A 118,185-nucleotide genomic window follows, 5' to 3' on the forward strand; every position below is an offset into this window, starting at 1 on the left:
CAGCATAACACTGTGACTGTCCATCCATCCATTATCTCTAGCCGCTTTATCCTGTTCTACAGGGTTGCAGGCAAGCTGGAGCCTATCCCAGCTGACTACGGGCGAAAGGCGGGGTACACCCTGGACAAGTCGCCAGGTCATCACAGGACTGACACATAGACACAGACAACCATTCACACTCACATTCACACCTACGGTCAATTTAGAGTCACCAGTTAACCTAACCTGCATGTCTTTGGACTGTGGGGGAAACCGGAGCACCCGGAGGAAACCCACGCGGACACGGGGAGAACATGCAAACTCCGCACAGAAAGGGCCTCGCCAGCTGCTGGGCTCGAACCCAGAACCTTCTTGCTGTGAGGCAATAGTGCTAGCCACTACACCATTGTGCCACCCCAGAACTATACATAGTTTACAAATCATATACAGTTGGTAAAAGAAAACACTGACTCCAACACCAAGAATACTCCCCTTAAAATAGAATATAGGTACACATCAAAATATTGCTCACAGTCATGATTAGGAAGTACTGTACATAGCTGTGACAGTGCAAGAAAAAAAACAGCAGCTAGATACAATTTCCAGAATTGTAATTAACTATTTAGTCGTCTTCTTTCGGTTGTTCCTGTTCATTCAGGGTCGCCACAGCGGATCTTTTCTGCATATTTGATTGGCATAGGTTTTACACCGGATACCCTTCCTGACACAACCCTCCCCAATCTATCCAGGCTTAGGACCAGCCCTAAGTATGCACTGTTTTGTACAAACCCAGTGGCTGGGCATTTTACCTAACCTGCATGTCTTTGGGGGAAACCAGAGCACCCGGAGGAAACCCAGACAGAAACGGCGAGAACATGCAAACTCCACACAGAAAGGCCCCCGTCGGTCATGAGGTTTGAACCCAGAACCTTTTTGGTGTGAGGCGACAGTGCGAACCACTGCACCACCTTCTAATGCATTATTTAGTAATGTATTGATTTGTTTTACACTTGAAGTGTTTTTGCCAGTGGCATAAATGAATTGAATGAATCAATTAAACGAATGAAATGAAAGATCTTGGATTTAATATTTTCCCTCCTTCCTCTCTGTTTTCTACAACCTTCTTCATTGCTAGTAAAATTGTTTATTATTTTTTCTACAACTACAGTGTACTACTACTACGGTGGTGTAGTGGTTAGCGCTGTCGCCTCACAACAAGAAGGTCCTGGGTTCGAGCCCCGTGGCCAACGAGGGCCTTTCTGTGTGGAGTTTGCATGTTCTGTCCGTGTGGGTTTCCTCTGGGTGCTCTGGTTTCCCCCACAGTCCAAAGACTGTGCATTTTACCTAACCTGCATGTCTTTGGGGGAAACCAGAGCACCAGGAGGAAACCCAGACAGACACGGTGCAAACATGCAGGTTAGGTTAACTGGCGGCTCTAAATTGACTGTAGGTGTGAATGGTTGTTTGTCTCTGTGTCAGCCCTGCAATAAGCTGGCGACTTGTCCAGGGTGTACCCTGCCTCTCACCCATAGTCAGCTGGGATAGGCAGATGCGCAGCTTGTGAACGGGCAAGGCAGGCAACTGCTTGGGGCCCCCTGGCCCAGGGGCCCCCCTGAGAGTCAGGGCCCAAGGGCTTGTTTATTTTGTTTTTTATTGTTCTTTACCATTGTATTTTCACATTTGGAATTTAAAAAACTTTGGTTTCATACATTTTTCATTGGTGTCAGATTATTTATAACATATTGGTGATGAACACTAGTCAGAAGGGCCCCCTGGAAATGTTTGCTTGGGGCCACAACAGACTCTAGAATCGCCTCTGGGGATAGGTTCCAGCTTGCCTGCAACCCTGTAGAACAGGATAAGCAGCTACAGATAATGGACGGGTGGATATTATTACAGTGCTCATGTTTCAAACCTCTGCTCTCTGGACTCAGTGGTAAACAATTTGACAAAACAACTTTGTGGCTGGGCAGCACAGTGGTGTAGTGGTTAGTACTGCCACTTCACAGCAAGAAGGTTCTGGGTTCAAGCCCAGTGGCTGATGGGGGCCTTTCTGTGTGGAGTTTCCTGTGATGGCCTGGTGGCTTGTCCAGCGTGTATACCCCGCCTCTCACCCATAGTCAGCTGGGATAGGCTCCGGCTAATGGATGGATGGATATTTTTTATTTGATAAAACGTACTAGTCCATAAACAGAGATCCATTATACTTCCTTAAGCACTAATATTTTTTTCTTCATGTAGAAAATACTGTAACCCAAAACAGTGGAGAAACGTTAATTTTCCCCTGAATCTTTGTGTGTGTGTGTGTGTGTGTGTGTGTAAACGTGGCATCTTTTAAAAATATGGAACTTGATCAGGGGGGCGGCACGGTGGTGTAGTGGTTGGCGCTGTCGCCTCACAGCAAGAAGGTCCGGGTTCGAGCCCTGTGGCCAACGAGGGCCTTTCTGTGCGGAGTTTGCATGTTCTCCCCGTGTCCGCGTGGGTTTCCTCTGGGTGCCCCGGTTTCCCCCACAGTCCAAAGACATGCAGGTTAGGTTAACTGGTGACTCTAAATTGACCGTAGGTGTGAATGTGAGTGTGAATGGTTGTCTGTGTCTATGTGTCAGCCCTGTGATGACCTGGCGACTTGTCCAGGGTGTACCCCGCCTTTCGCCCGTAGTCAGCTGGGATAGGCTCCAGCTTGCCTGTGACCCTGTAGAACAGGATAAAGCGGCTACAGATAATGAGATGAGACTTGATCAGGATATTCTGCTTCAAGATTTTGAGTCGATTGTGTTTAGTTTTAGGATAAAGGAGGAGTTTGTGTGGATCGGGGAGGGGGGATGAAAAAAAAAAAAGATTACTACATCAGTTTTTGTGATTTGGGGTGAGGGGCAGCAATCTCCTGAGCTCTGTGCATCTGTTTGGTCGAATCTCACCCTGCGCGTAAAACTCGCGCGGTTTCCGGTGCTGATGGACTTGTTTGAAAGACGCAGTGTATTACTCGTTACCGAAATCACTCTAATTGGCTCCGGTCCGAGTGAACGCAGGCAGACAGAGAGAGAGAGAGACAGACAGACAGACAGGGCGCTGGGGAGGGCGGCCACCTGTCAACCCCACACCGCCTTTATAAGCGCGCGCGCAGCCTCCCTCTGCGAATAAAGCGCACGGGTCCGAGAGGGAACAAACCGCGCGCGCCACCGGGTTCTTTCCAAGCGGCTTTTCTTTTTCTGACTCTTCTTTCTGCAGAAATGGACAAACTGCAGCCCGGGAACATCAGCGCGCCTAATGGCACCCTGAACAGACGCGCGTTTCTGGAGAAAGGCGCGTATCAGCACCTGCAGCAGGGCGACCTGAAGGTGCTGGTGCCGGTCGGGTTCGGGGTCATCTCCGTGCTGGGCTTCATTGCAAACGCCACCGCGGTGGGAGTGCTGGTGGGCAACGCGCGCAAAAGCAAGCTGTCCCTGATCAACGCGCTCATCCTCAACCTCCTGATGGCTGACGGGCTGCTGCTGGCTTTCGCCGTCCCGTTTAAAGCCACAGCGTACTCCTCCCGGCAAGGCTGGACTCTGGGTTTAGTCGTGTGCAAAACGTGCGACTGGTTCGTGCATTCGTGCATGGCTGCAAAGAGCCTCACAGTGGCCATCATGGCAAAGGCATGCTACAGGTACGTGTGCAACCCGACCAAGCAAGTCGCGATTCGATTGAAGACCATCATGGTGGTGCTGCTCTTCACATGGCTCTTGGCTTGCATCCTCCCACTGCCCCATTGGCTCTTCATGTCGCTGCAAAAGGAGGACGGAGGAGTTCTGTGCATGCTCGAGGTGCCACCAGAAGCCCGTGACTTCATGTCCTTTTACGTCAAGGCGTACCCTCTGGTGTCCTTTTGCGCACCGCTGAGCTTTGCGCTGCTTTACTTCTGGCGCGCACATGGTCGCTGCCAACGTCGCTGCAGCAAGACACAGAACCTGCGAGCACAGATCCGGTCACGCAAGCTCACCCTGATGCTGTTCGGGCTGACCATGGCCATGGCCACTATGTGGTTGCCGCACTGGGTGGCATGGGTGTGGATGAGGCACGCGGCAGACACTGACGGCCCTGTGCCTCCTGTGCTCTTTGCCGTGGCTGCACAGTTCTTCATGTTCGCCATCTCGCTCGTCAACCCGCTCATAGTGCTCGCGCTGTCCGAGGAGTTCCGCGAGGGCTATAAGGGCCTGTGGCGGCGTCTCACGCTGCGCAAACACGCTCCCAAGCAGCAACCTAAACCCGGGCCGCACATGCCCACTGCACCCAGGTCACCCACCCCGCGACCTGAGGCTTCCGCCCACATTCCCCCAACGAATCCCGATGAATCCCGGCCAGACAAGCAGCAGCAGCAGCTGGAAGAAAGTCCCGGTAATACAGATGGCATGGTGCTGCCTGATGTGGAGCAGTTCTGGCACGAGCGCGAAAGTGGCTCCATGTCTCAGGAGAATGACCCCATACCCTGGGAGCATCAGGACCCCAAAGAGGCCAAGCAGTAGCCTTAGACACAAAGAGAACCCCCCCCCCCCCACACACACACACACACACATCTGACATTCGCAACAGGAAGCTCAGCAGTAACCAAGTGACCTCACATGAACTCGACATACAAACCTAATCACAGAATTGGACTTGCAGAGTTCTACACAGGATGTGGTCAAGTCAATACCTCATGCCATATACAGTGCATTTATATACACGCTAAAAGAAGAAGATTCCACCTGCAAAAATTGCGGCTTCATACTGATGAGTTCAAACAACTGAGACAATATGAAGATCCCCCAAGTACATTTTGTGGACTATATTTATCAAACTCGCGTTGTTATTTCTCCTAAAATAAAAATAAGAATGGTTTGGTTTGTTGGCTAAGCGTTCTCCTGTAGAGAAATGTTTCATGTGTTCTGTTTCGTGATCCAGATAAACACACGTTATGTCGAAAAATTACGCTCTACATTATATACATGTCTTATGTCTTCTTTCCTGATACTGAGCAGCTATAAATGGCACATTTCTGGATTGGAAATTTAATTTAGCAAAATTCCTTGTACAATTCTCCAGTGTGTGAATTTATTTCCACAAATAGGGGTATCACACCTGTAAAATATGAGAAGAAAATGTTTTGTAAATGTATTTGCGCACAAAAATAAATTATGTTCTCACGAAGGCATGGCTTGTATTTTATATCAGTGTCCCATTTTACATTAAGAAAACTAAAGTATACATTGAAATATCATTTTAGCAAGAATAAAGAAATCTTATTAAAATATGTAAAAAACGTAGGTTGCCTTTATTCCAGTCAACTTGTACAGAAACACTGAGGCTACAAAAAATGATCTTTTTTTTTTTCAAAAACATTTGAACAATTAAATTAAACCCCACTAGCAGCAGACTGACATGGTCACTGCTTCACAGACTAACGTTACACATGGTTAATGAAGGAATTAATTATCCATCCATTATTTTTTTAAAAATATCTTACATTTTACACAAGTTGTCAGTTAAAATGACAGAAGAACCGAGCTGCTTCAGTAGATGAAAGCCACAGTGGATGACTGCAGTTCCAAATATGAGAGACAAACTGTGGATCTTGGTTTTGAGAATCAAACCGTTCGTACGAAAGTCAAAACAATGGGGAGAATGACAGATTTTATGGACCATGATTCAGCCACAGGTTCTGAAACTACGGGGGTACAGGTGGTCTTTGCTGCTCTGCCAATCTTGCTCCTGGGCATCTTCCTTGGCACAACACAAACACAGCTAGTCATGCAGAACTGATGCAGATGTCCATTGAACTAGAGGGATCAGGTGGGTTTGGAACAGAAACCCTGATTGCACTGCCAGTCTAACCGTTTCAGACAGATGTTCTCCGCTGTCACTCAGGTCAGAAGTGAATTTTCACAGAATTTCTTCAGCACACCTGGTCATCCAGCCTGAGTTCTTTCTGATGTGCTGAAGAGAAGATGTGAAACAAACAATAAATGGTACCAAAAACCTGTGTCCTAGAACAGTGGCCTTAAGAATTTAAGCAATGGATTGCACTCTGCAAACGATGAGTGCCAAAAGCTAGAGGTCTGGAGCGCGAGTACATGTATTCGAGTTAGAAGTTCATTTAGTGGAACGCCGGGCAGGTTCGAAGGCTGTGGGAGGGGGAGGGGGTCCTCTGCGCTCCAGCTCCTCCACATATGCCATGATGAGTTTATGCCTCTCGTCTGGCATGCAGTCCAGTACCAGGTAGCGTTTGTCGTTCTGTAGGATCTTCGTTACGTCTGTCAGGTGCTGCTCGGACTCATGTATCAACCTACGAGATCTGAAGGGAAAGAATAAATACAGATTCATTTCCACTATTAAAAATTAAACCAAAACTATTTTGTAAGATTGAAACTAAGGAGGCTGACATCAACCTGTTAATAGAGTACATTAAAAAAAAATATTTCTTTGAAGCAATTAACGTATTTTCCGAGTCTAAGAATTTAAACCATCCATAGTTATGTGCCACTACGACATAATGATGAAGAAACTGAGACTACTGGACATTTTTATCCTTTACCTGCTGAAGTGTGTGTCTCAGAATAGGTCATGGGTATAGCAAACCAGTGGAACTTTGAAAGTAAAGTTAGCACACCAACTGCAGCTGTGAGACAGCTGCTTTATGAACATCTGCCCTGTACCTTACAACACTATCACAGTGTCTCTACAGCACACCCCCGCTGTCATACACTGTAAACCCGAATAAGTTGAGTTCACTTAAAAAAATTGAGGAAAGTGGTTGCCTTAAAAAAAAATAAGTAATTATTAATGATTGAATTGAGTACCTTAAACTTACAATCTTCTGGTAAGTTTAAGGTACTCAATTCAATCATTAATAATGATTGAATTGAGTACCTTAAACTTACAATCTTCTGGTAAGTTTAAGGTACTCAATTCAATCATTAATAATTACTTATTTTTTTTTAAGGCAACCACTTTCCTCAATTTTTTTAAGTAAACTCAACTTATTCGGGTTTACAGTGTAATGTCTCTAGAGAACAGCGTACAGTCTCCCCACTCCATCAGTGTCTCTAGAGAACAGCGTACAGTCTCCCCACTCCATCAGTGTCTCTAGAGAACAGCGTACAGTCTCCCTACTCTATCAGTGTCTTTAGAGAACAGCGTAGTCTCCCCACTCTATCAGTGTCTCTAGAGAACAGCGTAGTCTCCCCACTCTATCAGTGTCTCTAGAGAACAGCGTACAGTCTCCCCCACTCTATCACAGTGTCTCTAGAGAACAGCATACAGTCTCCCCACTCTATCAGTGTCTCTAGAGAACAGCGTACAGTCCCCCCACTCTGTCACAGTGTCTAGAGAACAGCATACAGTCTCCCCACTCTATCACAGTGTCTCTAGAGAACAGCGTACAGTCTCCCCCACTCTATCACAGTGTCTCTAGAGAACAGCATACAGTCTCCCCACTCTATCACAGTGTCTCTAGAGCACAGCGTAGAGTCTCCTCCACTCTGTCACAGTGTCTCTAGAGCACAGCGTACAGTCTCCTCCACTCTGTCACAGTGTCTCTAGAGCACAGCGTACAGTCTCCTCCACTCTGTCAGTGTCTCTAGAGAACAGCATACAGTCTCCCTACTCTATCAGTGTCTCTAGAGCACAGTGTACAGTCTCCTCCACTCTGTTACAGAGTCTCTAGAGAACAGCGTAGTCTCCTCCACTCTGTCACAGTGTCTCTAGAGAACAGCATACAGTCTCCCCACTCTATCAGTGTCTCTAGAGAACAGCGTACAGTCCCCCCACTCTGTCACAGTGTCTAGAGAACAGCATACAGTCTCCCCACTCTATCACAGTGTCTCTAGAGAACAGCATACAGTCTCCCCCACTATCACAGTGTCTCTAGAGAACAGCGTACAGTCTCCCCACTCTATCACAGTGTCTCTAGAGCACAGCGTAGAGTCTCCTCCACTCTGTCACAGTGTCTCTAGAGAACAGCGTACAGTCTCCCCCACTCTGTCACAGTGTCTCTAGAGAACAGCGTACAGTCTCCTCCACTCTATCAGTGTCTCTAGAGCACAGCGTACAGTCTCCTCCACTCTATCAGTGTCTCTAGAGCACAGCGTACAGTCTCCTCCACTCTGTCAGTGTCTCTAGAGAACAGCGTACAGTCTCCCCCACTCTGTCAGTGTCTCTAGAGAACAGCATACAGTCTCCCCACTCTATCAGTGTCTCTAGAGCACAGCGTACAGTTTCCTCCACTCTGTCACAGTGTCTCTAGAGAACAGCGTAGTCTCCCCACTCTATCAGTGTCTCTAGAGAACAGCGTACAGTCCCCCCACTCTATCACAGTGTCTCTAGGGCACAGCGTACAGTCTCCTCCACTCTGTCACAGTGTCTCTAGAGCACAGCGTACAGTCTCCTCCACTCTGTCACAGTGTCTCTAGAGAACAGAATACAGTCTCCACCACTATCACAGTGTCTCTAGAGTACAGCGTACAGTCTCCCCCACTGTCAATGTCTCTAGAAAACAGAATACAGTCTCCACCACTCTACAACAGTTGCTCTAGGGAACAGAATACAGTCTCCACCACTCTACAACAGTGTCTCTAGAGAACAGCATACAGTCTCCCCCACTATCACAGTGTCTCTAGAGAACAGCGTACAGTCTCCCCACTCTATCACAGTGTCTCTAGAGCACAGCGTACAGTCTCCTCCACTCTGTCAGTGTCTCTAGAGAACAGCGTACAGTCTCCCCCACTCTATCACAGTGTCTCTAGAGAACAGCATAGTCTCCTCCACTCTGTCACAGTGTCTCTAGAGCACAGCGTACAGTCTCCCCCACTGTCAAAGTCTCGAGAGAACAGAATACAGTCTCAACCACTCTATAACAGTGTCTCTAGAGAACAGAGTCTCTAGAGAACAGAACACAGTCTCCTCCACTCCATCACAATGTCTCTAGAGCACAGCGTACAGTCTCCCCCACTGTCAATGTCTCTAGAGAACAGAATACAGGTCTCCTCCACTGTCACAGTGTCTCTAGAGAACAGCGTACAGTCTCCCCCACTCCATCACAGTGTCTCTAGAGCACAGCGTACAGTCTCCTCCACTCTGTCACAGTGTACAGTCTCCCCCACTCTGTCACAGTGTCTCTAGAGAACAGAATACAGTCTCCACCAGTATCACAGTGTCTCTAGAGTACAGCGTACAGTCTCCCCCACTGTCAATGTCTCTAGAAAACAGAATACAGTCTCCACCACTCTATAACAGTGTCTCTAGAGAACAGAATACAGTCTCCTCCACTCTGTAACAGTGTCTCTAGAGAACAGCGTAGTCTCCTCCACTCTGTCAGTGTCTCTAGAGAACAGCGTAGTCTCCTCCACTCTATCAGTGTCTCTAGAGAACAGTATAGTCTCCTCCATTCTATCACAGTGTCTCTAGAGCACAGCGTACAGTCTCCCCCACTGTCAAAGTCTCGAGAGAACAGAATACAGTCTCCACCACTCTATAACAGTGTCTCTAGAGAACAGAGTCTCTAGAGAACAGAACACAGTCTCCTCCACTCCGTCACAGTGTCTCTAGAGCACAGCGTACAGTCTCCCCCACTGTCATAATGTCTCTAGAGAACAGAATACAGGTCTCCTCCACTATGTCACAGTGGCTCTAGAGAACAGCGTACAGTCTAAAGAATTATTTCAAATAATTCTAAAAATAATATTCTATGCCACGAATGTGTTATGTTAACTGCACAACCTCTGATATTTGGATTTTATTTGGTGCATCCACAAGTCAGATTTTGCTCAGCGATGCTGTATGGCAGGCCACGGTTTTAAAACTATTTACTTGTATGTGATGAACTTGGTCTCTTTCAACAAAGTTCTGAAGTCTGCTTTTGCTGAAATATGCTTGTCCTTAATGTAGTCTTCAAATTCTCTCTGTTTTTTCTGCAAAGAACACAAAGCAGACTCACTCACTAAATTAATCAGGCACAATTCATGATTCATCATGGCTGAATACAATGAATGATATTTTAGTACTGGGTGTTCCTACCCGATCACTACTAGAAAACTTCATACACCTTGGATCCTCTTTGATGCTCTTTTTGACCTCCTTCCATGTTGAAGTCAGTGTGATCTATTGGGAGGAAACAAGTTGGCATCATGTTTTTATTTGCGTTCCATCCACACAAGTATACGCAGTGATGCACAAGATTTAGATACATAAAAAGAAAGCGCAGATAATGATGATTGTACCATGGCTGTCTCATCTAAAAGTTGGCGGAACAGCTCCTTTTTCTTTTTAGCTAGTGCCTCAATGTGCTCATTGAAAAGCCTCTCCTTCTCCTCTCGCTCCAGCAATGAGGAAGACTCCCAGCGGTGGTCTTTCCTCAGGGAACGTCGTGTCTCGGACCAGGAGGCATCTGATGATCTGACCTGGCATTTAGAAGCACCAGAAAAGCTATGAAGCAAACTCAAACTGCTTGTTGTATATGAAATACTGCACAAAGCAGCATAGGCATGAGGAATAATGGGCTAACTGCTACCATCATGTCTAACATTTTGCAAGTAACCAGCTGTGAGTTATCAATTAAACACCTACATTTTCCCATCTTTGTCACTCTTCAGAGTCATATGTTTTTTTAAAAATACATTTTGTTTATTTTTCTATTAGTTCATGAGTGTTATGCTGATAGACCTGAAAGGCAGTTTATGTCTGCTCTTAAATAGCTGATTTAATTCCTGCAAAGGGCTTGAAAATGAGCGAAACCAGATGTGAAAACAGGAAACTGGAGTCTGACTGACTTGATTCATGAAGGCGTTGATAATTAGCTGATGAAGTATGTCATCAGTTAACTGGTGAGAATAACACATCCAACTTTGTAAATCAGGAAAAGTGTAAAATACACTGCTGTGGACCATCGCACATGGAGTGTGACGCAGCATTTTACACCTGTCCAAGTCATTCGCAGCGATTTTGAGCTAGCGATTGCATACACATCTCACCATATCAGACATGAGAGCTTTGAAATGTTGCACAGCCTCCTCTCGTTTGTGCTGCTCTCGTTCACGGTCAATCTCTTTGGTCTGCTCAGAACGAAACCGCTGCACCGTCCGCTCTCTTTCCCTCAGGCTGGCTTCGATCCGTGCCTGCTTCTCCAGCTCCTTTTCCTTCTCAGAGTTTGAGTTCTGGGGAAGGCATTAAGGAGACAAACCTAGCTCAAGTATTGTTCCTGACAGCCACTGCAAGGTTACAGTGGGCCTGAAACCAGAAAATGCCTCAAACACACACACACACACCCCAGCAAGTTCTACACAACTAAATGAAAGGTTACAAACAACGTGTTTAGTCATTTTTCTTCACTATCTCCAAGTTTCCTATGAGGACCGGGTATATGCAAAGAAAACAGATTTTATACTCATGCAAAGTAGCTTAGAACACAAACGTTAATTTTCTGGTCTGAGTTTTGCCCATCTGGTATGCTAAATTGCAAATAAATCCCTTATACCTTGGCGAGCTTCTCCACAAAGCTTTTGAAAAGTTCCTCGCGCGCAGCTGACGTCTCCACTGCTTTATACCGAGGGTCCGTCTCCATCTTCTCCTTCACTTTACTCCAGCGCTGCTGTCCATCCACATGGTGATCAGACAGCAACTCAAAGAAATCTTGCCTCACCTAAAACATGGATCATAATCAACCCGACACACAGATATTAATTTGACATGATATTGTCCCTAATATGCTTATTGTCATCAATGCCAAGCTAAACTGGCGTAATTTTATGCTACAGGCAGTGATGAAAGAATTGGAGTCTAAGTAGAATTTAATGACTCAGGATTTACTCATCTAGGGCGAGACCTGCCTTAACCTGCACTTAGACTTTTGTTGCATTTTCAATACTAACATGAAAATAGGCTATATCAGGGGTTTTCAAAGTGTGGGAGAGTCAGCCCCCCCTCGGAGAGCAAATAAACAACAGCGCACCCCCCCTTACAATTTTTGTTGTTGCTATACTTAATGTTCCATTCGTATTTTTTTAAAAAAATGGCTGTTGTACACATTATTTTTTTTCTTTTTCACATTTTAAACATCTGTGCTTTTTAAAACGTCTTGTTTTACACATTTTAAACATCCCATAGCATCGTTAGGTAGCATCTCTTGGCAGACAACACACTGTGGCAGTGGAGCATCTTCAGATCCAGTCCATGAAAATCCAAACTTTAAATAATCGTGGTCATACTTCCTTCTTTTTCCAGTCCCCCCAGGATTCCGCGGGCCTTTTTTGTGATTGTCGCGGGCTAAAATGTCTGATGTTGCGGGGGGTTTTCCAAAAAAATTGCGATGAAAGTTGCGGTGTTTTTTAGGTTTTTGTTGCGATTACATTGCGGGAGGAAGTGAAAGTTGCGAGAAATTGTTGCGATTTTCTCTTTTTGTGATTAAAATTGAGTGATATGTTAAATATTAAGTTATTACTGAAAAACTATTGATTAAAAAAAACAAAGAGAAATGGTCCTATAAACAACTTTACCAATATAAAAGATTACCAGGACTACAAAAATGCAGAAAAATAGGCTTTACTTATCCAAATGCTCCTGTTGGTTCAAAAGTTAAAGTGCAGAGAACCTCACAGCACAACATGAAGTTACCTTAAAATATAATATAAATGCCTCAGCTTTCATGTAAGAAAAAAAAAAACTATTAATACTAGTACTGTGTGCAGGCAGTCTCTCCTGAAGACTAAATTAAACAATAATTATAAACTAATAAAATAAATGGCTCAGGCTTCATAGAAGAAAAAAAACAATTTGAACAGAATCTCACAGTATGATGCTGAAGCTGCCTAAACAATGGAAAATAAAATACCATTTTGGCAAAAATGTTGGCATTCATTAACTTCTTGTATTAAGTAAAAAATAAAAAATAAAGTGCACACAGTCCTTCACTGTAAACATAACACACTTCAGTGTTGCCAGATACTGCTGACGTTTTCCAGTCCAAAATATGTTCAAAACACGCCAAAATGCACTTGAAATCGTCCAATCTGGCAACACGGCGCGCATGCTGCTTCTCTTGAACACACGGAAGTAAGGCGGAAGGTAGTTTGTCGACGTCACCTCAAGACGACGCCAACGATTGGTCAAATTTGCGGGAAAGTTGCGGTGATTGGATATAATTGCAACACCGCCCTGAATTCGCGGGGATTGGTTGAATTTGCGCTGAAGTTGCAAATCGCAACATCCTGGAGGCTCTGTTTTTTTGCTTGGCCCAGACTTTGTCTCCTCACTCACTGTAGCTTTAGGTACTAAAAACCGATCCATTTTGTCTCTCACGTTGCGCCCCCCCTGAAGAACTCTGGCACGCCCCACACTTTGAAAAGCCCTGGGCTATATAAATAACTACACTACCGTTCAAAAGTTTGGGGTCACTTTAAAATGTCCTTATTTTTGAAAGAAAAGCACTGTTCTTTTCAATGAAGATCACTTTAAACTAATCAGAAACACACTCTATACATTGCTAATGTGGTAAATGACTATTCTAGCTGCAAATGTCTGGTTTTTGGTGCAATATCTCCATAGGTGTATAGAGGCCCATTTCCAGCAACTCTCACTCCAGTGTTCTAATGGTACAATGTGTTTGCTCATTGCCTCAGAAGGCTAATGGATGATTAGAAAACCCTTGTACAATCATGTTAGCACGGCTGAAAACAGTTGAGCTCTTTAGAGAAGCTATAAAACTGACCTTCCTTTGAGCAGATTGAGTTTCTGGAGCATCACATTTGTGGGGTCGATTAAATGCTCAAAATGGCCAGAAAAATGTCTTGACTATATTTTCTATTCATTTTACAACTTATGGTGGGAAATAAAAGTGTGACTTTTCATGGAAAACACAAAATTGTCTGGGTGACCCCAAACTTTTGAACGGTAGTGTATTTATTCTACAGTAAACAATGCCACATACAAGTCTATTTTTATAGCACTTTTAACAATAGACAGACATCGTCGCAAAGCAGCTTTACAGAATTTAAATGACTTTAAACATGAGCTAATTTTATCCCTAATATATCCCCAATGAGCAAGCCTGTGGCGATGGTGGCAAGGAAAAACTCCCTCAGACGACCTGAGGAAGAAACCTCGAGAGGAACCAGACCCAAAAGGGAACCCGTCCTCATTTGGCTGATAACAGACAACGTGATTATAGCATTAACAGTCTTAACATGAAGTCAGTTTCGTTGATGTTATAACCCTTCACTGATGGAAACTTGAGTGTAAAACTGTTCATCACAACCACAGTCCTAAAGTTAGCAAGTCAACTGTAGTATTCAGCCATAAAAAAAAAAAAAAGTGTCCAGAGTATCTTCCAAGTACAACTTTCGACTGTCCATATGGGGCCGTCCTCTACAGGAGCGATGTGATGAGACTCCAACCAGACGTAGGGCATCAGGCAGGTCCGAGGAGCAGAAGAGGTCAGCATCTTGATCTCAGGATTGACATGTAACTCACCGTCCACTTTAATAGGAACAGCTCTACGCCTACTCTTTCATGCAGCTATCTAATCAACCAATCTTCTGGCAGGAGCGTAATGTCATGCTGATACAAGTCAAGAGCTTTAGTTTTTTTCACACCCAACAGTCATTACACAGAATGGTGCAAAAAAACAAAAGATATGTGTGCAGACTGAAATTCACAATTTCCACTCACAGTACTGTCACTCACTCAAGTTTTTTTTTTTTGCACCATTCTGCGTGAACTACAGACACTGTTTTGTATGAAAATCGCAGATGATCAGCGGTTTACAAAACACTCAAACCAGCACTTCTGGCACCAACAAACCTGCCATGTCGAAAGAAACAAATCACATTTTCCCCCATTCTGATGTTTGATGTGAACATTCTCTGATGCTCATGACCTGTAGCTGCATGATTTTTTTTTTTGTACTGTGCTGGTGCCACATGATCGGCTTATTAGCTAGCTGCATGAATGAGCAGGTGTACAGGTGTTCCTAATAAAGTGGGCAGTGAGTGCATACCCTCACTAGAATTGCATTGGCATATTTTTAGCCACAAGAACTTGAAAGTTCATGTTACAGTGGTGCTTGAAAGTTTGTGAACCCTTTAGAATTTGCTATATTTCTGCATAAATATGACCGAAAACAACATCAGATTTTCACACAAGTCCTAAAAGTAGATAAAGAGAACCCAGTTAAATAAATGAGACAAAAATATTGTACTTGCTAATTTATTTATTGAGGAAAATGATCCAATATTACATATCTGTGAGCGTCAAAAGTATGTGAACCTCTAGGATTAACAGTTAATTTGAAGGTGAAATTAGAATCAGGTGTTTTCAGTCAATGGGATGACAATCAGGTGTGAGTGGGCACCCTGTTTTATTTAAAGAACAGGGATCTATCAAGGTCTGATCTTCACAACACATGTTTGTGGAAGTGTATCATGGCACAAAGGAGATTTCTGAGGACCTCAGAAAAAGCACTGTTGATGCTCATCAGGCTGGAAAAGGTTACAAAACCATCTCTAAAGAGTTTGGACTCCACCAATCCACAGTCAGACAGATTGTGTACAAATGGAGGAAATTCAAGACCATTGTTACCCTCCCCAGGAGTGGTCGACCAACAAAGATCACTCCAAGAGCAAGGCGTGTAATAGTTGGCGAGGTCACAAAGGACCCCAGGGTAACTTCTAAGTAACTGAAGGCCCCTCTCACATTGGCTAATGTTAATGTTCATGAGTCCACCATCAGGAGTACACTGAACAATGGTGTGCATGGCAGGGTTGCAAGGAGAAAGCCACTGCTCTCCAAAAAGAACATTGCTGCTTATCTGCAGTTTGCTAAAGATCACATGGACAAGCCAGAAGGCTATTGGAAAAATGTTTTGTGGACGGATGAGACCAAAATAGAATTTTCTGGTTTAAATGAGAAGCGTTATGTTTGGAGAAAGGAAAACACTGCATTCCAGCATAAGAACCTTATCCCATCTGTGAAACATGGTGGTGGCAGTATCATGGTTTGGGCCTGTTTTGCTGCATCTGGGCCAGGACGGCTTGCCCTCGTTGGTGGAACAATGAATTCTGAATTATACCAGCGAATTCTAAAGGAAAATGTCAGACATCTGTTCATGAACTGAATCTCAAGAGAAGGTGGGTCATGCAGCAAGACAACGACCCTAAGCACACAAGTCGTTCTACCAAAGAATGGTTAAAGAAGAATAAAGTTCATGTTTTGGAATGGCCAAGTCAAAGTCCTGACCTTAATCCAGTCGAAATGTTGTGGAAGGACCTGAAGCGAGCAGTTCATGTGAGGAAACCCACCAACATCCCAGAGTTGAAGCTGTTCTGTACGGAGGAATGGGCTAAAATTCCTCCAAGCCAGTGTGCAGGACTGATCAACAGTTACGGGAAACATTTAGTTGCAGTTATTGCTGCACAAAGGGGTCACACCAGATACTGAAAGCAAAGGTTCACATACTTTTGCCACTCACAGATCTGTAATATTGGATAATTTTCCTCAATAAATAAATGAGCAAGTATAATATTTTTGTCTCATTTGTTTAACTGGGTTCTCTTTATCTACTCTTAGGACTTGTGTGAAAATCTGATGTTGTTTTAGGTCATATTTATACAGAAATATAGAAAATTCTAAAGGGTTCACAAACTTTCAAGCACCACTGTATATGTTGCCAAGGTAACAGACAGACCAAAAAAAAAAAATTATGTTGATTTGGACATAATGTACTGTGCGTGTGATAGTTGTAGTAGTTATATTATGTTTACGAACTAAATATGTACTGAGGAAGTTTACGGAATTTACTTGGCAGTTAAAGGGGGGTCTCTGGCTGCAAAATGCTGAGAAGCCTTGATTTAAAGGACAGTTTCCTGTGCCCTGGTCTGACTGGTCATTACACTATGAATAAGCAATAGCTGCCTTAGAGTTGCTGTAGATTGGCATCCTCTGGTGAACCCCACTCTGTGAAGACCTCCCCACCCATCACCCCTCCCCCAACAGGTGACATTTTGTCGTTATTAATGTTTTATCGCTGACCTTTAGCTGCCAAAGGCAATCAGCACAGTCCCCCATTACTTAAGCATAACTACCACATACCAGCCTGCATAAACCCAAGGAGGCACATATGAATGGAATTTTGCCCTATTTACATTACCCATAAAGCAAGTGTTTGTGAACTGGGTCTCCTAATCCAGGTCATCCCTATTTTTTTTCCCACTTGTATTCCATCAATAAACCACCGGCTGAAAAGTCCATCAGTGTCCTCCAATCACCTATGGTGAAAATTAAAACTCTTATGGATATCATGCTCACCTTTTCACCTCGGTTCTTCGAGTTCTCCTTCTCTTTCTTTCTGAGGGAGGTCATGAACTCTGTAAAAATGGTTTCTCTGTCCTTCATCTTCTCAATAGCTTTAAACCGTGTATCCCTAGCATGCTTGGCTGCAAACTCGCTGAACGTAGTTCTAAAAAAGAAGCAAAATTCAATTGAACATCCATGTGTATTACATAAATACCGATAACAGTGGTACACTACAGACTGTGGTGGTGCATTGCTGCCATTTTCATTTGTAGTTCAATTTTAAGTTTGTACTCTTTCAAGTCAAAAGTCAAAGTCCCTTCCATGCCAGGATCTGGTCTTCCCAGGCAGTCTCCTGTCCCAGTACTAACCAGCTCTTTGAGGTGTATGGGTGCGGTGCTGATCTCCATTTCAGTCGCTCTCGGCCTCTCGCCTATACAGCTAGGGTTACAGTGCGGGGCTAGTCCTCTGGTAACCGTGAGAGTTTGACTTCCCTACTCGCATCTGTATTGCAGCGTGCCTTGGCAGATGGCAGTAGGTACCATTTTTTATGATGGTCTTTGGTATGACCTGACCATGAGTAGAACTCGCAATCTCCCAGTCGAGAGGCGGACACGCTAACCACTAGATCAAGTTGCGGTTTGTACTCTTTACACTTTACATAAGTATGTGCACAGATCTCCTGTTTTGTCTTGTGCGTTTCGCCATAATCCTATTGGCACAATATTTCATCCCATTATATAACGTATGATCTAGGGATGTACATAAGTATTCAAATAAAGGGCTAGTTGCTAGTATTCAAATGTTATTTGGTTATTCGTAATGTCTTCCATCCGCACAAAATCAATGAGAAAATATTGGGAATAAAAAGTCAAGTGCGGCAGTATTTTGATGCCGCACTGTTACTGTGTTTCATAAGCAACGTGAAGACAAGTGTTAAAGTTGGTCTTGGTGGTCACCTGACTCCAAGTCTGGCTTCTTCCATCATCCTCCTGAAGTCCTCTTTAGCCTGCATTATTTTGTTCTTCTTCTCTTTCCTCTCCTCTTCAGCACGCGTCTTTACATACTGATCAAACACCTGCACAGAGAGAGTGAGTTAGGATTCAGGGACCATGAAGTAGTCCAAGTGCTTTAAATTTTTTTTTTAACCATTCTAATCTATATTTACTTCATCTCCCTTACAGAAAAACCACATGAACTTCACATGTGATTTCTCACATGTGAAATATGTGGAAAATGTGTTTTGCACATGGGAAATACCATGTGCTCTACATGGTAACACGTTATAAAATCTGATACCACGTATTCCACATGTGGTAACATGTGATCACATGTGAAATACATGGGAAATTCATGTGTTTTTTCTGTAAGGGCTGTAGCAGAAAAGATGCATGTTTACTCAAAACTCACTTATAATGATCCAAAGGTGGTTGTTTACTTCCATCAAGACAAAACAGAAGTGTTCATGTACGATTGGTATTTTCAGAATAAGACAAATAAGAGAAGTTCACAAACTTTTACTGAATTGCTCATCAGCAAAAGTTATAAAAAATGATGTAGGGGATGAAGATAAGGCTGAAAAACATGCATTCACTTAAGAGCTATTCTAAGTAAAAGTAAATTAAAACGAAACAGTGCTGATTCTTAAATGTTTATGACAGCTGTTTATGTAAATGTTGTACTTTGTGCACATCATAATTATTGGGATAAGTTCAGCCCAGACATTTTATATAATGCAATCAATGGCCGAATCCCATTTCACCCCTTGGACCAACCCCTTGGCCCTTCCCCTCCATTTTGCGCGTTCACGTGAAGGGGTAGGGGTATCCCAATCCCAGTTAACGCGGAGGGGTAGGGGAAGGGGTAGGGCTTCTGTACCCCTCCAAACGGAGATTTTCCTGGAGCTGACTCCGAACGAAGGGGTTTGAGTGATTTCCCACAATGCCATGCGGATTTCAGCGAGATTTCATGCGGATTTCAGAAAGATGGCGGTTCCCGCGGCGAAAGATTGTCATAAATGTATTTTCTCCATTATTTACGTGTTTTAAGTTGTTATCCAGAGGAAACACGCCGCTTGATTCGCTTTCGAGCTGAGAATGAGCAGCGATTTCTGAAATCCAAGCTGCTGCTAAAAAGCTTTGGGAGTGAGTATTGTTTTCGGTTGCTTGACTGCGTACGTTTTGTTCTGTTATTCTCGCTTTTATTGTTTACATGAGTGTTCTGACACCTCATTCTGTCGGATGTGGTGCACGAAGCGCCAAAGATATCCCATTCAGTGGTGTTAGTTAACAAATCACACCCTGCCAGCAGAGATTTCTGGTTCTGGCTCTGACTGTAGCGGCTGGTCGCAGCCAATGACGCATTTGGTCGCGTTTTGCTAACGTAAACGCTGACGGAGGTACGCGATGACGTATGCGATCGTTGAAGGGCTATCCCAATACGTAAGGGTTGAATTTCAAGCCCTATCCCTTGTAGCTCAGTTTCAAGGGGAAGGGCCAAGGGGAAGGGGGAGGGGAAGGGGGAGGGGTAGAAATTAGAATTGGGATTGGGCCAATATTATGATTGTGAATTAGGTGTGTACACAGTGGTGCTTGAAAGTTTGTGAACCCTTTAGAATTTTCTATATTTCTGCATAAATATGACCAAAAACATCATCAGATTTTCACACAAGTCCTGAAAGTAGATAAAGAGAACCCAGTTAAACAAACGAGACAAAAATATTATACTTGCTCATTTATTTATTGAGGAAAATGATCCAATATTACATATCTGTGAGTGGCAAAAGTATGTGAACCTTTGCTTTCAGTATCTGGTGTGATCCCCTTGCGCAGCAATAACTGCAACTAAATGTTCCCGATAACTGTTGATCAGTCCTGCACACCGGCTTGGAGGAATTTTAGCCCATTCCTCCATACAGAACAGCTTCAACTCTGGGATGTTGGTGGGTTTCCTCACATGAACTGCTCGCTTCAGGTTCTTCCACAATATTTCGATTGGATTAAGGTCAGGACTTTGACTTGGCCGTTCCAAAACATGAACTGTATTCTTCTTTAACCATTCTTTGGTAGAACGACTTGTGTGCTTAGGGTTGTTGTCTTGCTGCATGACCCACTTCCTCTTGAGATTCAGTTCATGGACAGATGTCCTGACATTTTCCTTTAGAATTCACTGGTATAATTCAGAATTCATTGTTCCATCGATGATGGCAAGCCGTCCTGGCCCAGATGCAGCAAAACAGGCCCAAACCATGATACTACCACCACCATGTTTCACAGATGGGATAAGATTCTTATGCTGGAATGCAGTGTTTTCCTTTCTCCAAACATAACGCTTCTCATTTAAACCAAAAAGTTCTATTTTGGTCTCATCCGTCCACAAAACATTTTTCCAATAGCCTTCTGGCTTGTCCACATGATCTTTAGCAAACTGCAGATGAGCAGCAGTGTTCTTCTTGGAGAGCAGTGGCTTTCTCCTTGCAATCCTGCCATGCACACCATTGTTGTTCAGTGTTCTCCTGATGGTGGACTCAGGAACATTAAAATTAGCCAATGTGAGAGAGGCCTTCAGTTGCTTAGAAGTTACCCTGGGGTCCTTTGTGACCTCGCTGACTATTACACGCCTTGCTCTTGAAGTGATCTTTGTTGGTCGACCACTCCTGGTGAGGGTAACAATGGTCTTGAATTTCCTCCATTTGTACACAATCTGTCTGACTGTGGATTGGTGGAGTCCAAACTCTTTAGAGATGGTTTTGTAACCTTGTCCAGCTTGATGAGCATCAACAACGCTTTTTCTGAGGTCCTCAGAAACATCCTTTGTTCGTGCCATGATACACTTCCACAAACGTGTTGTGAAGATCAGACTTTAATAGATCCCTGTTCTTTAAATAAATCAGGGTGCCCACTCACACCTGATCGTCATCCCATTGATTGAAAACACCTGACTCTAATTTCACCTTCAAATTAACTGCCAATCCTAGAGGTTCACATACTCTTGCCACTCACAGATATGTAATATTGGATCATTTTCCTCAATAAATAAACAACCAAGTATAATAATTTTGTCTCATTTGTTTAACTGGGTTCTCTTTATCTACTCTTAGGACTTGCGTGAAAATCTGATGTTTTCGGTCAAATTTATGCAGAAATATAGAAAATTCTAAAGGGTTCACAAACTTTCAAGCACCACTGTATGTGTCTCTTTGAATGCATAACGTACCTGCTTCCGTTCTTTGGGGTTCAAGAGCAGATAACGTGGGTCAAATACTATCTTATGCAGCTCTTTCTCCCATGTAGAAAACGCTGAAACCTGGCACAGACAGAGAGAAACAAATATAGAAACAAAGAGCGGGAAATGAGAGCATTTAATGCCCCTTTCCTCTGTAGTTACGCCCATTCTAATGAGCAGGACATTCAGCGGGTGAGCTCTTCTGAGCACGTCCCCCCACAGTGCTGAAGTCAGGGTGTGTGCCTGCCGCGTTTCATCCCCCTCCACATCAGCATCTCTAATGAATAACACACACGGCAGGGTAGCCCAGCACCTCCCTCTAGCTCTCTGCCCACACTAATTGGCAAGGACAAGAGTGGGGTAATTAGTCAGGGACAAAAAGGGGATTGAGGGATGATCCGCAACATCTTTTGCAGCGGCTGCTCTAGTTGCTACATTATGGTCTCTCTTAAGCACATAGGAGCGAAAAGCGGAGGAGGGTCTCACTCACCTTGATGTCTGCTCCTTTTGACTGCATAAAGCTGCCTTTTATCTGTCATATGGAACACACTGGCAAAGGGCAAATAGCTCTTGGCAAGCACCTTAAAGAGCTCTCGACTACATATTTAACAGAGCAGTTTACTTTTTAATGTGAGAACCATCTAATCTGTTGCTGCTGATCATGGTGAGGGGATAAGTGACACTCATATTTGATGAGAAGATGAGATGAGACTGATCAGTGTTACTCTGATAAGTTGAAAGGTCAGGAGAGTCTCTTATTGAGACCTAAAGCGTCAAGGTAGCAACAGGTTCAACCTTTCAAGAACAGAGGCAAAGAAATCCCTTTAAGAATAATGAAAAATCTCATTAAATATCACTTGAAAGGTTATCTGGCCTAGCCAAGCCACAACTGATGTGTTAATATGAATAAAGCATGGAGCAAAGTGTGTGTTTAAGGAGTAATTTGGTTTTACCCCTCTCTCGAGCAGCATATCTTTGAATTGATTCATCCGAGTCTCTTGTGGAACAACAGCTCGCTCCCTTGCTGCTCTCAGCTCAGCCTCCACTGCTGCTTCCTTCTCCAAATCTGCCTCCTTCTTCTCCTCTAATCTGGGACACCCAACATAGAAAATTTCAAGCTGAAGGGGAAAACCTTAGCAAGCAACTCAAAAAGAGGACACATTATGAATTTTAGTTGTTAAAATAGTATGACAAAAACAGTCGGGTCCGTAAGTATTTGTTCAGTGACGGTTTTCGTAATTTTGCTTCTGTACACCACCACCATAGATTTGAAATGAAGCAATCAAAGTCTGACTGAAGTGCAGACTTGTACGATATTTTTGTTAAACCCCTTGCTTTAATTCAAGGGGTTTAACAAAAATATTATATTCACAATTTAGGAATTAGAGCAATTTTTTTTTTTACATAGTCCCTCCATATTCACAGGCTCAAAAGTAAATCGGACAAGGGAATATAATTATAAACATAAGCTTCAATTTTAACGCTTGGATGTAAATCCTGGGGGGCGGCACGGTGGTGTAGTGGTTAGCGCTGTCGCCTCACAGCAAGAAGGTCCGGGTTCGAGCCCTGTGGCCGGCGAGGGCCTTTCTGTGCGGAGTTTGCATGTTCTCCGCGTGTCCGTGTGGGTTTCCTCCGGGTGCTCCGGTTTCCCCCACAGTCCAAAGACATGCAGGTTAGGTTAACTGGTGACTCTAAATTGACCGTAGGTGTGAATGTGAATAGTTGTCTGTATCTATGTGTCAGCCCTGTGATGACCTGGCGACTTGTCCAGGGTGTACCCCGCCTTTCACCCATAGTCAGCTGGGATAGGCTCCAGCTTGCCTGCGACCTTGTAGAAGGATAAAGTGACTAGAGATAATGAGATGAGATGTAAATCCCTTGCAGTCAATGGCTACCTGAAATCTGGAACCCATGGACATGACTAAATGTTGAGTTTCCTCCCTTGAGATGCGTTACCATGCAAACTTATGCCGCTTTTCCACTACCAACGCGGCTGAGTTGGGCTGAGCCGTGCCGTGCTGAGTTGGGCTGAGTCGAGCTGAGTGGGGCTGTTGGAGTTGCATTTCGACTACAACCGCGCTGAACCGTGCTGGCTGGAAGTGGGTGGACACATTGGGTGGAGTTAGCAAAAGTGGGTGGACATCACGTGATGTCGTTAGGCGGCGCAAACAGTGACATCAGTGACCTTTTAAGCGGTAGTCTCACGACCCGGATAGTAAACAATAAACATGGAGGACATGGAGTCGTTAGTGTTGCTGGTCTTGGTGCTGTGGCTTGTTGTCACCGACAACAGATACTGGCAAGAGCGTAGAGATGAGGCAAGGCGCATAATAAGGCTTCAGAAATTCTCGTAATTCTTCTTCTTCCGGGTTTACGGTGTTTACAGACAACAGCATGCTCGCAGGGCATGTGAGGACACTCCTCCTCACCAATCAGTGCACAGGGGAGTGTCTCCTCACGCCCCTAGCCCCACTCGGCTCGGTTTGGCTCGCTTCAGCCCCACTCCAAAACCGTGCGAGTTTTGGTTGCTAAGCAGGGCTGAAGCGAGCCGAGTCGTGCTGCTCTGAGGTAGTCGAAACGCGAGCCGTGTCGGGCTGAAGTGAGCTGAAAAAGGGTAGTGGAAAAGGGCCATTAGTTGCTGTTTGAGTCTTTCTGCCTTCAGTTTTGTCTTCAGTAAGTAAAAAAACATGCTCATTTGGTTTGACTGACTCAACCATTTAAGAACCTTCCATTTCTTTGCCTGAAGAAGCTCTCTCGTTGCTTTTGCAGCATGTTTTGGGTCATTATCCATCGGTACCATGAAGCGCTGCCCTATTAGTTTTGCAGCATTTGACTGAATCTGAGCAGAAAGTATAGCTCTATATACTTCAGAATTCATCCTGCTACTTCTACCAGCAGTCACATCAGTAAATACTTTGGATCATGAACCCTTCCTTTCCTTCTCCATACACTTCTCTTGTCATCATCAAGTTACTTTTGGTTTCATCTGTCCAAAGAATCTTGTTCCAGAACTGGAGAGGCTTTCTAGCAAAGTCTAACCTGGCTGTTCTGTTCTTGAGTATTATCAGTGGTTTGCATCTTAAGGTAAACCCTCTGTATTTTACATTCATGAACGGGTCTCTTGATTGTCGACTTTAAAGTGCATATTCTGGACCAATTTTGTTTTTTTTTTTTAAATATGAAAGTACGTCCCTTTACACACTCATCCAGAAGGGTAATTTTGCACAAGGCCATCTGTCTACAGCAGAAAAAAATAAAATAACAAAACGCGTCTGGAAAAATCCCAAGGGAGTCTGGAGCCAGATTCGTGACGTTACCTGCGGAAGCGCCAGCAGGCTGCGCGAGCTTTGCATGGTTTCAGTGCACAGCCTGTGTAGACCAAACACTCCCATTTCTCTCTCATTGTCCGGTCTTTTGGAAAACGATGAGTACTAATCCCATCAAGATTGGTGTTGCTACACCCTCCTACGATACATCTGTTAACCATTACGTGATAATGTTGAAGAAATTTGCAGAAAACCACCAGGCTGTTTTCTCATAAACAAACCAGCGCTGACGTAGGATTCAGAAGGAGGCGTCCCGCACGCGACGTCACGAAAATCAATGTTTCCCGGGAAATCCAAATGCGGACGAATTCGCCTCAAATGGCTTGACTTCAACTGAATTTTTCTGGTATTGCACAAGGTAAAAAATTGCACAAAATGCAAAATGTGACAGATATTTGACCAAAGTTTAATATAAAATAGGAGAATTACATTGATCTTGCTCCTGAATTTACCCATGATATGCCCTTTAAGGTAAACTCTCTGCATTTACATTCATGAACGGGTCTCTTGATTGTCGACTTTAACAATGATAGGCCTAATTCCTAGACAGTTTGCTTGATTTGGCTGGATGTGGTGAAGGAGTTCTTGAATGAGTCTGGTTCCTCTCGAGGTTTCTTCCTCATGTTGTCTGAGGGAGTTTTTCCTTGCCACCGTCGCCACAGGCTTGCTCATTGGTTATAGATTAGGGATAAAATTAGCTCATATTTTAAGTTGTTCAAATTCTGTAAAGCTGCTTTGCGACAATGTTTATTGTTAAAAGCGCTATACAAATAAACTTGACTTGACTACTTCTTCACCAAGGAAACAATTCCGTGATCGTCCACTTTAGTTGTCTACAAGGGCAGCGACTACATCCTTTATTTTCTGTACTGCCTTGATATCAGGAAATATACAGAGTAGCAAATTGTTGTCACAGTTCAACTGACCAGACATTTTGTTGATTCAGCATGTTTTGTTGATGTTCTCAATATTATTTCCCCATGTGGGTACAAATTTCTAAAAAAAAAAAAAAAAAAGGCTGTTAATTACCATGAGAAATCAAAACCTCAACATGCCGAAGAGTGGACCTTACAGCTGAAATTAGATTTTTTTTTTTTAATTATCCAACAATCAAATTTTGTTTTTAAAAAAACAGACGCAATCATGTGTCACAGTGTACATCAGGATTAATATGGACTGAATACACAGACCATTGCCTTTGCAGTACAGTTTATGTGTATTTTAGAATTGAACTATTTCTACACAGTTTTAAAAGATGTTCTCTCTGATAGTCTCTCAACATCTACGTACAAGTGGCCACTGGTCAAACAAGGGGACGACGGGGCAACAAGGAGTGGATTTAAAAAAAATAATGCACCTACCCTTGACAGCACAAAACACACATGAAGCAATCTGCACATTGGTTTATTACATAGCGCCCTGTTTGAACTTCTCAAATTAAATGTTATATTCTTAACACGGGGCGGCACGGTGGTGTAGTGGTTAGCGCTGTCGCCTCACAGCAAGAAGGTCCGGGTTCGAGCCCCGTGGCCGGCGAGGGCCTTTCTGTGCAGAGTTTGCATGTTCTCCCCGTGTCCGCATGGGTTTCCTCCGGGTGCTCCGGTTTCCCCCACAGTCCAAAGACATGCAGGTTAGGTTAACTGGTGACTCTAAATTGACCGTAGGTGTGAATGTGAGTGTGAATGGTTGTCTGTGTCTATGTGTCAGCCCTGTGATGACCTGGCGACTTGTCCAGGGTGTACCCCGCCTCTCGCCCGTAGTCAGCTGGGATAGGCTTCAGCTTGCCTGCGACCCTGTAGAAGGATAAAGCGGCTACAGATAATGAGATGAATGAGATTCTTAACACGCTGAGTGGCCAAAAAAAGCCACCATTTGGATTTAAATAAACAAACAAACACTTAAGAGCCTTTGATTGGATAATTACTGCAGTGATTAATATGTTTCAGCTGACAATTCTTTTAACCCTAACCGATGCAGCGAGTCGCTTCTCATTTCTTAAACAAACAAGTTGGAAGACGTATTTCGTAGTTGTGGAAAAGATGCTACTGTGTTTCAGACGGGTCAAATTATTGGCCTGCATCAAGCAAAGAAAATGACTAAGGAGATTGCTGAAATCACTGGAAGGGGGTCAAGAACTGTCCAATGCGTTATTAAAACTTGTAAGGACAGTGGTGAACCATCAACTTCACGGAAGAAACGTGATCAGAAAAAATCTTGACCGACTGTGATCAGAGATCACAAAACACTTGAAGCTGAATCGTAAAAAAACAAAAACAAAACTCATGGCTATGTTTAATAGAGAAATTAAGAGCATTTCCACATGTACAATGGGACAAGAACATACAGGATTGGAAGTAAAGAGCGGTGTGGCAAAAAGAAAACCCTTGTTCGTGAGGATAATTGGAAGAAAAGGCTTCAATTTGCTAGGGAGCATAAAGATTGGACTCTGGAGCAATGGAAAAAGGTCATGTGGTCTGACGAGCTCAGATTTAGTCTATGGACCCTTTTCACGTGACGTCACGACAAACGCGGCCGCCATTTTGGACATGTACTACCAGTAGTTTACCACAGCCAGCATTGAGGAACGGCAGCAAAGAAAGTGTTTATTTTCAGCAAGACTTCCATCATGCCACTATATTGTTGTGCACCTGGATGTAGTAACCATCAACAAACAAGGCAAGGGTTATCATTTTATCGGATCCCGGTAGATGCTGACCGACGGAGAAGATGGATAGCGGCACACCAACGCTTGTGTAGTGACCACTTTGTTGGAGGTAAGACGAATAAAATTAGCCAGAAAAGGCATTACATTGCTGTTAACATTCTGTGGCGGCGAGTGTGTAACCAAATAGGCTAAAATAACCCATTGTAACCTCTTTGTTCTTCTGTAGTAGCTATTAGCTAGCGTTGTGTTCCTTTGCTGTTGGTAGACTGTAGGACAGATCAGAGGCAGTGTCCTACAAACAGCGCTTAATTTGAGGGGGAGCAAGCCGGAGCGCGCTCCGGAACCTCGGGCGTTGGCTCCGGCAGCTATTTACACTGGATCCGGTGATCCGACACCTCTTTTGACTATGTAACAAAAAAACAAAACAAATAATTAAATAAAAAAATGCAAGTTTATTTAGTGTTAATGTCTGATTTTGATATCTGTCTTGTTGGTGATTTCTCTCATGAAACGACATCCACAAAATATCTGCAGATGAACTTAATTTGCAGTGTTATTACAAAACATGCCCAGAAGCGCAGCGCCGCGCCCCCCTCTTTTTTTCCGCACCGGAGCCGCTCATCCTCTGCGCTCCGGGACCTCCCACTTTACAAATTAAGCACTGCCTACAAATAAGTGTTCAAAATAAGAGGAACATGTATTTGTCTCTTAAATCCAGGCCGTTCCCTGTAATCTGTAACAACGGTTGGAGAAAGTAATGGCAAATAGTGAGTGCACAAACCGTAGAAGGTAAACTGTACACAGCGCCAGGGCAGTGTGATGGTATGTCTACTTTTAGATTGTGTTAGCTTATCAATGAACACACTCGTCACTCGATGAGTTTCACGTCTTTACGACGGATACTTAAATGTGTGTTAGGTATTATTGTTGCAGTCTAAGCAGTCATTGTAGAAGCTAGATGAGCAAGAACCGAAAGGGTCTGTGCCATAAACCGTTATTTCTGTACGGCGTTGCTAATGTGTCGTTACTGTTGTTATTTCTCCCTCTGCTCGCCCTGTAAATGCCCTACGTCGCTGGATAGCGAAGGTGTTTTCTGCATCTCGCTCCTTTTTCTTGTATGTTCTCCGTTTGTCGCCTTCCTCGCATTCAAACCAATTCGAGCCGAAGTCCACTACATGTCCAAAATGGTGGTCGCGTTTACGAAGGTCACGTGACTGAAAAGGGTCTATTCCCAAGCAATGGGGACATCAGGGTAAGAAAGGAAGTGCATGAGGTGATGTATCCATCATGCATAGTGGCCACTGTACAAGCCTCTGGAAGCAGTGTTATGATCTGAGGTTGCTTCAGTTGGTCAGGTTTAGGCTGAAAAACATTATGTGGCAATAAAATGAAGTCAGCTGACGACCTGAACGTACTGAATGACCAGGTTATCACATCAATGGATTTTTTTTTCTTCCCTGATGGAACGGGCATAAAATTAGGGCTCACATTGTGAAAGTGTTTTAGGGAGCATGAGGAACCATTTTGACGTATGAACTGGCCACCACAGAATCCCGACCTTAACCCCATTGAAAGTCTTTGGGATGTGCTGGAGAAGACTTTACAGTGTGGTTCGATTCCCCCATCATCAAGACAATATATCAAGGAAAAATTAATGCAACTCTGGGTGAAAATAAACATGGTGACATTGAATAAGGCTGCTGAAACAATGCCACAGCAAATGCATGCCATAATCAAAAGTTAAAGGCGGTCCAAAGAGTGTGTGTTACTTTTTTTGGCTGGGTAGTGAATATTCCAAGTATACTATATGGCCAAAGGTATATGGAGACCTAACCGTCACATCCGCAAACTGGGTCTTCCCCAAACTATTGCTACAAAGTTAGAAGCGCAAAGCTGTCTAGAATATCTTTGTATTCTTTAACATTAAGATTTCTCTTCACTGGAACCAAGAGGCCCAAACCTGTTCTAGCACAATAACAGGCCTGTCCAAAAAGTGAGCTCCATAAAGACGTGGTTTCCCAAGATTTGTACAGACAAACTCGAATGGCCTCAGAGGGCCATGACCTCAACCTCGCTGAACACCTTTGGGATGGAAATAATAACTGTACACCAAGCCTTCTGGCTCACTGCCTGAGCCCACTAACGCTCTTATGCCTGAATACTAGCCATGTTCCAAACTCTAGTGGAAATGGCTGCGAGGATGGGACAGATGACCATGGTTTTAGAATGGGATGTTCAACAAGCGCATCCAGGCATGATGACCTGGTGTCCTTTGGCAATAGTGTATCTTCTTTCTATGGCCTATAATTAGCATGCAACAGCTTTTCGATCATTTCTGAGGGACTTCAGTTTTACATTTATGTGAACTTGATCCCTTGTCATGCCGAGGGATCAGTTCAAACTTCACTTAAGCTAAAAATAACGTTGGAACGGTCCTTAAAGTGCTGATGACACGTTTTTGACATCTTTGGCGATGTTTTATAACATAAAAAGTAATTCCCGATGATCCATATATTAATTCACGAAGGCGCCTATTTTACAAGTTATGATAAAAAACGCGGCTATCTGGGCAAATTTGACATGGCTGCAGCACCCAGGAGACGAAAGAGGAAGAGGAGCTTTATGACGTCAGCAAAAGAACCTTCCTCCTAACTTACCAGTTTGTTGTTGATGCGACAGGTGTTCAGTTTGTCATTATTAGTATTATTATACATTATATATATATAAGTTATTATGCCTTCGCGTTGTGTTGCCGGCTTTTGCTCCAAAACCTACAAGGATGGGGTAAGTTTATTCAAGTTTCCCAGAGATCCCGAGCTGCATGCGAAGTGGGTGAAGCAAGTCAGGCGCACTCGTGACAAGTGGGAGCCCTCACCAACATCCGTCCTGTGCTCTGAACACTTCGATTTGGATTGTTTTGACACCCTTCCCAGCTTAAAAGAATCTCTTGGGTGTTCAGTTCATCACAAACGTGTGTTATTACCATCATCAGTGCCTACACAGTGTTGCCAGATTGGGAGGTTTCCCGCCCAGTTGAGCGGTTTCAAGTGCATTTTGGTGGGTTTTGAACATATTTTGGGCTGGAAAACGTCAGCAGTATCTGTTGCCAGATACTGCTGACGTTTTCCAGCCCAAAATATGTTCAAAACCCACCAAAATGCACTTGAAACCGCTCAACTGGGCGGGAAACCTCCCAATCTGTCCTCCTGTCAGAACATGTGTTGTGAAACGACATAAGATAAAGGTACGTGGAGCTATAGATTCTACATGATAATCATAAATGTAATCATAAAGTCGGCGTGATATCAGTCATGTATTTGCTTGTGAAAGCTTGCGGCTTTCATGTAACTGCCGCCTAGCAACGAGAGGCAAAGGGTAAAGAGGGTAGGCTATCATAGATTCTATTCGGAAGAGATCAACACAATTCTAGACTCCCAGAAGAGGAAGAGCTAGCACTAGAGAGTTCACCGGCGTTTTCATGCGCCATTTCCATTGAGTAGACAGCCAGTGAACCGCAGCGTGTTCTTCCGCTGACGTCACAACATGGCCGCGAGCCACGGACCCAGTTTTCTTGCGCTGTGCAATTAAAAGTTGGATATTTGCGTAACAACAGCTTCTTTTCACGTAATTATAACAGAAATCTAACATGTTTGCCATGCTGTATAGTTTATTTAAGAAATTGCATAGAGTCATGTTCGTGTCATCAGCCCTTTAAGATGGTGTCAGTTATTTCCCCAAAAGAGAAATGGGTGAGGGTAAGTTTTTGAGAGCATATTAAAAACAGTAATGAAATGGGAAACAGGAATTTTCATCTGTGAGAAAATTATGGGCAGATGGCAACATTTCATAAATATTAACATGCAAGATAATTAGTGCTTCAGTATTATCATGCATCTCTATAACTAACATTAAAATGAAATGAAACCTCACTTTCTCTTCTTGGCACTGCTGGGCTCATCCTCTGATGTGTCCTCTGTAGCTGCAAGCTCCTGTTCCTGCTTAACAATTACTGTTCACACAAACACACACTTTTGTTAAGGACAGATGGTTTGGACAGAGAAATGGAAAATCAGCAAGTCATTCAAGACAGATGACACACAGGTCTTCAGAAGGCATGACTACGGGTCAACAACGATAATGTCCCGTGCAGTAAGAGTTTAAAGGGGAACTGAAGTCATTTTTAAACTTGCTTTATTTCTTAATTAACGTGTTATTCAGTTATGTTTTCGGTTTTCTTAACCTTGTATCGTGACTCGTATTGGCATATTATATTACACTTATCGGCCTTTTCGGTTTTTAGCCATGTTGTAGTTCGTGTGGTCCATGGCAGGCGTTGCTTATCCGCGTGATCTTCACGAGATTTTCATTTTGAAAACTGTTTACACAGTGGCCAGACCGCCATATCATTCCAATTTAGATTAATTTTGAGATTTACCAGCTTCATCAGTGATGGAGATTATTCCATACAACTTCGAACCATGGGTTAAATTGGGAGGGGGAAGAAGCCCCCCCCCGCTTTCGGACACTACTCCGTCGCGCTGGTATTTACGTCATTACTGTTGCACAATTAAAACGTGCCAGATCAGTCGGCTGGTGGGTTTTCAAAATGATAAATACATGCATGCATTTTTGTGATAAATCCATATTATACTGAGCGCATTTCCCACATTAATCAATACAAAGTACCTGCATCTTTCAGTTTTTTAAAATCAAGGCTGAATACTTTCTTCTTTGCCGCTGCCTTTTATTAAATCAAATTTGAGACACTTAATTTGATTTCTTTCAGCGTGACCGCAATGCATGATGGGATATATTGCTTTGGTTAGTGACCATCGGCTGTACACTACATTTTGTGATGCATTGTGGGATACTTTAAGTGCATTATATAGGGTGTAAATAATCCTCACTAAGGTTTCGGGCAACAATACAAAATGGCGTCCCCACTGTATAGTGCCCTATATAATGAGTAGGGAGCGATTTTGGACAAAGGGGAAACTTCCGGCTTGATTACGTCAGCATTCAAAGGAGGGCGCGTGCGTCTTTTGACAACGTTGGCCACTTTGATTTCCGCTGTATAGAAGAAGAAACCTTTATTCGTCACATGCACACTTCAAGCACAGTGAAATTCATCCTCTGCATTTAACCCATCTGAAGCAGTGAACACACGCGCGCACACACCCAGAGCAGTGGGCAGCCACACTAAAGTGCCCGGGGAGCAGTCAGGGGTCAGGTACCTTGCTCAAGGGCACCTCAGCCCAAGGTCGCCCCACGTCAACCTAACTGCATGTCTTTGGACTGTGGGGGAAACCGGAGCACCCGGAGGAAACCCACGCAGACACGGGGAGAACATGCAAACTCCACACAGAAAGGCCCTCACCGGTCACGGGGCTCAAACCCAGAACCTTCTTGCTGTGAGGTGACCGTGCTAACCACTACACCACCGTGCTGCCCAAAATCAGGGGAGAGCACAAACGCAGTCCCCCACTACCACAAATTATGCACTCGAGATTCCCACATTTGGGGAATTCGCAGGGGTCAGACAGCCGGAGTGCAATGGCTGAGCCTCGCCCTGGGTGAACCACCTTCTTGATCATGGTATCTCCTCTGCCAGGTAAGTATGTATGTCATACATACTCCTCTGTATGTTTTACTTCCGTCCTACAAAGTCTCGCACAGGTCTCAGCGAATCTCGTTTACGGCCATTGCTTTGACATATGGCCTGATAGATTACATAGCATATTTCAAACACTCATAACTCGCTATAGCAGTGACAAAATAGCTGTCAGAAATGCATTCCTATATTTAATAAAATGAGATGAATAGAATTTTGATAATAAAAAATTTGCCTTCAGTTCCCCTTTAAGAGTCGACATGCCTGTGTTTGTTATAAATCAGATCCTGTTACAATCACTGACCCAGTACTAAAATCAATACCGTATACCTAACACATACTTGATATACTGAACGACACGATCACAGAATACAATTCCAGCATTTAACACAAACTGGCTCAGCTACAAGAACTTCTAATGCAAGTCAGAACTAAGACAATACAAAAGACGACCTGATTTACTCTCATGGCCATGTTTAAGTGTTAAGACGGGTGCAGCGGAAGACCACTAACCGGATTTAGGGCCATTGTCTAGGCCTCTCTTGTGTGGTGGTTCCTGTATGCTCTTATCAACATCAGCTCGCCCCACCAGCTCCTCCGGCCGCTCCCACATGGACAAACGGGTGGTGGGGTTGTAGAAGAAAACACGATCATCACCAGTCCATACCACACACCTGACATGGAAACAGAATTGAACAACACAACACTAAAAGGTCTGAAACAAAGTGTTTATGCACAGATAAAGTCTCTGTAACTTCCAACATAGTCAATATTTAAAATCACTGTCTACAAGTTCTATCGAAAAATCAGCTTAAAATCAGTCAAAGATTTAAACAGGATGCTTTACAACCCCGATTCCAAAAAAGTTGGGACAAAGTACAAATTGTAAATAAAAACGGAATGCAATAATATACAAAATCTCAAAAACTGATATTGTATTCACAATAGAACATAGACAACATATCAAATGTCGAAAGTGAGACATTTTGAAATTTCATGCCAAATATTGGCTCATTTGAAATTTCATGACAGCAACACGTCAAAAAAGTTGGGACAGGGGCAATAAGAGGCTGGAAAAGTTAAAGGTACAAAAAAGGAACAGCTGGAGGACCAAATTGCAACTCATTAGGTCAATTGGCAATAGGTCATTAACACGACTGGGTATAAAAAGAGCATCTTGGAGTGGCAGCGGCTCTCAGAAGTAAAGATGGGTAGAGGATCACCAATCCCCCCAATTCTGCGCCGACAAATAGTGGAGCAATATCAGAAAGGAGTTCAACAGTGTAAAATTGCAAAGAGTTTGAACATATCATCATCTACAGTGCATAATATCATCAAAAGATTCAGAGAATCTGGAAGAATCTCTGTGTGCAATGGTCAAGGCCGGAAAACCATACTGGGTGCCCGTGATCTTCGGGCCCTTAGACGCCACTGCATCACATACAGGCATGCTTCTGTATTGGAAATCACAAAATGGGCTCAGGAATATTTCCAGAGAACATTATCTGTGAACACAATTCACCGTGCCATCCGCCGTTGCCAGCTAAAACTCTATAGTTCAAAGAAGAAGCCGTATCTAAACACGATCCAGAAGTGCAGACGTCTTCTCTGGGCCAAGGCTCATTTAAAATGGACTGTGGCAAAGTGGAAAACTGTTCTGTGGTCAGACGAATCAAAATTTGAAGTTCTTTATGGAAATCAGGGACGCCGTGTCATTCGGACTAAAGAGGAGAAGGACGACCCAAGTTGTTATCAGCGCTCAGTTCAGAAGCCTGCATCTCTGATGGTATGGGGTTGCATTAGTGCGTGTGGCATGGGCAGCTTACACATCTGGAAAGACACCAGATATATATAAAGGTATATCCAGGTTCTAGAGCAACATATGCTCCCATCCAGACGACGTCTCTTTCAGGGAAGACCTTGCATTTTCCAACATCACAATGCCAAACCACATACTGCATCAATTACAGCATCATGGCTGCGTAGAAGAAGGGTCCGGGTACTGAACTGGCCAGCCTGCAGTCCAGATCTTTCACCCATAGAAAACATTTGGCACATCATAAAACGGAAGATACGACAAAAAAGACCTAAGACAGTTGAGCAACTAGAATCCTACATTAGACAAGAATGGGTTAACATTCCTATCCCTAAACTTGAGCAACTTGTCTCCTCAGTCCCCAGACGTTTACAGACTGTTGTAAAGAGAAAAGGGGATGTCTCACAGTGGGAAACATGGCCTTGTCCCAACTTTTTTGAGATGTGGTGTTGTCATGAAATTTAAAATCACCTAATTTTTCTCTTTAAATGATACATTTTCTCAGTTTAAACATTTGATATGTCATCTATGTTCTATTCTGAATAAAATATGGAATTTTGAAACTTCCACATCATTGCATTCCGTTTTTATTTACAATTTGTACTTTATCCCAACATTTTTGGAATCGGGGTTGTATTTATACAAACATTTATGGAATCAAAAACTAGGTGTGCGTAATTTTACAGAAAGTTGGCACACTGGTTTCAGCTTTATGATCAGATATTGTTGTTGGATGAGGCACATTTCTTTGCACGGTTTTGTTTTAATATTTGTATTCTTCATTTCATACAAGATACACTGAAAGTTAGAAATCTTGATTTCAATGCGTCGACTCAGCAAATCAGAGTGGAACAATTACCATGATTCCCTGAAATATAAAAAGACACATAACTGACAGTGATACTAGTGCATTCACACAAAGACGGCTTATTATCTAATGTCTGACCCATACGCCCACGGAGCGAAGTGGAACCCAACGTGGTCTTCTGCTGTTGTAGCCCATCCACCTCAAGGTTCGACATGTGTATTCTGAGATGCTTTTCTGCTCACCACAATTGTACGGAATGTTTATTTGAGTTACTGTAGCCTTTCTGTCAGCTTGAACCAGTCTGGCTGTTCTCCATTGACCTCTCCCATCAACAAGGCATTTCTGTGCTCATAACTGCCACTCACTGGATGTTTTTACTTTATTGCACCATTCTGAGTAAACTCTAGAGACTGTTGTGTGTAAAAATCCCATTTTATTTCATCTAACTCTATTAATCTTTGAAGTGCTTAACATTTAATAATTAATGTGACTAAGCAACAGTCTAAGAAAGAAAGAACAACTTTATTCATCACACACTTGTGAAATTCCATCTGAAGCAGGGAATACACACATGAGCAATGAGCGCGCACACATACCCAGAGCAGTGGGCAGCCATGCTAACAGCGCCCGGGGAGCAGTTCGGAGTTAGGCGCCTCGCTCAAGGGCACCTCAGCCCAAGGCCGTCCCATATCAACCTAACCGCATGTCTCTGGACTGTGGGGGAAACCGGAGCACCCGGAGGAAACCCACACAGACACGGGGAGAACATGCAAACTCCACACAGAAAGGCCCCCACCGGCCGCGAACCCAGAACCTTCTTGCTGTGAGGCGACCGTGCTCACCACTTACACCACCGTGCTGCCCTTTTACATTTGAAGGCACAGTGAAAAAAGTTTGAGGATTTAAAATGGCACGCAATAAAACTACTTTGTTCTCAAGTTGGCCTAATTATGCAAACTGTAATAATAATAATAATAATAATAATATTATTATTGAGCAAGACAATCAAAACAAAAAGACATGGTCATCATTATCCCCCGCGATGAGCATTTTATGAAGACCTCTTAACACTTATGCCCCTTTTCCACCAAAGCAGTTCCAGGGCTGGTTCGGGGCCAGTGCTTAGTTTGGAACCGGGTTTTCTGTTTCCACTGACAAAGAACTGGCTCTGGGCCAGAAAAACCGGTTCCAGGCTAGCACCAACTCTCTGCTGGGCCAGAGGAAAGAACCGCTTACGTCAGCGGGAGGGGAGTTGTTAAGACCGACAACAATAAGACCGTGAAAGATCGCCATTTTTAAGCGCCGAGAAGCAGCAGCTGTACAAACGCGAAGTCATCCATTATTATTATTATTGCTGTTGTTGCTGCTTCTTCTTCCACGTTGTTTTTGCTTCGATATTCGCACCAAGGTTTATGCAAAAGTAGCGACGTAACTGACGTATACAGCGACGTAATGGCGTATACAACGACGTAATGACGTGTCTTCTCTTAGCACCACAAGCGATGGAAAAGCAAACTGGTTCTCAGCTGGCTCGCAAGTTGAACGAGTTGTGAACCAGCACCGGCTCCGAACCATCCCTGGAACTGATTTGGTGGAAAAGGGGTATTACACCCTTTTAAGCCCATTGCTTTAATATTGACATGATATCATAAGTGCTATGACAACTTCATACAACGCTACCCAGCCTTTTTTCAGTAGTACGGGCACGCAAAGTTTCATTGAAGTAGCTTATGTAGTTTCTGAGAAAACTTGTCCAGACTGAGTCCACTTGTACAAAGTCCAATAATGAAAACCAAGGGCCATAACTCTGAAAAATAATCATTTCTCATAAATGATTTTCGAACAAAAAAACTTAGATCATGAATAGTAATATGAGCACGCAAAGTTTCACTGAGGTAGCTTATGTAGTTTCTGAGAAAACTTGTCTAGGCTGAAACGGACGGATGGAAGGACTCCATTCCTATATCCCCCTGCGCACTTTGTGGCAGGGGATAAACACCACTGCACTATACGCTCTCAGGTTGCATTTTAAAGGAATACTTTGGCCATAAGTCAAAGCAGCAGCACACACTTCCCCCAAACAACCCCAAAACAGATAGCTAGGGTTTTAAACACTAGTTGTGTGCTTGGCTCTTGCCTACCATGGTGTGCCTGGAATGGGGTTGGTGGCTACAGGTTTGGATTTCTTAGCAACCTTCTCTTCTTCGGTCATCTCTACCTCCTTGGGCTCCTACAATCAAAACCAATCCCAAAAAAAGATTTAAAAAAAAATTCAAATCCAGCACACTTCATTTGTTAAATATAGTCGGTGGCTGTTTATGCAACTCTTCCACAGTTACACATTAGCTATGATCATCGAGCAGAAATGTACCTCCTTTGGCTCTATAGGTGGATCAATTTTGGGACTGCCATCTTCCACCTCCATGAGCTCAGTATCCTCAGTATCTTCTGCAGAGTCCTTGGCTTTCTCAAGCTCATTTTCTGTTATGGAGAATCACAGAGGGCTTATCAGTTAAGCGATCTGCTCCCAAATCATGCCAAGACACAGCTACAGGCCAATGCCATGTCAGAACATGTACCCGAGTCAGGCCATAAGGTGGCCACTTTGTGCGGTTCATAAACCCTGTTAAATATGAAAAGTCTCTTAAAGCAGTGTTCCAGCTAGTTTATTTTATCAGGGTGCCATGCCATGCCCTCAAGAACATGCATCCTGCTCTCAAATACCAGCACCACGCCCAAATTTATATGCACCCTACTCATAATTTTCTAGAACTTTCCAAGTGCCTGGCACATACGTTCTGCCACAGAAAGAAAACGTGTGCTGCCCTAACAAGTGTTGCCGTCTTACAATGAAGGCAACGTGTGTTGACCAACCACAACACACTATTAGCATGGGGTTATTGACATGATCTGTCAACCATTTTGTCTTATGACAATACTGAGTCAGTGAAGCAAGGCATGTTTAAAAAGCAGCGATGCCTACAAAGGTGCGAAAGAAGAAGAAAAAAAAAAAAAAGAACTGGTAAAAGCAGCAAAGGGCTCACAGAACCTAGCATCTCTGTTCGCCAGAACGTAAGTAGATCTAGAAATTGAGGACTAAATAAATTCAGTCAAAAGTTAGGACCGATAGGCCTCGACTCTAGATATAGATCTACAGAAACCCTAGTCACTAACGTTAACATGTTAGACTAGATCTAATCTAACAATATCTTGAACTAATATTAATGATCGATTAAAGACAGAATGCCTTTCAGATTTTTCAAGTGTAGATAATAAACAGAATTTCCCCAGACACCCAATTATTTTTGTTTAGTGGACCAAAAGCTACTGAATTCGAGTCACAGACTTCCAATTTTATTAGTTTAAAAAAAAAAAAAAAAACAGTTAATGAATTTACAGTGCTGCTTGAAAGTTTGTGAACCCTTTAGAATTTTCTATATTTCTGCATAAATATGACCTAAAACATCATCAGATTTTCACACAAGTCCTAGAAGTAGATAAAGAGAATCCACTTAAACAAATGAGACAGAAACATTATACTTGGTCATTTATTTATTGAGGAAAATGATCCAATATTACATATCTGTGAGTGGCAAAAGTATGTGAACCTTTGCTTTCAGTATCGGGTGTGACCCCCTTGTGCAGCAATAACTGCAGCTAAATGTTTCCGGTAACTGTTGATCAGTCCTGCACACCGGCTTGGAGGAATTTTAGCCCATTCCTCCGTACAGAACAGCTTCAACTCTGGGATGTTGGTGAGTTTCCTCACATGAACTGCTCGCTTCAGGTCCTTCCACAACATTTTGATTGGATTAAGGTCAAGACTTTGACTTGACCATTCCAAAACATTAACTTTATTCTTCTTTAACCATTCTTTGGTAGAACGACTTGTGTGCTTAGGGTTGTTGTCTTGCTGCATGACCCACCTTCTCTTCAGATTCAGTTCATGGACAGATGTCCCAACATTTTCCTTTAGAATCCACTGGTATAATTCGGAATTCATTGTTCCATCGATGATGGCAAGCCGTCCTGGCCCAGATGCAGCAAAACAGGCCCAAACCATGATACTACCATCACCATGTTTCACAGATGGGATAAGGTTCTTATGCTGGAATGCAGTGTTTTCCTTTCTCCAAACATGGCACTTCTCATTTAAACTAAAAAGTTCTATTTTGGTCTCATCCATCCACAAAACATTTTTCCAACAGCCTTCTGGATTGTCCATGTGATCTTTAGCAAACTGCAGACGAGCAGCAATGTTCTTTTTGGAGAGCAGTGGCTTTCTCCTTGCAACCCTGCCATGCACACCATTGTTGTTCAGTGTTCTCCTGATGGTGGACTCATGAACATTAACCTTAGCCAATGTGAGAGAGGCCTTCAGTTGCTTAGAAGTTACCCTGGGGTCCTTTGTGACCTCGCAGACTATTACATGCCTTGCTCTTGGAGTGATCTTTGTTGGTCGACCACTCCTGGGGAGGGTAACAATGGTCTTGAATTTCCTCCATTTGTACACAATCTGTCTGACTGTGGATTGGTGGAGTCCAAACTCTTTAGAGATGGTTTTGTAACCTTTTCCAGCCTGATGAGCATCAACAACGCTTTTTCTGAGGTCCTCAGAAATCTCCTTTGCTCGTGCCATGATACACTTCCACAAACATGTGTTGTGAAGATCAGACTTTGATAGATCCCTGTTCTTTAAATAAAACAGGGTGCCCACTCACACCTGATTGTCGTCCCATTGATTGGAAACACCTGACTCTAATTTCACCTTCAAATTAACTGCTAATCCTAGAGGTTCACATACTTTTGACACTCATAGATATGTAATATTGGATCATTTTCCTCAATAAATAAATGACCAAGTATAATAGTTTTGTCTCATTTGTTTAACTGGGTTCTCTTTATCTACTTTTAGGACTTGCGTGAAACTCCGATGTTGTTTTAGGTCATATTTATGCAGAAACAGGGCTTTGAACCAGAATTTTTTTCCTATTGGTTCGTTCCGAACAGAAACGGAATTTTAACGTTTCCGGTTTGGGGTTCCACCATTAAATAGACGTTCCCGAACCGGTTAGAACAAAAAAATTTCGTTCCCGGAACGGTTAATTATGTTCCCTGTCAGCTGTTTAACAAATGGCTATAAAATTGTCTCTGTCTCATCCAGCTTAAGCCAAATGTAGGCTAATTCTATTACAACCTTCATTAAATAAGACAAGAAATAATTCAAAACAATTATTATTTCAAATGTTGGCGATTTGGATTCTCAGTATGTCTTCCCATCTACACAAACAGAAAAAGTGCCAAAAATGAAAGATAATTCGTTTAGTGTGTTACCAAAGGCTAGTCAGGCCCTATAGAGGGCTACCGCATGACGTCACCGCGCCGCGAGATTTTGTTAGGCGCCATATTGGAAGACCAAGTACACATCTATGCAAGTACATACATATATAAAACAAACTACACCTGAAATGTAGCCAGGGCCGGTTCTGCCCTAATCTGGACCCGGGTGCAACATCGCGCAAACCCCCCCCCCCCCCCCCAAAAAAAACAGTCTAAATCAGGACAACCATCACATAACTATAACTATAAACATTTTATATCAACTATTTTAACTAAATGGGCTATAATAAATAAGCCTGCAGGCAGCCACGGTGGGCTGCCTCAGAAAAGTAACCATTCAATAACACAACTGAAAGCCTGCAGCCACGGCGGGCTGCCTCAGAAAAGTAACCATTTGTCCTACCTTAAAACTCGTTTTGCATTTTCTGCCTCCTTTTTTGTATTTTCGACCCTCCGTTTATTTTCTTTACTTTTCTGAAAACCCGATTTGTGTCCAGACATTTTGTTCTGCTACCAACGAACTAACTCGTCAGGTCTCGTCTCTCGAGCGCGCGATGATTCCCGTGGGAGGGGCAACAATTGATACATTTTTACAAACAGCCAATAGGGAGGTTGCAACGTTTAGGCTCTTCTTTGCTCAGACACTCAGTAATTCACTTATTATCACATGGAGACGTGATACCAGTCCACCTTCCCGCTCTCTCCATTCAATCAGCGAACGTCACACAGGAAGTGAACCCCAGCGGGTCATAGAAACTTGCGCAGGAGAAGAATGGCTTTTTTATTTGTAGGCTACGGAAACTTTGAGGAACGAAATAAAAACCGGTATTAACCGGTTACCATTATTTTTAATAAGCGTTTCTGTTCCGGAACATAAAAAATAAAGTTTCTGGTTTCGTTTCTGTTCCATGTGAAATAGAAAAAGTTCCCAGTTTTCGTTTTCGTTCCTTGAACCGGTTCAAAGCCCTGTGCAGAAATATAGAAAATTCTAGAGGGTTCACAAACTTTCAAGCACTACTGTAAGTCCACGTGGCCCTAAATTCTCCGCTACTTTTTCCTGCTTCACCATGACTCAAATCAAGATACTACGTCATGCATCACATAGTGGGCTTTCCCTGTTCGCGCAAGGCGTTGTAGGATACTGATTTGAAACAGGAGAGAAAAATGGACGATGTGAGTGTGCGAATGAAACGTGAAAGACCGACTACAGTAACAGAAAGCGAGAAGAAAAGACGTGTTGCGAAGGAAAGGAAACGCAGGACCAAACTAATAAATATCGGCGGTCAGCGAGCACCTCGGTGTGATCAGCTGTTCGTTTAGCGACAGAATGATGGAACAGTCGATGCACAGTCAAAGTAAACCTGTAGATGGCAGTAACGCAACACTGTGGATGCCAGCTGCCGTAAAACCCAAAAGAAGAAAAATATAAACCTGCGCATGTGCACATGGACTTCCTCTGTCTGCTTGACTGCACGAAGCGAGCGATTTCATGCACATTATTTGCTCGGGAATCCCCTCAAATTAAATAACTTCCCAGCCACGGAATGGCCTGGGGTTTTCTGAGATATTACAGAAATAAACATATAATCACAATGACCAAATTTCAGAAGGAACTAACTTTCACCGATTTTATGAAATCGAAAGGCCGTCTAGCTTTAATACTATTAGTATTACGATTATTAATAGTATGAACTAACACGAGACTGTCATGTTAATGAGCAATAGATTAAGTGCTGAAAGAGTTTATTAAAAAGCTGGCAAACAGTTCTAAAACCGCCTTATGGCGTGCGCTGTTTGCTCAGAGCAAAAATGTGCGAGGACAAGCATAACGGTTCGAGGCGCGCCAAGTGCAAACACACGTGGACGTGTCATTTTGAAGCATTGTATTAAAACTAGTGCATATCACGGGTAAATTCAGGAGTAAGATCAATGTAATGCTCCTATTTTATATTAAACTTTGGTCAAATATCTGTCACGTTTTGCACAATTTTTTTACCTTACGCAATACCAGAAAAATTCAGTTGAAATCAAGCCATTTGAGGCGAATTGGTCCGCCTCTGAAAAAACTTGCTGTTTGGATTTCCCGGGAAACGTTGATTTTCGTGACGTCGCGTGCGGGACGCCTCCCTCTGAATCCTACATCAGCGCTGGTTTGTTTATGAGAAAACGACCTGGTGGTTTTCTGCAAATTTCTTCAACGTTATCACGTAATTATTAAAATGGTTAACAGATGTATCGTAGGAGGGTGTAGCAACACCAATCTTGATGGGATTAGTACTCATCGTTTTCCAAAAGACCGGACAATGAGAGAGAAATGGGAGCGCTTGGTCTACACAGGCTGTGCACTGAAATCGTGCAAAGCTCTCGCAGCCTGCTGGCGCTTCCACAGGTAACGTCACGAATCTGGCTCCAGACTCCCTTGGGATTTTTCCAGACGCGTTTTGTTATTTTATTTTTTTCTGCTGTAGACAGATGGCCTTGTGCAAAATTACCCTTCTGGATGAGTGTGTAAAGGGACATACTTTCATATAAAAAAACCCCAAATTGGTCCAGAATATGCACTTTAAACTGGTTAACAAAGAAGTTTCAGATTTGCTTACTTTATTTTACAAAAGTAATCTACCTTGCATAGTTGCCTAGTATGGCTAATTTTGCATGATAGAGTCTTTGTCTATAGTGACGTGCGCAAAATTGCATCCGATGCACAAAAAAAAAAAAAAAATAATAATAATAATAATAATTCGCCTGTGTGATCACTGGCCCCCTGCCCTCTCAGAAAGCTAGCTGGAACACTGTAAAGGCTTTGTCTAGAAATCAAGTTTAATTCACTCGTTCCTTATTTGAGTTTTGAACACCGGCTCGTTTGATCACTCTGCTTTGCTACACACCCAGACCTTTGTCTTTGAGCTCCTCAGGCTTGTCCCAGGTGGTCTCCAGTGTGCGTTTATTGTAATAGTAGGACTTCCCTTCTGCTGTTTTAAACTCTGACCAATCTCCCCCTGACAGTGGGGATGACGTTGCTGCGACCGTCATCTGAGGCGGCATCATAGGTAAAAGGGGAGGTGCCATGCCAGGAAGCATACCTAGGAAAAAAAACAAACACACACACACATTTGCCATAAACATACTGTCAGCAATGCCCAGAACTCAAGAACTCTATTTCTAGAGACCTCTACTGCACTGTTCAAATTTGTATCTTCAATTCTAAAATTAATTACATAGATGGGTCCATAAATATTTGGACACTGCCAGTTACTGTTATTTTAGTTGCTTACCACAGTATGTTGGACTTGAAATTAAATAATGAATATGTCCTCAAAGTGCAAACCTTCAGCTTTACTTTGAAGGTATATTTACATCTAAATCGGGTGAACAGAGTTCACCAAACGCATTCGGATAACTGGCTGCTCAGTCGTTTCATGGCCAGGTGTGTGTTATTCTCTCATTATTTGACTCACGGGTAACTAGAAAAAGGTCTACAGTTGAATTCAAGTGCGGCATTTACAACTGGAACCTGATTCTGTTAGCCATCAGTATGAAGTCCAAAGAGCTGTCACTGCCAGTGAAGCAAGCCATCATTGCTGCAAAATCGCAATAAACCCATCAGAGAGAAAGCATAAACATTTGGTGTGGCCTAATCAACTATTTGGTACATTCTTAAAGAGAAAACTGGCTTGGAAGACCACAGAAAACATCTGTGGTGGATGACGATAGCATTCTCTCCCTGGTGAAGAAAAAACCCTTCACAATAGCTGGCCCAATCAAGAAGACTCTTTAAAGTGCATATCCTGGACCAATTTCATTTTTTTTTATATGAAAGTATGTCCCTTTACACACTCATCCAGAAGGGTAATTTTGCACAAGGCCATCTGTCTACAGCAGAAAAAAATAAAATGCGTCTGGAAAAATCCCAAGGGAGTCTGGAGCCAGATTCGTGACGTTACCTGTGGAAGCGCCAGCAGGCTGCGAGAGCTTTGCACGGTTTCAGAGCACAGCCTGTGTAGACCAAGCGCTCCCATTTCTCTCTCATTGTCCGGTCTTTTGGAAAACGATGAGTACTAATCCCATCAAGATTGGTGTTGCTACACCCTCCTACGATACATCTGTTAACCATTTTAATAATTACGCGATAACGTTGAAGAAATTTGCAGAAAACCACCAGGTTGTTTTCTCATAAACAAACCAGCGCTGACGTAGGATTCAGAAGGAGGCGTCCCGCACGCGACGTCACGAAAATCAATGTTTCCCAGGAAATCCAAATGCGGACGAATTCGCCTCAAATGGCTTGACTTTAACTGAATTTTTCTGGTATTGCGCAAGGTAAAAAAAATTGCACAAAATGCGACAGATATTTGACCAAAGTTTAATATAAAATAGGAGAATTACATCGATCTTGCTCCTGAATTTACCCATGATATGCACTTTAAGAGATTAATCAAGAGGAAACTTAACCAGAGTAAATACAGAGGGTTTACCACAAGATGAAAAGCAATGGTGAACCCTGAAAACAGTAAGACCAGATTCAAGTTTGCCAAAAAACAAACAAACAAACAAAACAAACAAACAAACAAAAAAACCCCACCCTGTACTGTTCTGGAACAATTTCCTATGGACATATGAACAAAGAGCAACTTGTACTAGAATGATAAGAACAGAAGAGTATGAAAAAGGTAAAGAACAACTTATTATCCAAAACATACCACCTTATCTTATGGTGCCATCAGTTCCATTGGTATGGCTGCCAATGGAACTGATGACGTGTCTGCTGACAAAAACCAGCAGGATAAATTGTGAAGCGTTTGGGGCTATAACATCTGCTCAGTTTCAGCCAAATGCTTCAAAACTCATTAGATGGCGCTTCACTGGGCAGATGGACAAGGACCTAAAGCATATGATGCACGCAACCTGAGACTTTAAGACAAAGAAGGGGAATGTTCTGCAGTGGGCAAGCCAATCACCTGACCTGAATCCAACCGAGCACGCATTTCACTTGCTGAAAGCAAAACTGAAGGTGAAATGCCCCAAGAACAAACAGGAACTGAAGACACCTGCAGTATAATCCTGGCCGAGCATCACCAGGGAGGAAACCCAGCATCTAGCAACGTCTATGGGTTCTAGACTTCAGACATTCATTGACTGCAAAGAACTTGCTATCAAGTATTAAAAATGACCATTTTATTTTTCATTAGTTTATTCGATTACTGGTCCCTTAAACGGGGGACCACATATATAAAATGTTGTAATTCCTATACTGATGTAAACACACTTCAGTTAAAGCTGAAAGTCATTTTCCTGTGAAAACACATTTAAAAAAAAAAAAAAAGGGTTCCTTCCCAGTGACAAGGAAAGTGAGGACATATGCCCCTTTTCCACCAAAGCAGTTCCAGGGCTGGTTCGGGGCCAGTGCTTAGTTTGGAACCGGGTTTTCTGTTTCCACTGACAAAGAACTGGCTCTGGGGCCAGAAAAACCGGTTCCAGGCTAGCACCAACTCTCTGCTGGGCCAGAGGAAAGAACCGCTTACGTCAGCGGGGGGCCGAGTTGTTAAGACCAACAACAATAACAAGACCACGAAAGATCGCCATTTTTAAGCGACGAGAAGCAGCAGCTGTACAAACGCGAAGCCATCCATTATTATTGCTGTTGTTGTTGCTACTGCTTCTTCCGTGTTGTTTTTGCTTCGATATTCGCGCCAAGGTTTATGCAAACGTAGCGACGTAACTGACGTGGCTTCCCTTAGCACCGCGAGCTATGGAAAAGCAAACTGGTTCTCAGCTGGCTCGCAAGTTGAACGAGTTGTGAACCAGCACCAGCACTGGCCCCGAACCAGCCCTGGAACTGATTTGGTGGAAAAGGGGTAATAGTGTGGCAGAAGGAACCAGTGGAGTGAAGGGAACTTCAATAAGCCTTTGAAACTGCATTAAATTGATTAAAAATATATATACGGTATAATAAGAGATAGATTTTGGTAACCAAACTGGTAGTAGGTACATCCAACCTTATAGGTCACTATATAGGTATACAAATCACTTGGCGTAAACCATTTATTGCTATGCAGCCATTCTGTATTCCTCAATCAGTAGAAAAGCACTACTGCTGACCAGATGTTATTTGGGTTATGTATCATTCAATCAGTGTGCGTTTAACTGGTTCTAGTGAATTCAGTATAACAACATTGCTGGGATTTTTATACATCTCAAGGTCACTGGGTTGAGGATAGTCCACCAAGCAAAAATATCCAGCCAACGGCATCCTGTGGTCAGAAACTGATATTGATTACGGGCCAGAAGACAAATTGCACAAACTGTTTGATTTCTGAATGAAAAAAAACTAAAATGTTGTTCACAATTTTAATCTAATTGAGACTCACTGATCCAGTTTAGATTTTGGCCCTTACACAAGCTTTAATAAATTGGCTGTTCTGCATAATTTTGATGAAACCTGGCAACCTGCCCCATACCTTGCACTATTTTTTTTTTTTCATTGTTTGGGATCTTGGTCCCTGAAGCTGGCAAGCTAGCTACAGTAAACAATCAATCAATAAATAAGAACACTGTCTCTGTTTTAGGGATTTTTCTGTAATCTGTTAGGACACATTCGTTAAAGACTTGACGTGCATTCCGAAATGCTTTTCTGCCCACCATGGTTGTAAAGAGTGGTTATTTGGGTTACCATTTGAGTAATCCGTCAGCTTCAACCAGTCTGGCCATACCCCTGTGACCGTACTCATCGTTTCCGTCCACAAAACTGCCGATCACTGGATGTTTTATTTCTTGCACAATCAACACTACACCTAAAAGGGCATACATGTGTATTTACCTTGCTTGCAGTTTAGCCCTCAAGAACCTATAGTTCTATTTCAGAAGGTTGGTGATTATCTGGAAAACATCTTTAATGTACTCAGGGATGAGAGTGGGTGGTCACCAAAAAAGCAGAAAACAAGATGGCGCCCGAAGCCGGGGGTCTGGGAGGGATACCCCACCGGGAAAATTTTGAAAAATAAGGCCTTACAAACCACTTTTCCTGCAATCTGAGCTGTAGTAGATAAAAAAATCTGTTGTCTTTTTTTTTATATATTTACATGAAAATATGTTTCAAATCAATAGGAGTATTGTTTGAATTCAAAATAAAATCACATTCTACATTCAAGGGTATGGTTATAATTTATGATCAACAAAAATGACAAACTAAATTCACATTAAACGTAAGTTTTATTCATTATCAAAATGTTCATATATTACCGTATTTTTCGGACTATAAGTCGCACTTTTTTTCATGGTTCGGCTGGCCATGCGACTTATACTCCGGTGCGACGTATATATGTTGTTGTTTTTTTTTTTCACCACGGAATAACTGGAGCTGATGCTGAGTCTGACGACAGCCACGCAGAAGAAGAGGAAACGGCGCTTCATCTGCCGCTGGAGTTGGCAGAGTTGTTCAGAAGCGACACCGAGGATGAGGAATTCAATGGATTTGTTGATTTGGAGTGAAATCATCAGCTTGATAAACTTGATTGACCTGTGTTTTATTATTAATGATAGGCCTATAGTTATTTAAATAAGTTATGTAGTGATTTTAGGCAGTGCTTAATTTGTGAAGTGGGAGGTCCCAGAACACAGGAGGTGGGTGGGTCCGTCGACTCAAAAAAAAAAAAAAAGGCGGGGGATGGTTTCCTATAACTTTACGCACATGCGCTTATTGTGTGTGTAAAATAATAATAATAATAATAATAAGACATTATGATCTTAGAAAACGCTTTAGTGACAGTTACAGACAGTAATATGTCGTGATATTATATTATAAAATATTAATTTTTATTAGTCTATATATTAAATTATATATTACATTTATCTTCTAAAATAACAGACTGTACTCATCACAACCGGTTTATTTCACCATTGGAGATCAGATCACACAAGACATGAGTTAAATGACTCATTTTAAGGATTTAAGTAGGGGATTTAAAAGCGGTTGTTGTTGTTTTTTTTTTCACTAGACGGTTGTTTTTACTACCGTACCTGTCTTTGGAGATGATATACCTATAGCCTACTTGACCTCTGATTTGATGAAATAAAATTCAACAAAAATGAAGAATGACACTCCTCGATGATGACTACAGCTTTAATAACACAGATGAAAGAGCCATGGGGCGATAATAAGCCCTACCGGTAAAAATATTCTAAAAGCAAACTGATTAATGCATCAGTAATAGGCTACTAATATTAGTTATAATAATAATAATAATAATAATAATATAGGCTATTAGTAATAACGATAGTGATAGTATTAAAGATAGTAGTAGATACTTAAAATAATCAGACTAGGCTACTTACAGGGCAAAGGGCGCGTTATCACTGCTCAGCTGTTCGTTTATTAAATAAACAATGCAGTCGCGCAGTAACCACGCGCCACTTATCAGATACAATCACAGATTCTATGGATAGAATAACCCTTCAAAAAAGTGCGACTTATAGTCCGGTGTGACGTATATATGTTTTTTTCGTCTTCATAATGCATTTTTTGGCTGATGCGACTTAAACTCCGGAGCGACGTATAGTCCGGAAAATACGGTAAATAAAATTTCTTCGGGAGAAAAGGCCAGTCACCCTATGTCCTCATTAGTTGCATATGATTTCAAAGTCTTTTGAAATATTTAAGTTTTCAAAACTGTCAGCATTAATTCAGATTTACTGACCATCATATACATGTTCAATGTATTAAATCAAACGAATGCTAAGTTTATGGGATCATGTCTGTGTACACTTTATACAATTATTTATAGTTCACAGTCACTTCTCATTTTCATTTGATCATTTCGACGACGACTTCAGCCTTTTGGCCAAAGACAAAAGCTTGTCAGTCCTCTCTGTTTTTTATACCAGCATCGATTTCACGTACCTTTGCTTCGTCTCGCTTGTCAATTGCATTCGGCATTTTGAGTAAAAAAGCTGATACGAAAGAGAAACGTATTTTTGAAGAGCAGCGACGATGAACATGTACAAGTTTCGATAAAATAGAACGATGCGGGTACTTTTGTAAGAACTGTTATGATTGGCTTTTGTTCTCTCCCACACTCTTGTAAGAACTGTTATGATTGGCTATCATGCTCTCGCCAGCGATGTTTTGGCCAATTACATTGTAGATAACACGTATTCTACCGCGAGACTTAGCGAGACTAAAGATGGCGAAAATGTAAACATGTAACATCATTGTACGCTTGAGTATCACGAAGGAACATACCCCAACCCCCCCTCAATGAAAAAAACATCTCAACGGATTTGGCATAATATCGATTTTCGCTCAGAAAAAGCGGAAATCCGCCGAAAAGCGGAAAACTCTCATCCCTGTGTACTTTGAGCAAACGTTGGCAATAAATCCAGGCCAGAAGGAAAACAAAGTGATCCCTGGCTTCAGTTTAGCCGTCACCTTCAAGAATTGCAAGACATTGACAACACAACAATGCATGCCACACGTCACAAATATACCACAAATAAATCACTACAAAAAAAAAAAAAAGAGAAGCAAAAAAGATTTGACACAAGAACAGCAATTCAGAGCTACAAGAAAATGTAAGCTCGTGAGATGGTGGAAGCTATAAATATGTTGCTTGGGCTCTCTGTATTTAAAGGCAGTCTGAAATAATAAAACAAGAACGTCTTTAGGTTTTGGTAGGAAATTATGGGCTCTTTAAAACTACAAGGTAAATACAATACATAAAGCATAGATGCACAACAGTCACCAGCATGCCGACTAGCGATGGAGAGGGAATTACCGTTCTTGCTGGGAGAGATAGTCTTTATATAAGGACAGCTGACTATCTGCATCATTGCTACACCTAAAAGAATCAAGCAAGCACAGACCGGTGGTCAGAGAAAGAAAGACGTCAACTACAGTTCACAGATAACAAGCAGAGTGTCTGCAGCCGGGAGGTCAAACGACCAACAGGTTCTGTGTTGGTAATGATTTTAGACTATCATTATGTAAAAACGCCTCTAAAATATACATCACAGCCTAAACTTTTGAGGCATTAATTATAATAATAATAATTATTATTATTATTAATATTAATACAGAGAGTAACACCACCATCTATGGATTACTCTCGCAAAGCTCTATCAATCCAAAAAAAAAAAAAAGAGATCCTAGGATGGAATTAACACTTTCAACGAAAAGAAAGGAAGGATGAAGAATAAAATATCACAGGGGGGAAAAGGGAGGAGGCATTCAGATGGAGCTCAAAACAGATGCCGCTGTAGTTATCATGAAAATGAGAGACTCAACCTACCAGGCAGTGGAATGGGCAATCCAGGCAGAGGCACTCTGAAGGGTGGCACCATGACAGGGGGGAATGCCGGGATGGCAGCTGCGGGCTGTGGCACAGCGTGGGGTAATGCCACAGGAAGTGGCTGTGGCCCTGTCGTGACGGTGACCGTTCCTGCAGGGGCATTTACAGCGACTACGGCGGTCACGGCCACGGTGTGGGGGACGGTTACGGCAGATGACAGCTCTGTGCCTTCTGGAACTGGAAAACACCAGGAGAGGACATTAGATGAAATGGAGTCAAAATGACATGTTCTTTAACATTAATATTTATATTTACATCCATCTTTAGCATGCCAGAGATATCCCTGTACAAAACTGGAGCGGATGTTTAAGCAGGGCTCTTACACTTTTTCACCAGTTTTTTTCCATGACTTTTCCAAAACCTTTTACTGAATTTCCATGACCATCGCTGGTTCATCACTGCTCATCGTATTTATAGCACAGCCCCCAACACTAGTTTACATAGCAGCCCCCCTCATGCACAATCGCATCATACACATACCTATTTCACGTCACCATTCACAACACTGTTGCCCCCTTTCTTCACACACATAGACAACTACAGTACTGTACCTCATGCCCCTTCACATCACATATGCAAGTACACACCCACAGTCCATGTTTCCCCAAATATCCAGTCCATCTGTCCCAAGCCCATAGCCCATGCTCTCAGCAACCCACCCCCTGCCCAGGCCCATAACTTTGTAATTTGTGCATTACAAGCATTTTGGTGCTTTGGCACTATGACCCCCCCCCACATATGCACACAGGCAGACTACTGAAATTTACAGGTGCTTTCACAATAGGCCTATATTGTAATTTAACCATTGCCTAAATGATATCATAAATGCAGAAATGAAGAGTTACAATTTGAAGACAACATTGAATGTCTATTTATTTCTGTGTTCGATCAGTTTAATCAACAACATTTACATCCAAATCCAGCAAGGTCCTCAGGGCCCTACACTGAATGTTAAGCATCGCCTAAATGGCATCATAAAAAAATGAAAATAGAGGGTGAAAATCTGAAAAAAGTGGAATGTCTATTTCCATCCCTTTCCTATAAATTTAAGCAAAATAAAACCAATTGTGACATCCAAATTCAGAGATGGCTAGGCTAATATGGCTTCACCTATTACAAATTAAGTCTTTTTATCCTTTAAAACGCAAAACTCTCAAGAGTCATAAAACTGAGGATATTATCCAATCCAATATCTTATTTACCATCTGTACAAGCAAAAAAAAAAAAAATCAAACGAGAGCTCCAGGGCTCCAGCATCGTAATTTGCCCCGAGGCGAGCCGCGGCGCTCCGCTTGGGTTTCGTTTCTATCCCGGGCTCCAGCCCGACTTTGCACGCCCGTAGCTCGGGCAGGGGAGGTCCCAGCATCCCCAAACTTGACAGCCAGAGTCCTCTGCCCTCCCCCCAAAGAACCAGCGCGGGCAGGGCGCGCTAGCCCCGTGCCTCGGGACGTAATTCACCGCGGCGCTCCGCTTAGGTTTCGTTTCTATCCCGGGCTCCTGCCCGACTTTGGACGCTCGTAGCTCGGGCAGGGGAGGTCCCAGCATCCCCAAACTTGACGCACCACGCCTAGCACGCTACAACTAATACTAGCACGTCGCACGTTACGAGGAGGATGTGGCCAGGTTTGCCAGATGTGACTGATGATTTCCAGCCCAAAAAATGCTCAAAAACTGCCTGGAGGCACTAAAACCTGCCTAATTTGAAAACCGCCCAATCTGGCAACACTGGGTGTGGCAGTCAACAGGCATAGCCAGTAGGCTACGCAGACTGCGCTAGACATTTCCAAGACAACGCGTGGCGATTTACATTTTATTACGGCACATCAATTTTATAAAGATAACCGATGAAACACTAGATAGATTTCCATGACTTTTCCAAAACTTCTGAACAAAATACTTTTTTCCATAACTTTTCCAGGGCCTGGAAATTTAATTTTAAAATTCCAAAACTTTTCCAGGTTTTTCATGACCGTACAAACCCTGTTTAAGGCCAACAATCCGTGCCACATATTAGGAAACGTTTACAGAGCCGTCCCACGACTGAAACAATAAACAAAAGCTGTCAAAATGTGAGAAATGTCCAGATATCTACCTGTTCCAGGAGTGGGTAGGAGAGGTGAGACTACATTTGTACCGGGGGTAGAGGTGGAGCTCATGACTGTGGAAGAAGCCTGGGTGGTGTGTGTGGTACTGGAGGCTGCTGCAGCTCCTACAGGGAGGTTGTTTGAAGGGCCGGGGCTGCTGGATGCCACTCCTGTAGCCTGGCTCATCATCAGAGGCGCGAGTTCGGCCTGCTGGATCACCTTCACACCCTCTGGTTTTGCCCAAGCCGACTCTCGTGTGCGTGCGTTATAGTAATACACCTATATGAAAGTAAGCAGCTTAGAGCTAAAACCAGAACTGGTGCACAGGGTGATGTAGAAAAATAAGATTTAGAGCAGACCAGCAGCATGGGTGTGAACATTGCGTTTACAGCCGAGTTACGAGGAGCATGATTGTGTTTTATGGTTCTCAGGGTGTAAGTATAAATGAATTACATGAGGAGGAAAAGCAGGGACACATTTTGTGCAAAATGTACTGAGCAATAGTGACTCAATTACATTTAAATGCGTCAATAAATTAATGTAGAGCACAGAAGTAGTCGTGAACAGGAAGACATTTTGAATAGAACATTTCAATAAGCTTTAAAGCATACACGCAGAGCCATGGCCTCACTTTTGTTCATAAATGCCTTGAGACCTCAAGAATGGCACAGGAATAGTTTTAAGTGTTAACAATAAACCTAATGTAGTAATTTTTACGATTAAAGTGATTTATATAGGTAGCGGTCTGAGCAAATGACCTTGACGTCCGTAACGTCACAACAAGAAGTCTATCGGTCTCATCGCCATTTCCGCGATACTAAAACACAGAGCTGACTGCAACTCCGATCCTCCATTTTGAGCTAATTTATCGCCATGCCACGTAGATGTGTTGCTGGCCGGTGCAGCAACACAACAGAAGGTGGATTTATGTTGCATTCATAGCCTAAGAATGTTCAAACTGTAAAGATTTGGATGCGTTTTGTGAGAAGTTCTTGGGCTCATTGGGCGCCTATGAAGTGGCCTCTCCTCTGCTCTGCACATTTTACTGAAGACTCATACGAGACCTCTGATCTGTTGAGGAGCGTTGGCTATAAACCTGTACTGAAAGAGGGTGCAGTATCAACAATTAAAGAAAACTACAAGAAAAGGAAAGTATTTATTTATTAAAAGGAAAGTGAGTTTAGTTGTACTAGTTTTTCCGGAGTGAGCCGAGGGTTGTTGGTAAAAACCCGGGACGGAACGGGACGTCGCATATCGCCCGGGCAGTGACCTCCCCGCGGTTGTTGCTAAAACCGGGGACATCCCGTTCTGTCCCGGGTTTTAGTAATTGCCTGAACCGAGCAGTAATGGCGGAGTACTCAGTAATGGAGAGAATGGAGAATGAGTGGAGCAGCCGTCTTATTTCTAAACTGGATATTGCTGCCATCTCGCCCTGACGTGAAAGAAGCAAATGAACAGAGAACTGAACGAACAACAAAGTCAGATTTTTTCAAAACAATCGGCCACAAGGTCGGCCTTCAAGAAGCGATAACATGGACGGCTCCGACGCTCATTTGGATAAAAAAACCAACACGTTGTTTACCTGCATTTAGATTAATACATGTAACTTGTATTGTGTGTTTAAGTTACCGGTATAAGATTATTTAATTTGCTTCAGAATGTGATTGTCTCAGTTCATCTGATTATTTAATTAGCCTTTTACGTTTTATCAGTGAAAATGCATGCATGTCCATGTATGCTGCACAAGTTATAACACCCATCCTGTTTTAATGAGAGTCAACTCACAATCAATGAAGTCAAATCAGTCTTAGTTGAGCAAGTCGGTAACGGGATTTCTTACTTTCACCATAAATTTTTATTTATAGGACTTTGGTCTATAGCTGTAAAAGGCATCGGCCTTAAAACCGGTTACCGCTGTGACGTCACGCACTCAGGGCTGGCTGGCTCAGCGGGGCAGCTTGAATGCCGACTTTGTGGTCGATTTTAACTCTCAAAAATATATATTTTTTAAATTCCCATTTATGCACCATACAAGAGTCAAGGATGGAGATACTATCCACTCAGAAATTTATTTAAAAATAAAGGTTCTGCATATCTGCTTGAAGGAGAAAAACTTCACCATTGCTGAATAAAAATAGCAAAACTTTCATTTTTAGATTCTCCATCAGCAAAGTGATGATGTTTCATTTAAAGGAAGATTTCATTTATAATCAACAAAACTTCCTGCTTTTTTGCTACAATGCCAGCTCCAAAATTTGCTTCTTGCATACAGTGCACATATTCACAATAAAGCATGTTCGATTTTAAAGATTTCAGGAAATCATACTGTGTCTTAAAGCACAGTGGACATCACAGGAAGCATCGTCACAAGAAACACAGCCCTTCATGTCAAATAGTATATATTAGTATACAGGTTAGTTAGTATATTGCTAACTGGTTGATTCAGCATATGAAGACTAGACTCGAGGCACAATACCTTTCCCTCTGGACTCTTGTTTTCCACCCAGATCTCCTCTGGAGAGGTGAGGGAAGGAGCAATGGCAGGCGAAGCCGCAGGTGGAATACCGGGAGGGAAGATGATTCCCGGAGGAGGAGGCATGGCACTTACAGGTGGTGGAATGAACGGTGGCCTCTTCGAAGACAAAAAACAGCAATAGAAATAACCTTCAGTTACACAGCAGTGTTTACATTAGTATCCTCACGTGAAGTGAACAAAAATTAATAAAAGTAATATACAGTACTGTGCAAAAGTCTTCGGCACATGTAAAGAAATGCCGGAGACCAAAAATGGCTTAAAAATAATGAAATGCAATGTTTCAACATTTAAAAAAATAAAATAAAAATACTAAAAACAACAGTAAGCCATAATAAATAAAAAAAAGTTAATATTTGGTGTGAGATGACCTTTTGCTTTAAAATAAATAAATAAATAAAATAGGAGTCTCAGATACAATGAGTGTAGTTTTATGCGGAAATGAGCTGCAGGTTTTACTGAGCATCTTACAGAACCAGCCACAGTTCTTCTGGACACTTTAGTATGGTATGTTATAAAGCTTTGCTGTCTGTCATCCTGATACATCATTCACGCACAATGTAAAGTGTGTGTGTGTTCAGTGCATTGGTTGAACTGTGGTTTAGCACGAGACTTTGAGCGCAGAGGCTAATGGTACAAGTCTGGCTAACTTGTAGAGGTTTGTACAACCCCGATTCCAAAAAAGTTGGGACAAAGTACAAATTGTAAATAAAAACGGAATGCAATAATTTACAAATCTCAAAAACTGATATTGTATTCACAATAGAACATAGACAACATATCAAATGTCGAAAGTGAGACATTTTGAAATTTCATGCCAAATATTGGCTCATTTGAAATTTCATGACAGCAACACATCTCAAAAAAGTTGGGAGAGGGGCAATAAGAGGCTGGAAAAGTTAAAGGTACAAAAAAGGAACAGCTGGAGGACCAAACTGCAACTCATTAGGTCAATTGGCAATAGGCCATTAACATGACTGGGTATAAAAAGAGCATCTTGGAGTGGCAGCGGCTCTCAGAAGTACAGATGGGAAGAGGATCACCAATCCCCCTAATTCTGCGCCGACAAATAGTGGAGCAATATCAGAAAGGAGTTCGACAGTGTAAAATTGCAAAGAGTTTGAACATATCATCATCTACAGTGCATATCATCAAAAGATTCAGAGAATCTGGAAGAATCTCTGTGCGTAAGGGTCAAGGCCGGAAAACCATACTGGGTGCCCGTGATCTTCGGGCCCTTAGACAGCACTGCCTCACATACAGGCATGCTTCTGTATTGGAAATCACAAAATGGGCTCAGGAATATTTCCAGAGAACATCATCTGTGAACACAATTCACCGTGCCATCCGCCATTGCCAGCTAAAACTCTATTGAGGTATTTCACCTGACGTCACAGGGTCACGTGACGCCCCGGTGTCCACCATTTTGGACGGCAAGCTAGCTAATGTCAACAACAGTAGCTAGTATGTTACTGTAGCAATATTTACTTTCAGTCATTTGGATGACTGTTAAAACCTTTCAGTCTCAAGTTTTTCCTTTACTGGATTTACTAGTTTACTGAGCTAGCGCGCGATGGCTCCCGGCCCGGCCGGAGAGCGCGCGATGGCTCCCGGCCCGGCCGGAGAGCGCGCGATGGCTCCCGGCCCGGCCGGAGAGCGCGCGATGGCTCCCGGCCCGGCCGGAGAGCGCGCGATGGCTCCCGGCCTGGCCGGAGAGCGCGCGATGGCTCCCGGCTCGGCCGAGCGCGCTAGCTCAGTAAACTAGTAAATCCAGTAAAGGAAAAACTTGAGACTGAAAGGTTTTAACAGTCATCCAAATGACTGAACGTAAATATTGCTACAGTAACATACTAGCTACGATGTTGTTGACATTAGCTAGTGCTAACAGCTAGCTGCTAGTACACTGCTACAACACAGACACCGACCCTAATAATACAGTTCTTGGTCATTGCCTGGTAACAGCAAATTTATAACGGGCCATGTCTCAACAGACTAAGAAGTTATTTCAATGACATTTAATAACATTTTGTTTATCCTGAGGACCGAAAGTAAATGAAAATGTGAACAAACCTTAGCTGTAATAAGATGGCGACCACCGGCTCCAGGGACGACCCACTGATGTAGGCATGTTACCCAGCCTGACAAAATATTTGTAGGCATCCAAACTCTTATACGCTTTCAGATCAATACCTGTGTATGGCGATGGGTTTTTAACGACATAGGTATACAGATCATGTGGGCCGAAGTCAGGTAAAGACGAGGGCTTCGTGTACTTCCGTACGTCAGTGAACAATCCTGGTGGAAGCAGGTAAACGTCGTTCTCTAAGCCTGTTAACCTCAATTTTTGCAAATACCTCTCCCTCTGCTCGCCCTGTAAATGCCCTACATCACTGGATAGTGAAGGTGTTTTCTGCATCTCGCTCCTTTTTCTTTTATGTTTTTCGTTTGTCGCCTTCCTCGCATTCAAACTGATTCGAGCCGTGCCGTCCAAAATGGCAGCATCACATGACTTGGTCACGTGAGTGAAATACCTCAATAGTTCAAAGAAGAAGCCGTATCTAAACATGATCCAGAAGCGCAGATGTCTTCTCTGGGCCAAGGCTCATTTAAAATGGACTGTGGCAAAGTGGAAAACTGTTCTGTGGTCAGACGAATCAAAATTTGAAGTTCTTTATGGAAATCAGGGACGCCGTGTCATTCGGACTAAAGAGGAGAAGGACGACCCAAGTTGTTATCAGCGCTCAGTTCAGAAGCCTGCATCTCTGATGGTATGGGGTTGCATTAGTGCGTGTGGCATGGGCAGCTTACACATCTGGAAAGACACCATCGATGCTGAAAGGTATATCCAGGTTCTAGAGCAACATATGCTCCCATCCAGACGACGTCTCTTTCAGGGAAGACCTTGCATTTTCCAACATGACAATGCCAAACCACATACTGCATCAAATACAGCATCATGGCTGCGTAGAAGAAGGGTCCGGGTACTGAACTGGCCAGCCTGCAGTCCAGATCTTTCACCCATAGAAAACATTTGGCGCATCATAAAACGGAAGATACGACAAAAAAGACCTAAGACAGTTGAGCAACTAGAATCCTACATTAGACAAGAATGGGTTAACATTCCTATCCCTAAACTTGAGCAACTTGTCTCCTCAGTCCCCAGACGTTTACAGACTGTTGTAAAGAGAAAAGGGGATGTCTCACAGTGGGAAACATGGCCTTGTCCCAACTTTTTTGAGATGTGTTGTTGTCATGAAATTTAAAATCACCTAATTTTTCTCTTTAAATGATACATTTTCTCAGTTTAAACATTTGATATGTCATCTATGTTCTATTCTGAATAAAATATGGAATTTTGAAACTTCCACATCATTGCATTCCGTTTTTATTTACAATTTGTACTTTGTCCCAACTTTTTTGGAATCGGGGTTGTACTCTTGGTTGAGCGGAGCAAGGTGTGTCACATTCAGAGCATAGTCTGTAAACATTACTCTGCAAAATTGTGTATTTGTTTACAACCATGTTGCGTTAATTATTTTTTTCTTTAGCTTTCATGGTGTATGGTGTACAGTGTTTGATATATATATACACTATACTTGTGTTCAAGAGGAATAAAAAGCATATGCACCCATCAGAGACACACTGCCATTGCCAAGGGCTGCTACAATGTTAGTAAATAATCCTGAGTTATTTTCAAAAAAGCAAATTAAAAATAATCTCATGCAAATAAAGATAGAAAATTTCGTTGTTCAGTGGTCAAGTGTTCGAGATACAGTACTGTGCGAAAGTCTTAAGCACATATAAAGAAATGCTGTCGACCAAAGATGGCTGAAGAAAATGATGAAATGTTTCAATGAGTGCAGTTTTATCAGGAAATGAGCTGTAGGTTTTACAGAACCAGCTACAGTTCTTCTGGACACTTTGTCACACTTGCTTCTTAATTTTGCACCAAAACCCAGCAGCCTTCATTATGTTTTCTTTTTTTAATCTGAAAAGTGGTCCCTTGTGTAATAAGCTGCTCGGATACAAACATTTTTTTCCCCTGTAACATTTAATTTTGTGCTGGAAAATGAACGTTTGGACTCTAAAATGTTTTTGTACCGACTCGAATAACGTAGAAGTCATAATATCGAAATCTATAACAAAGTTTGCATGAGAGAGAGAAAAAAAAAAACGGTGTTGAAGACTTTTGGACAGTACTGTATATCATACATTATATACTTGGACAGACATTACCAGCCCAAAGTCGATTAATTTCACACAACTGCATGGTCTGCTATGTGTTATTCTACTTCTATCACAGTGATTTGCCAACAATTAAAATTTTTTTTTTTATTTAATAATGAACACCACACTGCACTTTTCCAGTGTTTATAGTTACATTTAACGATCGTTCCTGTTATTGCTTACGATATAAATAAATAGTCACTCCCTCACCAGCTGCTCCTCTATCGCACTTAAAGTTAATGAGAAAAATAAATGCAGCTGGCCATACGACTGAAAAACTGTTGGGTAAAATCTCTTGTCCATCTTTGGCAGATACACTGCCATACATCTTTATTAGCTTTTATCTGTATACTGAACGAGCCAGCTTTCAGCATGTCAGAAATAACTGGCGTGATGGTAAACCCATTCTCAGAACAGCAGTGGCAATTACATACCAGGGACAACAAAGAAGCAGAAAGCCACCGGCTAACATTTAGGCTACGAGTTTTTAAATTAAATGCCATGCTCATTTTCGATTTGTGTAGGTTTTTTTTTTTAGGTTTTGTGGGTTAACCCCATACAGAATTGGTGTTTCTCACTGACCATTTCTAACTTTTGGATGCTGTTGGCTGGATACTCTAAGTTGAAAGGGCTGTTTCTCAAAGCAGCAACAACAAATCTGTTGTGGGGTTGGTTTTTTTTGGTCACCTGAGGTTTTTTGTTTGTGTAGAGAAGTTGGTAAGGACCACATAATTGTTATCGAGGCCCTGATAAATAAAAACTTCAAACTGAAGAAGGGTGTACCCCCCCCCCCCCAAAAAAAAAAAAAAAAAAAAAACGTATCGCTGATGGAGTCATGATGCATTTTGCTCAATAGAAAAATTTTAATTTATTCATTCATTCATTCATTTTCGATACCCCCCCCCAATCTGTCCCTCTGAGTTACATGAAGTCAACAGGAAATCTTTTGGTGGAGAGGGTGGAGACCTCGACTGGCTATAGTAGCCTGCAGGGAATTGGCCGTCAGACATTCTGTCGCATGTCCCAGACCCGGTGAAATGTAACTGAATTGTCTTGGCTAGCCCTAAGGGTCCCATCTGCATCCCATCATTGCGGAGGAGTGTGCTCCCATCACCCAATCAAGCATCCAGCCAGGGCAGGTCATGATATTTTTTAACCATATGAACGTGCCATTGTTGTGTATTATGCCTGATGTCAAGACTCTGGTCTCTGCGAGCCTACCACACAGACTTAATACTTGTGTCATTTTTAGGGCATACCTAACAACCTGTGTTCCCCCCCTTCTGCCCCTCAGACCTGCTTGATCCATCCTGGTGCCCTGTGTCTGGTTGGAGTCTTATCGCATCGCTCCTGTGGAGGACAGCCCCATGAGGACAGTTGAAAGTTACACCTGGAGGACGCACTGGACTCTTACAGTAATGCTTTTATGGCTGAGGACTGCAGTTGTCATGAACAGTTTTGCACTCAAGTTTCCATCAATGAAGAGTTTATAACATCAACGAAACTGACTTCATGTTAAAACTGTTAATGTTATCGTCATGCTGTCTGTTGTTGCCCAAATGAGGATGGGTTCCCTTTTGAGTCTGGTTCCTCTCGAGGTTTCTTCCTCATGTCGTCTGAGGGAGTTTTTCCTTGCCACTGTCGCCGCAGGCTTGCTCATTGGGGATAGATTAGGGATAAAATTCGCTCATGTTTTAAGTTGTTCAAATTCTGTAAAGCTGCTTTGCAACAATGTTTATTGTTAAAAGTGCTATACAAATAAATAAACTTGATACTGCTTAATCACTGAGGGTCATGTGTGAGCTGGAGCCAATCCCAGCCGACACTGGGGTGAGTATCCAGTTGACCTCATCCGCATGTCTTTGAACTGTGGAAGAAACCCACGCAGGCATGGGGAGAAGATGCAAACTCCACACAGAAAGGCCCTCATCTACCGTCAGACGAACCCAGAACCTACTTGCTGTGAAGCAACAGTGCTAACCACTGCACCACCCTGCTGCTATTTATAAAATTTTCATGTGCAAATTCTGGCGGAAGCCATGGTCTAACAGTTAGAGAAGCAGCTTTGGGACCAAAAGGTTGCTGGTTTGATACCCTGGACCAGCAGGAATGGCTGACGTGCCCTTCAGCAAGGCACCTGCAAGTGCCTAACTGTTCACCAGGCTGCTCTGGATATGTTGTACATTATTCTGGATAAGAGCACCTGTTAAATGCCTGTAATGTATCAGCTAACTGTCCACTCACAGCAGCACCATGCTACCATGTCTGTACTGATATTGAGTCAGTTACCATTTTGTGGTAACCTAATGGTTAGAGAAACAGCTTTGAGACCAAAAAGTTGCTGGTTCGATTCCGTAGACTAGCAGGATTGGCTTAAAGTGCATATCAAGGGTAAATTCAGGAGCAAGATCAATGTAATTCTCCTATTTTATATTAAACTTTGGTCAAATATGTGTCACATTTTGCATTTTGTGCAATTTTTTTTACCTTGCGCAATACCAGAAAAATTCAGTTGAAATCAAGCCATTTGAGGTGAATTGGTCCGCCTCTGAAAAAACTTGGCATTTGGATTTCCCGGGAAACATTGATTTTCGTGACGTCGCATGCGGGACACCTCCCTCTGAATCCTACGTCAGCGCTGGTTTGTTTATGAGAAAACGACCTGGTGGTTTTCTGCAAATTTCTTCAACGTTATCACGTAATTATTAAAATGGTTAACAGATGTATCGTAGGAGGGTGTAGCAACACCAATCTTGATGGGATTAGTACTCATCGTTTCCCACATTGCGCTCAGGTGACAATTCCATATTTCAATGCAAAATCGCTAGCTGCTAAACTTGGTCTACACAGGCTGTGCACTGAAACCGTGCAAAGCTCTCGCTGCCTGCTGGTGCTTCCGCAGGTAACGTCACGAATCTGGCTCCAGACTCTGTTGGGATTTTTCCAGACGCGTTTTGTTATTTTATTTTTTTCTGCTGGAGACAGATGGCCTTGGGCAAAATTACCCTTCTGGATGAGTGTGTAAAGGGACATACTTTCATAAAAAAAAAAAAAAACGAATTTGCTCCAGGATATGCACTTTAAGTGCCCTTGAGCCAGGCACCTAATCCCCAACCGCTTTGGCAAGAGTGGTGACGTACCTAATCCCCAACCGCTTTGGCAAGAGTGGTGACGTACCTTGTGTCTGATTAGCCAAAGAAAAACTGATGAGATTATGAGTTCAAGCACTGAACCTGACTCAGACTTGCAACACCAATCACTTATACAGGAAGGGACAGAGCAGGCTATACTTCCTTAGGAGGCTGCGGTCCTTTAACATCTGCAGGAAACTCCTGTGGATGTTCTATCAGTCTGTGGTCGCCAGTGTCCTGTTTTACACCGTGGTCTGCTGGGGGGGGCAGCACATCCAAGGAGGACACATCCAGGCTGGACAAACCGATCAGGCGGGCCGGCTCTGTGGTCAGCATGAAGCTGGACTCTCTGGTGACAGTGGCAGAGAAGAGGTCTATGGACAAACTATCGAACATCATGGACGATGCCAGTCTGCACACGGTCATCAGCAACCAGAGGAGCCTGTTCAGAGACAGAATGCTCCTTCTCAAGTGCAGGATGAACAGACTCAAAAACTCCTTTGTCCCTCATGCCATCAGACTGTACAACTCCTCTCTGGGGGGGAGGAGGGGTAACAGGAGGACAGAGGACGGGAAGGAGCAGTAGCCTAGCCTAACAATAAGCAATACTGGACAATGTGCAATATCTCTCCTGCTGCCCCCTTTCCTTTATTTTGCCCCTCCTCTCTCTCCCCCCTTCCTCTCTTCCCCATATCTTATTCTTTTTATATTTGTATATGTAAATACTTAACTTCTTTTTATTTATCTAGAAGTTTTTCTCTATTTCTTTTCTCTGTTTATCTGTAATGATGCTGCTGGAATCTTATGCTTAGTTTTACACATACCCGGGTATGTATAGAAACTGATAACCCCGCCTCTCCGTTTTCAAAAATATCTACGATTACACCAGACTGTTCTCTAAAATATCTGCATTTACACAGATCCGCATAGATACGCGGCTAAGCGCTATTATGAACATGCCAAACATATAGGTGGCAGTATAAGGAGGAGTATAAAGCCATATTAGCCTATCAGAATTGTGAAAATGCAAAATGGCATGACGACGGCGACATTGGTAAGCAGCAAGCCTTTGTCTTGGTGGGAGGAAAAGTGCCTGAAAAACTGCGACCCTCCTCGCAGTCCTTCTCCTCTGCTCCTCATAAAGCAGTTGTAGTCCTATTTGCAAATGCAAACAAACCAAAAGCGTTTGCAAATATGTAAAAAGGACGACCACCCGTGTTGCATCCATGAGACCATCAAACCAAAATATTGAGCGCCTGACGCAAATATTGTTCTGTGACGCATATCGTGACGTCGGGAAAACCTAAAACTCCGTTTTCCACTATTTACACGCAGGCATGAAAACGGAGTTTTCAGAAATCTCCACTTTGCCTGGAGTTCTCATGAAATGTACAACTATAAACCAGTTCAAAAAAAGGTATAAGGAACAGATCTTTATGAGTTATAGGGAGGAGGAATTACAATAACATGCTGTTGATAATATAAGTGTATATATGTGGGTATGGGTACATTCGGATATATTATATAAAAAGTGAGTATTTGTGTATATATGCATAATTGTATACGAGTGATTCCATGCTTATGGGTACTGAAATGGGGACATGAACTTACTTTTAAAAATTCACCTAAAACCATTTCTTTTTTTACCATCAGGTCACAAAACATGTCATCTTTAATGAATGATATGTTAAAAGATAACTTTAATTTTCTGAGATGTAATAAAAACATATTTATATGCCAAAGTCAGAACGTAACAGAAGTGTTGTGGACATATAGATTCTCAATTTTAACAATGTAGAATTACTTTTTGAAACATAGGAAGGTGATGTTTTAGCAAATATAATTAATAAACATGTGTAGTAGAATAAACATACACATTCTTTCAATAAGATTAACATGGTATATAGCTAGATTGTAATTAATTTGTAACAGACGCGAGATGGACAATCGTAACAGAAGTAATGTAACACACATCATTTTGGAACTCATAGGCTTGACTTTGGCATATAAATATGTTTTTATTACATCTCAGAAAATTAAAGTTATCTTTTAACATATCATTCATTAAAGATTACATGTTTTGTGACCTGATGGTAAAAAAAGAAATGGTTTTAGGTGAATTTTTAAAAATAAGTTCATGTCCCCATTTCAGTACCCATAACCGTGGAATCACTCATATAATATATAAGCATAATATGCATAATTATGATATGGCGTCTGTGTACGTATGGATGTGTATAGTTATAGGTATGTGTACATGTATGTACTGTATATATGTATTGTATGTGTGTATATATGCATAGCATAAGTATTTGTATATATACACGATTTGATTTGGGCGATATTATACCATGTTGGTATGTTTTGGGGTTTTTTTGTTGATTTTGCTTTCTTTTGTATATATAGTTTATTATGGTGGAAAGTGACGTTTGATTAACGGTGGTATAGAGGGTTAGGATTTGATAAGTTATTTACTTCTTCCTAATCCTTTCTGAACATTATTATGTTATTGCCTTGTGGCTACGCTATTCTGTTTATGACGATGCTTTGATGATTGCATTTTTTATTTTTTGTTTGTTTTTATATCTTCTTTACTGTTCGGAATAAAGCAATCAATCAATATCCGTTTTCAGTGACTAAAACCTCCGTTTACGTGGAAATGAGAGGTGCAACCGCATAAATAAACATGCGTCTTCATAGATATCCGGCTACGTGTAAACGGGGCTTTAAATTTCCCTGAAGGAACCCTCCCAAAGGGATCGATAAAGTTTTATCTAATCTAATCTGACTAACTGATCATTTTATGGTCTTATGCTGGTCCCTGGCGGCACAGTGGTGTAGTGGTTAGCGCTGTCGCCTCACAGCAAGAAGATCCGGGTTCGAGCCCCGTGGCCGTCGAGGGCCTTTCTGTGTGGAGTTTGCATGTTCTCCCCGTGAGTTTCCTCCGGGTGCTCCGGTTTCCCCCACAGTCCAAAGACATGCAGGTTAGGTTAACTGGTGACTCTAAATTGAGCGTAGGTGTGAATGTGAGTGTGAATGGTTGTCTGTGTCTATGTGTCAGCCCTGTGATGACCTGGCGACTTGTCCAGGGTGTACCCCGCCTTTCACCCATAGTCAGCTGGGATAGGCTCCAGCTTGCCTGCGACCCTGTAGAACAGGATAAAGCGGCTACAGATAATGAGATGAGATGAGATGCTGGTCCCTTTCCACTGATGAACAAGGTTAATGGTCATTACAAGGTTAAGACCAAATCCAAGCAGTGATCGCGGTCCATGTGAGTGCATTTGGTTAATAATAACCCAGTTCCTAATGCAGTGAAGTGTAAACAGGTACACCTGTAAATGGGCGGTGCCCACCGGAGGCGGAACACTGGGGTCAAAGGGCATCCGTGCAAACGGGGGTCGCGCTGCAGGAGCAGGGCCTCTCATCACGGGGAAGGGCGGAGTGACGGGAGTGCTCAGTAACGGCTGCCTCCTCGGTACTGCCCCGGCTAGTGGAGGGACAGCGGCGGGGAACCGGGGGACTGACTGCTGCGCCATCCGACTGCTGCACAGAGAATCACACAAACAAAACAGTCAGGCGGACAGCATTCATTCAACCCCTCAGCCACATCCCACTTTTACGTCTGTTTATGAAACCCCTGCGTGATAGTTGTTTACAAAACAAGTTATAAAAATCGCAAAAACAGTGACTAACGAACTGCAGCCGAATCCAACAGTCGACTAAGAACAAAGCAGCCCCATCCTCAACATCCTCAACTACTAACTCCTCTCGCATGGATGCTATGCTAATTAGCATGCTAGCCTCCTACATGCTCAAATTCAGACAAAAATAATTACATTTATTCACTGGAATGTATAAATCCCACCTGCGTCATTTACTAACTGAATTTATGGTCAAGGTAAATCAGCAGACATGGGTTATAATCGAACCTGTTGTTAACACTGAACCCAACGCTTTCTCCCTCCGTGTGTTCCGCCATTACAGGAACACAACAAACACGACCGTGACGCACTTCCGCCAGTAACAGCCCACAGCTACACTCCACACACACAACCCCACAGTGACTATTCAAATACTAATACTACTCTAAACTCTTGGTTTTTTTTTTAATTTTCGCAACTTAAAAGGTTCAGCATATTAAAATACTTCAATAATCAAAAGTTACATCTCTTTTAAAGAAAGAACTTTATTCATCACACACTTGTGAAATTCCTCTCTGCATTTAACCCATCTGAAGCAGTGAACACATACACATGCCCAGAGCAGTGGGCAGCTATGCTAACAGCACCTGGGGAGCAGTTGGCACGGTCGCCTCACAGCAAGAAGGTTCTGGGTTCGAACCCAGCAGCCGGCATGGGCTTCCTCCACAGTCCAAAGACATGCGGTTAGGTTAATACGGGACGGCCTTGGGCTGAGGTGCTCTTGAGCAAGGCACCTAACTTCCAACTGCTCCCCGGGCGCTGTTAGCATGGCTGCCCACTGCTCTGGGTATGTGTGTGTGTTCACTGCTTCAGATGGGTTAAATGCAGAGAGGAAAATTCACAAGTGTGTGATGAATAAAGTTGTGCTTTCTTTGCAAACCCACGCAGACACGGGGAGAACATGCAAACTCCATACAGAAAGGCCCCTGCCAACCGCTGGACTCGAACCCAGAACCTTCTTGCTGTGAGGCAACCGTGCTCACCACTTACACCACCATAACACCCTACAACGATGAATTCATGTATTAATTCAAAGATTTTTTTTTTTATTGTCAAGTCACTGTATTATCCAGGACATGTAGGAGAATTGAAATGTTGTTTCTCCCTCACCTCACCTGTAAAATCATCTCATCTCATTATCTCTAGCCGCTTTATCCTGTTCTACAGGGTCGCAGGCAAGCTGGAGCCTATCCCAGCTGACTACGGGCGAAAGGCGGGGTACACCCTGGACAAGTCGCCAGGTCATCACAGGGCTGACACATAGACACAGACAACCATTCACACTCACATTCACACCTACGGTCAATTTAGAGTCACCGGTTAACCTAACCTGCATGTCTTTGGACTGTGGGGGAAACCGGAGCACCCGGAGGAAACCCACGCGGACACGGGGAGAACATGCAAACTCCGCACAGAAAGGCCCTCGCCGGCCCCAGGGCTCGAACCCAGGACCTTCTTGCTGTGAGGCGACAGCGCTAACCACTACACCACCGTGCCGCCCCCTGTAAAATCAGATTTAAAAAAATTTATTTTTATATATATATATATATATATATATATATATATATATATATATATATATATATATATAGTAAAAGAATAAGGGAGATGTACAGAGCTGCAGTAATTACAGAGGGATAAAATTGATGAGCCACACCATTAAGTTATGGGAAAGGGTATGGGAGGCGAGATTGAGAAGAGAGGTAGCAATCTGTGAACAGCAGTATGGGTTTATGCCATGGAAGAGCATGTCAGATGCAATTTTTGCTTTAAGAATGTTAATGGAGAAAGAAGTACAGGGAAGGCCAGAGAAAGCTACATTGCGTGTTTGTAGACCTGGAGAAGGCATACGATAGAGTGCCGAGAGATGAGTTATGGTATTGTATGAGAAAGTGTGGAGTGAATGAGAAGTATATTAGTGGTGCAAGACATGCATGAGAACAGTGAAACAGCAGTGAGGTGTGCAGTTGGAACAACTGAATGGTTCAAGGTGAAGGTGGGACTCCATCAAGGATGTGCTTTGAGCCCTTTCTTGTTTGCTATCGTGATGGATAGCTTGACAGACAAAGCGAGGCAAGAGTCACCATGGAACATGATGTTTGCAGATATTGCGATATGTTGTGTCAGCCCTGTGATGACCTGGCAACTTGTCCAGGGTGTACCCCGCCTTTCGCCCGTAGTCAGCTGGGATAGGCTCCAGCTTGCCTGCGACCCTGTAGAACAGGATAAAGTGGCTAGAGATAATGAGATTGTGATATGTGGTGAAAGTAGAAAGGAAGTTGAGCTGGAGGTATGCATTGGAACAAAGAGGAATGAAGGTGAGCAGTAGCAAAACAGAATACATGTGCATCAATGAGAATGGGGATGAAAAAGTGTAGTGAAGATGCAAGGAGTAGACATAAAGAAAGTTGGTGAATTCAAGTACCTGGGGTCAACTGTGCAGGAAAATAGGGGCTGCGATAGTGAGGTGAGAGAGAGAGAGAGAGAGAGAGAGAGAGAGAGAGAGAGAGAGAGAGAGAGAGAGTGTGTGTGTGTGCAGGCAGGGTGGAGCAGTTGGAGAAAGATTTCGGGAGTCATTTGTGATAGGAAAGTCCCAGCAAAAGTGAAAGGTAAGATGTACAAGACAGTAGTGAGACCAGCTGTGATGTCTGGATTGGAGACCGTACCCTTAGGTACCTAGGGATGTTAAGGTTTGTGATCGGAGTGACAAGGTTGGACAGGATAAGGAACGAGCACATCAGAGGGAGAGCTTGGGAATTAAGCTAAGAGAGATGAGACTGAGATGGTATGGGCACGTCCTGAGAAGAGATGCAGAGCATCTTGGAAGGAGAATGTTGAGGATGGAGCTGCCAGGCACACGAAAACGAGGAAGGCCAAAGAGGAGATACATGGATGTGGTGAGAGAGGACATCAAAGTGGCAGGTGTGGTACAGAAGGATGCGGAAGACAGGGAGCAATGGAGATGAAAGATCCGCTGTGGCGACCCCTAATCGGGAGCAGCCAGAAGAAGAAGAGAGATAATATAGGTAAAAATACACTCTAAAATCAATGTACAAAATAGCAGTAGTGCAAATACAGTACAATATCTGTAACGGAGAGGGTGCTTAGAAGAGTAGCTTATGAGGTGTATATGGAACAGTAGTGCAAATGACCAATAGCAGCAGATTCAATAGTAATGCAAATGACTGTTCAATGACACTTTTTGTTGAAAATCATTCCTCAAACTTTGCACCTCGTATCAGCAAATGTGAATTCACCAGGCAGGAAGGACTAGTATCAAGCAATGTTTTGCTGAATGATAAGCCCTTTGAAAACATTTCATTTTATTTCCATGACTAAGCAAGACAACTTTGTAGAAGTGCATCTTTTAAAGACCATCTAAATTACAGCAAAATAAAAACAAAAAGTGCATCAAACCGTCTTGTCAGGTGAAATCACTGAATCTGGCAACTTTGCTGCTCTTCTATGAGTAGCTGTGACAAACCCCGTTAATAATTCATTCAATGGGGACGCTCACTGAAACTGGACCGTGATCAAGCTTGGGGGTCTGGTCTTTTTTGCAATCAGTCCAATTTCAGTGAATCAGTTCCCTCGATCCAGATTCATGCTCCTGGCTGACCGAAGAGGAGTCTAGTGTTGTAGGCTGCTGGTGTAGCCCACCCACTCAACTTGGGTGTATTGTGCATTCCAAAATGCTTTCTGCTCACCATAGCTGTAAAGAAAAACTGTTGGAGTTACTTCCAGACAGTTCAAACCAGTCTGACCATTCTCTTCAGCAAAAAGCGTTTCCCCCATGCAGAACTGCTGCTCATGGGATGTTTTTGGCACCGTTCTGTGTAAACTCAGGAGTCCTGAATATCCCAGGAAACTAGCAATTTTCAGAAATCTTCAAATCACCCATCTGACACCAACAAAACGGGCTCAAGTCATATACAGGGTGTCTCAAAAAATGTACTCACACTTTAATTGTCCCTCACATGCTGCCTTTTTTGTGTTGCAGGTATAATTAATTAATCACAGCATGGCAGGAAATTATCGCACCAAACCAAGAACAATTGATGCATTGAATTGGAAATTGAAAGACAATGTCACGATATTCCTAATGACCTGTTTCGTGACGTTTGCGAATCCCTTGGTGCGCGTTATCTGGACAATAATGGTCATCAATTTGAACATTTGCGAACATGATTCTTCAATTGCATTTGTCTTCTGTATTCGAAGCTATTCCATTTCACTCTATGTTCATAAATAAAAGGTTCTCATATCATTCAAAGTGTGAGTACATTTTTTTGAGACACCCTGTATTTAACATTAAGTGAAGCTGCTGATCTGTATTGACATGAGTTTATGCATTGTGCTGCTGCCACATAACTGGCTAAGTGCATCAACAACAGGTATAATTGTTAAAGCGGTTGAGGAAACACACCGGTCACAAATGAGCAGTTTGCGCCAGATGACCTGGAACCAATCAGAACAAGCACACGAAATAGATTTGTTTACTTTTATTCAAAAACTTACTGTCTCCAGATAAATAGAAATCAGAAACAGTACAGTAGGTGACAGGACAGGAAACAATTATGTAATCAGCATAAATCTTTGAACAGGGAAAAGATCATAGGTTTATAAACATTAACAGGGGGGAAAAAAAACACTAGAAAATTAAGTTTTTGTTAAAATGCACATATATTTACACAATCTATTCAGCAGTTTTGCCAATGTAGTGGTGAGTGACGAATAGGTGCCAGTTTTCATAGTCTTGCGCTTTCTAACTCAATTATTACACTCATGCTATTTGGGAACATGGCTTCTATAGTAGTGCTCACCCCTGTTCGAGATATCTACCCTTCTACACAATTGTGTTCCAGCCCTAATCAAACAGGCTAATCAGGTAGATTGATTTATTTGGCGCTGGTGTGTTAGTTTAGGGTTGCAACGGCTTACTGTAAGAAGGTAGATCTCTAAGCCCAGGCTTGGTGAGCACTGTTCTAAAATAATTAGAAATCTGCACAAAACAAAAAATGAAATGTAACATAGTATTGAAAAATTGAGAACTTTTGTACAGGCATGTTTAAGGCCAAGACATGGAATGGTTAAAAGGTATTCCTCTGACAAAACATGTGTAGATATACAAATGTCTGCTAGATGTGATAATTTAACTTTATAGAGCTGCCCAAAAGCAACACGAAATACTTTCATGTTTGAATGGAGTATTACACTGTGTTACACTGAAGCTTCGATATTGGAAAAAAAAAAAAAACAACTTAAAGCTGAATGTATTAAACTCTGAACGTGAAGCTTAGACAACCAAATTTACATTTTGGAAAACGTAAAAACCCGAAAATCTGACGAAAAGCAAACACATATAAAATGCAAATAAAATAAAAAAAAACCCTCCTTGGTGCTTGGCTACATGCTTTAACTTTTTTTTTTTTTAAATTCCATTTTAACTTTAAATTGAAGCTTAAAAGTAAGAAAAAAAAAGGTCCTAAATGGAGTTATAAAATCAGCACCAATTGATTTTTTTTAATTATTTAACTTTATTTTAAAAGTACACGTCTACATCACTGTTCAGCTGAATGTCAGGAAGAAGACAATGGAGCAGACTTACTATGGTAATCTTTGCTTTTAATTCGAGACAAAACACAATGGCACGACTGGAGAGATTTCCTTTTGATTTCTTGATTTTGCCCTTTCAAGGGTTTGGATCTAATATCTTGGGAGATGATTTGTGGGAACCATAAACTCTGCTTCATATCTCTTGATTTTTCACTGTTATTAACACACTAAGCTGCATGTTTGTTATCGTTCTCAAAGGGAGGTGAACGAAACTAAACACTAAATATAAACAGGTGGAGGATGTCCTCCATTTTACATATTAGTTAAGAAGATTAAAATATATCACATCACTCACTATGATGAGCAATAACCTGCTTATAAATTACTACTTTACACCTGATTACTCACTATTACAAAAGGGCTATACATAACATAGTTATCTTTAAGTTAAAAAAAGAAGATGCATTCACCCCAGTTTCAAGAAATACCACAACTCTAGGAGAGCTCACATACACTTCTTCACGCAAGATGACGTTCAACTCTGAAATATACTTTATATATTTATACATGGCAAAGAACAGTCCAACGATCCATGGCATTCAAATCGGCCCCCAACATTTCGCATTGAGAGGGAACACCAACTCCATGACTAAGCCACTATATCATCTTTTAAGTCTCTAGTGAACAAGAATAGATGTTTTTGTTTAATCAGTTACTACACTGATCCTGTGTATATTTTTTTTTACAAAATCAATTTCATATTACAGAAAAAGGTTCCCCCCCTCCAAAAAAAAACAAGGATTCTCAATTTTTTTTTTTAAATCCTAAAACATGGGTACTCCAACGGCCTACAAAAGAAAAATGTTTAAATTCAGTGTGAGTTCAGTGTTACCAAACAAATGGCCCTTGATTCTCTTTAAATGCAATTAACATTTCTTAGACTGAGGCTGTTTATACTCCACAACATGGAGTACACCATAGAACTGCGCTGTCTATTAGAAATCACTCCTATTAGTGCCATCTAGTGGTGTTCTCTCATGGCAATAGAGTGGCGCTTAGTTCCCCGCATTACCGCTGAAAAGCATCATATCCCAGGAAATGAGTGGTCCTTACAGACTCATCCATGATAGAGGCTGGGTCGAAAAAGTCTGGCTTCAACTCTGTTCTCTCTCGTCGATTCTTCGAGGCAGGCTACAAAACAAGATAAGATAGTACATTAACCATAAAAATTCCTCCCCCAAATCAGCATCATTGTGTTTTTTCTTTCCAGACAACAAACCACAGCTGAGCCAGACTGATAAATCTTTTGTCAAATAAGGATCTAAATATGATAAAATAAGAGCACAAAGACGTTATAAAGGAAGCCTGTAGAGGGAATGCTATACAAATTACCACTAACATTTAGAGTTCATTACCAGATCAATATCCATCGTGTCAAAGTCCATGCCTTCATTAAGATCCTCAATTCGGCTTTCTGATGACATCATTACATCCTCGACAATTGGCTCCTCGTCATCTTCCATTAGGCCTGATCCTCGACGTCTGAAAAAGAAAAATAGTCGTCAGACAACTTAAAAGCATATACGCAGAGCCATGGCCTCACTTTCGTTTATAAACGCCTTGAGACCTCAAGAATGGCACAGGAATAGTTTTAAGCAGTAACAAACTTAATATAGTAATTTTTACGATTAAAGTGATTCATATAGGTAGCGGTCTGAGTGAATGACCTTGATGTCCGTAACGTCATAGCAGGAAGTCTATCGGTCTCGTCGCCATTTCCGCTATACTAAAACATAGAGCTGACTGCAACTCTGATCCTCCATTTTGAGCTAATTTATCACCATGCCACGTAGATGTGTTGCTGGTGGGTGCAGCAACACGACAGAAGGTGGATTTATGTTACATTCATGGCCCAAGAATGTTCAAACTGCAAAGATTTGGACGCATTTTGTGAGTTGTTCACGGGCACATTGGGCGCCTACGAAGTGGTCTCTCCTCTGCACATTTTACTGAAGACTCGTACGAGACCTCTGATCTGTTGAGGAGCGTTGGCTATAAACCCGTATTGAAAGACGGTGCAGTATCAACAACTAAAGAAAAATAAAAAGTTTTTTTTTTTTTTTTAAGGTGAGTTCAGTTGCACCAGTCCTCCTGGAGTGAGCCGAGGGTTGTTGCTAAAACCCGGGACGGGACATATCGCTCGGGCAGTGACCTTCCCGCAGTTGTTGCTAAAACCGGTGACATCCCGTTCTGTCCTGGGCTTTAGTAATTGCCTGAGCCCAGCAGATGGCGGAATACACAGTATGGAGTGAATGAGTGGAGCAGCCGTCTTATTTCTAAACTGGATATTGCTGCCATCTCACCCTGACGTGGAAGAAGCGAATGAACAGAGAACTGAACGAACAACTGAAAGTCAGATTGTTTCAAAAACAATCAGCCACAAGGTCGACCTTCAAGAAGCGAGAATACACGGGTAAGCTCTGACTCATTTGGATGAAAAAAAAAAAAACCCCACACACACCACGTTGTTTATCTGCATTTAGATTAATACAACCCCGATTCCAAAAAAGTTGGGACAAAGTACAAATTGTAAATAAAAACGGAATGCAATAATTTACAAATCTCAAAAACTGATATTGTATTCACAATAGAACATAGACAACATATCAAATGTCGAAAGTGAGACATTTTGAAATTTCATGCCAAATATTGGCTCATTTGAAATTTCATGACAGCAACACATGTCAAAAAAGTTGGGACAGGGGCAATAAGAGGCTGGAAAAGTTTAAGGTACAAAAAAGGAACAGCTGGAGGACCAAATTGCAACTCATTAGGTCAATTGGCAATAGGCCATTAACATGACTGGGTATAAAAAGAGCATCTTGGAGTGGCAGCGGCTCTCAGAAGTAAAGATGGGAAGAGGATCACCAATCTCCCTAATTCTGCGCCGACAAATAGTGGAGCAATATCAGAAAGGAGTTCGACAGTGTAAAATTGCAAAGAGTTTGAACATATCATCTACACTGCATAATATCATCAAAAGATTCAGAGAATCTGGAAGAATCTCTGCGCGTAAGGGTCAAGGCCGGAAAACCATACTGGGTGCCCATGATCTTCGGGCCCTTAGACAACACTGCATCACATACAGGCATGCTTCTGTATTGGAAATCACAAAACAGGCTCAGGAATATTTCCAGAGAACATTATCTGTGAACACAATTCACCGTGCCATCCGCCGTTGCCAGCTAAAACTCTATAGTTCAAAGAAGAAGCCGTATCTAAACAAGACCCAGAAGCGCAGACGTCTTCTCTGGGCCAAGGCTCATTTAAAATGGACTGTGGCAAAGTGGAAAACTGTTCTGTGGTCAGACGAATCAAAATTTGAAGTTCTTTATGGAAATCAGGGACGCCGTGTCATTCGGACTAAAGAGGAGAAGGACGACCCGAGTTGTCATCAGCGCTCAGTTCAGAAGCCTGCATCTCTGATGGTATGGGGTTGCATTAGTGCGTGTGGCATGGGCAGCTTACACATCTAGAAAGACACCATCAATGCTGAAAGGTATATCCAGGTTCTAGAGCAACATATGCTCCCATCCAGACGACGTCTCTTTCAGGGAAGACCTTGCATTTTCCAACATGACAATGCCAAACCACAGACTGCATCAATTACAGCATCATGGCTGCGTAGAAGAAGGGTCCGGGTACTGAACTGGCCAGCCTGCAGTCCAGATCTTTCACCCACAGAAAACATTTGGTGCATCATAAAACGGAAGATACGACAAAAAAGACCCAAGACAGTTGAGCAACTAGAATCCTACATTAGACAAGAATGGGTTAACATTCCTATCCCTAAACTTGAGCAACTTGTCTCCTCAGTCCCCAGACATTTACAGACTGTTGTAAAGAGAAAAGGGGATGTCTCACAGTGGTAAACGTGGCCTTGTCCCAACTTTGAGATGTGTTGTTGTCATGAAATTTAAAATCATTTAATTTCTCTTTAAATGATACATTTTCTCAGTTTAAACATTTGATATGTCATCTATGTTCTATTCTGCATAAAATATGGATTTTTGAAACTTCCACATCATTGCATTCCGTTTTTATTTACAATTTGTACTTTGTCCCAACTTTTTTGGAATCGGGGTTGTACCGTACTTTTAGGACTTGTGTGAAGTCAAATCAGTCTTAGTTGAGCAAGTCGGTAACGGTATTTCTTACCTTCACCATAAATTATTTATAGGACTTTGGTCTATAGCTGTAAAAGGCCTCGGCCTTAAAACCAGTTACCGCTGTGACGTCACGCACTCAGGGCTGGCTGGCTCAGCGGGGCAGCTCGAATGCCAACTTGGCGGTCGATTTTAACTCTCAAAAATGTATTTTTTAAATTCCCATTTATGCAGCATACAAGAGTCAAGGATGGAGATACATTTATTTAAAAATAAAGGTTCTGCGTATCTGCTTTAAATATTATTTTGCACCAGAACCAAAATTGATTGATTTGAAACAAAACTTAATAGCAAGGGGATCTTAAAATCACTTGGTCCCTGTATGTCTCATATGAAATATTAACGAGATCACTTAGTCCAACACCACATGGTGTAAGACTTCAATGCTTTCTGTATCTCGAAGGCTTTCTGAATAACAGTTAGTATAACTGACCATGAAAAGACTAATCATCTTCTAAAACTTTCATATTTCTGGTTTAAGGAAGTTTAAAAAAATTAAACCATCCAAAAAAAAAAAAAAAAAGTGTTAATCTCTAAATAAACAATAAAAAAGCAATTAACTAAAATACTTCTCTCATATATAAGCATTACTAAAAGCACGTAAACATCTAGTTTGTGCTCCCTCACATTGCATGCTGCAGGTTGCTCCTCAGTTTGGCGTAGTTCATGGCTCTCTCGTGCTGCTGCCTGGCGGCCTCTTCCTGCTGCTGCCTCTGGGCCAACATCCAAGTGACCTGCGTGCTGTAAAAAACACCAGAGGCAATTGTACTGCATGAACCACACACAGGAGCAATACTGTCAAGCAGAATTATGCGTGTACAGTTACATCATTTCTCTTTTTCATTAAATAAACGACTGTGATGAGTGCAGCAGCAGGGAATAAATCACATGACCCAGTGCTCATTTTCGTATGCAATTACTTATTGCTCAGAGGAGAAGTGACTGATACTTTTTCAATCAGTGCTGCTTTTGCAACTAAACAAATCTGATGTGATCTTTTTTATAAAATTAAACCTGCTGGGTTTTAGACAAATAGAGCCATTTAGTTTCTGAGCCATTAAAACTTGGGCTGCAACAATTAACTGGTGCACTCAACAAAATCCATTATGAAACTTCATTAACATATTTTTGTTGACGTCTCGGTCACTTAAACAACAAAAACAAGCAGCAAAGCAATGTGTACGTGTAGGTTACTGATTTGAAACCATTCACAACCCATTTAAGGCCCACTTTACACGGGGACGGTCTGAAACAAAAACGCAAAAGTCCGTTTTCGTTCTCACTTTTTTCCGCGTCTACACGACCGTTTTCAAGGAGGAAATCTGCGTCTATACGGCGACGCATAAATGTGTGGAATTCAATTGGATGTGCATGCCAGGCGGCTAGGTGGTGCTGTGAAAGACCTCCGCTATGTCTGCACGCATGCGCAACGTCTTCCGTCTTGTCTGATCTGCACATCTGCGCCGCGAAAACTTTGACTACTCTGGCTATGGTAAGTAAGTAAGTAAAAAAGTAAGAGCATGCTATACCCGCCTCTGTTCATTAACGGTATATGTGCAGATTCGGTGTAGATGTTCGAAGGACTCCTGGACGTTTATTAAAGCTGCCAGAGCAGCTTGAAGGTCCGTTGGATCGATGTAATCAGACATGCTCTTACTTTTTTACTTACTTTCTTACTTCCCGGGCTGGCATGTACAGTATATGACATATGTATGACGTAAACGCGTACCCGACGTGAGCAGATCCGAGCAGAGTTTCGCGTATTGGGTAGTTTAGATGGATATGCAACGGGGGCTGTTTTTAAGTTATCCACTCTGGAAGGCGTTTTCAATTTTTTCCGTTTTTCAGCCTCGGAAACGCCGTCCCCGTGTAGACGAAAGGCACTTCCGATAAAATATTTAGTCGTTTTTACCCGACAGTGTCCTCGTGTAAACGGGCCCTAAATCTCATTTCATGTTTGTCATTACTTAATTTTCGCCACCCATTTTAATTACTAGATTAATGGAAAAAAGACTCACTATTCTGACTGCAATCTTGTTTCTACACATTGCACATGAATTCCAAATGTTACATTTCTGTAGAATAAGAGCTGAATCAACATGCTCAATGAGAAATACTGCTGTTGCCGTCATGTTTTCCCTACCGAGTTCACTTTTGTCTCATAGAAGAACCCACAAGTCTTTGACTACTATGCCCTTACTTGTAGTCCATGGGGGTCTGGTGGTGGTGAGACTGGGGCGTGTGCGGGTGTGTGTGGTGCTGTGGATGCTGCTGTTGCTGTTGTTCAGGTGGCATCGTATACACTCCCATGTAGCTGTCCTCAGGCCGCAGGCGTTTGGGCTCACGCATGACTGTGGAGGTGAGATGCGGCGAAGGCATCATGACCGGTGTCTGCATGCCCTGTTCTCGGTTCAGCCACACCTCGCTGCTGCTGCTGCTCTCCTCTGCTACACAAAAGAAAAAAAACACAAAGATATGGAATCAGAGTAGGGCTGCATACAATATGAATGAATACATTTTTTTTTGGCTTAGAATTCAGACTGCAATTCTCACAGAATATTTGTAAGGAACAGTATGCATGTATTACTACTACATTGTGGCTATACTGTACTTCAAGAGTGTAAATCCTGAGCAAAATAATTGCCATTTAGCATGAAGCTTTAATTATATGAGGGTGCCAAGAGCACAGTGCGCCCTCCCAAAGTTAAGAAGAAACCAACAATATTAACAGATGGTTCAATAATCCATCCTGGCAAGGCTACACTTCTTTTGGCTACTCCCGATTAGGGGTCGCCTCAGCAGATCTTTCGTCTCCATTGCTCAGTCTTCCGCACCTGCCACTTTCATGTCCTCTCTCACCACATCCATGTATCTCCTCTTTGGCCTTCCTCGTTTTCGTGTGCCTGGCAGCGCCATCCTCAACATTCTCCTTCCAACATGCTCTGCATCTCTTCTCAGGATGTGCCCGTACCATCTCAGCCTCATCTCTCTTAGCTTAATTCCCAAGCTCTCCCTCTGATGTGCTCGTTCCTTATCCTGTCCAACATTCACTCTGATCGCAAACCTTAACAATCCCTGGGTACCTAAGACTACGTTCAGACTGCACCCTGAAACGACCCATATCCGATTTTTTTGCCCATATGCGACCTGTATCCGATTTGTTATTGACAACCTGAACGAGACAGATCCGATTGTTTCACATGCGACCCAGGCCACTTGGATATGTGGTCCTAATTCCGATGCATATCCGTTATTTTCACATGCGACTGCAGTCTGATCGGACAGGTCGCATTCATGCGACCTACACGTCAACAAGAGACAAACGTCACTATCCTGCATTGGCTAATCCCACCTCTTTGGTGGAAAACAACATTTGTACAGTTTTCAGAATTTAAATAGACTTTTATAGAATTGATCAAGCTAATCAGGGCTTAATTTGAGGGGGAGCAAGCCGGAGCGCGCTCTGGAACCTTGGACGTTGGCTCCGGCAGCTATTTACACTGGATCCGGTGATCCGCCACCTCTCGACTATGTAACAAAATTTAAAAAAAAAAACCAAATAATTAAATAAATAAATGCAAGTTTATTTAGTGTTAATGTCTGATTTTGATATCTGTCTTGTTGATGATTTCTCTCATGAAACGACATCCACAAAATATCTGTTTGTATATTACGGAAAAGGAGGGTGCACACTTCCGTGGCCGCGGGACGAAGACGCGCTGTTCGGGGAAAAAGAAGTGGAAGCGCTCTGCCAGCAGTTTTGCATCAATGACATGATCAACGACATGTCATCAGGGCATTCAGGGAAAGTAATGGAGAATTCATCCCAGATGAACTGAAGGGCCTCTTGGCCGCGATCAACACTGTCCCTATCTCAAGTGCAGAGTGTTAGCGGGGTTTTTCGCAGATGAACTTAATTTGCAGTGTTATTACAATACATGCCCAGAAGCGCCCCCCTTCTTTTTTTTTTTCGCACCGGAGCCACTCATCCTCTGCGCTCCGGGACCTCCCACTTTACAAATTAAGCACTGAAGCTAATGGTGGTTTTGGTAGGGACCTGGATGTTAAACCATCCTGTATTACAAGATAAGATTGTTCTGGAAATTTCCAGTAATTCCAGTCTCATTAGTCTGCTGCCCACATTCATCAGATTATTGTGCGAGTTCCGCCGCCGCCACAAAAACCACATCGCCAGGTCTCGTCTCATCTCCATGCTTTACTTGCAAACTTGGAGTGCGCTTTTTTTTCTTTACGTATTACGTAGATGTGCTTATATTACGTGTCAATTTGTGCATGCGGGACACTTTTGGGTCGTTTTCCGTTCATATTGGAGATCGCATACAAGTCTCATATAATTGGGAATGTGAACGGCCTAACAAAAAAATCGGATTTCACAACAAATCGGATATGGGTCGTTTCAGGTTGCAGTCTGAACGTAGTGTAGTGTAAGGGTCCTGTCTCCAATCCATACATCACAGCTGGTCTCACTACTGTCTTATACAGCTTACCTTTCACTTTTGCTGGGACTTTCCTATCACAAATGACTCCTGAAATCCTTCAACTGCTCCACCCTGCCTACACTCACTCACCTCACTATCGCAGCCCCCATTTTCCTGCACAGTTGACCCCAGGTACTTGAATTCACCAACTTTCTGGCAAGGTTACACACTTGATAAACACTATGCCAGGTTTTGCATTTATGCAACAGTGCAGAATCAAAATCCATTAAGAAACAAGTTTGTGCAGTTTCAGCTTAGCTACAGTTACTTTTATGGTTCAAGTAAACCAGCTGAACATACACAATCCATGTGAAAGTGGCTTTTATCTGAGACTGGTACCTTCAGGCAGTTTCCTCTTTCCTGTGACAGGCTTGGCTTTTTTGCTGCGGATGGTGGAACCGCGGCTGCTGATGCCGCTCACCACAGACATGGTATCATCATCACCACCAGCCTGTAGAGAGTTCCTGTAGGATATGAGTGGGAGCCAGCAGTCCTCCCTTTGTAATGCCATCTGAAATGTCATAAAGCGCTCCAGATACATGTGCCTGAGAAGAGAGAAAGAGAAGAGATCAGCAGTAATACCAGCACAAATGTTTAAATCACTGGCAGGAAAATTGACAGACTTTTTAAATGCACAACAGACGAAAACACAATGGAACACAGATGTAACATTTGTTAGACTCATGAAAAATCTAGCAGCTTAAAATTTAGCAGCTGACACCAGGGCCCCCCCAACCTACTCCTACTGCATTTGCCATGTACATGTTATTGCCAGGGCGGCACGGTGGTGTAGTGGTTAGCGCTGTCGCCTCACAGCAAGAAGGTCCGGGTTCGAGCCCCGTGGCCGGCGAGGGCCTTTCTGTGCGGAGTTTGCATGTTCTCCCCGTGTCCGCGTGGGTTTCCTCCGGGTGCTCCGGTTTCCCCCACAGTCCAAAGACATGCAGGTTAGGTTAACTGGTGACTCTAAATTGACCGTAGGTGTGAATGCGAGTGTGAATGGTTGTCTGTGTCTATGTGTCAGCCCTGTGATGACCTGGCGACTTGTCCAGGGTGTACCCCGCCTTTCGCCCGTAGTCAGCTGGGATAGGCTCCAGCTTGCCTGCGACCCTGTAGAACAGGATAAAGCGGCTACAGATAATGAGATGAGATGTTATTGCCATAGATGAGAGCGGACATGTTTTTCCACACCTGATAAAGCATAGAAAGGTAATTTTCCTCAAAACCTACTCATAATCGAAGTCTATGATTTTGTACACAATTCACAAGTTCTTTAAATTTTGTAAATTTAAAAAAAAAAAAAAAAAAGGGGTTTCTGCTAGCCTGGCAAGCCAGACTAAATGTGAATATTTAGTCTGGCCTCGATCCGTAGACATTTCTGAAGGGTGGGGGTGGAACAAACCGCTGTCTTTCAAACTGTCTCTGTGCGTATAGGCCAACGCTCTGACCAATCAGCGCAACAGTGACTGTGACGTAGTCAGAGCGACAGAAAGCAGTGGGGGAGACCTTGAAATAAATAATTTTTCAAAATGCGTATTAATTAATAAACAGGTTCTAGATATTAAGAAGTTTGGAGATAGTGACCATAAGTTTGGAGTCTGTACCACTTATACTTTTTTTTCCAAGTGTTTTTCAAGGGTTTGCTTAAACTGTTTTTGAGAGTTTTTATTTAGTGGTGTTTGGTGAAATAATTTCCCTTAAATTTAAAATAACGGGAAAACAAGAAACAATCAAAAAGTAATGTTTCAAAGCTGTTTATTAATTCTTCGTACTGCACAAACTAGCCCCATCCTTTTGGCTACGAGCGGAGCCAGCTGGTAGATCAGACTTTTGCCATAGCCGGTCGGCAAAACAGCGAAAACGTCCTTCTTGAAAAGGAATGAGCGGAGAGCCTCTTCCTGCTCATGTTTCAACGAAAACTCCAAGTCTAATTCTTCTAAAACTGATTCCAAAGCGGAGTCAAACGCGCGCTGTTCTCTAGCCGTAGCCATCTTTCCTGCTGTGCTTTCTCCAGCGTCGCGCAGCTTTGTCGTCACTCCTGCAAAAGCCCGCCCAAAGAATCCAAACAAAAACCTTGCGTTGTGATTGGCGGGCACGATTTGATGCCCGGTGTGTTTTTGTTTATATGGTGCGAGGCTAGACCCACTCGCTAGGCAAAAATATTTTTGGCCGCTAGGCGGGTGGGTCTAGTTTACTAGGCTAGGTTTCTGCCTTATAATCAGGAGACAACAAACTTTATTGTCCAAAACCTGGAGAAAGTGCCATTAAGTTAAGAGTGCTTGAACATTCCTTTAAATAACATGGCTTCATCACAGGTATGAAATTAAGACCTGGAGCTTACACAGTGCGTTTGTCCTGTCTCATGAGCTTGGATGAGAATTCGCTGAGGATGTCCAAGAAGGCCATGTTTACAGGGGGATACCCGTCTCCTTGAGGGTTCGGCTCCTTGAAGGCAAACTCAATACCATCCCTACAAGCCAAACGCAGAGTGCGAAACAATGATTCGTGTACAGACCACTAAAAATTCATCCCAGTGACACAGGAAAATAAATATCTAAGAGCAATACGAATGGCTTAGAAAGAACATACTTGTGTAACATGGCAATAGCCTCTCTGGTCTTGAGTTGATCGAGCCCAAAAGTGAGAGAAAAGCGACGGGCCAGCTCTTTAATGCCACAGAAAGCTGAAGATGAGCGGTCAAAGCTCGGACCCAGATCCGACAGCATCTCATTGAATAACTACATAGAGCAAAGAGAAAGGAGCATGTAACTCTCAATATATACGTATTCAACGTGCATAAGAAAAAAAATGGATTATTTGGTTTGGAATAAAAACACACACTTACCTGCTGCAAGCTCAGAATGAGCGTCTTTGCACACTGGATCTTATCAATCTGTCTTGTTTTGCTCATGGTTTCCTTGATGATGTCACCATAGTCATTATAATACTGATGCAGGAAAAGGGCAGTCAGATTGGAGGGAGTTGAAATTAGCAGGCAGGGTTAAGGCTTAAAGAAACTAAATTATTAAATGAACAACAGAACAAGACCCACCCTCATGTACTGCTTAAATATGTCAGCACCAGTCTTCATCTCCACCACATTGTAGATGATGAGCTTGCAGTAGGCAGCAAGCAGGTTGCGTCTTTTGTGTAAAGCTTCTATTTTGCCTGCTTCATCATCCTGTTGCCCATCTGTTCAAACAAGACCAGCAGAGAAAATAAAAACGCCTCATCTTAAATATTTCATATTCATAAACACAGCTGCACGGTCTCCCTCTTGTGGCAAATTGCATCAATAACGATCAGTGGACGTGATAGGAAGTTCAATTGTAAGGTACAGGGAATCCACAAACACAGCTACATAAAAACATTCAGAATATACAGATATTCAAGAAATTAAGGTCATGAAAGCAACACACTATACCAGAAATGCAAATGCAACTTCAATAGCCCTGCTCAGCCCGACTCAGCACGGCACGGCTCAGCCCGACTCAGCATTCATACAGACCTTGGTCAGTATTCAAGACCGAGGTCAGGGTATTTCACCATACAGACCAACCTTAAGCTGGTAAATAATATATATATATATATATATATATATATATATATATATATATATAAAAATATAATATATATATATTTTTTTCTTTACCAAATTCTAACAGAAAACGAGAGTGCCTGAAAGGGAAAGACGAGCCGAGCCGCCATTTTGAACCCTCATTCACAGCTGTAATGCAAATTGCTTCCTCCTCAGTATCCAAGTGCACTTCCATGGCAGGGGAAAAGGGGGAAAAAAAAAAAAAACTACATTTTGCCACCTATGTAGTCCCCTATTTATACAAATAGGAGTCATTCAGGATTCAGCCATGTTTTTGCTCGGCGTTAGCAAGTTATGCCGCTTTTCCACTACAAACGCGGCTGAGTCGGGCTGAGCCGTGCCGTGCTGAGTCGGGCTGAGCAGGGCTATTGAAGTTGCATTTTGACTACAACCGCGCTGAACCGTGCTGGCTGGAAGTGGGTGGACACATTAGGTGGAGTTAGCGAAAGTGGGTGGACGTCAGGTGATGTCGTTAAGCAGCGCAAACAGTGACATCAGTGATCTTTTAAGCGGTCGTCTCACGACCCGAATAGTAAACAATAAACATGGAGGACATGGAGTCGTTAGTGTTGCTGGTCTTGGTGCTGTGGCTTGTCGTCACCGACAACACGGACAGATACTGGCAAGAGCGTATAGATGAGGCGAGGCGCATAAGGCTTCAGAAATTCTCGTAATTCTTCTTCTTCCGGGTTTACAGATCCCAGCGTGCTCGCGGGGCGTGTGTGGGCATGTGAGGACACTCCTCCTCACCAATCAGTGCACGGGAGTGTCTGCTCACGCCCCCAGCCTCACTCGGCTCGCTTTGGCTCGCTTCAGCCCCACTCCAAAACCGTGCGAGTTTTAGGGGCTAAGCAGGGCTGAAGCGAGCCGAGTCGTGCTGGTCTTTTGTAGTCGAAACACGAGCCGTGTCGGGCTGAAGTGAGCTGAAAAAGGGTAGTGGAAAAGGACCATTAGAAGTTTTATAGCTTTCTCCTGAAATGTTTTATTTTATTTCTTCTTCCTCAGGGTAGTAAAACTCGCTTTCGCTATGAACACTGTCGTTATCACTATCCATGCTGTAAAATTAATGCTATTCTCCTGAGAAATGCTGGCAAAAATTTATAAGATTTTTGATAATCTTATAAATGAATCTTATAAAAAAAAAAAGAGACAAAAATTGCTACATTTGTTGTGAATGAGCGAGTCGCCAGAGGTCCATAACCCACTCGCCAGCCAATCAGAGCGCAGAATTTGATGGAAACTGCACCGCAAGAAAAATAAAGCAACTTATTTTAAGGTAGCAGTTCTTGGGTTCAGATCCCTTTGTGATCAACAGGAGGTCATGATGATCGATTCTCTTCATTGGATTGCATAAGATGGAGCAAACCACTGTTCATATTTTCATGCACATTTTTGTTACAACACTACTTGATCATAGATAATTAAGGAATCCTCATAGAGAGTTTCAATCTATCATAAACCTCAGTAATCTAGAACAAAACAGTTGAACTTGCATGTTGAACTTTAAGGTGAAATTTCAAATGTGTATACATTAATACTGTTTAGGTCAGAAATCATTGAAACGCTGGTAAAATCTATCCTATAATCATGTATCTAAAACCTCTCAGAGACCCTGAAAATGCACCTGAGAGCATCTATTTTCAAAAAAACTTCCGGTGTGCGCGCGCGGCCATGCTCCCGAACCCCTCTAGTTTCGCTTCGCGCCGTTGGCGCTCAATTGTCTGTGTATTATCACACCAGAATTTAGTGCTTGAATTTTTTTCTGGGGAAAACACTGCTATACCTACTAACCTTTCACTGAAACCCACATTATCAAAACCTTCCATGATGTACAACCCTTCAAAATGTTTTAGTGTCTGGTAACCCATATATATACCCACACACACACACATCTTTCGTCTTAACAAGCATTTGTGTCAGACCAGTTTAGCTGGAGTCCAAAGGCCATTCGACTCTATGTTTACACTGCACTTCACAAACTAATCTACCCATTATCATCTATACTCATGATCTAAAGCCATTTTCAGGAGTCACCACAGCCAGCTACTGCAAGCATTAAAAACAAAGCCCAAAACCGGATGGTCTGCCCATTCCACATAGACTTTACTCCAATGTTTAACAAGGCTGTATGTTGAACCTGTGCTGTTGTTATCTTCATCCTGGTCGATGAAAACGTGATCTAAAATGAAGCTGAGCAGCTCAGACTGCAGTGAGGCTTCTGGGGAGTAGACCAGTGGCTCCAGCACTTCCCTCCCTCCAGATATGATCTGGTGACTGAAGATCATCAGCAGGTCACACAAGATGGTGAAGGCCTACAGGAAAAGTGCTAGTTAATTAAGTGTGTTCATCAAGTAAGACGCAACAAAACAACAACTGCACTTCTAATTTCTCATACTGACCTGCTCTTTCACAGTGGTGTTGACACTGGCTAAATATCGCTGACACATCAGGCAGAACGCTCGCATTTGCTTCCTCAAAGTCACCATATCCTCCTACAAGTGTCAAAACAAATAATTTACAAACTAAAAAAAAAGAAAAAAAAAGTCACTTGTCATGATGGAAGAAAAACAGAAACGTGGTCTTACTTTTTTGCAGCTGCCTTCAGAGACCTTGGCTAAGTGCCAGAGAATCACATAGTGTGTACACTGCAGTGCATGTATGACAATCTGAAACAGGTCAAGCAGACAAAAACGGAGTCAGTCACTCATTGTGATAACTTCATACTCAAAACACACACACACAAAAAAAAAAAAGCAGCACTTAAGGCATCACCTGCTCAGGCATATCGCCGTTCTCAATGCCCGTATTGAGTAACTTATAGTTGCTGGTGAAGAGATCCCATTTCGAGAGGTCATGAGCACTGAGGAGAAAAGCGGAGGGGACAAGTCCGATCAATGAAATGACAAACAGCTGCAGTTGTATAACAGAAACAAACGTAAACTGTAAATCTTTACTTGTGAAAAGCAGTGAGCCTCTTTAGCGTCGATAGGACTTGATAAGCATCATCTTCGTCTGGGTCCTCTCCCTAAGAAAGACAAAACGTCAAAACTGAAGTAAAAAAAACATCTCAGTGTTTAAACAGACAGCTTAAAAACCATTTCATTTAGGTGGTGTTTACATTAGACCGTATCCGTCTCGTTTTCGTCGCGGATGCACTGTCCGTGCATATTAAAACGCCGGGAAACGACTCCACAGGCGGAACAACTTGAATCCGCCAGGGCCCACGTATTCAACCCAGTTCGTATCTGATCCGGTGCTGTGTAAACATTGAGGAACGAGGAAACGCAGTGCTGAGCTCTAGCTGACGTCGTCATTGGACAACGTCACTGTGACATCCACCTTCCTGATTCGCTGGCGTTGGGATCACACACACAGCGGCTCAGTCCCGAATCACTGCTCGTGCGCTCTGAGAGCTGCGCAGGGCTGGAGTGCGCACCCTCCAGAGGGCACTCGCTGTTCAGGGCGGAGTGATTTGGAGCGCAGGAGGACGCGCTGAGCCGCACTGAGGTTCATTTACACATTTCAACTTATTTACCTCCTTCAGGCGCTTAAACTCAGTGAGAACATGAACATCACAGCCAGGTGTGTTTATCTGCTGGAGAAGGTGTTCGCTTGCCATCCTTCCACTTGCAAGTGGTGAGTGACTTGCGCGTGCCCGATATGCACTGGGATCATGTGACGTGCCGTCTAATTAGTCATGTGATTAGCGTATCCGTGTATTGGCGTTGCTGTGTGCACGCGAATCGTTTTAAAAACGTTAATCTGATGATCCGCTGATACGGTCTAATGTAAACACCACCTTAGTGTATCCAATTCAAGCAATACAAATTAGGTATGCGCCGACATGAGCAGAGACAACGCACAAGCTATTAAACTGCACAGAGCTCAAGTTGCCCGTCCTCACCTCCTGAAGGAAATCTTCCAACAGCTTATTGAACTTGTCCACCAGCTCGTCTAAGAGCTGACTGCGGGCGATGTCTACCCTGTTGAAGATCGTGAACTCCTCATTGCAGAGGGCGTGGTAGGTCTTCGAGCAAGCCTCCAGCACATCAGTGTCCGTGTGCTTCTCCACAATCTCCCTGATTTGTCTCAGCAGTGATTCCAGGTGCTGAAGGTGAGAGATCAGGAACACACCATCTTTAAAATGATGACTTTGCGACAAATTACGACTTTGCATTCTTAATTGTCTAATCTATGTAGAGACAAAGTGGCTTTGGGACTCACCTTTTCCAACCGGCCTGTTGTATAAATCTCTAGATCAAAGAACTGTGGTAGCTGCAGAAGATTGGTCACCTTCTCTGCATCAACTGAATACTGTCAGGGAAAGGGTATATGTATTTATCTACAGATGAAATGTTTGCTCTTTCTTTCCCAATAATCTTGTGTATATATATATATTGGGGGGGGGGGGGGGGCGCAGGGGCGGAAGGAGACACCACACCAGTATTTACCTTTGCAAGTAAAGGCGGCATTGCCACTGCAAAAAGTTCAGTCATTCGCGTCCGGTCATCAAGCTGCGTTTTCTTCTCCTTTGCGGTCAATACCTGGAACAAGAGGAGGAAACTGCTAAACAGTGTGTGTGCACACAATTTACAAAAGTACACTGAAATATGATTTGAATCCATGAAATATCATGGTCTGATCATTTCTTTCATGTCAAAAGTCATCTCTTGAAAAGCACGAACACTTGTGAGTCTGCTTGAACCTCATTTGAATTCCACACATTTGAAATGGTAATGTATATTACCACAGACTCTTACCCTTTTGCCAGTGCCTCTGCCCACAGGAGGATGGCATTCTGCAGCTTGGCGGATGGTGCAGAGCATGATCTCAATCAGGGCTGTCTCCTGTCTGTCTGTCAGAGCTGCACAGGATGCGTTTCATTAGAGAGATGGTTACACAAATACCCTCAGCACAATGCCACAACAGCAACACATGTCCGTTGTATATGTACATCTCTAACACACACACAAAACTATGTTTCATGTAAACAATTCATGTGAAGCAATTTCTTAGTTACAAAAACCATTACGCTCACCTTTTCTTATTTCTTGTGCATTTGTGGTCAGGTTCATACATTTACATCTGTTGTGCCTATTGCCAGTTAGGGAATCAGACACCCGATTCATCTGATAAACTAATTACCACACGTAATATAATATAACCGAGCATGCTTTCGCCGAACGCAAACAGGAATATTTAAAAAGCAAGTAAAATGAGGCTTGTATTAACGCTAAAGGGTCAAAGAGAGATGGAAGAGGGTCAGACCTTCCTCCCCAGGCAGGGGCTCATCCAGCAGCAGACTGATCATGCACTCCCAGTCCTTCAGCAGCTCAGAGGCACAGTCCCACATGCTGTCCACCAGGTATGCAGCATGTTCATGCAGCTGAAGATGAGACAGCATGTGAAACAGTGAGCATATAATGTCTGGACACGTTGAGTCATTACTCAAATTTTTTTTTTAGGTTTGGTCTATAAAAGGTGTTCAACACCTTGACATTATGATGACCCGTGCATACGACTACAGCAAAACACATTATTTAGGTCAAAGCAGAAATGAAACTGGATGGGTTGCTGTGACTTACCTCACTCTCAAGGAAGAAGAAAACAGTGGTTTTCATGAGATTGGCATTCAGACTCTGTCTGCCTCGTCTCTTAGGCATGCTGTCATCCTCAATGTTTTGATGGCTGAACAACCTGCAAACAGGCAGAGGAGGTGAAAATTCAAATTGCTTGAAACTGGTCTCACTGAATTCAGAATTGAATGCAGAACATCATACTTTTGACAGAATTAAAATATGTACCTGTTCTTCAGATATTAGAAATCAAAGATTTGGAAAGGGAAAAAAAAAAAAAAAAAAAAAAAAAGCAGCTTAATTTTTAGAAAACTGCCGTAATATGTCTGAGGATACCATGGTCCAAAATGGGCCTCATTAACGAATAAGATCAAATGTTCTCTCTTCATAACTTTTTCTAGTTTTCCAGATATTTACATGGAAATTGGCAGGCATATACATGATTGTATACTGAATACAAAGTTTAGAAAATTAGTTAAAAAAAAGCAAATTAGTATTTAATTAGTATTAATTATGCTAATTAGGTTGAAAAAAAACTAAATTGATACACATGCTTCTTCAAAGTCTCACCAAATAGCTTTAGTTGTGCAATATAAAGCTGATTTTAACTTACAAATACAATTATAAAATACTCATAAATCAACATTGAATGTCAGTCATATCTACCATTCTCTATCAAAATAAAGCTATAAAAGATTATTTCTTTGTGCTCTATAGGCCTTTGTATTTCTAAGTAAGGCCTACTAGTGTTTATATGAAAGAAATTTATTTTGATTAACATTCACAGCTTTCAAGGCTAACCTCGAAAAACTGTGAGCCACATCCAATAAACAATTCCAGTTAACTGAATTGAAACTGACACTCACATTTCTGACTTGCAGTTTTTTTTTTTTTTTAAATCTCAATATTTTTCATCAAAACAGCCTGGTGAAAAATAAATGTACTTTATTGTATTTAAAGTATATTCATATTTTCAATAGTATATTGAAAATGTACTTATACAAACTGTACTGTTTGTAAATATATAAAAAGTATACCAACATCACGCTTTCACGCTAACACTTAACACACTTAAAAATAATTACTATATTACACTTTATAGAAATATATTATACTAAAATATACTTTAAGTGAAAGTTGTGTAATTTAGCACATAAAAGTACACTAAATACACTTCAAGTTGCACTTTTCTACAATTTAATTACAATTAAAATATATTTAGTACAAAATTAGTTGTTCCAAAATAGCATGCCTCAAGTTAACTAATCATAAACACACTTGAAGTATATTGATGATTAGTGTGGCTTCAAGTACACAAAAGTATGCTAAATTTTAAGTACACTTAGCACATTTATTTTTCACCAGGGCAACTACAGTTATATTCTAAAATAGTTGTTTATTTACATGAATCAGTTTGATTTGAAAAAATAAGTAGGCAAAGCTATGAACACTCACTTCACAGTCTTCGGGGAAGCCGAACATCAAAACTAGCCGACGGAAATTTTTGCTGAACAGGTCATCAAAAACAGCGAGCGCAAGAGAGCATCCCTAGAGAAGTTCTCTGATTGATATTCACAAGTGACCCAGTTGGAAACCGATCAGAAGAGAGCAAGCCTGACCACTTTCCCGTGACTCAAAAATCACCGGCAGTTTCCCGACGTCACGCGAGCAGAGTTTTTACTCTGTTGTACCAACTTCAACCTGCTGTTACTTCCAAAGTACTGAACAGATCTTAACGAGATAAATTTCTTTGGAAAGCAGAGATGAGCTTTTTAATGAGAGTATTCACGATAGAAAATATTCACGAGTTAAGCAACAACAGATTTGGAAACTTAAATTGTGCATGCAGACGCTCATTTTCACAGCACGGACAGCGAGTGTCTGATATGCCTACTGCAAAGGAAAACAAAGTAGCTTCAGGAAGGAATATCAGGTGTCATTTAGGTCCTGACCCTGTACTTCATTGTCACATAGATAACAGGAGCACACTGTGGACCCTCTATCAGATTAATGCCATGTGAGTCGGGAAAAAGGAGTCAGGGGACAAAATATCCGTATTGTGATATTCCTGAACTACCCTTACAATCCTGGAACGTTAGTTAGCAGTCAGCACTGTGTCAGAGTGTCGAGTTGTAATTTGGGGAAATGTGTACGCGTCTCAGACAAGTCACAGATCATCGTGCCACAACACGCCAGACGTCCCCCACCACATGGTGACAGACAGGAGGTGATGGCCAAGAGAAGAGCGGCACAACAGAAAAGCATTCGCCTTATTGTCAGGAAGTTGCAAGTTAAAGTCCTGAAAACGCCACCGTCATCCGTTACCATGAGCGCAAAACTGGCTATGTTCTCTAGGTGGACTGATGGCGCACACCCTTTCATCCATCACCTCAAAACTAGCCAATCGACGGCATCTGTGAACTCCTGCGCATGGAAGAAAGCAGACAGCACTTTCCTCCGTGTGTTACACTGCCCTGTGACACCTCATGAGCAGCAGCTCATGAGCAGCAGCTCAGAGAGTCTCTATTGGCTGGATGTGGAGGAAGCATGAGTTAGCTGTCATCCTCCTCAGGTCTTGGCTGATGTATTGGGTACCTGTGAGCAATGTACTCCAAAAATATGGCTCAACTACGGCCTAGGCCTCAGGCTGGCCCAAAGTCTGAGAACTACGCTGATCCTGAACCTCACAGCACTATGCTTTGATCATTCTGCACTCATGTGCTCAACATGTTTTATGTTGCCCTAATCTCTATTCTCAAAAACATGCCCTGGTTTAGGAAATACAGAGGTTTTAGAGTGGGGCACAACTGTGTGTCTGACAAGTTTAAAAAAAAATAATAATAATAACCAGAAGTGAAAGTCAGTCTCACTTCTTAAAAAGGAACTCTCCAGCAGCCACAGCGACCGGCCGGTGGGCTGAGTACACCAGGTGGTAGACGCTCTCACAGTCCTCCGCTGTCAGGACTTCATCACTGCTACTGGAAAAGCAAACACCAGAATCACGTTAACACACCACCATGTCCTGCGTTACCGAAATGCAAATTCACAGAACATGATTTAAGCAAACGTCTGAAGATGTATACTTACTGTAACACAAGTGTGAGCAGTTTTATTGCTTGCACGGCGACATCATACTCCTTGTCCAGTGTCATGGAAACTATACGGTCCTGAAAGGAGAGAGAAAGTTAGTGGCGAGTTACATAGCCATGAAAATATTTCAAATAATAATGAGGCACAGATAATTAACAATGGATGTATATTTTAAATGAAATATTAAGGCCCCATCACACTTATTTGGAATTAGCAGGAATCAAGCAGAACCAGCCGGAATGAAATTTTTTTTTTTTTTAAATTCGTGCCACGTTCGGGCGGGAATTTCAAACTGACCAACATTCTTACAGCTTTGTAAGAATGCTGTTCAGATACTTAAGGCCTCTGCATGCTCTTGCGACAAGGCTTTCGCAGATAGCTTGTCGCAGACAGTTGTAATTTATCGTTGAGCGGGGAGTAATAGGCGTGCGCGATGTTATTCACCGGCACAACGCAAGGGGGCGCGAAGTCGCTAGGAGTAGTTGGTGGGTGTGGTCAGTGGAGTGTTTATCCTCCGGTTACTTATAATGACTAAAACTTTTTTTTTCAATATAATGACTAGAACTGGAGTCGCATAGATGTACGTACTTCCTCAATCAACCGCTCTTCATGCTGCTCCATCTTCGCTCGTGTTTTTAAAAATGGCGGTCGTGAAAACAAACCAAACCGGGAAAGTAGGGAAGCGGAAGTGCGTGTACAGCGGATGTAGAGTGGACCAATCAGAGCCCTCTTGTCTGCGGCGCTGTCTGCGAGGCTTCTGCGGTGGTCACAATTTTTGGGAGGTGCGAGCAGAGTGTCTGCGAAGGTGGGAGGGCTACGCAGACACTGTCTGCGACGCTATCTACGAGGACTGGGTTGTCAGCATAAATTGGCCTTTAGAATGCGCTTCGAACCCGCCTCGAATGATTCTTGCACATTCCAGGTATATTAGCTTTCGAATGCAGTTGGAACACAGTAGGAATACCTAGAATGCTGTAAGAAAATTAAGAATGCACTTTGAATGCCGTACGAGTGCGGTTTGATTGCTGCACGAATTCACCTCAAATGCAGTCAGAATGCTCCCGGAATAGCCGCCTAATACGTTTCGAACATCTAAGAATTCAAAGAGAATGCAGCTCGAATACTTAATGTACTTCAAATATCCCGGAATATACAAAGAATTTTCATTCCGACGGCATTCCGGCTCATTCGGGACATTCTGGCAGGATTTGAAGTGGCTTGCCATTTCGATTCTTCCCTCGAACGCGATCAGAATGTTTCGAATGCTGTAAGAATATTCAGAATGCATTTCGAATGCCGTTCGATATTTCTCCTCTTCGAATGCACCTCGAATGTTCTGAGCATGAGCAAAACATTCGGGCCGGCCACAAGAACGGGCCCGGATGTTTGGAATGCACTCAGAATGCAGTCACAATTTTTAGAATGCACTTCGAATATCCTGGAGTACACGAAGAATTTTCATTCGGACGACATTCTGGCTCATTCCGCCTCTAGTGTGACTACCCTATTAGCAAATATATCCACTATAAACAATTCTTCCATGAAATTCTGCTCTTTACTTGCAGACTTCCTCAATGCATTTGGAATGAAATAAACTACAGATGGCTCTCACCTTGAAGCGGCTGGTAAAGAGCTCCAACTTGGCGTTGAGCTCTCGGTTGTAGTAGAGGCCCTGCAGAGCTGTGAGGCATTTCAGCCGCACTTCGCCTTGCTGTTGAAGAGAGCAGAGAAACAACGAGGCTCCGCCATTAATGACTAGCACAAAACTTCATCCCTGTGCGAGTCAAACAGTTGGGAAATAATCAACCTCACCTTGTCGTGCATGGTCCAGCCTACGTATTTCAGGTAGCTGTCATTGAGAAACGCATCACTGTACATTTTCATCCACACCCCGATCTCCTCGATACAGATCGCTCGGATCTCTGCTATCGCATCACTGCAGGGACAACAGCAATTAGTAACCAGAACCTTAATTTGTCATGACGTCTTTTGATTATAAACACGGCTGACAAAAATCAACGTCTCTCAGCCATTGTGACTGGCAAAAGACAAAAGACCCCACACACAATGCAAATATGAATAAACCACTTTGAATTTAACACTTCAGTCATTCATAAATATCCCTGCAATACTTTGATGCTAAAATCACTAACACCAAACTGAAAGTAGCTTGAAGATGAAGGAAATATAGGCTACCTAGAAATTGTAGACAACTTATGTTCATATTATTACAACCCCGATTCCAAAAAAGTTGGGACAAAGTACAAATTGTAAATAAAAACGGAATGCAATAATTTACAAATCTCAAAAACTGATATTGTATTCACAATAGAACATAGACAACATATCAAATGTCGAAAGTGAGACATTTTGAAATTTCATGCCAAATATTGGCTCATTTGAAATTTCATGACAGCAACACATCTCAAAAAAGTTGGGACGGGGCAATAAGAGGCTGGAAAAATTAAAGGTACAAAAAAGGAACAGCTGGAGGACCAAATTGCAACTCATTAGGTCAATTGGCAATAGGTCATTAACATGACTGGGTATAAAAAGAGCATCTTGGAGTGGCAGCAGCTCTCAGAAGTAAAGATGGGAAGAGGATCACCAATCTCCCTAATTCTGCGCCGACAAATAGTGGAGCAATATCAGAAAGGAGTTCGACAGTGTAAAATTGCAAAGAGTTTGAACATATCATCTACAGTGCATAATATCATCAAAAGATTCAGAGAATCTGGAAGAATCTCTGCGCGTAAGGGTCAAGGCCGGAAAACCATACTGGGTGCCCGTGATCTTCGGGCCCTTAGACGCCACTGCATCACATACAGGCATGCTTCTGTATTGGAAATCACAAAATGGGCTCAGGAATATTTCCAGAGAACATTATCTGTGAACACAATTCATCGTGCCATCCGCCGTTGCCAGCTAAAACTCTATAGTTCAAAGAAGAAGCCGTATCTAAACATGATCCAGAAGCGCAGACGTCTTCTCTGGGCCAAGCCTCATTTAAAATGGACTGTGGCAAAGTGGAAAACTGTTCTGTGGTCAGACGAATCAAAATTTGAAGTTCTTTATGGAAATCAGGGACGCCGTGTCATTCGGACTAAAGAGGACAAGGACCACCCAAGTTGTTATCAGCGCTCAGTTCAGAAGCCTGCATCTCTGATGATATGGGGTTGCATTAGTGCATGTGGCATGGGCAGTTTACACATCTGGAAAGACACCATCAATGCTGAAAGGTATATCCAGGTTCTAGAGCAACATATGCTCCCATCCAGACGACGTCTCTTTCAGGGAAGACCTTGCATTTTCCAACATGACAATGCCAAACCACATACTGCATCAATTACAGCATCATGGCTGCGTAGAAGAAGGGTCCGGGTACTGAACTGGCCAGCCTGCAGTCCAGATCTTTCACCCATAGAAAACATTTGGCGCATCATAAAACGGAAGATACGACAAAAAAGACCTAAGACAGTTGAGCAACTAGAATCCTACATTAGACAAGAATGGGTTAACATTCCTATCCCTAAACTTGAGCAACTTGTCTCCTCAGTCCCCAGACGTTTACAGACTGTTGTAAAGAGAAAAGGGGATGTCTCACAGTGGTAAACATGGCCTTGTCCCAACTTTGAGATGTGTTGTTGTCATGAAATTTAAAAATCACCTAATTTTTCTCTTTAAATGATACATTTTCTCAGTTTAAACATTTGATATGTCATCTATGTTCTATTCTGAATAAAATATGGAATTTTGAAACTTCCACATCATTGCATTCCGTTTTTATTTACAATTTGTACTTTGTCCCAACTTTTTTGGAATCGGGGTTGTATTTGTGCTGTGAGTAGTGTGTATTATGCGCTTATATTGTGCTGCACAGACACCTGTCTCAGCAGCTGCATGAATATCATCTGGGCTTGTTACGGTCACAAACATCTGCAGGTGTGGCACTTTTACTTGTGTCTTTCTCGAACACTTCTTTAATCTGGCCTTTTCCTCTCCTCTTTTCCATTGTACATATTTATTAAAAGGTTAAGACGGCTCTCTCAATTAAACATAAACCTGTATGTTTCGTTATGTGACCAGCCTGGAATCAGTCGACCAGTTAGGAATCTCGGGGGGAGGGGTGTCCTGCACTGTACTTAAAACTTCCTCCCTGCACATGTGGAATTAGGCATGTTTATAACTCAAGCTGAAAGCAAAATTAAAAAAACAAAACAAAAACCCACACCAGTGGATACTTGGAAAGGAATCTTCACACACTTTAGCCTATAGCTATAGCAGCTCATAACCCCAGCACATTTTTTTTTAATTCATTTTTTTTAAAGGAACAGATTTCTGGATTAAATACAGAAGAATCTCATCCTAGATTGCTTTATTTCGAAATACAGCAAGCGATTATGTAAATTATATTTTTTCACTAATCATTTTATCTGAATACCTGCCCTGTCTCTCTACGGAACTGAATGATCCAGCTCCCCCCCCCCAAATATTGATTCAGTAATTCGATTTGTATTCATAGGCATAAGCGATCAAGCAAATACAATGTACTTTCGTTTAATAAGAACAACTCAAATATTCCAACAAATAATGCATTTATCATCAGAGCAAATGATGGCATACCGGTATCTGTGCACGAAAACTCCCTTGAAAATTGCGTTCATCATATTTTCAATTTCATCCTGATTTTCTTGGAGCTGCAAAGAGAAGTACAAAATGTATTACTTCAATCCAAAAACATCTTGGTAAAAAAGTGTTTATACGCTAGTTCAACCATGCATCCGTAAAACACCACACAAGTCTGTGTTTAGTTTGAATACAATGCTTGAGAGGCATGAATGGTCATTCCCAGTTAAATCACACACCTCCTTCCAACACGCTCACACAGATGGTCTGCCAGCAGGACCATCATTACATAACTGAACTGTTAATTAATATTAGTGCTCCAAACTAAAGATAGCTCTGTTATTTGCAATCATCCTAACAATGCAGTGTTATACATGTTATTTAAAAAAAAAAAAAAAAAAAAAAAAAACACCCCACACACACACCAGTCTTTGTGACTAAATATTTTTGGGAGAGTCTGTTTATTTTGTTCTGTTTCTCCATCAGGCAGGGCTCTAACACACAATCATTTTTCGTGTGCACACAATCTTTGAAAGGAAAACATAGTGGCTAGAAAGATTCCTTAACAACAAGAGTGCTCCGAGAGCACAATATCCCCTGCTGGCAACTCGGCCATAACTCTGGTAAAATGCGACTGAATCGAACGAAATTGCAATATGCGTATTACCAACATATAACAAAGAATCCTGCCAAGTTTCGTGAAATTCCTCCAAAAATTGTGAGAGGAGTTGATTTCAGAAGGCGAGTACCCTTCCTGGGACGGACATCGCCATGACATAATCCCCCTTCGGGCCTGTCGGCCAGCGAGGGATAAAAATTGTGAGGGAAGTTGATTTCGAAAAGCAAGCACACCTTGATGAAATTGCCAAAGTTTGTTAATAATCACGGGCATAACTCGTAAAATCTGCCCAAATTAAACGAAATTTAAATGTGTATAACTGTCATATCACAAAGCCTTTTGCCAAATTTGATGAAAAATTCCCCCACAAATTGTGAGAGAAGCTGATTTCAGAAGAACCTACACCCTCATGAAATTGTCAAAGTACAAGTTATTTAATCAAGGGTCAAAACTCTGGGAAAATGTTCACAAACGAAATTAAATCGCAATATGTGTATTACCGTCATATAACAAGGCCTTTTGCCGAGCTTCGAGAAATTTGACCAAAAATTGTGAGACGAGTCGATGTCAGAAGGCGAGTACCCTTTCCTGGGATGGATGGACGGACGTCACCATGATATAATTCCCCTTTGGGCCTTTTGGCCAGCAGGGGATAAAAACACATTCACCAGTAGGACTGCACATCACACGGCATGTTAATGAATACAATTTCAATCAATAATCCATTAATAAACACATGCTATTAAGGGATACTTGGTTTTATTCTTACAAGTTTATTAAAACACTGAAATATTAATAGCAGCCATTTACTTTGCCAAAAGAACATTCAAACACAAAGGAATAGATGTCATGACCCAGATACTTAAAGACACTATTGCTTATCCACTAGCTTCTTGGCACAGTGCTTTTGCATAATCATCAATAGCGCCGTGATCTGTAATCTGAAGCTGCTTTTATATTTTATTGTTGATATTTTCTGGCATACACCATACTTGCTGAAGTGTAGCATTCAGCATACATTATAAAACACCATAAAATATCTACATGCGCTTTAATCTGTTCAAATAAAAATGTGCCACTTGTACTACACGCAATGTGGTGACACAGGTCAGTAGCTACAAACAAACTACGCGCCCTTACAAATCTGAAATGCTATTCGCTACAGACCTGGAAGACCAACGCTGCTCGCGTCTACGCTTTATAACGATTGGTGTTGTAGAGTTCCTTGTACTAGAACATGAACAAGATTATGCATGTTCCATATATTCCCCTTCATGGAAAGTATTGAACAGACACAGCTAACTCGCTCATCATTTGCATCATCCGCTATCAGAGCATTGCCCAAAAGCTGCCCCGACACAGGGCACTGAAAATTTGCCCGAGGTGAATTTTCTGCAAACTAAGTAAAAGCTGCTTCATGGCGGTTTACAACGCAACCTGGAAGGTGCCTGGTTTAGACTAAAGAGGTCTTGCTGGTCACGCGGTGACTCAATCATGATCTCTGTATAATCCTTTGTGGTGCCAAAGCAAGACTTTTATATAGAACACGTGCTTAACACCAGAATATTCACAACTTAGGATGTTCAAATTACAGATATCATTATCGTTCAAGTTATTTTTATGCCGTTTTGATTGGCTGAGCGAACTGCAAATAACTGCCTACAAATAACGGTCTGCTCGTGCGCAGTTACATCACACTTTTGTCAACATGGCTTGCTTTCTTAAATTGACAGTGAGTTGGCTTCTTTAATTGAAAGTAAAACCAATGAAAACTTTTTTTTTTTAATTTGCCTTGTGGACTAATCAGTATTTAAAAAAAATAATAATTTGAATGATAAAAATGATTGAGCTCAGTTTTCACAAAATATGATTTCTTACACTACGTTCACACTGCAGGCTGAAGTGACTCAAATCCGATTTTTTCGCCCATATGTGACCTGTATCCGATCTTTTATTGACAATATGAACGACACAGATCCGATTTTTTCAAATCCGACCCAGGCCGTTTGGATATGTGGTCCTAATTCCGATTCCTATCCCATCTTTTCATATGCGACTTCAGTCTGAACCGCCAGGTCGCATTCATCCGACTTACACGTCATCAACAAGCCACAAACGTCACTATTCTGCGCTGAAGTAGGCGGCGGGTCTCTCAAAAAAAGTTACAACAACGTGGCGCATGACATCAATGCGACTCCGCACCCACACGTTCCTTTGAACGGAGGTTGCAGTCACTACCCCGCAGAACGCCTGAGCCAAAACCCTTGCCCTCTTCCTTCTCAACCTCCTCCTTAACATCAGGCTATTGTGCATGTTCTGGCTCCGTCGCAACAACAACTGCATCATCGCCAGGTACTCCATGCTGGCTACTGTCATACACAGGAAACTTTAGGTTACTTCCGTAAACACTGGCCATGCTCACTGCGTGTGACGTCGTCGTATCCTGCAATGCGCATGCGAAACACTTTTAGGTCGCTTCTCGTTCATACTGAGGATCACATACAAGTCGCATATATATGTTAATGTGAACGATCTCACAAAAAAAAAAATCAGATTTCACAAAAAAATCGGAATTGAGCATTAAGCCTTGCAGTGTGAACGTAGTGTTAGTGTCTCACAAGCAATTATTTGTCTCTGCCTTCAGCATCGTCAAATAACTGCTTGCTCGCCACAAACAAATCACGATATTTTGTTCGACCTCATGCAATAATTGCTTATTATGAGAATTATCTACGAAATCTGCAATGCTAGGCCCACCTCTTTGCGTTTCTGTAGAAGCAGCTCCAACCTGTCACTGGCCCGCTTGCCGATCATCTTGTTACGCTCAGCCTCATACTGGCGTTGGGTGTTGTCCATGTTAATGCTGAGGTTCAGCGCTACGTTCACCAGAGCCGTCATCAGCTTCATGGCTGTGTAGATCACAACCCACATGACAAACAGGGAATCAATTAAAACAATATGCTGTATCAGCCATAAACACACGCAGCTCATCCACCCTGAGATCAGAAGCAATCGCACACAGACCCGCTCGGAGGTATTGTGTGAATGACACATGGCCACTATAAATAATTTGCAAGATAGGTGGTCTGACCTGCTAGTGTGCTTGTGTGCCTAAAGGCTCGCACTTGGGAGTCTGACAGACCGGTGAGCAGGGAGATGACTGTGTCCATCATATACTCATCGTAGATGATGCTGTACTGACACTGTCGGACCAACACGGAAATGAACTCGCAAAAACTGGACTTGAACTTTTTCCACTGTGGCCCAGCCATTGTGAGTGGGTAGTCTCCACTGTCCTACAGTGACAAAACACAATACTCTTACTTAGCACTGAGGCAGAGATACCCAACATATTATACAGCACTAAAAGCATGCTTTATAGAAAGTAAAATCTTGCCTCGTCAAATTCTTCAGTCATCTTTCTGATAATCTCAGAGTTCTGCATGTGCCGAAACATCTCCCCACTCACAACACCTGAAACAAACAGAGGTAGTGTGCCTCAATAATAGATCAGATGATGTCGCAACTTATTTCTAGCTTGCTATAGAGCGAGTTATAAAATGTACCTTTACAGCCAGAACACTGGATAAAGAAGTTGATCAAGTCAAGGAGAGCCATGTCTCGGTCCTGTTTGTAGGACTCAATCCAATCGTCCACCACAGACTGGGTGGGGGAAAGAAAAGAAAAATCCACTTCTATCAGACCAATAGAAATTTCTAAATTTAAAATGAGGAAATAAGCCAAGAATCTGACAGCTTAGCAATGTCAACACTGACCTGCATGGCGCTCTTTCCAAGCTTGACCACTTCAAACAGCATGATATTCTCCATGCCATTCTCTTGATGGTGCCCATTTAAGCGACCAGCGCCCTTTCCACCTCCTTTCCCCTTCTCCCCAGGGGCCTTCTTCCCCTTTTTCACCTAAAACGAAGGATTCATTCAATATTGCCTCAACAATGGCTCTTTTAAACAACCTTCAGTCCAATGAAATTAACTCTTAAATCATAGTACGCTTGACACCATGTTTGATGTTTTTCAACATACAAGTTTTAACAATGAATGGTTTAGATCAAGCACTGAGCCTCACATCCAATGTTCAATTAAAGCCATCCCAATTAAAATTTAAATCCAACCGGGAGGGAAGACATTTTAATAAAAAAGAGTAATAGCCACATGACACATTGCGATTACCCTCATTATCGGAATGTGTATACATGCTCTGTACTTGTGCATTTGTGTCATGATTCTATTTAAAGATAATTATGAGGTTGGATGAGTGAGGATATTTCTGTGCAGTTATTACCAGACAATAGCTTTTAATGCTGAAAACACTGGAAGACAAGTCAGGCAATATATCTGCTTTAAGTAAGAAACAAAAGACACAACAGACCCTTAAAGCTAGACGGCCTTTCAATTTCATAAAATCGGTGAAATTTAGTTCCCTCTGAAATTTGGTCATTGTGATGTATGTTTATTTCTGTAATATCTCAAAAAACCCAGGCCATTCTTACCCCTTTTCCACCAAATCAGTTCCAGGGCTGGTTCGGGGCCAGTGCTGGTTCACAACTCATTCAACTTGCGAGCCAGCTGAGAACCAGTTTGCTTTTCCATAGCTCGCAGTGCTAAGGGAAGCCACGTCAGTTACGTCGCTGTATACGTCAGTTACGTCGCTATGTTTGCATAAACCTTGGTGCGAATATCGAAGCAAAAACAACATGGAAGCAGCAGCAACAACAATAATAATAATAATAATAATAAATGACTTCGCGTTTGTACAGCTGCTGCTTCTCGTCGCTTAAAAATGGTCATCTTTCGCGGTCTTGTTATTGTTGTTGGTCTTAACAACTCCGCCCCCCCGCTGACGTAAGCCGTTCTTTCCTCTGGCCCAGCAGAGAGTTGGTGCTAGCCTGGAACCGGTTTTTCTGGCCCCAGAGCCAGTTCTTTGTCAGTGGAAACAGAAAACCCGGTTTCAAACTAAGCACTGGCCCCGAACCAGCCCTGGAACTGCTTTGGTGGAAAAGGGGCATCTGTGGTTGGGAAGTTATTTAATTTGAAGGGATTCCCTTGCAAATATTGTGCATGAAATCGTTCGCTTCGCACAGTCAAGCAGACAGAGGAAGTCCGTGTGCGCATACACAGGTTTACCACCTTCTTTTGGGTTTTACGGCAGCTGGCATCCACAGTGTTGCGTTACTCCCATCTACGGGTTTACCTTGACCGTGCACCGACTGTTCCATCATTCTGTCGCTAAACAAACAGCTGATCACACCGAGGTGCTCGCTGACCGCCGATATTTATTAGTTTGGTCCTGCGTTCCCTTTCCTTCGCAACATAACATCTTTTCTTCTTGCTTTCCGTTACTGTAGTCGGTCTTTCACGCTTCATTCGCACACTCACGTCCTCCATTTTTCTCTCCTGTTTCAACTTTGTATCCCACAACGCCTTACGCGAACGGGGAAAGCCCACCGCGTAATGCACGCCATAGTATCTTGAACTAGTTCATGGTGAAGCAGGGAAAAAATAGCTGAGAATTTAAGGCCATGTGGACCTAAATTCATTAACTGTTCTTTAAAAAAAAATCTAATAAAATTGGAAGTCTGTAATTCGAATTCAGTAGCTTTTGGTCCACTAAACAAAGATAATTGGGTGTCAGGGAAAATTCTTTTTATGACCTACATTTGAAAAATCTGAAAAGCCGTCTACCTTTAATATGAAAGCAACCCACACTGAGGTAGTGCGATGCAGCATGACTTGATACCATCCCAAAGCTGTTTATTTTTGTATAATTGCACGGTCTGGAGTGTGTTATTCCCCTTATACCACAACATTTAATTTATTAAATGACAGCACACACAGTAACAGCTTAAAGTGAGATTTAATGTCGTGAAGCCTCCAACAAACAAGTTATTTCCTGTAACCGTTTATGTCAAAGCTGTAAAAACGGCCTCTCCCACAAAACGCACACCCTGTCAATTTACAGAGAAGCCAGAAAGTGTGAAGAACTGCCATGAAAACTTTCCTGTGCTGAGAAACTTTGCAAACCATAAAGCGCTAACAACTAACACTCTTTCCATAAACGTCTCCTTAGAGAGGAAAAAAAAAAAAAAAAAAGGTTACCACGTGAACAATTACAGGTTTTATGCTGTTAAACATGTTTAAAGTTTATTTATTACTCTTAGCTTATGTCCGCTGCAGAAGTCCCTGACAATGAGCAGTCACTCACAAAAACAACAATGCATTAGAACAAGCACGTTAACATAAACCCATTGCTCATGTTACAGCCTGAACTACTGTCCAAACTACTGAGATTTGAGAATTCAACCACACTGTGGTACAATGAACACTAACATGCATTTTTTTTTTTTTAATTTCAACAACCTCCTTGCTGCTGAATTTCAGGTAAATCTTAAATATTGAGCAGTTCAGAATAGTCACAACTCTTCTTAGACACAAACATATTGCACATATGCATGCTCTTGTGCAATGCAAGATTACTGATCGCAGGACAATTGATTGGTCAGTGTTATGTGCTGGATGCTTAGTCACGCAAAACATACCTTTCCTTTGGCTTGAACACCATTTCTCCCATCAGAATCATCAAAGTCAGTATCTGAGGAGAATCGTGTGTCTGTGTCCCTGTTAAAACACAAAATTCAACCGTAACCACGATCTCATTACACAGTAGATTGACCATATATTTATGGATAATAATATGAAGGATGACTTACTGGGGATAATGAAACTCCGCTTGTAATTCTGGTGCTGCTATCATTTCTTTAACATCTTCTGGACCACCTTAACTTGTCAAAGTGTTAATTGTCTGTCAACGCTCGCAGCAATTGCAGGTACCTTTGTCTCATATGACCTAGAACAGTTCCAGAGTAAACAATCAGAAAATTTGTCTTTATTTTCAAGCCTAATTATCTAAAAATGTGAAACTTGAAAAAAAAAAATTAATGCCAAAACCTGGTATGAAATATAGACAGATAGTATTCAACCATGAAATGATTCATGCAGGGAGCAGCAAGAGAAAAGCTGAGAAGTACAGTTTGAAGCTGTGGTTACATCATGGCCACAAGGGGAGCAGTGTTGCACTACTTTTAAGCAGCTGCGATCTGTGAGTGCTTGTCTATGTGGGTGATGCACTGAGACAAAAACCAGAAACAGGAAACAGAAGTAATGCATGTGTTCTTAAGATAAATCCCAGTTCCAAACTCCTGTCTCAGATGTCACTAGTAGCTATGCCCCTGGGATCAATGGTGAAAATAAATCAAAGTGCTTACATTTGGTCTTCAAATACACATTTCTTTTACTACTAGAATTTAACTATGAACCGTACCAGCGCTCATAATTAAAAGTGAAATTAGTTTTAGGTACACATGTTTCAACAGTCAACTAATTTGCTTAGACATGCAGATTTTTATACAAATCAGTTATAATTAAATCTTCAGTGCGCTGTACATCAGGAAAGCTAAAGAAATCCTAATGGGGGGGGGGGGGGGGGGGGGGGGTGTTTGAACTCGAATCCCTGCCCAGACTCAGATTTCATTACAACTTAAAAGGTATTTTGCAGTCAGTCAATCTTGAATGAAATAAACCTGACTGGCCAGATGTTTTCAGTTACACCTGCTACCCTTTAGTTGGGACTAGTCTAGATACTAAGGATTCAACCTAATATGAATACATTATCCTGAATGAACCAATGACATTCTCAACTGGAACAAATAAGACGTATCAAAGACGTGCTACTTTTTTTTTTTAAGAAAGCTTGCTAAAAAGGTTCACATGGCTTGAGATCTAGCAGAGACCAGATGTCTGTATCAGGACTGGGATTTCACAGGACACAAACTTGAGGGTGCAAGCAAGTGGCAATAAGAAATCTGGAGGTCAACAAAACCCATGTTCATTAACATCAATGTGTAGCACTGCACACTTACAGCATCCTAACGTGCTGTAAACGCCTACCTGCCTGGTGAGGAGCAAACGGTGTAGATTAGGCTCAGAGTTTCTTATCTGTATGTACTGTGAACATCCCTAGTTGATAAATTAGACTCTAGGTGAAGATGACAAACTGTCAGAGGCAGAATTAAGACCATGCTGTCAGAGCTGGCATTTCTGCAGTCAGATCCCCAACCCAGTGTTCTCCGTTGCTTTTAATGTGCATAGTGGCAGAGTTCATATTCAATATAAAATAAATAAAAGATCTTGCTGTTTGGACCATACCCAGGTCTTGTACGAGTCTGAATAACAGCAGACACGTCAGGACACTGAACAGATACAGCTGGTGGCATAACCTTACACAAGACACCTCGCTCATTTTGATTAAAGTCGTACCAGCAGAGTATTTGTCTAAAACCATGCAACCAGTGTAGGCTGAGTACAGACACTGCATTAAGAATATAAAAGGTTGCTTGGATTATGAGGCCACCACCATAAAGAACAATTTGTTCTGAAGGACTTGCTTGGTTAAATAAATTATTGCTAAATATTATTTCCACATCACAGCAGCAGAACCGATCACTGAACTGTTAATTACTGATTTCGGCAGTGAATGGAGATGTCTGCATCTCTGAGTTGGACCAGAGAATAAGGCTGCACTGAAACATGTGACCTTTGAACCGTTTATAAAATGATAAAAAAAAACTATCCATTCACCGTCTCGACGCTTTATTTCAAAACCGAAAGCATAAATTAGTGCGGCGGAACTGGAGGACACCGCGGGGACCGCTGGCTGGCTGCAGCTCGGAACCGTGCTGTGAAAGAACCACACGACTGAAAATGTGCTTGCGGATATAGATGAAAACAAGGGGGCGTGGCGTCCCACACACTGTCACTCTATGCGGCGTTTTCATTGGCCGTTCCGTCTCCGGTTTCCAGGAAACAAACAAGGGAACGGGCTTCCTCCGTTACCATATAAGGTATTAATCTATCCGCCCTCGTGCTTATCTCTTCCAATCACAGACGGCCATCATTGGGGGACGTAAACATGCATAAATGGGAGAAGGAAGGAAGCGAGTACAACAATCTGTGGAAAGACGACGCTTGGTGTGTTTCAAACAAACTTCATTAGTACATTTTGCCCTTGAGAAAATATACTAACCTTACAATTAAACACACTACAGTGTTAAAAAAAATAAAAATAAAAACAACCTTTCACACACTTGGGTGTGGCGTACACTTTGAATAAGTATCATTTTCGATTTCTTTCTGATCACTTGAAAGTGCTCAAAATAAGGACTGGATAAATTCACAGAACAACCAAGACCCACAGGTCAATCCCAGCTGACGTTTCTAAAGCTAAAAACCGAACAAGCTTAAACATCATAAAGACTCAACTTATACCACAAATTAAAGTGTGCACCCGTGTCTGAGGTGCTGTAAACACGGAGATTATGAACCATTCAGTGATTAAAACACACACAGACAAGAACCACACAGCGTCAGATAAGATTATTTATTGAGCTAAAAGACAGACAGACAGTGTGTGAGAACGAGCTGAAGAAAACAGGCGAAGATTCACTGCTTGAAAAGTGGCGCCAAATGAAGCTAACAATCATCACGACACCGCAATTGTGATATTTCACAAGTTATTCGGCGACATAAATACATTACTGATATAAAACGTGTTAAAGAAGATTGCACGCAGTAAAACAAAGTAGATACTGAGGATGAGTTAGATTGCTTGCTAGTTAGCTTGCTAGCTAGCTAGCTAGCTAGCGGCTGTCAAACAAACATTTCAGTCGACGCATCTGGCCTACACAAAGTTAGTGATCTGGGACTTTACACAAACTAAACTACCAACACATGGTTAATTAGAAGAGTCAGCGAGCACGATACATTTAAAAAGTATTCAGGTGATAAATTAGTCAAAAACAGAAGCCAAACAAGCCGAGAGCGGAGCCCGGGCAGCTCTACTGTTAGCTCCGGGGAAACATTAATGGGACGGAAACAAAATTCCCCCTGATCGATCATCATCATCCTCCTCCTCCTCATCTCTCAGAGCAGTTTTAAGTTTGTTCTTATTCTTTCCGTGCTCTGAGTGTGTAACACAATTTTCACAAACGACCGGAGAAAGCAAAAGCAACAACACACACAAAAAAAGTTATACTGGAGAAAGAGAGAGGGGAAAAAAAATCTCCATCTTGAAACCAATCCAGCAGCTGTTTTCGGGATTCTCCATTTTGGCTCCGCTTACAGTCAGTCAGTCAGTCAGTCAGTCATTACGCATTCCAGCCAACCGAGCCGTGTTTTGATTCCCATTACGTTTATTATCGTTAAATATATGTATTAAACGAACATATGACTTTAACACGAGGATTCCGATACTCGTTTGTTTGGTTTTTTTATTCGTGCGACAACAGTTTTTCTTTTCACGTGCGAGGGGGAAAAACGCCTCCCCGCGTCCTCCATCTTGGTTGTGAATTTGTGCTCCAGTTTCGCCATAGCGGCTGCGCTCGCGGGCTCGGGCTGTTTAGCCAGCTAGCTAGCTAGTTAGCTAGCTACATCAACAAAACAGCTCACAGAAACACCGCGGAAGTGGCCTACGGTGTCAATTACTCAAACCGCCCAGGACCAAAACCTTAAACTGAAATGTTTGGCTCAAACCAACCAAAGCTGCCGAGTTTATACGGCTGTTTTGGTCAGCTAAACCGACTTCTTTCCTCTCAAGTCCCGCGTATTCGGCTACGCAAGCTAACCAAGGCTAGCTTTCAGCTCGGCGCACCACAAAATATCACTAAACCCCAGCAACTTCTGTAAACGACTCCGCCATTTTACAACTTACCCACTACCAGTACCGAATCCAGCACTCATGCAGCTCCGGAAGAGTGTCGGGTGGCGCTAGTTGTTTTGACCCAAAAGCCCAGACAGATTCATAGATGTTAGTTTGAAAGTGGCGGTCAGAGGCTGCCTGTTTCAGACACACACTCAGCCCGCTCGCACCGCTTGCTTTGGTTGTTTCGATGATCGAGCGAAAGAAACAGCACAAAGCTGCCACCTGCTGGTCACATGGTCACGACCCCTCACACTGGACTGTGGGTGACATCTAGTGGTCAAACTCGGCTATGGCGCTTTATTCAAAGTTTGATGAAGAAATAGGGGCCACGATGAAACAAAAAAAGCCTTTCTGACTGGAAAAGGAGGAAGTTATTTTGAGTCATTTCATCTCATCTCATTATCTCTACCCGCTTTATCCTGTTCTGCAGGGTCGCAGGCAAGCTGGAGCCTATCCCAGCTGGCTACGGGCGAAAGGCGGGGTACACCCTGGACAAGTCGCTAGATCATCACAGGGCTGACACATAGACAACCATTCACACTCACATTCACACCTACGGTCAATTTAGAGTCACCAGTTAACCTAACCTGCATGTCTTTGGACTGTGGGGGAAACCGGAGCACCCGGAGGAAACCCACGCGGACACGGGGAGAACATGCAAACTCCGCACAGAAAGGCCCTCACCGGCCACGGGGCTCAAACCCAGGACCTTCTTGCTGTGAGGCGACAGCGCTAACCACTACACCACCATGCCACCCTATTTTGAGTCATCTCATCTCATTATCTCTAGCTGCTTTATCCTGTTCTACAGGGTCGCAGGCAAGCTGGAGCCTATCCCAGCTAACTACAGGCGAAAGGCGGGGTACACCCTGGACAAGTCGCCAGGTCATCACAGGGCTGACACATAGACACAGACAACCATTCACACTCACATTCACACCTACGCTCAATTTAGTCACCAGTTAACCTAACCTGCATGTCTTTGGACTGTGGGGGAAACCGGAGCACCCGGAGGAAACCCACGCGGACACGGGGAGAACATGCAAACTCCGCACAGAAAGGCCCTCGCCGGCCACGAAGCTCGAACCCAGGACCTTCTTGCTGTGAGGCGACAGCGCTAACCACTACACCACCATGCCACCCTATTTTGAGTTATATCTGTGGCAATTCTTCTTCTTCTTCATGTGTCAGGCCTGGCACAGGCATCGACGATCATGGTCTGCCAGTCAGTTCTGTTGCCAGTAAGGTGGATAAGATCATTATCCACCTTACTGGTGAACTGTTGGTAGCAAAGGTGTTAAGGCTATTTGTATATGTCATTCTCTGTCTTCCTCTTCCTCGCTTTCCTTCAATTTTACCACTTAACACAAGTCTTTCTAGGCCGTCTTTTCTGTTGATGTGGCCAAAGAAATCCAGTTGTCGTTTTCTGATTGTCTTAATAAGTGAACGTTTTGTTCCTGCCAGCTGTAGCACTTCTTCATTTGTCTTTCTGTTTTTCCAATATATTCTCAGCATTCGTCTGAGGAACCACATCTCTGTTGCCTCCAACTTCTTCTTTAAGTCATTTGTAATTGTCCAGCATTCGCAACCATATAGGAGGACTGACCATACATATGATTTTAGTGTCCTTAATTTCGTGTCTGTTGTGATGTTTCTGTTTTTGAGTATGGAGCTCATTTTACCAAAGGTATCTTTCGCCATTGCTATGCGTCTTTTAATCTCAGTCCTGCATTTTGCATCTGATGTTATCATGAAGCCGAGATATTTAAATTTAGTTACTTCTTTGATTTTTTTCTCCTTTGCAGTTGATGTTGCATGTGGGCTTTTGCTCTTTCTTGAAGATCACCATGCATTCTGTTTTCTTTGCATTCAGTTCTAGCCCTTTTATCTCACTTTCTTCTGATACTTTGTTGAGGATTTTTTGCAGCTGGTCTTCAGAATCTGCGATGAGTACTGTACCATCTGCGTATCTTAGGTCTGTGGCAATAAAAATATATTATTTAAGAGTGTAACAGCACCTGAAAAGGCCAAAGTCTGGAGCTAAATTAGAGAAAAGTTGAGGTGAAAATATATACCTACTGTTGCAGAGCATTTTTTAACATAGTTACCAGATTTGGTCTCCTAGTCAATGCCAAACCAGCTTCACTGGGAGACCAAATTTTAAACCAAGTTATGTCTTATCATTTGGTTCAATCAGTTGCAATTAATTAACCAAGTACCATGTAAATATACATTTAACAAGGAAAACTTGGCACTGCATTAACTATGTTGATGATATGCTGGCTGAAACGAGGATTCGTAATGCAGCAATTTGCATCACAGAATATGCCGCAGCGGTGCAGCCGCATGGACTCTGGGGCCTGTGATTGTATTGCCCAGACCAGTTGGTCTCCTAGTGGAAAATCCTTAAAAAATGCTCTGGTTCTCAGGTGGTTAGTACTGTCGCCTCACAGCAAGAAGGTCCTGGGTTCGAATCCAGCAGCCGGCGAGAGCCTTTCTACGTGGAGTTTGCATGCTCTTCCCATGTCTGCGTGGGTTTGCGCCGGTTTCCCCCACAGTCCAAAGACATGCAGGTTGGTGGCTCAAAATTGACCGTAGGTGTGAATGGTTGTCTGTGTCTCTGTGTCAGCCCTGTGATGAAATGGCGACTTGTCCAGGGTGTACCCTGCCTTTTGCCCATAGTCAGCTGGGATAGGCTCCAGCTTGTCTGTGACCCTGTAGGACAGGATAAGCCGCTACTGATAATGGATGGATGGATGGATGGTTTCAAGTGGGGCAGCACGATGGTGTAGTGGTTAGCACTGTTGCCTCACAGCAAGAAGGTCCTGGGTTCGAATCCAGTGGCCGGTGAGGATTCTGTGGGGAGTTTGCATGCTCTTCCCGTGTCTGTGTGGCTTTCCTCTGGGTGCTCCGGTTTCCCCCACGGTCCAAAGACATGCAGGTTGGTGGCTCAAAATTGACCATAGGTGTGAATGGCTCCAGCTTGCCTGCGACCCTGTAGGACAGGATAAGCAGCTACTGATAATGGATGGATGGTCTCAGGTGGGGTGGCACGGTGGTGTAGTGATTAGCACTGTTGCCTCACAGTCCTGGGTTCGAGTCCAGTGGCTGGCGAGGGCCTTTCTGTGTGGAGTTTGCATGTTCTCCCCATGTCTGTGTGGGTTTCCCCCACAGACATGCAGGTCAGGTTAATTGGTGGCTCTAAATTGACCGTAGATGTGAATGAGAGTGTGAATGGTTGTTTGTCTCTGTGTCAGCCCTGCGATAACCTGGCGACTTGTCCAGGGTGCACCCCGCCTCTCACCCATAGTCAGCTGGGATAGGCTCCAGCTTGCCTGCGACTCTGTAGAACAGGATGGATGTTCTTAGGTGATCAGGTCTTTGTCAAAATATCCATTATTCAGAAAAAAATCAAATAGTGGCACGTGTTTTCAACAAAAACACATGTGCCACTATTATCGGCTTAGAGAACACGGAGCAGGGCATCTGAGACCATTCTTCTTTCCACAATCTCTCCAGATCATCCAGGATCCTCGGTCCTCTCTTGTGCACGCTCTTCTTCAGCTCTTCCCACAGTTTTCCAATGGGGTTCAGGTCAAAGGACTGAGATGGCCTTGGCAGAAGCTTGACTCTGTGCTCAGCAAACCATTTTTGTGTTGACTCAGACATATGCTTCGGATCATTGTCCTGCTGGAAGATCCCATAAGGACACGGTTTTAGTTTCCTGGCAGAGGCAGCCAGATTTTTATTTAAAATGTCTTGGTATTTCATGGGCTCCATGATGCCATATACCCTAGCAAGGTTTTGAGGGCTTTTGGAAGAAAAACAGCCCCAAAACATCACAGAACCATCCATCCATTATCCATAACCGCTTATTCTGTGAGCCTATCCCAGCTGACTATGGGTGAGAGGCGGGGTACACCCTGGACAAATCACCAGATCATCGCAGGGCTGACACGAACAACAATTCACATTCACACTTAGTCAATTTAGAGCCACCAATTAGCCTAATCTGCATGTCTTTGGACTGTGGGGGAAACCGGAGTACCTGGAGGAAACCCAGGCAGATATGGGGAGAACATGCAAACTTCACACAGAAAGGGCCCCGTCGACCACTGGGCTCAAACCCAGAACCTCCTTGCTATGAGGCAACAGTGCTAACCACTACACCACCGTGCCACGCCATCACAGAACCTCCACCATTTTTTACAGTTGGGAGAGGGTCCTTCTCGTTATAGCCATCCTTCATTTTACTGAATATTTGTTCGCCATAAAGCTCCATTTTTGTTTCCTCAGACCATAGAACATGGTTCCAATCAAAGTTGTAGTAGCGTTTTGCAAACCTCAGGAACTTACATTTGTAGTTAACTGACAGAAAAGGCTTTTTTTCTGGCATACCTTCCAAATAATATGTTGGTATGGAGGTGGCTTCTGATGGTGGTTTTGGAGACTTGGAAACCCCAAGATTTTACTTTTCTTGTAATTCACCAACAGTGATCTTTGGGGATTTTTTTTCTCCTCTCTTACCATCCTCCTCACTGTCTGTGGGGGGAAAATAAACTTGGGTCCATTTCCAGGCAAGTTTGTAACAGTTCCAGTTGGTGTCCACTTTTTTATTATTGCCCTAACAGTAGAAATGGACATTTCAGGCGATTAGCTGTTTTTTGTTTGTTTATTTTAATAAATAACTTATGAAGGTCAACACGTCTTCCTCATTTGGTTTGTGAGTTCTTTTATCTTTCCCATGCTGATAGATGACTAAGGGAATTTGGCCTCTGTGCCACCTCATATGTATAACCCAGTTAATCAGGAAGTTATGGATTATAGCTCAAAAGTCCCTACACACTCCAATCAACTTAAAGTGTACAATTTAAATTGGAAACATGCTTCAGTTACATTGTCTCATCTCATTATCTCTAGCCGCTTTATCCTTCTACAGGGTCGCAGGCAAGCTGGAGCCTATCCCAGCTGACTACGGGCAAGAGGCGGGGTACACCCTGGACAAGTCGCCAGGTCATCACAGGGCTGACACATAGACACAGACAACCATTCACACTCACATTCACACCTACGGTCAATTTAGAGTCACCAGTTAACCTAACCTGCATGTCTTTGGTTTGTGGGGGAAACCGGAGCACCCGGAAGAAACCCACGCCGACACGGGGAGAACATGCAAACTTTGCACAGAAAGGCCCTCGTCGGCCACGGGGCTCAAACCTGGACCTTCTTGCTGTGAGGCGACAGCGCTAACCACTATAATTTCCAGCGGTGCCAATAATCGTGTTTTTATTGAAAATAATTATTTCTTTACGAGGGACTTGTTTTCCTCTGAATAAATGTATTTCAATTAAAGGTTGGCTTTTTTTTTTCCAATGTGAGATGAAGCTACTTCACCAAAAGGTGGATTTTTTACTAATCTTTACAAGCGGTGTTAATAATCGTGGAGGGCACACATGGGTCAGAGCGTCTCCAAAACAGCAGGTCTTCTGGGATGTTGCTGGTATGCAGTGGTTAGTACTTACTAAAAGTGGTCCAAAGAAGATACAACTGGTGAACCGACAACAGGGTCGTGGGCATGTAAGGCTCATTGATGTACATGGGGAGCAAAGGCTAACCTGTTTGGTCTGAGCCCACAGAAGAGCTACTATAGCACAAATTGCGGTAAAAGTTAATGCTGGCGATGATAGAAAGGTGTCAGAACACACAGTGCATAGCACCTTGCTGCATATGGGGCTGCATAGCCACAGACCAGTCAGAGAGCCCATGGTGACCCCTGTCCAATGCCTAAAGTCAGCCCACAAAGGGACCGACCGTGAGCATTAAAACTAGACCATGTAGCAATGGAAGAAGTTGGCTGAGTACAGTAATCGATCCATCTATCATGTCTACCATTTATTTGTCAAAGTCATAGGGGAACCAGAGCCAATCTCAGCTGACTTCAGGTGAGAGGTGGGGTTCATCCTGGGCAGGTTGCCAATCTTTCACAGCACAAACACAGAGATGAACAACCTAATCTTGCTGACCTAAACTGCTTGTCTTTGGACTATGGGAGGAAACCAGAGCAACCAGATGAAACCCACCCAAGCACAAGGACAACGTGTAAACATTCAAATGCCTATGCACAGAAAGGCCCCAGTTGGTCGCAAAGTTCAATCCCAGAACTTTCTTGCTGTGAGATTACAGTGCTAACCACTGCATCACTGTGCTGCCCCATGCAGCAATCCATCTGAATCCATCTGGCTTTGCAGAAACATACAATTGTGTATCATTAGCATAACAGTGGAAGCTAATACCATGCTTATGACAATCAGGTGTGAGTGGGCACCCTGTTTTATTTAAAGAACAGGGATCTATCAAAGTCTGATCTTCACAACACATGTTTGTGGAAGTGTATCATGGCATGAACAAAGGAGATTTCTGAGGACCTCAGAAAAAACGTTGCTGATGCTCATCAAGCTGGAAAAGATTACAAAACCATCTCTAAAGAGTTTGGACTCCACCAATTCACAGTCAGACAAATTGTATACAAATGGAGAAAATTCAAGAACATTGTTACCCTCCCCAGGAGTGGTCGACCAACAAAGATCACTCCAAGAGCAAGGCGTGTAATAGTCGGCGAGGTCACAAAGGACCCCAGGGTAACTTCTAAGCAACTGAAGGCCTCTCTCACATTGGCTAATGTTAATGTTCATGAGTCCACCATCAGGAGAACACTGAACAACAATGGTGTGCATGGCAGGGTTGCAAGGAGAAAGCCACTGCTCTCCAAAACAAACATTGCTGCTTGTCTGCAGTTTGCTAAAGATTGCGTGGACAAGCCAAAGGCTATTGGAAACATGTTTTGTGGACAGATGAGACCAAAACAGAACTTTTTAGTTTAAATGAGAAGTGTTATGTTTGGAGAAAGGAAAACACTGCGTTCCAGCATAAGAACCTTATCCCATCAGTGAAACATGGTGGTGGTAGTATCATGGTTTGGGCCTGTTTTGCTGCATCTGGGCCAGGATGGCTTGCCATCATTGATGGAATTGGTGTATGGAATCATTGATGGAATTGGTGTATGAATTCGGAATTATACCAGTGAATCCTAAAGGAAAATGTCAGAACATCTTTCCATGAACTGAATCTCAAGAGAAGGTGGGTCATGCAGCAAGACAACGACCCTAAGCACACAAGTCGTTCTACCAAAGAATGGTTAAAGAAGAATAAAGTTAATGTTTTGGAATGGCCAAGTCAAAGTCCTGACCTTAATCCAATCGAAATGTTGTGGAAGGACCTGAAGCGAGCAGTTCATGTGAGGAAACCCACTAACATCCCAGAGCTGAAGCTGTTCTGTATGGAGGAATGGGCTAAAATTCCTCCAAGCCAGTGTGCAGGACTGATCAACGGTTACCGGAAACGTTTAGTTGCAGTTATTGCTGCACAAGGTGGCCACACCAGATACTGAAAGCAAAGGTTCACTTACTTTTGCCATTCACAGATATGTAATATTGGATCATTTTCCTCAATAAATAAATGACCAAGTATATTTTTGTCTCATTTGTTTAACTGGGTTCTCTTTACTTTTAGGACTTGTGTGAAAATCTGATGTTTTAGGTCATATTTATGCAGCAATATAGAATTTTAAAAGGTTCACAAACTTACAAGCACCACTGTATTGCAGGTGTGCATTTGTCTATGGTGGTCTTTTTCTGAGTTAATTTTGCTACAGGATTATTTTTGTTATCTTCTATTTGGGTGGAGAGATGCATTGATCTAACAGCCCAAAGAACTTTTCTACGCTTCAAAAGACTCTCCTTCCACACTAATTGGAATACTACCAATTTTATTTGACGCCATTTATGTTCTAACTTTTGAGTGATCTGTTAAGGTAATGTGAGCGTTATACCAGGGTGCTAGTTTTTTCTCTCTAGTCATTTTTCTTTTAAGTGAAACTACATTATCTCATCATCTCATGCCGCTTTATCCTTCTACAGGGTCGCAGGCAAGCTGGAGCCTATCCCAGCTGACTATGGGCGAAAGGCGGGGTACACCCTGGACAAGTCGCCAGGTCATCACAGGGCTGACACATAGACACAGACAACCATTCACACTCACACCTACGGTCAATTTAGAGTCACCAGTTAACCTAACCTGCATGTCTTTGGACTGTGGGGGAAACCGGAGCACCCGGAGGAAACCCACGTGGACACGGGGAGAACATGCAAACTCCACACAGAAAGGCCCTTGCCGGCCATGGGGCTCGAACCCGGACCTTCTTGCTGTGAGGCGACAGCGCTAACCACTACACCACCGTGCCGCCCTGAAACTACATTATATAAAAGTATAATGGAACGTTGACTTTAAGCATTCAGTTGCCTGATCAGGTTCTGTGTGGTTTGACACTGTTCCAATCAAGGTTTATATCTCTGGGAGACTATTGATAAAACTTTGTGCAGCAGTTGACGTGAATATACATTTGATGCAGTAGTATGGCAAGGTGCATATATTATTGCCAAGACATTTTAAATGAGAGGAGTTAATGATCTGATGTAGCTTCAGA

At 42.6% G+C, this 118,185-nt stretch overlaps 3 protein-coding genes and 1 non-coding gene across 9 annotated transcripts; 1 reads left to right on the forward strand and 3 right to left on the reverse strand.

The window, feature by feature from the left end:
- Nucleotides 1-3,209: 3,209 nt before the first annotated feature.
- On the forward strand, nucleotides 3,210-4,481 carry gpr151 (G protein-coupled receptor 151). Its single transcript, XM_060926979.1, has one exon. It carries the CDS (start codon nucleotides 3,210-3,212, stop codon nucleotides 4,479-4,481), a length of 1,272 nt encoding a protein of 423 aa, XP_060782962.1.
- Nucleotides 4,482-5,250: 769 nt separating this feature from the next.
- Nucleotides 5,251-67,389, reverse strand: tcerg1a (transcription elongation regulator 1a (CA150)). Of its 5 annotated transcripts, none has more exons than XM_060927950.1 (21): nucleotides 67,312-67,389; nucleotides 66,715-66,925; nucleotides 55,965-56,120; nucleotides 53,497-53,767; nucleotides 51,345-51,581; nucleotides 50,832-50,894; nucleotides 43,956-44,144; nucleotides 38,093-38,202; nucleotides 37,863-37,951; nucleotides 33,611-33,771; nucleotides 31,417-31,495; nucleotides 22,449-22,584; nucleotides 21,487-21,576; nucleotides 18,231-18,349; nucleotides 17,287-17,437; nucleotides 11,465-11,629; nucleotides 10,962-11,144; nucleotides 10,212-10,391; nucleotides 10,009-10,092; nucleotides 9,802-9,902; nucleotides 5,251-6,289 (listed from the first exon to the last, which is right to left on the reverse strand). In XM_060927950.1, exons 1-21 carry the CDS (start codon nucleotides 67,359-67,361, stop codon nucleotides 6,088-6,090), a joined length of 3,027 nt encoding a protein of 1,008 aa, XP_060783933.1. In that variant the 5' UTR covers nucleotides 67,362-67,389; the 3' UTR covers nucleotides 5,251-6,087. The 5 variants fall into 5 exon arrangements, with proteins under 5 accessions (XP_060783933.1, XP_060783932.1, XP_060783935.1 ...); XM_060927949.1 differs by having other exon boundaries at nucleotides 43,950-44,144; XM_060927952.1 differs by having other exon boundaries at nucleotides 43,950-44,144; nucleotides 67,248-67,338.
- On the reverse strand, nucleotides 32,943-33,105 carry LOC132891082 (U1 spliceosomal RNA). Its single transcript, XR_009655260.1, has one exon. It is a non-coding gene; the product is annotated as a U1 spliceosomal RNA (small nuclear RNA).
- Nucleotides 67,390-71,570: 4,181 nt separating the features above from the next.
- Nucleotides 71,571-109,847, reverse strand: stag2b (STAG2 cohesin complex component b). 2 transcript variants are annotated; one of them, XM_060927956.1, is made up of 33 exons: nucleotides 109,653-109,847; nucleotides 105,598-105,734; nucleotides 105,427-105,505; nucleotides 102,647-102,790; nucleotides 102,437-102,533; nucleotides 102,268-102,344; nucleotides 101,962-102,166; nucleotides 101,628-101,779; nucleotides 98,249-98,322; nucleotides 95,438-95,561; nucleotides 95,238-95,336; nucleotides 93,623-93,702; nucleotides 93,406-93,513; nucleotides 90,545-90,656; nucleotides 90,228-90,345; nucleotides 89,720-89,823; nucleotides 89,411-89,503; nucleotides 89,184-89,273; nucleotides 88,864-89,067; nucleotides 87,914-87,984; nucleotides 87,732-87,819; nucleotides 87,545-87,625; nucleotides 87,359-87,451; nucleotides 87,097-87,271; nucleotides 84,414-84,553; nucleotides 84,207-84,308; nucleotides 83,951-84,099; nucleotides 83,703-83,831; nucleotides 81,704-81,909; nucleotides 79,066-79,309; nucleotides 77,493-77,606; nucleotides 74,055-74,181; nucleotides 71,571-73,830 (listed from the first exon to the last, which is right to left on the reverse strand). In XM_060927956.1, the coding sequence occupies exons 2-33, from the start codon at nucleotides 105,639-105,641 to the stop codon at nucleotides 73,708-73,710; spliced, it is 3,846 nt and encodes a 1,281-aa protein (XP_060783939.1). In that variant the 5' UTR covers nucleotides 105,642-105,734; nucleotides 109,653-109,847; the 3' UTR covers nucleotides 71,571-73,707. The 2 variants fall into 2 exon arrangements, with proteins under 2 accessions (XP_060783939.1, XP_060783938.1); XM_060927955.1 differs by having other exon boundaries at nucleotides 79,066-79,312.
- Between the last annotated feature and the right edge of the window lie 8,338 nt (nucleotides 109,848-118,185).

Source organism: Neoarius graeffei, chromosome 8, assembly GCF_027579695.1.
Source record: "Neoarius graeffei isolate fNeoGra1 chromosome 8, fNeoGra1.pri, whole genome shotgun sequence".
Classification (NCBI taxonomy): domain Eukaryota; kingdom Metazoa; phylum Chordata; class Actinopteri; order Siluriformes; family Ariidae; genus Neoarius; species Neoarius graeffei.

Bases quoted from the DNA above. Each gene is read 5' to 3' on its own strand.
- gpr151 (XM_060926979.1), top strand. From the start codon at position 3,210: ATGGACAAACTGCAGCCCGGGAACATCAGCGCGCCTAATGGCACCCTG.
- tcerg1a (XM_060927949.1), bottom strand. From the start codon at position 67,361: ATGGCGGAACACACGGAGGGAGAAAGCGTTGGGTTCAGTGTTAACAAC. The intron at 37,952-38,092 runs GTACATTTCTGC...TTTTGATTGTAG, and splicing joins CACCTATAGAGCCAAAGGAG to GAGCCCAAGGAGGTAGAGAT. The intron at 31,496-33,610 runs GTTAGTGGTCTT...TTGTGTGAACAG, and splicing joins AGACAATGGCCCTAAATCCG to TAATTGTTAAGCAGGAACAG.
- stag2b (XM_060927955.1), bottom strand. From the start codon at position 105,641: ATGATAGCAGCACCAGAATTACAAGCGGAGTTTCATTATCCCCA. The intron at 89,068-89,183 runs GTGAGTCCCAAA...TCTCACCTTCAG, and splicing joins CAACAGGCCGGTTGGAAAAG to CACCTGGAATCACTGCTGAG. The intron at 87,452-87,544 runs GTAAGACCACGT...TGACACTTGTAG, and splicing joins CTGAAGGCAGCTGCAAAAAA to GAGGATATGGTGACTTTGAG.